This window comes from Rousettus aegyptiacus, unplaced genomic scaffold (assembly GCF_014176215.1).
Source record: "Rousettus aegyptiacus isolate mRouAeg1 unplaced genomic scaffold, mRouAeg1.p scaffold_m13_p_3, whole genome shotgun sequence".
Taxonomy (NCBI): domain Eukaryota; kingdom Metazoa; phylum Chordata; class Mammalia; order Chiroptera; family Pteropodidae; genus Rousettus; species Rousettus aegyptiacus.
Window position 1 is genome coordinate 148,832,161 of NW_023416306.1, and position 104,753 is coordinate 148,936,913.

The following is a 104,753-nucleotide window of genomic DNA, read 5'->3' on the forward strand; positions in this document are numbered from 1 at the left end:
GATATATGGACATAAATGGAAAAATTTTAAATCGTTATTAATAATAACACTGGATTGAGGGTTTTTTGAGAGGCTGAGACTTGAGCTTTTTTGGAGCTGTTTTTGTCTAATTAGTGGTTGTAAGTCAGGCCAGTGAAAAGGGGAGGGGCCCCCAGTCTTAGTCATTGGGAAAGAACGGCTCTTCTTCAGCCTAGTGCTGATCAAGCAACACAAGCTGGTCCACAGAGAGAGCAGGTAAGAGGTGGCTGCCCAAAACAGGGACCTATGGGGGAGGATTCCACCAGCTGACTTTCTGGTTCCCAAATCCAAATTCCCTTCTGCCCTATTAACCACCACCTAAATCCGACTATTTTAACTTGAGACAGTGTGAATGGGTTTCTGCTCCTGGAAACTGACCCAGTCCTGACCAAGTCCATGCATTAGACATTGCTCCTCTTTGTTTATTCTCCACACAGCAGCATACACAGGGCGATTCTGCCAAAATGTCAGATTATGACATTCCTTTGCATGAAATGTTTCTGCCTCAGGGTCTTTGCAGTTCCTGTTCCCTCTAGCTGGATCCCTCTTACTCCAAAGACCTGTGTGACTCATCCCTCACCTCCTCACATCTTTACTAAAGTATCACATCAGTAAGGTCTTACCTGGTTTGAAAACTGAACCCCCTAATATTCTAAATATTTATTTTTTTAATGTAGCACATAATACCATGGAACATACCACATGTTTTGCTTATGTATTATGCTTAGTCTGTCTTCCTCTACTAGCACGTAAACTCTATGAAGATGGAGATTTTTGTCTGTTTTGTTCTTTGCCGTATCCCAGGTATCTAGAATAGTACCTGGTATGCAGTGTGTGCTCAATAAATATGTGTTAATTTAATGCATTATTTTATTTAATCTTTATAACAATATGGAGAGGTAGTCCCTCTCATTTCCAATAATCCATGGTTTAGCGCTTATGTAATTGTTGAATTTTCCCAAATAACTTGGATTATCAGATCGAAAATTGTTCCCCATTGATCACTTCAGGAAGGGGCAAAACTATGTCTCCGATGCAAGTATGTCACCTGGACAGATATCAACATGTTATCAGTCATCAACACATTGGCAAGGATTCACTTATGAAATATAATTCAATTTATTAGATTTTTTTTTTTTTTGTACATCCCCCATATGGATAAGTTAAGGGCTATTGGAAGCCCTCAAATGAGACAGATGTAGACCTTACATTCAAGGACCTGATAGTCTTTATAAATTCGACAAGTTCACTATGTCCCTAGCTAGAGGCAAACCCAGTCTCTCTGAGCCTAAGCCTATGCTACCCTAATGTCTCTAAAGTAAAATGGGGAATGGGATAAAGGATGGTAGCATAGCTCCTCAAATATTGTAATCTTGTGCTTCGAAGATAAGAACACAAATCACCTTGGACTTTCTTATTCCCTGGGTTTGAACTGGTCGGTCTTTGTTCAATGAGTACGCCCATTTTGTTCAAAAAATATTCTCAGAGTTCCACTTCTATTAATGCTGAGAGTCAATAAAATATGCTTTATTTTGTTATAACATTTATAGGGCAAAAACTGTAAGTGAGATGAGTATAGAACATTCTGAAATAAATAAAATTGAAGTTTTTTCCTTCAGAGAAGAAAGTTTTGCTTTTGTTCAGGAAGAATGAACTGTTATGGGATTTCCCTCCAACCATAAACAACTACAAAATTGGGCAAAATATATGAAACTACTGTTTGCAGACATTGGACAACGGGCAGTGCAGAACAGTGACCCCTGAGAGAAGGGAAAAGGAGGCGAGACGTTTGATTGCCTCAGCTTACTGCCTGGAGGCAGTTTCCAGACTGAAGCACAAATAGCAGAATCTAAGGAGAGCTTGGTAGTCTTACTGAGTTACGGAGACAGATCGGAGTTTGGGGGAATCCGAGGCAACTAAAACTGCAGGGCAGTGTTCAAGAAAGAAGGAAGATAGGCAGAGAAAGAGTTCCAGAAATCTTCATGGGAATCCCCTAGAGTCTTTGATTGAATACCAATTTGTGCATGCTTAGCTAAAACTCCATGAGGTCCAGCAAAAATAATTTCTGAAAAAAGAACTATTCCGGGGAGCTATAAAGAGAACAATTCAATTCCTGGAGCTCATACAGGGCCTAGAATGGTTAAACTTCCCTCTACTTGGGATGGAGAAAGCTTGCTAAACACATGGGCATTCAATGGAGACCCCAGAAGACCTGCATCTTAGAAGTGGAGCTAAATTAGCTCTAGAATAAAAACTACTGTAGTCCACCCCTAAAGAAGCTTAAACATAAGCCTCGAAAGGATTAAACTAATCTGTATTGGAGTTAACTGCTTGCTAGGTAGAGTCCATCACTCTTTAAAGGAATAAAATAAAATCCAATACTCAACAAAATAAAATTCACAATATCTAGAATCTAATAAAAAAATATTAACATGTACTTAGAGGTAGGAAAATATGACCCATAATGAGGAAAAAATTTAGGCAATAAAAATGTACCCAGAAATGACAGTTTTTCAGTCAGAAATAGACCAGTACATATATAGTCAGTCTACTTTTTTGACAAAGGTGTTAAAGTTATTTAATGAAGAAACAATAATGTTTTCAACAAATGGTGCTGGAATAACTTGATACATCTATGAAAACAACTAATTTTGACATATACCTCACATCATATACAAAAGTTAACTCAGAAAAGACTCTCAAGGTTTCTGGCCAAGATGGTAGAGTAGGTAAACTCTGTCCTTGCCTTCTCTTTCAACCACATGAAAATTACAACTAAACTACAGAACTGTCATTGAGAATCTCCTGAAGTCTAGCCAAACACAAGTGCTATAACTAAGAATATACAGAAGAATCCACCTAATAGGAGGGGTGGAGATAAGGAAGGGCTGGTACCACACCCATGTGTGGTTGTTAAAAATTGGGAGAGCTATCTTGGCTGTGAAGATTCCTCTTGAGGAATGAGGGGTTCCAGGCCCATACCAAACTACCTCTTCCCAATCACCTCTACAAATGACACATCTAAAGGGCAGTGTCAGCAAGAGAAGTTCCCGTAATTTCTGGCTGTGAAAACTAGCAGAGATTATTATGACTGAGTGAAGTGGAGGGTGGCTAAAGTCCCAAGCCTTCTTCTTAAAGGGCCCACACACAGATTTACTCACCAACAGACGCACTCATCTGAGCTCCAGATTTGGGTACCCGCTTGAAAGGCACCAGGGACATATGGGGAGGAACTGAATTGTCTGGCTTCAGGGCAAGGGCTAGAGGGGAAGCTTTCTCCCAGATAGAAGTGCTGGCAGAAGCTATTATTCTTTGTTTGAGCTCTCTTACCACTCTGAGTCTTCATCAACCTAGCTAACACTGTTTGCCCTACCCTGGTGATTCTGAGACTCTGCCCCACCCAAGTTGCAGGCTTACCCAAGCCTCTTCCAGTGGCTTTTCCATACAAATGGCCTATCTTGGCTCATGCCATGGACTTTCCTAAATTCTCTCGAAGGCTCACAAACCCCAAACAAGCAGCATCTGGCCTCAGCTTGCCCCGTACCTCTTAGTAAGTAGCCCCAAGCCTGGCACTAGCAACAGCCAGCCTCAGTTCACAGCCTAGTGGCAATCATCTGCAGATTATTTTGTAACTTACACCAGCTGGCCCTGGGCAGGGCACAGGCAGCAGCTGACTTTGGTCTGTGCCAGAGCCCCTTCCAAGAGGCACCAGAACCAACACACCTGGTGGTCAGCTTCGGACAACACCAGATTACCACCAAACCACCTCCACAAATGACACCGAAAGGGCAGACTCAGCAGGCACCAGAGCCCTGCTAAAGCACATCCGATTTTATAGGGTGAGCACTTGTTCAACAGCTTCTCCAATGTAGTCACGACCACTCCTCACAACCAATCAGCCTGAGGGTCATTGATGAGCCAACAGCAATCAAGGCTCAACTACAACAGGAGGGCACACACAAGACACACAAGGAACACGCCTGGAGTACCTGGCTCAGGCGACCATGGAGACTGTACTACTGGGCCCTAGAGGACACCTAATATATGAGGCCACTCTAGTAAGACCAGGAGACATAACAGCTCTGAAAAAAAACACAAGGAAGCAGCCAAAATGAGGAGACAAAGAAACATGTCTCAAATGAGAGATCGGGACAAAAACTACAGAAAAAGAACTAAACATAATGAAGACAAGCAATCTACCAGATGCAGAGTTTAAAAGACTGGTTATAAGGATGCTCAATGATCTGTGAGAACTTCAACAAAGAGACAGAAAACATAAAACATGGAGATAAAAAAACCTAAAAAAGAACCAGTCAGAAACGAAGAATACAATGACTGAAATAAAGGATACATTAGAGGGAATCAACAGTAGATTCGATGAAGCAGAGTATCAAATCAGTAATTTGGAAGAGAAGGTAGCAAAGAACACCAATCAGAGCAGCAAAAAGAAAAAAGAATTTAAAAAATGAGGAGAGTTTAAGGGGCCTTTGGGACAACATCAACTGTACCAACATTCGTACCACAGGAGTACCAGTAGGAGAAGAGAGAGCGAGCGAGTGAGCAAAAAATTGAAAACCTATTTGAAAAACACAATGATGAAAAACTTTCCTAACCTGAAGGAAATAGACTTATAAGCCCAGGAAGTGCATAGAGTCCCAAACAAGAAGAACCCAAAGAAGCCCAAACCAAGACACATCATAATTAAAATGCCAAAGATTAAAGGCAAAGAGAGGATCTTAAAAGCAGCAGGAGAAAGTAGTTAGTTACTACCTACAAGGGGGCTCCCATAAGATTGTCAGCTGATTTCTCAATAGAAACTTTGCAGGCCAGAAGAGATTGGCACAAAATATACGAACTGATGAAAAAGCAAGGACCTACAACCAAGATTACTCTACCCAGCAAAGCTATCATTTAGAATTGAAGGATAGATAAAGAGCTTCTCAGACAAGAAAAAGCTAAGGGAGTTCATCACCACCAAACCAGTATTATAAGAAATATTAAAGGGACTTCCTTAAGAAGGAGAAAAAAAAAAGATTAATAATATGAATAATAAAATGGTAATAACTACATATCTATTGACAATTACTATAAATATCAATGGATTAAATCCTCCCATCAAAAGACATAAGATGGCTGAATGGATAAGAAAACAAGACCCTTACATATGCTGCCTATGAGAGATTCACTGCAGATCAAAAGATCTACAGACTGAAAGTAAAGAGATGGAAAAAGATATTTTATGAAAATGGAAACAAACAAGCAAACAAAAAGCTAGAGTAGCAATGCTTATATCAGACAAAATAGATTTTAAAATAAAGACTATAACAAGAGATAAAGGACCCAGCAATTCCACTTTTGGGTATTGATCCAAAGAAACCCCAAACATTAACTCGAAAAGGCATATACATCCAGATGTTCATTGCAGCATATGTAAATAGCCAAGATATGAAAGCAGCCTAAGTGTTCATTAGTACATGAATGGATAAAGAAGAATGGCACATATATACAATGGAATATTATTCAACTATGAAAAAGGACGCAATCTTGCCCTCTGCAACAACATGGGTAGACTTAGAGGGTATTATGCTGAATGAAATAAATCGGACAGAGAAAGAAAAATACCATATGATTTCACTTATGTGTGGAATCTAAAAAACAAAATAACAAATAAACAAAACAGAAACAAACTCATAGATACAGAGAACCTTTTGATAGTTACCAGATGGGAGGGGGGTTAGGAGGATGGATGAAAAAAGGGGATTAAAAATTACAAATTGATAGTTGCGAAACAGTCATGTGGATGTAAAGGATAGATAGCATAGGGAATATAGTCAATAATATTGTAATAACTATGTATGGGGTCAGGTGGGTACTAGATCGGAGTGATCACTTCATTAGTTATATAAATATCTAATCATTATGTGGTACACCTGAAACTAATATATTGTACAGCAACTGTAACTGAAAAATAAAAATAATAATTTTTAAAAAGTTAACTCACAATGAATCATGGAAATACAATCGATTTTTGTATCATATAACCTTACTAAACACACTTGTGAGTTTTGCCTAAGGAGATGGCCAGTCAGACAAAGGGAAGTGGGGTGGGGGTCATATGTGGGGCTGGCTCAATTAGATCAGGGGGCAGGGAAGCCCTCCTTGGAGAAATGACATTTGAATAGATTTGGAAGAGGCAGAGGAGCAAGCTGGGGAGAGCCAGGCGTGGAGCTCTCTGAGAGGGGGCGTTGGTGTCTCCCGGGGCTGCCCAGAATCTGCAGTCTACTCACAGCGATAGAGGAAGCAAAAGCAGGAGGCTGATGCCAGGTCTGTCCCTTGAAAACAGCCTGAGTGGAGGGGCTTTGGGGGGCGGGGTGGCGAGAGAGAATGCAGACCGTAACTTTGGCATCCAGACTGATTCTGGAAGTAGGCCGACGGCCTGGGGAAACAGGTGCCCACTGTCTGGGTGAAGGGTGAATGGAAAGCCAACCGTGACTTCCCTGGGTGACCCTGACACTAGCACCCTAGCTGGAGGCCTGGTAGCCTCTCTGATGTCTACTGAGACAGAGTATGTTTCACATCATAATATTTTATATGTTCATTAACTTATTTGTTTTCTGTCTGTGTCCATGAGGACAGGGACCCTTGAAGAACAAGCAGGTAACCCCAGTTTCCATGTGATAAGCAATCTGGCAAAGTCCCCTTATACCCTCTCGATCCCATGAGCACCTGGGATTCCAGGAAAGGAAGTCAAAGTGGAAGGCCAGAGGGCCAGGCACAGAAGTGGCTCACGCTCTGGGGAAACACAAGAGCGGGAGGTGATTCATAATTCTCATCCCACACAGTAACATGGAGAGGAGATTACATATCCTTTACCTCATTTAATTCTCACAAATGCCTCATACGGGAGGTTATACTATTGCCATTTCTCGGATGAGGAAGCCCCACCTCAGAGTTTAGAGAACTAATATTCATGGCCGCACAGCTAGTAGGTGGCAAAGTCACTTCTCTCCAGGGCCCAGTGTCTTTCCATCCTGCTATACACTCCCTCCAGGACGCTGGGCAGGCTGAGCTTTAGAATGGGGTTTATGGTAGTTGTTATGGCAATGGGGCGGGATGGCGAAGGAGGGTTTCAAGTGGGCTCCTGTTAGACACCAGGAGCCCTTCGATGGGAGAGGAGACTTCGGTCGGATCCCGCTTCACACTCAGATAGCCACCTTGCTCTAGAAACACTGCTATTCTGAAGATTACAGAAGAGCTGACCAAAGGCTCCAGGCCCAAAGTCAAGTCCATTCAAATGGAGAGAGACTCCTGTGACAAGGGGATCACTAGCCAAGGGCCTAGCCTGGAGCACTTGTGAACTCACAAGGGTGACATCACACCTAGTGAGTCTTCAGATATAAAGCACCTGGTGGTGCATCTGACACACAGTAGGTACTCAATCTCAGGTTGCTATTATTATAATAAAGACTTAATTTCCTTATGCAGAAATTGAATTGGAAGTTGGATTTCCTTCTGAGCTGAGACCTGGAGAGCTCTCAAAGGCTAGGGCTGTGGGAACCAGATAAAATTCTTCCCTAATGGGGGTTCTGTGGAAGCTCATCAAGTAGTTCTATCAAATTAGCAGGTCCAACAGACACAAGAGAGTGAATTTCTTCCTGAGCCTGGGCCCTGCCATTTCTCGTCCCTTGAAAATCAGATTAAGAGGAGGGCAGGGCCAGGGAGGAAGCTGAACTAACACAATTACCAGCCCTGGCTTGTCCTTCTCAGCTTGGGGATAGGGCAGGGAGGAGGGGAAGGCAGAGGGGAGTCGGAGGTTCTCTCAGGAAGTTATGAATCCAAGAAAGTAGACAGGACGAGCCCATCCCTGTCTCCACCATCCTGTCCTGGGATTAGTTGTCTCATCTCCGTGCTGTTCCCACGGATCACCAATAACAGAAGCCTCTGTCCGCCCTTGGAGATCAGTGTGGTAATTCCTTTTATAGCTATGATGCCATACAGCCTTGGCTTGAATCTCCTTAGTGATGGGTTTTTGTTACCCATTAAGGCCTCATATCCATTACTGATTCAATAGCGGCCAACTGTAGCCAAGACCACTGATATCTGGTCTTAGATTTGCCCCAAACTAGATGTAGAACCTTGGGAGGTCTTGGCCCCCGATTTCCTCATCGTAAATGAGATTGGTGACCCTGTGGTGGGCACTGCTTGTGCTCTCAGTGTCCTTCCACCCTCTCCCACTGTGAGGCAAGTTGTACTTTTCTAAATGGACTCTAACTTACCAAAATGCATCAGCCCAACACCCTCTTTCCGTCATGACTCAGGAGTCATCATGGGATTTGCCCTGGCCATGGTGGTCCAGGCAGAGCCACCCCTTGGGACTTTCCTTCAGTGACTGCAGGAAGCTGCTCTAGCCCTATTCCCAGGTGGGGAAAAAGGCAGCGTGTTGCTCTGATGATGATGGAGGAAGCTAACCTGAGACAAAGCAGACACACAGGGAGGCAGAGCCAAGAGAATTGCAGGGAGAGAGACAAAGCCCTGATAAATCGTAAGGCCACCCTACAACAGAATTTTTCAGTTATCTTGGGAGCCTATAAATCACCATCACTGTTTGTGCAGTTTGAGCTGCATTTTCTGTTATTTGCCAGTACCAATCTCCAAATGAGCAGAGACTTCTTTCAGGCTTAAACGTGCTGAAATTCCTGATAGGAAATTGGCTTCTTTGTCATTTCCACTCAAGGAATATAGTCCTACCACTGCATATACCTGCTCTGTTTCCGTAGGAAGGGAGATTAGGAATCTGATGGAGGAATCCCCTCATCTCCCTCTTCGGTCAGCAAGCTAGGAGGGATAGGACTCTTTCTAGGCCACATAGCAGAAACCCACCCACAGAAAATGATGCGGGGCGGGGGCGGGGGGGGGGTGGGGAAGCCGGAGAGGAAGTGCCTATAACTCAGCTGAATTATCAAGCTACTGTGTTCCCTTTTCCTGTTGCTGCCAGTTAAAGTTAGGTTTCTGTTGCTTGCACCCAAGATACCCGACTGAAAACCATTCCATCCACATTTGTTTCCCAGCAGTCCACACTGTGTCTGGCACATAATAGATTCTCAATTGAGATTATGACTTTAATTCCCATGACCTGGACTCTTCTACCAGTTTTGCCAAATTCAAGATTGTGTTAATATTTTTAGTTGTCTGTTTGGAGGAGCATGTTAAGTTTTGGAGGAGGCAGATTCAGCAAACATCTACCAAGTACTGTCGATGTGTTAGGTATAGGGCTAGGTGTTTTCACATAAATCGCTTCATTTACTATCCCAAACTGCCCTCGTTAATTTTATGCCCACTTCCCAGAGAGAGAAACTGAGACTCAGAGAAGTAACATTTTAAAGTCACACAGGTAATACTGGAAAAATCAAGAAGGAAAGATACATCTTCTTGGAGTCACACTGTTGACTGACGATAAACTCATGGTCAGTTAACAAAACGCAAAAGGCCCTGAGTGTCCCTTCCAACTTCCATTGTGAGAAAACCCTCCATGGCAGTCTGGCAGGGAGCCACTTCAGGCACTGGAGGAAGTGGTCTGCATGTAACCCCTCAGTCCTGCCCTGGAGTCAGCTCTGAGTCAGTTCCTGGGATCCTTTGGCCAGTGCTGAGTTTTCAAGCAGGAAGGGCCAGAGACAAGTGCAAGGGCAATGGCCCATGGGCAGGGTTAAGGCAGGTGAACTCCGCCCTGTTCCCATACGAAACCAGAAGCACTAAGCGGAAGGACCAGAGGACAACCCCATGGGTACACACTCCCCCCTTATTTCTTTTTAAATGTTTTTATTGAGATATAATTTATATACCATAGAACTCACCCATTTAAAGTGCACAACGAAGGTTTTTAATATATTTACTGAGTTGTACAACCGTCACTACAATCTAAGTTTAGAACACTTTCATCAACCCCAAGAGAATCCCTATACCCATTAGCAGTCACTTCCCACTTAGCCCAACCTCCCCTCCCTTCAGCCCCAGGCAACATTAATCTACTTTCTGTTTCTTTAGATTTGCTATTTAGACATTTTGTATAAATAGAATCACACAATATGTGGTCCTTTGTGACTGGCTTCTTTCACTTAGCATAATGTTTTCGAAGGTCGTTTGTGTGGTAGCGTGAATCAGAACTTCATTCTTGCTTATGGCCAAATGTATGGATATACCACACTTTATTTATTTATCCATTTATCCAGTTGATGGACATTTGAGTCATTTCCACTTCTTGGATATTATGAATAATGTTGCCACGAACATTCATGTACAGATTTTTGCATGGTCCCCTCTTCTCTGGCTTTATTTATGGATTCATCTCCGTTCCCTACTCTCCTTCCCACACAGGTAAACAGTTGCAGTGTATGTAATGAGTAGCTTCCGTTTTATGTGTTTATGATAAATGTGTATTCCTCTTGTGTACCTGCATTTTTAATGTACATACATAGTATTGTGTTAGAGTTCTTATTCTGTTTTACTTTCTTCGCTCAGCATTGTGTTTTTATATCCATTTACGTGACCATGAGAAGTACATCTGACCCATTACTGCCAACGGCTGTGTGGCCCCTGGGGGGTGGGCTGCAACCACAGTCTGCACATTCATTCCCATAGGGATGAATACTTTATTGTCCCCACCTCCCTGGCACCACCGTGAACCCAGAGTGGACATTCTGGTACTGGTTCCCTTCAGACCTGGGACAGAATGTCTAGAGTGTGTCCAGGAGTGGATTGCTGGGACGTAGAATGTGCACATACTTACTTTAAGTGGTGCTGGGTTGTGAGCGGTCCCGTGACGGCAGTCAACGAGACTGGAGGCGCACGGATACAGATTGTAGTTTGATCCGTTTTCCCACGTAGAAATAATAGCCAGAACGCACACTCTCCATGAAGATTTGCAAAGCTTCAGGTCACCAGTAATGAGATGCACTGTGCCCACTGAAGCATAGAGATAGATGTATCATTTTGTCTCATGTTTTATATCACTTTGCTAAGTTTCTAGAACACTGACTCCATTTAAACGTTCTAGTCTCATAAAATGAGGTGGTTCTTTATCCTGGTGGATTAAAATTTTGAGGGAAAATTTCCCAAAACCTTGTTCTTGGGGTAGAAAGAACTGTGACTCTATAATGACCGTCTTTGTGTTTTGTAACCAAAGAGGAGATGCTGGGAAGGAACTGGCTCCTAAAACCCTCCCCAGCACTCAGGAGCACCAAAGAGCGGTGGACAGGGAGGATTTAAATGATCAGCTGGGAACTTTTATTTCTGATTTGAAGTGACCTCCTAGAGAGAGATTAAAATTCTTCTGGGTAGTGGAACCTTCCCTGGGGCAAGTTCCTACATTTGGGGCCATTGATCATCTTGGCAAAGCTCAGGGTTAACATATCACTGCAGGTCTACTGAAGAGGAGTGGTTTCATCTTAAAGGACCTACTCCGAGGTCACCCTACAATCCCACACCTCACGGTGCCTCTTTTTACACAACGGATGTGCGCCGTCAGAAGTCTTTTGCAAAGAATCCGTTTGTATGTAATGTGAATCTCTTTGCCCTCATTTTGGTTTCTCCTGTTTGGATTTCTCATAATTGGCTTTTCTTGAAGTAAAGGCCATAGTCCTGCTGGACAGATCGAAGCTCTGTCTGGACAGTCCCAGCAAGTCACTGGAAGGGCTCGACAGGCAGCTGGGAGGGGACGCAGTGACCACAGTGCCAAGTGCTCCCTTTACTCATTGCCCCACCAGCTTCTGGTTTTCAAATTCTAGCTCTGTGGAGCAGCGTCTACGACTGGCTTTATTTGCAAGTACTGAGGACAAAAAGAGAACCCAGCATTTCACAACATCGAGCTTCATTTCCAGTATTGCCTTCTCATAATTGCTGAGAGGGAATAGAAGAAGGAGATGATATCTTTGGAGAAGTCAGCAGGACTCCCTACCTCCATTTGTCCTCAAAATTTTGCTTAATACCAGCATCACGGACATGGGGCCAGTGGTCAGCAAGCAGGTCATTGGACCTGAAAAAAAAACCGATTAGACGACAACAATATCAGCTCTCTTTAGCCAATGCCTATGGCCTGCTAGACACTGTCATGGTGATTTATATATATTTTCATTCATCTACTCACTAACATTGCAAGGTAAGCCTCCTCCCGATTTTGCGTATGAAGAAATTCAGGTTCCAAAGCCTGTCCCATGTCACAAAGCAGAAATTTACCTAAGACTCTCCAGCTTTACCCGCCACATTCTTCCTACTACCCCAGGCTCCCCTAGACCCCCACTTTCTGCCCCACCAAGAGCCTCATCTCTCCCTGACTTACTCACTACTTCTGCTATTCTAGGGTGCTGGGCTCTGACTCAGAGCATGTGGGAAGGAGGTTCCCTGGCACCAGGAGGGACACGAGGTTCAGAAAGCAGTTTAGAGGTGGAATAAGCATGTTAATTCCTCTCTGCTGGGACAGAGAAGCAGCATCAGGAGAGAAATGCCCAGAAGTGGGTAGGAAGGGGCGAAGGAGGGTCTGGTCATGAGAAGGCAGGGATGGTGCACAAGGTGCTTCTCAGTCTCACCCCGATCCCACTGCCCCGCACCGAGCAGGGCCTACAGCGTGTCTGTCCTCAAGGGAGGACCGAACGGCAGAAGCAGCCTAGGAAACTGGGCAGCAGAACTTCTCCTGGGCCATGAAGTCACACTGAGGACTGAAAGGAAGAACGTCCTTGTGACTGTGGGCTCAGCAGGTATCACGAATGTGTGTGAGGCTTGGGTTTCCCCTCCACCTCTTACTTTGCGACAACCTGGGCTCCAGAGTCTGGCCGGTAGTGAGGCTAGTGGGCCAGTCAGAAGAGGGGAAAGGAAAGAAGATGGGAAAGCCCATAGTGCACTGGGCATGGGATGTGGTGGGAGAATAAGGAACCATGGGGCTCAGATGCCTCCCTTTTTAGACTAGGAGCTTCACTTGATGAACTTGCAAGACTGTGATGTACAGCTGAGCAGGCTGTGCCTCCCATACTCTGGGAGATTCCATTCAACTAGACCACAGTGTAAATGGCGAACCCCAGAGTTAGGCACAGGCTGAAGTATAGGAGTAGTCCTGCCATTGGGTGCTTAGAAATCATCCTAGAGAGGCTTCCCATTATTCTAGGTTTGAAGGTGGGAACCCTGGAGCTTGAGCACCATCCATGAATTGAAGAAGCCATTATCTGTTCCTGGCCAGAGATCCCCCTCCTGGCTGTCTCGGTATTGACCCTGGCCCCATAGGCACCCAGGGCTGAAGTGGCAGAGTCCTTGATCTATCACTGCATCCACATCACAAAAGCCAATCATAATGCAAAACACATTCTAAATGATCTCATTGGACACAATAGCTGCTCCTCTTGAATGAAGACATAGCTAGGCCTCTCAGGCCTGCTGTTCCAACAATCTCAGTCTATCTCGAAGATTTGACTTCTTCCCGAAGGAGACCCCAGAGGCTTACTTGCCATTGATCCTTTGCCTTTTCAGGCTCCCGTCTTCCTCCTGGCTCCCCGTTGGTCCTGGTGTCCAGTGTACCATCAGGATCAGCCCAGCCAACCCTCTTCTTCCCTCCCTTTCGACTGGAACCCAAGAACTCCCTTTCCCCTCAGTTCTTCATTTCACACACGTTAACCTGAGGATTGAAGAGGTAAAAACAATGTAGATGTTTAGCAAGCAGGGGGTCTAAACCCCATCCCTCAGGGGTATTTCAAGTATGCCTGCAAGTTTTATGAGGAAGTGAGGTTGCCAACTGCATTTTGAATCAAGGGATGAGAGAAAGGAAGTCAGTGGTAGTCAGTGGGCCAGAGGTAGCTGCTGACTGGACTCAACTGGTCTCAGGAGCACCCTGATTCAGTAGGAGCCCAAGCCTGGGACATCCTCATGGGTCACTCCACTGGACAAGCTGGGGAAGGTACAGGGTTTGGACTTTGGCCTGAGCAGGGCAAATTTGCCTTTGTGCTAACTCTCATCCCTACAGTCAGCCAGACCTGGACTGAGGCAGTCTCCACCAGCTGTTTTACCTCCTGGGGTTGAGCCCAAGGCTGTCACATTGGCGCTGACTAGCGTTCCCCAGTGAGGCTAAACTTGGCAGCTCCCGCCCATGAATTCCAACCCAGACAGCTGCTTGAGGAACCAAGTGCCGGGAGTTTCCTTTGGGCAGGGAAGTTTAAAACTGATAACAGTAAAGGGATCTGAGCTGTAAGCTGCTTCTCACAGCTAGTTTAGGTCTTACCAGGACCCACAACCGAGAAAAGAACAGTGGTATGAATCAGTCTTCTTGGGCCTGCAACTCGGTGGATTCCACTTAAAATTTCTTCCTTCCTGGTCTGGTCCTTGGGTGCTTACACCTTGAAAGGTCTTCTTCCATTCTCGAGCCCCTGCATTCCTAAAACCTCGCAACTTCGGCTCCCATCCCTAGGTCCTTTCTTTTTGTTCCAGTTCCCCGTGTTGCTTGCTCCTCTCTGAAATATACCCTAGGAATTTAATGACATCTCTCAGTGCTGCAATATCAGGATGGCTGAGTAGTGCAGGGGCAAGTTACATGTTAGTCTGCAAGGAGGACCCTTGAGTTGGTTTTCTGAGGGTGAGGGTGGTCCAAGCTCAGCCAACCTGTTTTCCTTTCTACAAGGCTTTTCCCTCCTCATAGGCCAGTTTCAATCACTTACTACTGCTGCATATTGTAAGCAGAAACACCTGCTGGCATCAGGCTGGAAGATCAAGGTAAGCACCTCCCTCCAGAAAACCACACATAGGAAAGGCAAGATGTGAGAAGAGCACTAGCCTTAGAAGCCAGACCAAGCCACTATCTGGCTTTGGGATCTGTCTCTGAAATGAGGGGGCCGAACTAGATGATGTAGTTAACCACTCCCACTTTCTTCAGTATAAGGTCAAAAATGCTAATTTAAGCCGGCACTCTTCTATGACCTCCCAGCCTCCCCCACCCTTGCTCTGGCTTCTCTCTGGCAGATGTTTCATTTGAAAAGCTTATTCTCCTAAGTGTAATTCCATTGCTTCTTTTCCATCGGCAATTCAAAACCTTTCTCTCTCATATTTCTCTTCCTCTCCAAGTGCCACGACTGTGCTCTTGAATCTATATTTCAGATCCGTCCTGAGGGTTTAGTGGGCTGGGATTAAACTCTGACCTTTGCCCTTGGCCTAGTCTGAATTTTCTTGGCATTATTTTTTTTAAAAATTTTTAGCTTCTTCTTGAATCAGATGTTATAAAAATATTTCACACACATACATACACACACACAAAACAATCCTGCATGGAAAACTCTGTTCAAAACTTTTCTTTGGCACAAACACAGCTTTTCCATGGCTTGCCACTCTCATTGATTCTTTAGGGCTGGTCCAGTGCCAGACTGGGGAATTTCAGCTTGAAAGGCCAGGGAGAAGTTCGTTGTACCAGCTCCCGAGGTCTGGGCCATTTCCAGTATCACCATATTAAGACTACAATTTAAGAAACCCCACCACTCCTCCCCTACCCACTGCAGACTTGCTGCTATAAGCAAGGATCTGTGAGGTCAGCCAGACTTGACATTGAGCTCCCAGCTCTCAGACAGAGCCTCTGGGTAGTTGGCTCAAATTGGAGGTGGTGTCCAAGGACCCACACTCAACTTTAGTCCAGTCCACTATAATAGGGATAATTTATCCTTTTCCTGGGTCAGCACCCAAATACTTTAGCGTTTTATTGCCTTTCTCTAGCCTTGATGGGAATACTAACAAAGCCAGATAGATGGAGACTTGTAAGCTAGCATTCTATACTTCAGCTGGAATATTTCATTAGCTCATGGCTTTGGGCTCCAAAAAGAAGTCATTTCCCAACTTTAGTAATTTGAAATGCTAGATATCCCATTTCCTTACAGTGTGACCGTCTTGTAGATAAGACAGGGTCCTGTGAAGGACCCTTATGCACAGCTCCAGTACTCTGTTAAGGAAATTGAGCAACTCCTTCTGCTTGTCCCTGGCCCCGGTGAAGTTGGTCGCCAGGCCTCCATTCTGAGAAGCATCTTACCAGTTTTGCACTAACAGTAAAATGCAATTGGGACGCATATGGCTTAGATTTCCTTTTCATATACTTTTCTTCTGTTTTATGTGGGAAGCACTGTTCTTTAAAGAAATTCAAAATCACTTCCAAGCTACCTGAATTCATGTTATTCCATTCCAGTATGAGTACTCAAGGACAAATGAGCACTTGGACTGGAATATCCCACCTGAGAGAACTACGCACCTTGCCCAAAGCCCTGCTGCTGTGGGCAAATCTGGACTCACCGTGCCTTACTTCACTTGACTGTTTCAGCCCTGGCACAGTGCCTCGCTCAGGTCAGAAGGACAGTCTTTTGGAAGGTTTATTTTCCTCACAAGAGTCTTGGTTGGCAGTTATTTTTCTGTTAACTGAAGGAGGCAGGTTTACAGGCAGGGCTTTTTTCTTTTCAGAAAAAAAGTTTGCATTGCATGCCTGAGATAAGGCAGGAAAAGCAATCTGATATTTGGAAACATCAGAAAACATCATTTCTTTGGGGGCTGTTTGTAATATCACTCCACCGCATAACTCCCTCAGCTCCAACTAATAAAAGGATCAATTCCAGGACTTCACTATCCTGAGTCCATCTAAGCCTGGTTAAAAAAGACCAAGAGGATACTTTCCTCTACCTTACATTTTGTTGTCCACATGTGACCTTTGTCCCAACCAACGACCACTGGTATGGATATGGAGTTATCACAGTTTTTCTTCCAGTCTTTGGTGTAGCTTTGAAACAAGTTTCCAACTAGGCGAGTACTAAAACAGGAAAGAAATGGAGGAGGGGTGTCTAAGCAACCAAGTCTTCCCTGGAAGAGAAGAGGAAGCCGGGAGAAGTGAATAATAGGTTTATTTGCATATACACAGGAGAAGAGTCAGCGCTGCTGGGAGAGAGGTGGGCTTCTGAAGAGGTAAGGCTTCAGCAGAGGAAGGCACCTTGACAAACAAGGGACTCCAGGCTTAGTAAACCAAGCCCAGTAGCAACCTTTGTTTGCCCCAAGCCAGTTAACTGCCCTTGTAACTCATTTACTTGCTGTCCTAGACACAGGAATCACTTACAAAACCAGGTGGAAAATAAAAGTGGAGAGAAATGGTTTTACATATCTGGACCAGCCACTTAAAGTTTTATTTATGTATAGGATACAGAAAAAAAAAAAACATAAGAGGCACTTTCCAATAGCTCTTAATCTAATCAGTGCCATCTGTCTTGCTAATAAAAATACCTATTATGGAAGAATCTGGGGATTAAATGTGCCTCCAAAGTTGGAGCCTCAATTCTACAATAGTTTAGGTAAAGGAGTCCTGAAATAGTTCCAGGTCTCCAGAATATGATCACAGACAGGAGAGTTCTGGAAATGAGAGTGCAGTAGCATTTCTCAGCCTGCTCCTGTGGGGCCTATCTCCTGGCTAGCTGAAACTGGGATGCTGGGAAGTCTCTCCCACGAATAGATGGCAGGCATCCTTAGGTAAAAAGAATCTTTCTTGGATGCTTAAGTTGAACCAGGATAAAGTCTGACTTCTCTTTTGAGTTCCCAAATGAGATTAAGGCTTTTAACATGTAAAGACCAAGTTCTGCATTTGGGAATAACTACCAAGTGGCTAGGTCCCAAGGGAACTTTGCTTCTTTATTCTCCAGGAAGATATGTGGATTGCCTTTAGAGAAGTCAGAAGAGGCTCCCTACTGATTAAATGAAACAAAAAGATTGGGTATGCTGACTAGGAAGGGGAAGAGAAACACACACTGAGTGATTATACCTTTTTTGTATATAAAGGATTAAAAAATTCCAATTTAATAAATTTTGGAAAAGCAAATGTAAAATGACTTGGGCTTATAAAACCAGAATTTACAATTATCTGTGAATAGTCAAAGACAAATGATAGAACCATTTTGATTACAAATCCAAAGTAATTCTAATGGTTACAGAATCACTTTCCCATTGCCCCAGTGAGATTACAGGTGTTAAATTGTAAGCATCCCCACTGCTACTTACACCCCTTCAGCTCCTCCTAAGACAGTGTTTTCACACCCGTCACATCACACACACCAGGCACATCTTTCTGTTCACAAAGCTTATTTAGCAAGATGATATCTCCTTCTGGCTTAGATCAACAACCCTCTTTTTAAATAACCCCCTGCCCCCAGTGCCTAAATCCATCCACGTCTTCATCCGCCACAGGTTGTTTCCCCTTGGTCCCAGTTCCAGTAGGACAAAGTCCTCCTCTAAAAGGATCAGTGAAGCCACACCAGTCCCACATTGGCTCCTCTCTACACCAATGCTGGCTGGGCTCCTAGTTGTCTAGCACCTTTGTGGTCAAGAAAGTTATAGTGTTCTCTCTCTTCCTCGTTTCTTGCCAGTATTCTCCTCCTGCCTTTTCACGACATCTATGCCAACAAAATATCTGGTCATTCCTAGGTCTTCCTATTTTGCACAACCCTTCCTTGATAACCAAGTGACTGTAACCACAGTTGCAATGCTGAAAATCTCTTGGTCTTTTCCCCTCTCAATATTTATCTATCTCAGTAAAATGGAGTCTCTTCCAGGAGCCAGGAGTCTTAAACCAGTGACTCCCCTCCCTACACCATCTGCCTCCTAACAGACCTATTCAATAAGAATCTGTTACTTTGAAATGAAAGATCTAGTTCGGCAAGATCTAGTCAGACCACCACAACCTGTCAATTGCGAGCCTGACGGATGATGCCAGGCCCCTCGATTCTTGCCATTTTGGGTTGAATTAAATTAACACAGTATCACACTCTGCTCTTTACTACACTTCTTAACACACCTACAACATCCACTTTAGTAGTTTGAGCACAAAGCTCTTTAGAGCTGTCTTTTCCCCTTTCAATATGCCATCACATGGGGCCAAGGAAGCGCCTGCAGGCCTTCTGAGTGCCTCTTAAGAACTAACTAAGCACCTAACTGGTTAAAGTGTTACCCACGATTAGTTATATTTTATGGCCTCCATATAGTAAGAGTTGTAGCATCACTCATTTGCAATCAGTGAAATTTATCAGGGATCTCTTGTTCTCTTGAATCTGACCTTAAGTGCTAACCTCTCATTAGCATTAAAAATGCTCTGCTTTAATAAGTCTACATTAGATGCTCAAGGCAGAAGTGCTACTGCGAGAAAACATGGAAGATTTCTTTAAGAAAGGAACCATGCTTTCCTTTCCAGCAGAGCCAATGAGCTGAGGCCTATTTCCCTTCTCTTCCCCAGCCTTCTGGCATAAATCCTCTACTTGCTGGCAGCACAACCTGATTTAGCAGGCACTGTTAAGACCAGAACACCAATGGCATGTAAACAAGGTGAGATGGCAAAAATACAGATCCATAGATCCTTTCTGATAGAGAACTTAAAGAAAAGTCTGAGACAATGAGCTCACACGTGCCAGTGCACACAACGAGAACAAGTCAAACGTCTCAACAAGGGTTTACTTTAACAGAATCTGCACAGGTAGGTACACTATGCTCAAGTTTCACTAGAAAGGATCACTTGGATTCCCCCCCCTTTCTTAGCACAGCACAAGCCAATGGCCAGCTAAACATCAGACCCATTGTTGAATATAAGGGAGCAGCATCAGACACAAAATTTCAGGCCCTGGTTTTATGTGCCTTTAATACTTTTTTTTTTCCTTTCCTCTGTGTTCACTAAATAGGATTAAATTTTTTTTTTTTTTTTTTGTAAAGCTCCTTTTGTAGCTTTTTGTCTTCCCTTTGTATTTATCATGTTTTTAATTTCTTCTCTGAGGAGGAATTCTCTGCATCTGTATCTTCCAATTCGACTCGATGCCTTTTGAGGCAACAATGGCCATGAACAGCCCTGCTGTTTTCTGTGCCTGGGGTGTCAGTGGGGTCCTCTCTCATTCCAGCACTGGGGTTCTCACAGGCCATTTCAGACCCACAACAATCTTTGTGTAAGAGTGTCCCTGTCAGGGACAAGCTATGGTCAGTGTCCGAATGTCCTGGGGAAGAGCAGGTCATTGCCTCCAGCTCCCCAAAGTTCTGTCCATTGTTGTGGGGGTGGGGTGGGCGGGGGTGTAAGCGTCCATTGTTGTGGTTGGCACAGATGGTTTCGAGGCTCCTCTCTTCACTGTCATCAGACTGGGTCCTGGGACAGTTGCCAGACTCACTACTGAGAGTGGAGCCAGATGCCTTGGGGACAGGAGGAGAGGGTGGCTCCTCTGCCCGGCTGCTCAGAGCCTTGCTCAGGGCCTTTCCATTGAGTTTCTTGGTTTCAAAAGAGTGTTCTACAGAGCCACCATTGTTAGTGTCCTGAGAGGTGTCTTCTGGTGCCTCTGCCCAAGAGTGGCTGCTGTGCTCATGGCCTGGGCCATTGCTGGGATTTCTGGAAGGAGTCCCTTCTTTAAAAGCATCCTTGCTGTGGCCTTCAGGGGGCAGGTCCTGGTTCCTCTGGGCCATGGTGGTATTTAGATAGGCTTCCTTACTAGAAGAAGGGGCTGGGTTGTCCTTGTGGCTGGTTCCCTCTCTCCCTTCATCTGCCTCCCCAGACACCAGGGAGCTCTCTCCATCTTTGTTATTTGAGTAGGAGATATAGGAGTAGCGGAGCCACTTGTAAGCTTTATAAATCTTTCGCTCAACTGACTCTATGTCAGACGTTGGTGAAGCCCGGCCTGGCTGAATCTCCAGAGCGGAAGTGCTCCGCTCAGGGGAGGAGGTGGGGGAGGAGGAGAGGTCATCCACTTTGATCTGCGGATAATCGTAGTTGTCTTCTCCGATGTAGGTGTTGGCCGGCTTGGGCGGGGCGCCGGGCCTCTCCTCTCGAGGTGCCTTATGTCGCCGCCGCATGGCATTCCGCTGCCGGGTGGACGCTCGGCGCTCATTCAGCTCCTCTTCGTCCTCGGAGCTACTAGAGCTGCTAGAGCTACTGGACTCATCTTCAGGGCTAGGAGACCGTGGCCGGGGGAAGAGATCCGTGTCCAGTTCAACCTCACAAGCGTTTTCTTCAGAATCGGACTCGTTGGAAAGAGCCAGGAGTCGTTTGTCCTGGTAGCGCCGCAGAGCTGACAGGCGCTGCTGGCGGGAGGCTGCGTCCTCACAGGTGGGTGGTGGCGGAGTTGCCGCCACAGTGTTTGTGGTGGTGACCCGCAGGGGCCCCAAGTGAAAGGCGCTGTCGGCAGACTCGTCCACTGTGGGCGGAGGGGAGCGGGGCAGGGAGGCCGACGACTCGGAGTCGGTATAGCCCGAGCGCTCGCTGACCCCTGCGTGCAGCTGGAGAATGGTGCTCTCGCTCAGGTCACTGTCTGAGTCAGAGCTCCAGCCCTCGATCTCGCGGCGAACCAGGGAGTCAAAGAAAGCCATCATCCTGGGGTCTTCCTGCACAGACTGGTTGGCGTAGTCATGCGACAGGCCACTCCCACTGTTCAGCACAAGGCTGATGTACTCTTCGTGGGTGTAGAGGCAGCGGGAATCATCCTCAATCCGCCCGTCTAGGTCTCCGGTACATCCTGGCTGCTTGTATGGGCTCCAAATCTGCACAAAAGGTGAAAACAAGACCACCGAGGGCTGATTGGAAAGTATTCTAAAGCTGGTGTCTATAAAGAACACGACAGAACTTCCCCAGACCTCCCCCATTATTTAGCCAGGACTTGCCAACAAACTTTAAAGATACATTCTTTATCAGACTGGATTATGTGGGGGCACCTATGAAAACAGGCTTCTAGAGTCAGATGTGGAGGAAAAAAAAAAACATAGACTAGGGCACAGAATTAGGCAGGATTAGTCCTGTCTGTCTCTAGGCCCTGGACAATCACACATCATGTTTCCCAAATCCTCCTCCCCTTTAGCTGCCTCTATCAATAATATGGAAATTATAATAATCCCTTTCATAATCTCAGAGGATAGAAGAGAACTTAAATATTGGCCAATATGTTCAAAATTCTCAGAAGACTGAAGCTGAGCACAGAGAGGCACCACTTAGCTGAAGTGAAAACAGACCCAGCAGTCAGTCCTCTGCGACAGTTAATATTTCAGCCTGTAACTCCACTTCTCAACTGCAACATTTCTATTTTTAACTAATGGGAATTGCTTACTGGAGCTTGATGAGAATAGCCAACATTGCAGTTCCCTCTTGGACATGCAGGCATCAGTTACCCGGGAAACTGGGTTCTCTTAACCAGGGAGCTGCTGGCTTGCTACCCAACTCTTCTGCCACTTCGGGATTAGGTAGGACAGCCCTGCCTCAAGACTATAGCCTCATCCCTTAACACCCCTCCACTCCACCGTCAGAGACATGGGCTCATAGCAAAAAGGTAGCTGAACTAGGATTCAAACCCAGGTCTATTCGAAGGCAAAGGCCTAACTCTGCCTTCAATAAATTGAATAAGTTATGCAAAAATCAAGTTCAAGGTAATTAAGTTGTCACTGCAAGAGAGAACGATTAGCTTCACCTGACTGCCAGACTGGTCCACAGAGCAGCACAAAGAAGCCTGGTTATATCAGCCGGTAGCCATGGCAACTTAGATGAAATTCCAGGTGATTTTCTTGCCTGACAGGCTGGTGTCTATCTTTAGATGGCACCCAACCCAGGAAACAGTGGCTCCTCATTCCCTATTCTCTATCAAGACGATGGATTCTGCAAAGCTATCCAAGGACAAATTTGCCTCCCTGTGAGAGTTCCCGACTGAAGCCTACTCCCTCTGTGCTTTACTTGAACCTCTGGTGTTAGCACCCCTTTGGAGGATCCCAGTTCAAGAGAGGCTGGAGAAGCATTCTAGGTTAGCTCTCCTCTGACCAAGTCTCAACTTGGATTCATTTCTTCTTCAACTCTGTTCCCTGCCCACAACTCTTCTAGTGTTGTCCCCTCTCCAGTTTTATAATCTCACCCAGGGGAGTTTTAAGGCAGTGGTTCTCAAACTTTGGAGTACACAAGAATCACCTGAAGAATAATTACAGTGTTGACTCTTGACCCCTACCCTTGTAGAGATTTTGATTCAATAAATCATGGGTAGGTACCAGAGCTCTGTATTTTTAATAAGCACTCAAGTAAGGAGTAAGTATGTGTGTAGGGGGAACCAATTTTTCAGTAACACTGGAATATAGTTAGCACAAAATAAGTAGCAAAAAAATAATGGATCTATCTGAAGAGTCTCAGATTCTTTGTGAGACTCAAAGTTTGAGAAACATTTCAACATGGCCTTCGGCAAGAGGTTCAAGCTATAAATGAGTATCTCTGAAAACAGATATCTGAGGTAATAAAAGTTTGGTGGCTTAGACAGGAAAATGAGGGGTCTTTAAAGATGTAGGGGAAAATGAGAGGACAAAGGCGTTAGGATGTTTTGGGATGTTATTCTATATTCTAGACCAAATCTCCTACTTCCCCAGTTTAAAAATAATAAAATGCTATTAACCATGTGGTCTAACATGAAGATAAATCTATATGGACTTCACTGAAACTCAGAATTTGTTAACAAGTACAAAATATTCATGGCAAGATGTTAGTCCAACTATCCAACAAGCCAGTTTCTAGGTTCTAATCTACTACACAAGGCCTTGTGTTTTCACTTCAGGAATGAAAACCATAACACTGAAAGTCAGCTTTTATTTGGGCTCTGCAATATATTAAGCTGAGGTAGACTTTAATTCCTGAAGCTTGGAGTAATGGAGCAAAACACTGGATCAGGAGGCAAGAAACTTGAGGGTGGGTTCCCACTCAGCTCCTAGTTGGCCAGTGACCTTGGGTGAAGCTCAGCTCCCTCATCTAAGCAGTGAATAGGTAAGTGTCATCCAATCCTAAGATTCAGAGAAAAACAAAGACCCTATCACAGAGATAGGGGAGCAGGAAGAATAGGTAGGAACGCCAGCCTCACCACTTCACATGGCCCTGGGCAAATGACTTCAGCCTTTTCTTCTCTGTAGTAATTAGAATCATCTCCATAACCTACATTAAAGCATCAATAAATGTGGTGCTTTCTCTTTCAGTTAGCAGCCGAATATCTCAACCAGAAAGTTTTAGACCCATCCTCAAAGAGACTTTTGAACTCTAGAAGTACTGACGGTCCCTATTATCTTGGTCCTCCAGCCATAAAATAGCAAATTCAACCATTTATGAAATTATTTCTTTAAAATGAAAGTCAACAACTCAGAAGAGAAACAATGAAAATACAACTTCCTGTGACATGTTAAATGTAGTCAGACATGCCTCCTCATAGGGCAAGGTTCATGAAAAAAGGAACCTCATGATGAGCAGCTCTCTCTCCAAGCCCAGTGAAAAGTTTACCTCAAGAGGCTTATTCAAACATCGTCAGAATGGAAGGCAAATAAGAAGTGTACTGATCTACACCGGTGACCATGATATGCTTGAGGTAGCAGCTCTAAGCCCCTCTTCTCTCTTTTGCACCATTATATTAAACTTAGAAATTTGTCCACGTACCAAGGAAAATTACAGTTAAGGACCTAAATTGCTACTCAAGGGTTCTTCACACTCTGTAATCTGACTTCTTAGACCATCTGGGCCTAGCCCTAGCCCACCTTTCTAGCCTTGTATCTTAGCCCTCCCTTCTTGTGTTCTTCATTTTGGCCAACCATGATCATTTTCTGAATAGGTCTTACACTTTGCTGCTTCTAAGCATTTATTCATAGGCACTATGCCTGGAACACAGTAGGTGATCAATAAATATTCCTGATTCAATGAAATAATTATCCATTTCCTCCATTTAGAATGTTCTTCCAATATTACTCCTTCCTTTTGCAGTCTTTAATTATTCAAAATCTAGTTCAAATATTATATACACTGAGATCACCCCAAAGAGAAAAAATCTCCCCCTCCTCCCATAGCACTTTATATGTCCCTTGTGTACCTACTGCATTTTCCATTATCTTTATTTCTTGTCTCTCCTACAAGGTCATCGATTCCTAGGGGGACCCGTATTATACCTTTCTTTACCTCTGTGTTCCTCATATGGCCTAACACAAATGGAACACAAGGTATTCCACACATATGGGGTGAATAAATGAATATTGGTCTTTGAGAAAAAATGTCAGTATTTGTTTGCCTCATCTTCCCCCCACTTACGTTTAACTACAAAATGAACCCTCTTTTGCTAAGTGTAGGCATTTGTGGGGGATATAAGGCCTGTTACAGGTGAGAACTCTTATTCTCTGGGCTAGAAAGGAAGTAGTAAAGGACAAGATAGGGAGAAGGGGGTGAAACAGAAATAGAGAGCTACTGATCTTCTCAGAAACAGCAAGCAGGAAAGTGACATTAAAATAGTCAGAAACTGACAGGCACAGGTAATTCACAAGGCACTCCTGGGTGGCAAGTCACGGGTTAATGTCCTCACTTGAAAGATGGGAGACAGACTCAAAGAGCGGCTCAAGAGTACCAACTGTACTGACTTAAGGTTTCAAATGGCTAAACATCCCTCCTGGTTGGGCAGGATTCAGACTTCAATGGATCCTGGAAGCAGCGAGCTCCATAGTTCAGTCTGGATGACCTCACAGAGAAAACATTTTCTTCTCTTTCTCTTCTGAGAACTTGGCTAGTTTCCAACCTATGACCGTTAGGGTAAAGACTCCAGCTGACTAAAATAGTAATTGGGGAGACTCAGCACAGAAGCGTCCCGAAATGCATAGTGAAGCAGGAATCTCTCTTCGAAAGGAGATGCCCAAGCAGAGCTCTCTGAGAAAAATGATGTCAACAGGCCTGGAGAAGACATGCTACCATGCCAACCCATTAGTCACAGGCCAAAGGAGAAAAAAAAGCAACACATGAGACAAGGCCAATTCAACGACTGCCCAAGTGAAAGACTACTGAGATGATCAAATCCAGCAGGAGCATTAGGCTGCCTGCTGCCTTTCCACTAGTATGGTGAATACGGCAGTACAGTGGGAAGAACAAAGAACAGGGCTCTATCCTAGCTTTACTACTAATTAGCTATGTAATTAACCTCAGATAGTTAATTTATAACATAAATATCATCATCTGTAAAAAGAGAAAAATCAGTAAAAATGATCTGTAAGTCCTATTCTAGCCCTATGGGAAATCTGTGCAATTACGAAAGTCAGCCCTGAACCACACAAGACCAACAAAATATAAATAAAGGAAGCTGGAATAAGGACAAATAAGCATAGTGACCCATATATCAACATTACATTTCTGATAGCTTCCTTTGCCTCATAAACAAATTGGTTTAGCTCTTAATAGTTTTTTTTTTCTTTTTAAAAGAACAAAAGAAAATGAAAACTGCCAAATCATCACAGATTACTTTTCCCTTTTCCCCTGACACCTCCCTCAGGTTTTCAATGCCATTTTAAAGGGGGGGGGGGGAGTTTTAACTTTGGGGGGACAGGGTAATATCATCGATCCTTATGTAAAAGTCTATCATAGGGTCTTCAAGATTTCATCATTTGCTCTAAACCCCAGAGAAAAAGGTTACTAGCAACTGGAAAGTGAGCAATGGGCAGTGGGCCATTCTTCTGTGGACATAAGCCAGGCTGGGTCTCTAAGTTGCAGGCTCTAAAAATATTCACTGGCAGGGTTAAGTTCATTCAGTTGATGTGCAATTGATTTGAGTGTTTAGCCTCAATTGCAACCACATGCAGTGTTTTTTTAATATGTCCTGAGACAATTTAGCTGTGGTTCTAGCAGTCACTTAGTTATCTCTGTGCCATAGTGACAGCAATTAATGCAAAGGACACACTGAGTAGCTGAGGGGATGGTGGCTTCCTAACCGCCAGGTGAGGTTTGGAAAGCAAAAAATTTATCAGACTCAAGATCAAAGGCCATTGGAAATGTAGCACTATACAGGTAGTGTCTAGTTTCAAAGCCTAGTGACTACTTTTAAAAATGGTCCTGAAAGGAGGGTTTCAAGTCATTCTTTTTAATATCGAGTTTTCCGTATTTTGTAATACGTCAAAATAATTGAGAATTTTGATAGACCTTTAGTATGTTTAGATATGAGGCCCTACATATATTGTTTTGATTTCTTCCAACTATGAATTGTAATAATTTCTCTAAAAAGACAGAAAAGGAAGATGCCTCACCTTGATAATCTTTTCTACACCGGAAGAGCAGATCATGTAGGTGTGAGGGTTAAATCGAACCTGGTTAACAATAGACCGATGCCCTTTCAGCACCATGAAGGCTCCGTTGACCACCCTACCAATGCCACCTGGGAAGACAGAAGGAAACAAAAATCAAATGATGAAATGGATGAAAGTAAACAGGCTCCAGTAATGGCAGGCGCACAGCTCTGAACTGGAGCCGAGATTTCTTATTAACTATACCACCAGCGGAAAGCTTAATCTTACAGATAAAGTTGCTATGGAAAGAGAGAAGATGAAATCTCTCTCAGCATATGTGCTCTTACCAAGAGCCTTTATTTAGCCTTTAAGCATTGCCCACACCCACCCACTGTAATTCCATTGTCAATGAAGCTACAGCCACTTAAAACATTTCTCAAGTTTTTGATCCCCAAGATAGAATCCAAGTGTTACCTTAGAAAAGGCTAGTCATGAGCAAAAAGAAACTAAAATGCTTGGGAACAGTTAGGCAGTTGACCCATGGACAAGCAGGACCAGAAGCATATAATTATTTACATGCACAAAAACATTTCTGATCCATTTGCTTTCAATTTCTATGATGCAAATGACAAACAAAATAAGCAAACATACAAAACCACTGGGAAAATACAGGGAAAAAATTTTTTTCACCCTGATAGCAGAGAGAACTAAGGATAAAGAAAGGAGGTTTGGGTTACTTCCATAATAAGCAGAGCTCAAGTATTGAGAATCTGAATTAGAGAGTGTGGGCCTTAAAGAAACCATGTATGGATTAAAATTAAAAGGCCACTAATAGAGTAAAAATCAACATTAAATAAAGGAAACTGACTTTGGAAACAAACAAACAAACAAACAAAAAAGCCCTTGATAGATGCTGTATATTAAAGACCATCCTGTAGGCTTTCTACTTCAATGACTGAGAAAAGTCCAGAGGCCTGGAACTTGTAACGCAGATGAAGATGTCATCATTTATAAACTTGAGATAATCTCAAAGGTTCAACTTCACTGGTACGGGCATCACACTCAAACTGAACATATATACCCAAGTTCTCAACAAGGTCACTTCTGGGCAACCATCAACAGCTTAGTACGTGTAGGATAGGCAACTTGTGTCCCTGGCCAACTGGTGAATATGATGCATTCAGACACAGAAAAATGAGTGTTCACTTATTTAAGTAATGAATACCTTCTTAGTCTCTACCGGGAGCATGGCACCACTACAGCGTAAAGTATAGTCTCGGCTCCACATGCCTCCATCTCACTTCCAACTCCACCTTGTTCAAATATTCATTCCAATCATTTGTTGTCTCAGTGATTGGAAGGAATATGATTAAGACAAACATCCCTTCTCTAGAAATAGTCTGGCTCTAGAGAAGGTATCTTCTGCTTTTGGCCTCTTGACACAACTCCTTTTTTGCTTCATGGAAGACACCCCACTCTTTACTGCCATGTACATCTTTTTTTTTGTTTTGTTTTTTTAATAACAGCAAGAGATTTCAGACTGTGCCAATCTGTTCTGTGATGGCGCCAACTTAGCTAGCATTAGGTGTTTACTTTACTTGGTGGGTAGCAAAAATGTCCTTTGCCTAAATTTGTTTCCATATTTGACAATACTAATATTTGAAATATTCAGGATGGATAATACAGTTAAAGTTATTCATATCTCATGCCAACATCATCCAGTTTGCTAATAAACCATAAAGAAAAGAGAATGACTAAGACATAGAAATGGTGTTTCCATGGAGAAAAAGGATCAGGAAAGGTTAAGCACCAAGACAGGATTTCATGACAGAAATCTCTAGGCAAACCTGAATGCCTTGCATTCATGGGTTGGAGTGGGAAAAATTACCTAAGTCTAGTTAGTCAAATAAAAGGGATCCATGGGAATTTTAAAACAGTTGTCTCAATACACGGATCTCATCACCCCTAAGGAGTTCCTTCAGGACTATTCAAAAATAGTATTCCTGCTCATTGTTTCATCTAAATTCTTTGTTTCCAACATCCTACTCCTACCCATAACCTCTATTGGGGTGATCTTTAGTAAAGAAACTTCAGGTTCAATCTAGTACCAATCTTTTATTTAATCCTACTGCCTGCAAGAAAAGGAATTTAAGTGACTCAGAATAGTTTAGCAACTTCTCCCAAGTCATATAGCTAGTAAATGCCAGAGCCAGGATTTGAACAAGAGTGTGTTTGGCAATAATGCCTAATATCCTTTCCACCATACTGGTAGCCTTTAAGAAAAGAAAGGGTTTGAATAGGAATGGAGTCAGAAGCTCGAAACTGACTTCTAAATCTTTCTGGAAGTAATCATATAGGTTGGTTTTCATTTTTAGTCCTAAATTTAAAGAAAGGAAAGAGGAGACTCTATCCAATGGTAGCTTGACTAAAAGCTCTAGAGTATCACCAAAGTACATTTCATCACATTAACAACACTGAATAGATCATGAGAGTAGAACCGGATCTCTTGAACACCTAGAATCTGGGGCACAATGCCTAACTAAAGCAGGTACTCAGTAAGCACTTGTTGAATGGATAGTGTTTCAAGAGAGGGCAATTCTAGAATAGGTGCTACCAAAAGAAGACAGGGGGTCTCATGTCTTAAAGAATTCGCTACTACAGAACTAAAGTTTATCAACTCGACCAATCTTTCTGTCAAAGATTACTCAAAATACAATTACAGTAACTTTTAGATCTGAAGAATAATTGAAGGATATCAATTCTTGAAAATTTCAGACCATGGAAAAACTGTTTTTATTGCTTTCTGCACTGTGAACCTGTCCAGTTTCTCTTCTTGGCAGTAATTCTAATACAAGGTCTTTTCTCCCTTTCCCCACCGAAAGTGGTATTTAGAAAATGTGAAAAAGAGGAGGAAGTCAACAGTCAAGACTGATAGTATAAACTGGTACAGGCAGAATTATTGCTGCCATTTGTTTAAGGTAACCAAGGCTGTGTACACAGAATCAGAGCAATGAATGGGGTTCAGAAAGGTTGTCGAGAGTCCCTTTCCCAGTTTCCAGGTTTCAAATGACTGAATACAGCTGCTACTTACGGTTTAGACACAGGATTTCTAGAGACTAAATTTTTATCAGTCCTGGAGATTTGAATAATTCAGATAGATAGATTTCTTTAGTCTGAAGTGGCTAAAGTCAAAGTGTCAGTATCAGTAAAAACTTGGGGTCTCCTCTACTTCATTACCTGCCCAGACCCTGACCATCAATAGCAGGATCAGGTTGGAAGGAATCAGGCAGAGATTATTTTCTCCAAGAACTACACAACCTACATAATCTCCCCGAGGATCATCTCTAAAACGGTGGATCAACCTCACGTGTGGTTACCAAATGAATTAACTAACCTAATTACTAACAATGGAGTACCAATACAAACAGTATATACCCAGGAAAAAGGACCTTACTTGTCCTTGAGCTGTCATTTGTTTATTCCGTTCTTTACAAACCAATGGTCATTTCTTTGGGCCATCTCCTTTAGCTGGCTCAGCCAAACATACTGGCACTACTTTGTAGGCTCCTTTTACAAGTCAAGAGCAAAGTTCCCTTCTCTCCATCTTTCCTTTGGTTCAGAAGGGATGCTAGGGAGGTAGGCAGGGTTATAAATCATCTTATCTATTCTAGTGCAAGACCTCAGAAAAACAAATTATTGGGCCATCTCATAAGATTCCAACATCAGTGACTCACTCACTTAGGGAGATCCCAGGAAACACAAGGGACTCAGAGAAAACCCCTTGCTTTGAACCCTGAAAAGGACCTTTTTTAAATGTCAAGGCCAAATATCTCCCCAGAGAAGATAAGGGGCTAGCATACAGGTCCTTAATCCCCTCCCTCTCCTTACCTAGCTCTTCTTTTCATAACATTCAGCCAGAGATTTGCCACCTCAGGCCTCTCAAGGGTCTGGATGCCTCTCGTTTCTCACCAACTTATTATTTCTGTTTCTTGTCAATTTAATTAGCTTTAACAAAGTCCTCCAAGAATGACTAGTAAGTTTTCCACTCAAAATCTAAAAGCAACCTGGTCGAGATTCCTTGATGCTTTGGTCTGACAGCAACTTACTAGTCACACTAGGAAGTGGTCCTCAATGATACTTGGGGCTACAGAACAGGACACTGCTCCCCATATCTCCCAGTCTAATGTACTGGGAAATCCTGATGGTTTTACTTTCAAAGTGTGTCTAGACTCTAACCCTTACTACCTTGGTTCAAGCCATATTGCATTATGTGAAACTCCTACTCGTTCTCATTTCTATTCTTGGCAGCCCCACTCCCACCATCTATCCTTATCTCAGCAGCTAGAGTGATGCTGTAAAGTAAGTTGGATCATGTCACTCTTCTGCTCAGAATTCTCTAATGGGTCCCCATTTCACTCATAGTAAAAGCCTATATGACTAGACACCCCTGTGCTCCACTCACCTCTATGACTTCAACCCCTACTTCTCTCTCCCTCCCTCACTCTGCTTCCACACACTGACTTCCTCGCTGCTTCTTAAACACATCAGGCACATTTTCACTTTACAACCTTTACACTGGTTTTATCTGAAATGCTCTTCCCCCAGATTTCTGCATGGCTAACTCCCTTACCACTTTAAGGTTTTGTTCAAAGATGACCTCCTCATTGAGGCCTATACTGAAACCCTACCTAATACTGCATTTCCCTGACCCCCATACCACTTCCTATCCCCCTTATTCTGCTCTACCTTTTCTTTTTCCATAGTACTTCTAATCTTTTAAACTTATTATATAATTCATGGTGTCTACTGTTCATTGTGTTTCCTCTCTAGAATTAAGTTCCATGTTTGTAGGGCTCTTTTGTTGCCCTGCTGTGCCCAATCCACTAGAACACTGCCTAGCAAATAGTAGGTTTTTAATAAATATTTGATAAATGAATGAAAAGACATGTGTATATTAGACTGTGGATTAGACGCATTCAGAAAAAAAAAAAAAAAACCCAGTCTCCATTAGTGGGCTCCATCATCCAATATATGTGGATTATCCAAGTGTTTCTCTTTCTCCATCTTCCTGCTATCAATTTTTTTCTTTAGTATTTTTACTACAATTCAGAGCAGAGAAATAAAGTATCTAAAATCCCACCTACCTTCACAATTCTAATACTAATTCCATGAAAACTTTACTGATATCCAAAATCTCTTCCAGCCTTCCTTAATTATCCCTTTTATGGGCCTTTGAGCCCACTTTTAAACTTAAGAGTACACACACACACACACACACACACACACATCCTTTTTTCATCCCTCTTAGACTGAAAGTTCTTTGAGGGTAAGAAAGTATTTATCTTTCAATGGCCCAGTAAGGATACTCAATAAATAAACAAATTGAAGTAAATCTCATCATTTTCTCTGGAAAAAGGCTTCAAGGAGAAGACTAAAGCTAATATCTACCAAAATAAAGTACTCGTTCTGGGAATTAATCCATTTCATTCCTGACTCCACTGGAAGAATTAAGGAGTCACTGCTACAAGAGACAAGGGACTACTTTTTTCCCTCACTATATCTAAGAGTTGTCTAAGCAACCTCTTAGCAATTCCAAAAGTCCTCAGTGAGTATTCCCAAGGTCTCTGAATTTCAAATCATAAAGAGAAATACAATCAGGGCACTGACAAGACAGAACAGGGGCTGCCTCCTGGGGATCATGAACCACTTAAGAATTAAGAAAAGTCAGATGGAGAAGGCACTGGCCATCAGTAAAGCTCAAAGAGTTCCACAGACGGCAATGCTTAATTGTAGAAAATAGTCAATTATGCTAAGTTCTTTCATCATCTGTACTTCACATGTGTTTGCAACCAACTACTTGTGATTAATTAAAAACAGTTGTTTTTTCAATCACATGGGAGGAAAAAGCAGGTGCCCATACCTAACTCACTGAGAGTGAATGCACGTCTAGAAAATGGAGGGGACAAAGAGCATGTACACACATGTAGGGCCATGAAAATACATGTACAGCTGTTTCTAGCCTGCTAACTCTGCCTACAGGCAGTGGGAGAGGTTGCAATGACTTGGCAAAAGAAACTGCATGTTCCCCTCTACCATGCAGGAGAAAATTTGTCATATAACTTCCCCCCTCTTAAGGTACTAAGAGTAACCTGAATGTAAAAACAACTTTACCAACCATTCATTCAGGAGGGCACCAGAGGAGGACAATGTCTTGGTCTCTAAAGAGTTTTTCAGAGGAAAGTTAAAAGGGAGAAAACTTTAATGAGGAATAACAATCAGAGTGGCTACTGAGTACCTCTCACGATATCCTTAAGAGGGTAGATATAACTATTGTTGTTATTGTTTGTATTGTTAATATTCTTACTTTACAGATGAAGAAACAGAAGTTTGGTAAGATAAAACAATCCTTCCAAAGCCTCTAACTAGGAAGATGAATGGATGAGGAATTTAAACCCAGGCCTAACAACTCTATTACATTGTTCTTCTTTCCATAAGTCGTAAGGTCTTAGTGTAGAGGCATATCTCAGGGAAAGCAACTCTATCTGTGAAAACCCTAAGGCCCTTTTCAACAAGAATTAGGGGAATGGGAAGGAAAAGGTAGTATGAATGTTTTCCAGACACCCATCCCTACCACACATTGCCAAGTCCATTACTTCTGTACCTAAGTTACTTTGGAGCAAATGTGCTGGAAACTATGGATCCATGGACACTGATATTATTATATATAGTGACAACAATGTCTTACATTTGAAAGCACATAATTTTCAAAAAGTTCCTATGACTTTTAAATCATCTTATGATTTGAGGTGGTGGGGGCAAGAGGCAATTTTACAGAAGAAACTGAGGCTCAGTCAATTGCTGTTACATAACCTGCCTAGAATGAATCACTCAACTGGCTAGTTAGTGGCATCACTAGACTCAAAACCAGGTATGATTTTATGCCTAATGCTCCTTCCAATATACCACACTGACTCTATACATAACTGCCGGTCTGTTTATTTTCAGAATTATCACATAAAAACAGATGCTCTTCCTACGTACTTCAGAGGTGTAAAACATATTCTGATGGGCTTTTTCTTTGCCACAGCAAAATTCCCAGTTCTATTCCTTCCTCTAATTTTTAAAGAGGTTTTTAGAAATGAGTTATTTGACACCAACTGAAAAAATCAAGCCCAATCTTGCCAGGTAGCAAGTTTTACAATGGGTTTTAGATCTTCCATCTCAAAATTACTTTCTCGGCCCACTAGGAAGCCCAATGTGAATTACTTATCCAATCCATTAAGTCACTGCTGTTTATATAATAAATAAATTTCATCTCTCTGGAGTTTATGGAGCAAAAAACAAAATGTTTCTCCAGTGATTGTCAGTTTTTCTGAACAGAAGAGTCAAGAAAAAAAATGCCCTTGCTTTTGGCTCACATTCAGGGCTTCTTTTCATCTAGTTCTCTCAGCATTTGGCATGATCTGTGAAGCACACAGCAGGCATTCAATATATGTTGATTGCTTTTCATCTGATTATGCCATTAAGGCATATAACAGCAAGCCAGTTTCCCAATAGAAACCCGCCTTAGTATCTTATGTTCAACTGGCATGCATAAAGAGAGGGAGTTCAGCCTCATTCCACATTTAAGTTAGAGGCAGTATATTAGATTAGAAATTTCCTCAAAGACTTTTTGTCATCTAAGCTAGAACCCAAGAACCTCATCTAATTCTCTTATGTAAGACTTGGCTTGCTGAACCTTCCCAAATATTATTTGAATTATGAATTAATTGCCAACATTTAAAAATAGATTACATGTAAAAATGAGAGGTGCTAAATATCCCTGAAGCCAGGGTGAAGGGTAGGTAGGGCTGTAAATAGGATTAGTTGAAAGCCTGTATAAAGAGCAATTTCACCATCACACGAGCCCAGGAGACTAGACCTTCTGCAAAACAAGCAGAAGCCTGGGGATTGATGACAGAAAGAAATTTTGAATTGAGACATCAGGCAAAACTAGGGGTGAACTTAAACAAAAATATGTGTGTAGATATAAGAGGTACAGATCTATTGCCCTATTTGGCTCTTAGAACCATAGTCCAATTATCAGGCAAATGCCCCCCTGGTAGGAGATCAAAGATTTCTCTTCTGGGAAACTGGGTGATTTCAATAGCAGAAAGCCAACAGAGAATGTCCAAAATAGTAGAAAGCCAACAGAGAAAGTTCAAAAATACTATGCATATATTATAGGAAAATAAAGAAACTATTGAATTAAAAAAAAATCTTTGTAATATTATTTGATTTAAAATTTATGTACCTGTATTACTTTGATAATAAGAAGTTAATTATAAAGAATATCAAAAGATGGCAAATATATTTGCAAGCAATGCCTCCAATAAGGGCCTAATAGCCAAAATATAACAAAGAACTCATACAATCAATAACAACGGAAGTAAACAAACGATCCAATCAAAAAATGGGCAGAAGACCTGAATAGACACTTCTCCCAAGAAGACATACAAATGACCAACAAACATATGAAAAGATGCTCAACACATCACTAGCTTTTAGGGAAATGCAAATCAAAACCACAATGAGATACTATCGTACACCTGTTAGAATAGCTGTTATTAACAGGACAAGTAATAACAAATGTTAGAGAAGATAAGGAGAAAAAGGAACCCTCATACACTGCTAGTGGGACTGCATATTGGTACAGCCACTGTGGAAAACAGTATGGAGGTTCCTCAAAAAACTAAGAACTGATCTACCATATGATCCAGCAATCCTTTTCTGGGGTATTTACTACAAAGACTTGAAAACTCATATCCAAAAAGATATCTGCACACCGATGTTCACAGCAACATTATTCAAGGTGGTCAGGACATGGAAGCAACCAAAGCTGCTTCCAACAACAGATGATTTGATAAAGAAGCTGTAGTACATATATACAACGGAATATTACTCAACCATAAGAAGAGATGAAATACTACCGTTTGCGACAACATGGATGGACCTTGAGATAATCATGTTAAGCGAAATAAACCAGACAGAAAAAGTTGAAAATCACATGATATCACTTATATGTGGGATATAAATCTAGAAGCAACAAACAGACAGGACAAACAGAGACTCATGAACATGGACAATAGACTAGTGGTTACCAGAGGATGGGGGTGAGGGAGGAAGATGGTATAAATGGGGTCAAATATGTGGTTGACAGAAAAAAATCTAACTATGGGCAGTGAACACACAATGTTTTATACACACACACACACACACACACATATACATATATACATATATATATAACATTGTGTGTTCACCGCCCATTGTGTGTGTGTGTGTGTACATATATATATATATATATATATATAATTTAACAGTAAGGCATATATATATATGCCTTACTGTTAAATTGTACACCTGAAACTTACTGGATTTCATTAGCCAATGTCACCATAAAAAAAAACTATCTCTCTCTCTCTCTCTCTCTCTCAAAAGAAATGAAAAAAGAACAAGGAAGAAATTATGGAAAAAAGGAAAAAAATATAAACAAGAAAAAAGAAAAAAATGTCTGTGGGATGTCAGAATAGTAGCAGGAAGGCTGAATCCCCAAACAAGCTAAGGTTCGCTAAAAATAATCCATAAAGGTACTTTAGTTATATGAGGAACAAAATTATGATTAAAGGGACAGACTTACTGTGATAGACTGATGGTATAATGTTGAAAAGCAATACAGAGAAAACAAACCTCTCAACTACCAGTTAGTGAATCCAACAAGAGATAATCATAAGGTCCTGCCCTTGTGTACAAAGAAACCCCAGCACCAAGTAAAGGATAGGGTATTCAGGACCAACCCACAGCTCATGTGGAAACCATGAGACTTCTAGCCAACTCTAAGTATGAGTAGATCATGGGTTCTGTGGTCTCCAAAAACAGTTTGTATGATCCTGAGTATACTTTCTGTAACTCCATGTAGAACACTTAATATCAAGAAGCCAAAGATTTTCTCTGGCCTAGTCAGACTGACTATATCTGTTGAACTTATTTAGTTAATCCTTAAAACATCGGTAGGACAAATCCAGAGGAGAAAAACCTGTATATCCAGGAAACGGACACCATTTCTTTAAGGTACTGCTAAATAAACTTGGGGATGCTGTCTTGGAGAAGAACTAGAAGCAGACATGAGAATTTCCTTCAAGTGAGTAAAAGGCTATGAGGAAGAAAAATGATTAAAAAAGGCCCTTCTCAGTAAGCCACCACTCAAAACACTACCCGGGTGCAGAGGAAGACTTTTGGAAGAATTCTCTAATCACTGGGACAATAAGCACCCACGGGGCGTCTTAGCAGAGGTTTAAGTTATTCCTCAGTAAAAATGTACTTTAATATATACTTTTTATATGTCAGTTATAGCTCAAAAAAATGACTCTAGGATGGGTACGTGAACGGAAAATTTTGTAGACCCCTGATCTGGGCCAAATACCCTGCAGTACTTGAATGCCTCTCTGTCATTTCTATTCAATTAAGAAAATTTTATTGCTATTGTGATTTATCTTTGACCCATGGTTATTTACTAATTTTTTTTCTCTCCCATTGAAGAATTTAAAAAAGATATGGAAACCAGCATAAAAAGTACATCATAATGAAGTTTTATAAAGTACACACCTTTATAACCAACATGCAGATCATGAAATGGAATTTCTGGTCATTCAGAGGCCACTATGTGCATCATTCCAATTACAACCCCGTCTATATTCCTAAAGTAACTATTATCCTGACTTCTGTATTAATCACTTCTCTGCATTTTAAAATATTTTTTTATCCAAGTGTGCATTTCTAAATACTTTAGTTTTGCCTGTTTCTTTTTGTTGTTGTTGTTTGTTTTAATGTCTTTTAGGTTTCTTAAACAACAGGTCTCTTCCTGTCGGTCTTTCCTTTTTTCATCAGAATGTTATCTGTTGAAGAACATGGGTCTGATGGTTTCTGACAGTTTGGATTTTGTGGATTGTATCTTTACGATACAGTACAATATGCTCCTCTGACCTCTGTACTTCCTGCAAATTGAAAGCTGATCCTGAGGTCTGATCAGATTCAGGGTGGTTTTATTTTGCAAGACTATAGGTAGTATTGTGTGTGTGTGTGTGTGTGTGTGTGTGTGTGTGTGTGTGTGTGTGTGTGTGTGTTTAAATCAAGAGGCACATAATGTCTAACTGCCTTTCTCTTTTGTGATGTTAGCCACTGTGCATGCTCAATATTTAGATGTATTAATTCACTGAAGGCAGCTAGGTAATTATAATAAAATTATGTAATTTCTTTTTTAAAAATTCTTTATTTTACCTACATTTTTGAAGGATATTTTCCCTAGGTATAGATTTCTAAGTTGGCTGGTTTTAATTTTTTAAGCACTTTAAACATATCATCCTATTACACCATAGTATAATTTGGCCATCAATCTTATTGTTGCTTATTTATAGGTAATTCATCCATTTCCTCAGGCTGCTTTTGGGCTTCTCATTATCTTTTGTTTTTAATAGTTTGATTTACAATGTGCCTAGTATGTGTATTTATCCTAGTTGTGGTTACTGAGTTTCTTATCTGAGAATTGGTATATTTCATTTGTTTTAGAAAATTCTTTCAGCTATTCTCTCTTCATATATTGCTTCTGCCTCATTTTCTCTCTTATCCTTCTGCGACTGCAAGTTCATATATATTAGATCATCTGTGTTCCACTCGTCTCTTATACTCTGTTCTGCTCTTTCCATTTTCTTTTCTCCTTGTCCTTCAATTTGGATATCTTTTATTGACCTGTCTTCTATTCGCCAAGCCTGTCCTCTGTAGGTTAAACCTATCCAATAAACTCTTAGTTTTAGATTACTGGCTATATTTTCATGCCTCATAATTTTTTATTGCATGCTGGACATTGAGTACAAAAGAACCATAAAACTATCATGGGCTAAATTGTGCCTCCCTCCGATTCATATATGGAAGCCATAACCCCCAATGTGACTATCTGGAGAAAAGGCCTCTAAGGAGGCAATTAGGGTGAAATGAAGTCATAAGGGTACAATTCTAATCCAATAGGACTGGTGACCTCTTAAGAAGAAGGGACAGCAGGGATGTGTGTGCACAGAGAAAAGGCCATGTGAGAATGCAGTGAGAAGAGGTCATCTGCAAGCTAAAGAGAGGCCTCAAGAGAAATCAAACTTGACAGCACCTTGATCTTGGACTTTCGGCCTCTAGAACTGTGAGAAAATACATTTCTGTTGTTTAAGTCACCCAGTCTATGGAATTTTGTTATGGCAGCTGTAGCACACTAATACAAGAGACTAAGGCTGATTTCCTCCATACAGCATGTAACCCATGCCATTCTTGAGAAAATTAGGTAAACCCTTGATCAGCTTCAATCCAATCAGGAGGAAGTAAATCAGGGCTGGGTTACTTCTTTAGTTGGAGTAAGTCTTCTGGTTTCAAATGTCTCAAAGGCAAGACCTGTAGGGAGCTTATGGCAGTTCTCTACCTCTAATTGGAATTTGTGTCCTAAGAAACAACAGAATATTTTACGTGGCCTTTTTGGTCCAGACCCATCTTCAAGTTCAGCCCTCTTGGGCTTTCAATAAAGAGTCTGCCAAGTCACTGTTCCCCTGTGCTCAGAATGTTCTGTCCTTTGGAGGTTTTAAGCTTAGCTTTTTATCCTCATTTCCCATGCAGGTTCAAAACATGGCAAATGCTCTGTGGGGCAGGCCCCTCCCACTAATGGGACTTTGTCTCCTAAGCACTGTATTACTATGAGAGTTTTATTCTGCCTTTCCAGCTTAGGCCCCTAGCTCCCAGTCAATTCCAGCACTTAGCAAATGTCCTGTAGGAAAGGCTGGCCATGTGTTTGTGGCACCTCTAGATTCCAATCTGTCATATCAACCCATATGGCCACTAAAAACTTATTTCTTTTGGCCTCAGGAGAGTCTGTCTGTGGCAGCCCAATCTGCAGTCTGTGCATAGATGCCCCTGGGAAAGGAAATGGCCAGCACCCTGTGCTCAGCTAGGAAAGGCTCTTTCCGCTTTAGAACTTTATTTCTTCTAACACACTTTGCTGCCATAGCTCTCTGACGTCTTAAAAAATATGCTTTTTGTAATTTGATTTTGTAGTTATTGCAGTGGGAGCTACCTACAACACCCTACGTAGAATCTGAAGTCTAATATTTTTTTAAATAAAAATTTTACATCATTCCTTTTTCCTTCTTGAAATATTTCTACTTTACCCCCTAAAATTTCAACCTAATATTTTTATGAAAATTCATGTTATAGTTTCACAAATAAAAATATAATTATAAATTTAAATTTTTCTTTATTTATTGCAACCATAAGGCTCTAAGTGTTAAAATTTTTGTCTTGGATTAGAATTACCATTACTATTATTACTGGAACACAACTGATCAAAACAAATACACTTTTAATGTTTTATAAAAACATTATATATAAATGGAAGCAATTATTATAAGTTCATAAGAAGATAAGAGAGAAAATAAGGGTTTATAGCCCAGTAGTTAAAGAACGCTATAGACTTTTTGGCATCTTGAGGTTTTCCCATCCCAAGGCAAATGTACCATGCTAAGGTTTAAATGGTCAGAAACTTGTGGAGTATTTTTGGTTTTCTCCTGTTAAAGCAGGAGAAGGACAGAGAGAAAAGGGAGGTGGGAAAGGACAATGGCTATCTTTTTAGAAACGTTGACTTTATGAAAGAATACTGGGAATTTGAGAATCTAGAAATGGCTTCCTTTAAACCACCTGTGCCTATACAAACAACCCTTGGAAAGTCCAGGTACCCATTTCCCAGTCTTAATGCTGGAATCCTAAATCAGCTATCATGACCCTGCCAACCCAGAGGTTACATAATCACTACTTGTAAAAAGTACAGCCTGACAGTGGCCCATACTCAAAGTCAGTATAGAAATCAATAGGGAGAAGGGAAAAATCAATAATACCATTGCTAATTTTTTCCCCTTTCGTTGTTTATACAAACATTAAAAAGATTCCAGAGAGCAGCCCTGCGAGAAGCACAATTATCCACTTTGTATTTTAAAGTCATATTGACTTAATAATTAAAAGCTTTTCGAGCTCAGGTAAAGATAAAATTAGGCCCAAAGATTATTTCTATGCTAATCAATCTAGAATTTATGGGGCAAGAGACTTAATACGAAACTATCTCTAGTGCGAGAACATCACTTTTTGTTCAGATAGACGCGGCTGGACCATCTAGTTGTACTTCAAAGGTAAGCTGCTCCACTCATGCTTTTCAAATTCCAGAAGGAGAAAAAGGCCTTTTGCAACATGTTTAGTAACCAGATCACAGCAATAGGATAGTTACACCAAAGGTGGGCCTCAACAAGTTTTGAAAGGTAGATGTTTGGTAATAATATTGTTAATTCTGCAATATGTAAGCCAACAACTTCCCTAAACTCTGATAACCAGACACGTTTTGTGCAAGACACTCGGCATAGTTCTAATAGCCATCTTCTAGTTTGATGCCATGTATCTCTCACCCAGAGCTGATGGCTATATTGAGCTGTCCTGAGAACAAAAACCAGACATTCTTCTCCCAGTAGGAAGTAACCACTGCAACATGTAACTGAGCATGTTAAGGACACTATTATCAAGAATGAAGACTGATCCACGCTGTTTGAAAGCTTAGCTGGCCTAGATCCAAATTTATGGAACGCTGCAGGCTTTTTTTCAGAATACCTCTAAACCAAATGCGGAAATATTTCTTCCTAATTTTTTGATGCCTAGGGTCAGCCAAACCCCAGGGAGTGCACTTGTCCATCAACAAAGAAAGGTTCGCTTTAGTTAACATCACCAGGGAACCTAAAGGAAAAGAAGAGGCCCTAACAACCTTCTGTAGAGTAATAAGCAGGAACATGCAGATGGATAATAAAGGAAAAGTATGTAAAAGCAAAATAAAAATATTCCCGATGTGAAATAGGAAAGAGAAAAATGGACATAAAGGAGGTCTATGAAATCTAAAAAAAGTTCTTAGGAGGAAAACAATGAGCATTGTTGTGTCAGATATGGCTATGTATGAAGGTTATAGTTAAATCTGGCTTTTAATTTTTATTTAAAAATTTCTTCTGGTCATTTTTTCTGATAAAGTTCTTATGTTAAAAGAGAAATATCTTCCTTTACTGCTATGAAACTGCCCTTTCAAGGCACAGCGTGACAAAGGTTAACAGAGCCTACACCAGCGGCAGGTTCACACTAGGGGTATGCTCACCTGCTTCCGGGTCCGCAGGGATTCTCCACATGTACAGGTTGAAGTCATCAGAGCCCGAAAGGATATACTGTTGGGACAAAAAAACTATTTATATATTGATAATACACCTATATCAATATACCCATCTATACAGAGAAAGACTTTTTAAAAATAAACAAAACAAATGGAGATGTATTCATAAGGTACCACATAGCCAACACCCTCTTGAAAATAAGTCAAATACAAAAAAAGCCAAAGATTGTATGATCCAACTTATATGAGGTGCCTAGAATGGACAAATTCAGAAACAGAAAGAAGAACTGTAATACACAAGGACTTGGGGGAAGGAGAAATGGGAAGCTACTGTTTAATGGGTACTGACTTTCAGTTTGGGAAGATGAAAGTTCTGGACATGAATATGATGATGGTTATACAACAATGGGACACCCTCTCACACTCATTAGGATGGTTACTATCTAAAAAATAGAAATTAGTTCCTCAAAGAATTAAAAATAAAATTACCATATGATCCATTAATTCCACTTCTGGATATATATATCTGAAAGAACTGAATGCAGGATCTCTAAGAAATAGTTTTATACCTATCTTCATAATAGCATTATTCACATAGCCAAAAGGTGGAAACAACTCAAGTGTCTATCAACAGATGAATACATAAATGAAATGTGGTCTACACATACAATGGAATATTATTTAGCCTTAACAAGGAAGGAAATTCTGCCGTATGCTACAACAGATGAATCTTGAACATTATGCTAAGTGAAATAAGCCAATTACAAAAAGACAAATACTGTATGATTCTACTTATGAAGTTCCTAGAGTAGTCACATTTATAGAGGCGGAAAATAGAATGGTGGTTGCCAAGGGCTGGGGATAGGACAGGGAGGAAAGTTTGTGTTTAATGGGTACAAACTTTCAGTTTTGCAAGATGAAAACTTCTGGAGATGGATGGTGGTGATGGTTATACAACGATGTAAATGTACTTAATTTTTTTCGGTGTTATTTTTTTAAATTTTTCAATTATAATTAGCATACAATATTATATTAGTTTCAGGTGTACAGCATAGTGATTAGATATTTATATAACTTAGTAAGTGATCACCCTGATAAATCTAGTACCCTTCTGACACCATACATAGTTATTACAATATTATTGACTATATTCTCTATTCCATAGTTTACACCCCATGACTATTTTGTAACTACCAATTTGTACTTCTTAATCTCTCCTCCTTTTTCTCCATCCCCCAAACCTCCTACCCATCTGGCAACCATCAAAATGTTCTTATATATCTATGAATTTGCTTCTGTTTTGTTTATTTTATTCTTTAGATTCTAAAGGTAAGTGAAATCATATGGCATTTGTCTTTCTCTGTCTGACTTACTCCACTCAGCACAATATCCTCTAGGCCCATCCATGGTGTTACATGAATGTACTTAATACCAAACTGTATACTTAAAAATTTGTCCTTAAAAAGAAAATATAAATCCTCATTGTCCTGACTTTAGGGTCCATCCAGTAACTTCCTGCAGTTTATGATACTATCCTGGTTGAAGTTAGAAAGCTGGAATTCAGAAGCCCAAGGGCTTTCCTCTCACAGCCAGTTTGGCAAAACCACCTACTATTTAGGGGGGAAAGATTCATTCTAACTAACAAAACACTTATGTGCCAGGCACACTGGTGCTTACAAAGATATATAAGGCACTACCTGGGTTCCCAAGGAAAATAGAAAACATGTGTAGGTACACAACTACCATGCCATGAAGCAGAAATCACCAAGTGCCATTAGAAATAAGATGCCTGGTGATTCATAAAAGAGGCAAGGCAAGATAGATTTGAGCACTGAGCCAGTCCTGAGTAAAGATGTGGTGAAAAATGTGAAAGGAAGAGCACAGATAACGATGGAGCTCTGTAGAATAACCGTTTTAACAGAAACAGGAAGCAAGGCATAGCTCACTGCTTGATACTTGCTCATATCCCTCAGGCCTTACAGCTCTGGATATTCCACTGGATCTCTAACTGCCAGGATCCAGGTCTCTTTGCCCAAGGGCTTCTCCAAAACCCAGTAGGCTGCAGGCTTTAGGGAATGAACATTCCTTGGGAACAGGCTCACCCAATGACTGAAGAAGGGAGGTGGTTTATCAATATCCCAGCTGCCTTTTTCCCTGGGGGAATAACTCTGAAGTGTGTGTTCTATACCCTTTCCCCACAGAATCCAACTCAACTGCTCAGTTGTAGTTGGTACAAGAAATCATTCTTCCCTTCCCTATCTCACTCCTGCACTCCTCTACTATTTCCTGTATATCAAAATAAACTACTTGCACCTGAAACCTGACCCAAATTAAGACGGGAAAACAGAACACAAAGAACTGTCCATTAATAATTTATTATTCAACATCTCATCATTTCATGCTCTACCTATTTAAAAGAGGCTATAAAATTTCATATAGAATTCCTGCTACTCTATTCCCCCCCATACGTTCCCCAAACTGAACAAAAATGAATATTAGAAAAGAATGAACCAAGGCTGGGCTTATCAGAGGTTCTACTATTTCATTGTGAAGCGCTTTCCTATTTGTTTAGCTATTCGCCAGGGAATGCCATGAAGAGGTAAAAGGGGATTTGCAAATAGACCGCTGACTGAGAAGACTGCCTTAGAAGGAAGAAAACTCCCACAGAGTGGAGGCTTCTGGATTTAATACAACAGCTCCTAAAATACATAAAAAATGTGTACAAGGAATAAGGGCAACTTCTGACCCTCTCTTCCCTTTGGAACCACCTAAGGGAACAACAGGTCAGGATGATTTCTTGACCCACACCACCTGCTTAGTCAGACCATTTAAGTGTTTGCACATATACTACAATCACAAAACTGCCCTGAGGAATTCATTTATGACATTTCATGGTTGTCTGCTGGACCCCTTCCAGCATTCAAAGTTGGCTGCCTCAGATACTGCTGACTGTGGGAGACTGAAATAAAAATGAGTCCATCCCTTTATTCATTAAACATATATTTATCAATTATTGACTATATGTTGGACACTGTTCCAGGAAATGAAATACAGAATTGATCAAAAAAACACCCTGTCTCTACCCTCATGAAGCTTACTGTTTTAAGTCAGATATCAAGGAAAAGGAGGAGAGAAACCTACACCTCCAATGTCAGAAGAGGAAAATAATTATATACTCATATAATGTGAATGGAGAGTGAGTAGAGAAAAAATAAATTTAAAGAATATGTATATGTAATATGTCTAGTGGTGGCAAGTGGTAAAGAGAAAAATTAAACATCACATAGAGTATATAAGGAACACTGGGGTTGTTAGTTTCCGTTTTATATGGGGTGGTCACAGAAGGTCTCTCTGATAAAATGGCATTTTGAGCAGAGCACTGAAGGAAATGAGGGAGCAAGTTATCTGGAGCTGAGTATTCCAGGAGAGGAGACAGAGTTTTGGGCTATATTAAAATATAAGGTAGCCAAAAGAGCTCTTCTGTTCTCTTCCTCCCTTTCTTCCTTCTTTCTTTTTAAAGCTTTGTTGAAGTTCAGATTATTTTAAGTGGGATGAGTGCAGATATACATTTAAAACATCCTCAAAGCTGTTAGAAAGATTCCTCTCTTCTAAAGTTGTATTGGAAGAGTTCATCTCCTCCCAGACTTGAGTTGGAGCCTCTGACTGTGGCCCTACTAGTGGTTAGTGCTTAAGAAGACAAAAAGAACATTCTGAGTCTTGATTAGCCATCTCACCAATATTTAAATATTTGCTGTGGGGAGCAAGAAAAACAAAGACGAAACAGTGCCAACACCAATCACTACCAAAGGAAACCCAAAGTACATAATTATATCCAAATTTATGAAATATAATTATTTGAATTAACCATAAAATTGAACTTCAAGTGGTGACATTGGAGGTGTAGGTTTTTCTCCTCCTTTTCCTTGATATCTGACTTAAAACAGTATCTGTATATTCCTACCCAGGCAATCTGGTAGTGAATCTGAAGCTGACCTGGAATAAAGGGCTTCGGGCCTAGATAACAGAAAAGTTCGGCAGCAGATAGCTGCTTTATAAATAGATAGGCTTTAGAAACACAATAGAAAAAAATGGTTGCCAAAAATTCCTAAGTTTAACATTTGTATTTCCTTTTGTGATGCTGGACTTCACAACCAACATTCACATTTAAAACACCACCATGAAAAAATGTAAAGATTACTGTTCAGTTTTATAAAAGCAAAAACTAAATTAGAAGATATTAAGTTTATGACCTAGTGAGGGACATGAATATGAAGAATTCATTATCTTCTCTTAGGTCTTTTCTTTGATCTCATTCTAAATAGTAAGGGGTAAATGACAAATTAAAACTCACTTCACATGAGTCTTTTACCTTTTATCCTAAATGAGACAACTAGATCAGACCTCCAAAAAGAGAAGAAAGAATGTTTTAGGTAGTCCATTATCTAGGCAACAGAAGCCCCATTTCCCAAAATGCTCTAGGTTGCAGGGGGTGGGAGTGAGGTAGAAGACCCACAGCCTCCTTCAGATCAGAGAGTAGAAGACATACCTAATTTTAATTTGGCTTTGGGTGTAAGATGGGTGATATCAATGCAAAAATGAGCCTAAGTTGTGTGGATCCACATCATTCATAACCTTTCCCAGCCAGCCCCAAAGGTTAAAGGTTGGCTGCACTCTGACTCATCTCACTGTTCATTCTTTCTGTCCAAGAGCCAATCTGTTCACTAATCTCGATGCAGCCCAGTCATTTTAAGTAAAGTTAACCTGAAGCCAGTACATTTTATCTAATCTCTCAATCTAATCCACTGTCAATATGGAGATATTAGCTTTCAAGCATAAGGACAGAGCAACAACTGCTCAATAGATTTCAAGAAGGAACCACCACCATGACTACTACTATCACCAACATAAAAAGAAATTACCATATTTATACTCCGTCGCTGTTTCATTTGCCCACACGTCTTCTGTCAATCCACTAACCAATACAGAAAACAGCCACCTCAAGTAATAAATACTCCCTGCTCTCTGGGAGACTGCTGTAATGCCCAGTACTCCCTCCAAGAACTCCAGCCCCTATCGTCAATTCTTAGCATTCTTGAATTACACATGCTCTTAAGACCATTGCCAGCTGAATACCTAGAGAAGCTCATGATTAAATATACAGACCACTTTTGTAGAGTCACCCAAGTCACAAGAAATTTTTAATAACTTAAAAGGTTCAAAGAAGGATCTAAACATAGCCTTCCATACCAAAACTGTTCACTGAATAGAATCTTACTGGAAAAAAAATTATTAGCCATCTTCAAGCAAAGCAACTACTTCTCCCTCCCTAATACCTTTATTTAAACCTTAATAGTTAAACCAAGAAAGGGACAGATTTGGAACACAGATGACGCCCTACCAATTATATTCTAAGACCTCACTGGGTTTAGAAATATGGATATAAGCAAAAAATGCTACCCACCCCCACTCAAAGTCTACCTTAAAAAGAGGAAAAAGTTCTACAAGGTAGGAGGGACAGGCCATTTACCTGATGTACTCCCAGAATAACCCAGAATGTTTTAACAGACCCTTCAGTGTGTGTGTGTGTGTGTGTGTGTGTGTGTGCGCGTGCGCGCGCGCGCGCACGCGCATAGCGTTCGATATTCTCCAACATCTGTTGATGGAGAAGGAAACATCAATGAGTACTTATCAACTTACATAGTCCTCTCCAAGGGTCCTTCAATTGTAATTGATTAATTATTCTCCAGGAAATGGCATGCCTGTCTAATTAACTGTACTGACTAGTATAGAAAAGCCAGATGGCTCTCTAGCCTGGATCAATAACAGCAGAGAGACTGTAATTTAACATTTAAATCACCAAAGCTCAGAAGAAGGAAGATATGTGATCAGACGATTTCATGATGTGTTCTCTAGAAGATTATTTCCAGAAACTGGTATATAATATACCTTTAATCATATCATTTATACTCAGTGCCTGCCACAGGTACCATCCAACACAGTCTGGGAAATTTTTCTTTAGAAATAGCCAAAACCATAGGTTTATTTTATTTGTGGTAGAAGAAAATAGAATTCCGCCAGCTCCCAATAAAGTCATACAATATGCATACCCAAAAGATTAACACTACTTTTTGTATGTGAAAGTATATGATTCTTGCTTCTTTGGACCATTTGCTGTTTCAGCTCCATTAGGCTCCTGGAATTCCTTGGTTTATTAAAATAACTAACCTTTATGGGTTCTGAGTAGGAAAAATTCTATTAATAAAGAAACATTCCATAAAGACAGCCAATAACAGTCAAATAATCAGTAGGGAAGAAATATTTTTAAAATGCTTTGAATCTCCAACAGCTGCTTGTAACAAAGTAGCCTGCATCACTTAAAGATGAATCTTTATTTGGCAAAAACTCTTTTGGAAACGTGGGCAAGATGAGGGGTTGTCAACCAAAAGGACGTCAGTAATCAATCTCTCCTCTGTGGGCCTCAGCTTCTGTATGTGTAGACTGGGAAGCGGGGAGATGGCATCCCTCATTTAAGTCTGTGTATGAATATTTACACTCTTCATTCAATCAAAGGTCTCAAGCATTCAGAGGAAGGAATATTACTTATTTTTGAAGATACCCCCAAAAGGGGAAAAGCTACTAAAAGTAAAATCTCTAGGGAAGATGGGGCAGGTAGAGCAGGAAAGGTTATACTCTGTTTCCTTCATTAAGATCTACCAGGGATTTTTTAGTAGCACCCAGGCTCCTTGCCAGAACTACAGATTAAAGGAGAACTGTCATGTTGTATTACCAGATCACATCAATTCCATTTGTTCCTAAGAACTCAGGTCCCTAGTGTTCCTTTTCGGCTGAACAATTATAAATCAGACCATATCAAGCAGGCCTGCATACACTCCAAAGCGTTTTAGGCTGTCTAAACTTTAAAACTATACAGCAAATGGACTAAAAGATGACATAATCCATGGGTAAAATCTTAATTCAGGATGGCTAATACCTGAAAAACTCCTAGGTCTTAGGTATTTCATAAACTCCTTAATATTATATGCAAAGCTATGGGCATATGTACATTTTTTTCTGAAATGAATATTCATAGCTTTTAGACTTTCAAAGTTCGGGATTCAAAATATAGTTGACTTAATCAACAAGTTATTTTCATGCTACTTTCTCTTTGTAAAATAACGTTTCCTAAAACATTCACCTAAATAATACATACAAGGAATTCCTCTGCCACAACATTCTATATTCAGCTCTTCCTCATCAGGAAGATGCTGTCACTGCTTCATCTGTATAACACAGGTGGCAGCATGTCTATGAGGAAGAGGTACAATCACAGGCAAGAGACTATGTCTAATCCTGTTTCTCCTACTGATTAGATCTGCCATTTCAAACCACTCTAGGCCTCAGTTTCACATGAGGATAAAACCTCTCCAATGAAACAAACCCAAAGGTCTCAGGATTAATATAAAAGAAAATGGTTTAGAAGCTAAAGGGCTAAAAATACATGCTATAAAAAAAAGGCAAGGAGAAGAAGAAATTAGCCTAAAGTCATAAAGAAAGTCATAGGATGGAACCCAAGAGCTGAATTCCCATTCAGTGTGCCTTTACTTCAGATGAAGAACATATGGGTTGCCAGGACCCAAGTGAGATTACTCAGGACTGTGTAGAGTTATATAAGAAAGTAGTTATAACTTTATAAGGTGCTTCGCTGGCCTGGAACACACTTACTAGTGAATTCCTGTACCTCTGCTGTACCCATATAATGTCAACACAAAAAGGTTGAGTGGTGATGTAATGTCTGAGGCCAGGCCACATATTCCAAGGCCATCCTGTTGGATTCACAGGATACAAGTGAGCTCTTTTCTCTAGGGAATGAGATACAATAGCTTAATTATTAAGATTTGGAAGACCTTGCCATCTATCAAGTTTAAAAAAATGACCTGTGTGAAATTATACCAGTGCTCAGACACTCCAGAACTCAACCCTTCCAAGAAAACTTTATTATACTTTTTCCTTTCTTCCTTATTCCACTTTCAGCAAGGTGGACAAACATTAGGTCAGGCTAAAGCAAGAGAAGATTTTAAAATAACCACACTGTCCATTTCTAGGCAATACATACCTGTTAGCCTGAAAGACTGACTTCCCAGCAGCCTGAGGTGCTCTGCTGGGCTCTCATAATCTAGGACAAGAGCCATTTAAGGAATTGTGAAAGGGAACAAAAGCTGAGTGCTGTCTTACAAGTGTGTGCCAGAAAAACTAGCAGGTGGAAAATTGGCCTTCTTTTTTAATGCTGTCAAGAGATCGGCTCACTGACTAATACAGAGGGGACTGTGAAGTTTGAGAGACAGAATGTACCCAGTCAGGCTTCAGAGAGAAAATGAAAGCAAACAAAAAAATCCAAGTATGACAAGAAAGCAAGGAGGAGAACCCTTGGCTTCAGGCAGCCTCCAGCAGAAGGAATGCTGTTTTACTGCAAGATTCCTTACTATACAGTAAGACTGGGAGGTGGGCTGGCTAAAAAGAAAGTAAAAAAAATAAGTTCAAGCCTTGTTTTTTTTGTTTTTTGGTGGTGGGGGTGCTAATTGTTTCTATTGATGCCCAGCAAATCTGATGTCATTTATGTCACCTTGTCAGATGATAAAAGTTATTAAACTTGAATAATTAAAATATTATGCTAGAAATAAATGAACCATGTATTTATAGTCAAAAGTGGGGAAGACAGATTGTATATCGGGCTTTGAATACAAATCTCAAAGAGGGTACTGTCTGGCAGTCACATGAATGTGTCTACCACAGCACCTGGCACAAGTAGATGCTCAGTAAATATCTGCTTTCTTATTTTAAAAGACAGAGCAGGTGAAAGACATGCAGTTAGGAAGGGTTTAGTAGAAGACAGGAAAAAGGAACTTGTCTCCACTCACCTATGAATTTGTGACAGATCACAAAACCAAACATGAGAGAAAAACATCCTGCTGAAGCACAGAGGTTTCAAACTGGTGGTTCTAGAGCAGAATAGGTATGGTGCACAGATTTGTTTTATCTATACAGTAAAATATGAATTTGTTACAATACTTAAAAATCAGGAAACTTCACATATAATTCTTTATTTCTGGCTTCCTTTGGAAAAAAACTAGAGGCCCTTGTGGCAACAATGGTCTGAAGCTGAGTCAAAGCTTCAGATGGGGTTCATTTAGATTTAGATGGGGTGGGCTCTTCAGTTGGCCCCAGTCCCCACCACTCCCTATTAACTTCTAGCCCAATTCACTTTATTTTTGCTGCTTGCCTTGCTACTGTGGCATTGTTATAATTGTTTATATAGTGAAAAGGGATCTCTACTGAGAGACCAAATATCTGGGTTCTAGTCCTAGCTCAGCTATAAACTTGTAAATGTCTTGACTCGTGTACCTAAACTCTCTGAGTCTTACTTTTCCCATCTGTAAAAGGTTTATACAAAATGATCTCTAATAGGTCTATAATTAGCATTTATATACAATGACACAATGAGCATAGATAGGGGAGACACAAAGTAGGCTCAGCCTATTTCACACTTTATTCCCCGAGTCCAATTTCTTGAAATGTTAATTTCATTTTGAGGCTAATAAATCACCTAGTGAGCCTAGGATGTCTAAAAGGAAGTACAAGCCCTCTGGCACAAAATTTGCATCCATTTGTGTAGACTGACTAATCTCACTGTAACTGAAAGCGAGAAGACTGTCTCAGATAGATAGGTCACTTAGTGCTGTTCCTGACCATGTTCATTCCTATTATGGAAATTCTCAAATTTCTCTCTGGGATGGTTACCCAGCCTATGACTAAATGAAGAATTCCAGAGCACAGAGCCTCGGGCTGTGGGTGTTCTCAAAGTATATAAGAACAAGATCAAATATAAAGACCAGTATATGGAAAGGGTAAGTTTTGGAATTTGAAGGCAGTAAAAAGGATCCTGTCTGGACTAGTCAAAGACTATGCATGTCAGTCCTGCAGATTATACTGGAACTGCGGCAGCTGCTGCTTTAGCCATGAGTGTGGTAAGTCAGAGTCTATAAATCACCTTTGAGAGACATGTTCCAAGAATAAGACATGAAGTTTGGCCTCCTATGCCACACTTAAAAAGTATAACTCAGAAGATTAGTTTCACTGAAAATCCATTATTTAATTTGTCCTCCTAAAACCCTAGAATTTGAACAGGAAAAATAGTACTTATCAACCTTGATTTACTGTTAAAGAAGCTGTAGGCCTCAACAGCTAAAACCCACACATTCACCAAAGGACTCAAGACTCACTTCAACAAATATGAGGCTCTCACTGTGCCAGGCATTGGAGACAAGACAATGTTGAACCAGCTACATTTCTTAGTCCCCAAAGAGTGAACAACATAGGCAAACATAAATCTCTGTACTTCCTATTCCTTAGGTTATATATTTTTAATAATCTCTATGGGGAATACAAACAGATTTTAAAGACGTTAACTCTAAAACCAATCCAAAGTTAGATTCAATGACTTCTCATCCTCCTTCATCCATGGAAAACCACTTACCCCAACCAAAAAGCAGTCTAGTGTGTCAGAGAGGATATAGTACCCATACTCATAAACTCTTCCCGCAGAACAAAAGTCACAAGTAATAAATAAGTCAAATCTGAACGGAAACAATCAAAAGCTAGTCAATGTTTTTATCATTATATATAACCTGAAAGGCAAAAACTACTAAGTCTTGTCAACGTACATACCAGGACTATCACAAAATACCCTGTATGGCTCTACCTATGGTACTACCTGTTCCAGTGTATCTGGGGAATATGGGTAATTACAATCTAAGTCAGAGGTTCTCAACCAGGGGCAATCTCCCCCTATCCTGGGGACATTTGGCAATGTCTGGAGACGTTTTTGGTTGTCTGAAGATGGCTGGGGGAGATATTCATGGTATCTAGTGGGGAGAGGCCAGGGATGCTACTATCCTCTGATGCACAGGGCAGTCCCACACACAAAGAATTATCTGACCGAAATGTTGATAATGCCAAAGTAAGGTTAAGAAATCACAGTCTAGGTGCTCTACACAATGGCTAGAGGCCTTTATTCTGAGTCTTTTAAGGACTCCATGCAGACAGGTTCTGGCTGCTAATATAGGAATTAAAAGAAAACAACATCCATTCTTCACCTCTTTCACCTTTCCCTGAGTACCTGTGTTTCTGGTAAAAAGCCTAATAAACCATTATATCTAGTGCCTACTCTTTATTGTTAAATGAAATAAAGATTTCATACATACATAAAAAGTTGATGGAAGAGGAATAATGAGTAAAAGCAAAGAATAAAGAAAATAAGGAAGCCAGGAAGAGAGAGAAGGTGAGGCGCAGTTGTTATTTCCACAGCTAAATGAAACTAAATCAACCATTCTGCTGAGCAGACAATTTTATCTGTTCTATCATGAGTCCGATCATCTCTAGAAACTGTTTTCTTCCCACCCGAGAAACAAACTGCCTGTAAAAACAAAGTCATTCAGGCATTGTGGCCTCTCCAAGGAGACAATGCTTATATAACTGAGGGCACCTAGTGGTTTCAAGTGTGGATCGCAGCTAAGCAGGCCCTAAGATTCCAACAAGAATATAATTCTGAATTTGGATATATTTTCTCTATTTACAAGAGGGGAAATCCCTAGCCTGGACAACTTAAAATATCTTTTTCAGATTCTTTCACATTCAATTCAATTCAATAAGCACTATGCTACTACTTCAAACTATAATACTGAGGAACTTCTAGCAGCCTTAGTCTAGGAAGAAAAGTCCTAGCTAGTGCCTTCAAGAAGCAGGGACTTCACAGGTTCCCAAAGAACCATTTCTTTTATGCCCCTGGCCAACAAATAACTCTAAATAACAGCATGCAATTTGACATAGTTGATGGACCCAAAAGGAACACTAAGCATTAGAAAGAGAATAAGGTTTCTCTTTTTCTAATCTATATGTGAAACAGCAATAAGATTTGTTGTGTTGGAAAAGAAAAAAAAATCTATTTGTTTCTTTGATCATTCTTTCTTTATATTTGTCTTTATTTAGCATGATTATTTAGACCAGTCCAACTGGTCCACTGACACCCGTTTCAGAACTTCTTTGGCCAAGACAGATAGTCAAGAATGCAAGTATGTTTTCAAACTGCCAGTGCTAAGTCAATATCAGTATCCTGATTCCTAGGGAGACTGTGAAAAGGCTGGAAACACAGCTTGGGTTCTCCGTCCCAGTTGTGATGCTGGCAATAAAAGAAAAAGAATCAGCATCTGGCTTCCTCTCAAACAAAGCTGCTCAGCCCATTTCATCCAAGAAAAAGATGCCACCCCAAGGGGTCATTCAGGATATATGTCTCTTGGATGGTACTTAGGGTATTCCATTCATTATTCTATTTTATTGATATCAAAAAAATAAAGTCTCTTCTTTTGGCAGGCTAATTTTTCACGGACTTCCTCCTTTCTTTTAAAATGACATACTCTTAGAATCTTAAAATTTGTTCAGAAACTTGGCAGAGCTAGGTTCCTCAGAACCATACTGCGGTCAGCCTTGGTTTATGGTGTGTGCCTCATATTACTCAATGCCAGGTCTAAAGAAGAAACTCACTATTAAGCCAGACACACCCTCAGACACTTACTGTTACCCCTCGATTGTTTCTATCTGACATGATGCTAAAAAGAAATAAAGACCAGTACAGAAGGAGCAATCTGAGAGGAAAGCATGAGTGTGGGATGCAGGAGGCAAAAGGCTCTTACCTGGTCACGATCTCCTGCAAAACAGCAGCTTTTCATGGTACAAGAGTTGAAGTAACCCTGATTATCGAATTGGAATACAGGCAGGCGAGAGTGGATGTCATACAGCACAGGGGGCAGGCGACGCCTCAGAGCCAGGAGCTGGGTCCCATTGCTATTGAATCGTACACTCATGGCACTTTGAAGGGATAGGTTGCCACCATAGCGTAAGAGAGAACTGGAAGACACAAAGCACAGGGATCGGGCATGAGACAGGCTGGTCAAGAGTCTGCAAAATGCACCAAACTCATTTCTTTTCAACAAGCTTGTACATCTGAATTTTGGCAGAAAGGTATTTCTGTGAAGTAGGCTAGAAGGTAATGATGATAGGAATAGCTCCTTGATTACATAAAAGAAAGTTATTTAACCTGTCAGTTCCCCTTTTCAATCTCCAAAAGTTGAACTGCCAGTAAATTTACAGGAAAAGGATAACAGGAGCATCTTGAAAGAACACATATTAAAATAATCAGTTATTTCATTTACCCGAACTAACTTCAGAATCAAGTAGATACTTGTCAAGACCCTGGGAGGTGAGCCATGTCTACTTTAACTGGCTAACCATGGACGGTATTTAAGGGAGAGATTCAAGACCCATTAGAAAGAAAAACAAATACTTTATAGCTTATTCTGAATATTTCTTCAATAATAACCACTTTATTATGTAAGCATTATTTTTCAATTTTTAGTCTGTTCAGAGAATTTTTATATTCTACACAGTATGACTCAAGAGTAAATACTAAAGAAAAATTTTCAATGCAGAGCAATCAGTTACAATGGAAAAGCAAGATGACTTGTTTCCCTTTACAATTTCCAACAAGTTTATATTCAGCTTTGAATTATATTTGGTTAATATATATAATTGCATTTATCCAGCTTCACTAGAGAGTAGTAAGTTCTGGTTCACCACCTAATATTTTTCTGTAGGTTTATAATGTTCATAATATTTTTTAAAAGTCACACAGTGTGGTTCCAAATAATTTATTTTGATGACTCAGAAGATACTTTCAATTTTACAGTGATTAAGATGGCATGAACATTCAGAATTATATCACACTAACTAACAGTGTGTATGTGTATGTTTGTGTTTGTGTTTTATCTTTCTTGTAGTCAGTATATTTCATTACCTGGACATTATTTTATCATAGAGAGATGAGTGCTCACTGTGCCATAATTACCTTTTTCTTCTTCTGTTCTTGGAGCACTATATTACTGGTAGGAAAGTGAAATTAAAAATATGCATCGGAGATGCTGCAGAAATGAATGCCATATCAGAACTAATTCTGTCTCACACAGCCATTGTTGTCATGGAAAGGAAGTGACCCTAGTAGTTTTAGGAAAAAAAGTTTATAAATTCTAGGGAATCACAGAGCTAAAAAGCGCCTCAAGATACCTAAATGGAAGTCAAGCAGATTTATCTGAAACATTTTAAAGGAAGTTTTAATAGCATTTTACCAAGTGAAAACTTAAAAGCTATATGCTACCAGAAGAGATTTAATATTAAAAGAAGACAACACATTTTCTTTTTTTGGCAAGAGAGTGGTGGGGAAGATTAAGGGAACAAGAAAGAGATAACCCATGGGGAAAAGAGCACCTGAAATCACAGTGCAAAGGCAGCTGCCAACCTGGCCTGGCCATAAAAACAGTCTGCACCACTGTTAGCCAGTCACTCCCCTGTCCCCTCAAACAGCCTTCTCACCAGAGGGTATTCCAGCTATGAGTGAAACAAGTCTTGGGCAAAGCAGACTTTAATTCTCTTATGATTGGAATGGCAGGAGAGAGAAGAGATTTAGAAAACAGTCCTTAGAACTCCAAACATCAAGGAGAAGCCTGGTATTCGATCTGAGAAGCAGGCCCCAAGTAATAATCCCAGCAGAGAAATGTTCTTATAATGGCCCTAAACACAGGCCACACTCACTCACAAACAAAGAATGAATGACTGGGGCTCTTAGAGTCCAGGCATTTCCTTTACAGGGTGTTATCTAAACATTGAGCTCAAAAACAATGAGAGGCTTTCAATCCAAGATCAGCATGGAGTGTGCAAATAAATCAGCATCTATAGGACTGAAGAGGAGTTGGGGGTGGAAACAAGAATCAACAAAAAGAAACTTGGCCAGCCCCACCAGCCATAACAGCAGGGGTTTGTATCAGCTCAGGCATCCCTGACAGGAAAGCTGGGGCCTCTGGCAAACGCCCTTTCCATCTGTTAACAAAAACTTCCTCTGTAGATTCTAGTCAGGCCCATAGGAGTCTGCCCAGAACAGGCATCCAGACCCATTCCATCCCCACCAAACTCCTTGACCTGGGTTTGCAATCTGGCCACTCTACAGGGGTCTCCCCGGTGAGTCACAAACTTTTTTCTTGCCCATGCTTCTAGGCAAAGAGCTCCTCTTTCTCACACAGAGAGAGTGGGTACATAGGAATCTTGCTCCTAGACTGTTTCGGGGTGTTATCTAAAGAGTAGTAGCAACTAAAACTGAATACTTCATATTTGGGCTCAAATTTCAATTCTTTCCAGAGGGATAGAATGACACCAGAAATTTAGAAAGTCAGCTCTGTTAATGGTAATATCTCAGCAGGGCTTGTGCAGCTGGCTCTTCCTAATGAGAATGGTAAACTTGATATAATTCAGTAGAAAGAAAAGGCTTAGAAGTAGTTTGCCTTCACAATCAAGATATAAAGATAATGTCAAAGATCCTGTAGTTTATGGTTAAGTATAAAGTGCATGAGAAATCATCTGGGACGCTTTAAAAGTCCGCCCTCAGATATTCTAATTCAATCTGAGAAGCAGACCCAGGAATCTGAATTTAAAAAGCAACCCAAATTAATTCTGATGTATATGACTTTTAAACCACACTTTGAGAAACAGGGTTGCATTTTGGAATAGAGGGGTGGGGGAAAGTTGGGGAAGGAAACCAGCTGAAGAGAGAAAGCAGATTACTAGAGACTCAACGAAAAGCCAATCACACTATATGGCACTTTTTACAGCCCCATGTCTATTAGTAGAAAAGATTCCAATTCCTTTCTACCAACAATGCCTGAAATGTTTTTTTCCTGTCCTCAATACGTTCCCTGATGGAGAAGAAGTTTCTCATTTTCTCCTGGAGAACTGAGGATACCTGTATATAACAAGAATGCCTCAATCCTAACATGCTTTTTAGACTCTGATCTTGATAATGGAGATGCTACTATCTCCACTCTTCCAGAGAAATGGCCACCTTTACACATCCAGGTGAGATAATCAGTACCTTGAAAGGACTAGCAACAAGTTAAAATGAGTTCAAATCAAAATATACCTATAAAAAAATAAAAGCAGTAAAAAAATAAAATAAACTAATAAAAAATAAGAGCGATAAATCTATTCTCAATCCATGATTTGTCATAAAATGCAACAAGAACAGGGTAGGAGGTTATCCAAGGGTCAGCAGGCAAAAGACCTTGGATGAAAAGAAAGAGAACCTCAAAACATCAGGAAAATATTTCTTCACTGGTATGGCCTCCTGGTTTTCTGGACCCTCAAAAACACTCAGTTGGACTTTTTTATTGCTTGGGTGGGATAAAAATAACATTTTACAAAGTACTTGGTCTTGGAACAGAAGAGAAACAAACTAAGACTATTTCCAGGGAATGTGATTAGGAGTATCCTGTCCAGAAGCACAAGACAGAGTATCAGTAAAGGTTCCCAGATCAAGCTTCATGAAACTAGATTTCCAACAATACTTTCCAAAGCCCACTGGCATGAATTTCCCCCTCACTTCTATGTGAAAGTTTCATAAGACCTGTGAAACATTTGGAGACAAGACACTGCTATTTCAAATCACAGACATTAGAGCTGGTACCGTACAACCAGAGAGGCAAAATCAAGATCCCATAAGAGAGGGAAAATCTCTCTCCTCCAGTTTCTGCCTTAGGACAGGATGACCTATAAAGAATATGGTACATTTCATACTTCCTATAACACAACCCATGGACCATGACAAATCCTAGAGGACATTAGAATTAGGTAAAAAGTGAACAAATTCATGGATTCTTGGTCCATACCAGTTCTAGTTAAGTGTGTTCAAGGTCCCAGTGATCCCTGAACTATTTCTTATTTACATAAGTTAGAAGGAGAAGAACCAAGGCTTTCTCTTTTCTTTTTTCTAACATAATTCTCAGTTCCAAGACTGAGACTTCTCTAGAGGAAACCAGAACTGTTGGACAAGCAGCCTGAAAAGAACACATTGGGATCTGTGGTTGAACAAACTTATTTTCTGATAATCAAATGGCATATCCAGTTCTTCCATGAAACAAACATGGATGACACACATTGCAGTGCTTCTAATCATCATCTTCCATGCCCACAGCTGAGTGACCTAGAGCCCAAGTTTTTGCCTTTGACCCAAAGATAACCAAAAGCCACACAGAACTAACCAAGATTTCAAAAGAAATTAAGAGTCAGAACCATAACAGATTTGTCCTACAACACTCATGACTTTTACACACAGGATTAGGGACTCAACATTTAGTCATCTCAGTTAATCAGATGGTCTAGTTTATTAAAAAAAAAAATCCCCTCACCCCGAACTGCAGAAAATAGTGAGAGTTTTGTAACAGCCATTTAATCTTCATCTTAAAACTATTCCTCGTTCTACCTCCTGAAAGATGTGACATACCATCAGCCCTGACCTCACATTGTAAAAAATTGGGAAGGGAGTTTAATGAATAGTGGTTGGCAAGAGGAAGAAAAAAGCAGGAGGAAGGAAGAAAGAGTGAAATGTCAGTTGCTATAGCAACTTTAACAGTGCAGAAGAAGTGGGTGAGTATTTATGCAGGTAAACAGGCAGTCCCTGATGGCAGAAGGCACTGGAATGATTATGCTGGCCAATAGTGTACAAGGCCACAAAGCTAGAGAAATGTTAAAGAGAAAAGAGGCAAATTCTGGAAAAAATCCTAAGCATAAAAGGGTCTGAAAATAAAAATTACAATTTGGTACCTTCTATCAAGGACTCTTATGCAAAAATGAGAGGAAGGGAACATAAAGGAAAGGGGTGAGAAGGCCAAACTGCTAATTGATGAGACACAGTTATAGGAAGATAGCCCGTTTCATTTGGGAGCCACCAATAATGCCTGTGTTTAGGGCCGTTATAAGAACATTTCTCTGCTAGGATTATTTCTTGGGGCCTGCTTCTCAGATTGAATACCAGGCTTCTCCTTGATGTTTGGAGTTCTAAAAGTCGCATGATATGCCCTAAAACCAAAGTCACCTCAAGTTGGCAATAATATAGATGTATTAGAATAATGACTTTTAAACTTTTTTTACAGTAACCTTTTGTAATAAGTACATTTTATACTGTATCTCAGTATACCTACACTTATTTAGTATGAGTTCATTAAACAATACTTGGCACCTACTATATGCAATGTATTGATTTTCTATTCTATATTTTTTTATTTAATAAATACTGTGACATCTACATTGATTATATGACCCACTGGATCACTGAGAGAACTTCCTACCTGACTCCTTACTTCCACTCTTGGCCCATGCTTCAGTTTATCCTGAAGAAAACAGCCAGAGGGATGCTGAACCACATGAGGCAGATCACATCATTACTCATTACTTTGCTGAAAATTCCTCGGTGGCTCCCTATTTCGACCACAGTAAAAAGCAAATTCCTTACAATGCCAACAAGGCCCTGAAATACCTTCCCTACTCTCATCCCTTCTGTTTCTGACTCCACCTCTCAGAGCTCACCTTACCCTACTGTCAACACAATGGCTCCTTATCTGTTCCTAAAACACATCCGGCATGCTTCTGCTTCAGGACCTTTGTGCTTGCCGATCCTGCAACCCCGGATGTTTCTCCCCAGATATGAGCCATGGTTCTCTCACTTACTTCTTTATTCATGATACCCTCTGCAAAAATGCAATATCCCCAATATTCTCTGTCTCCTTTGACAGCTTTACTTTTTTCTACATAAATCACCAACTTAACATACCATGTGTTCGTACATATTTTATTTTTGCCTAGTTGTCATTTCCCACTAGAATATCAGCTTTTATATCTTTTCCTTGTGTATCCCAAGTGCTTAACCAGTGCCAGACACATAATAGGCATTCAATAAACAGCTGTTGAATGCATGATCTAATTGATCATGAGCAGCAGTTTGAAAAACTCTGATTTAGAACTTTAAAAAAAAAAGGCTCTACCAAGATTCTCATGGCTCCTGATTGCCCAAGAAACCTCATCTTGAGAGGCAAGCAGCAGAGCAGCATAAAATCAGAAAAATAAGAGAAGGCATGGAGATCATCTGAGTCAGACCCTTTTCTACTGCCCCAGAAAGTAAAATGATTTGCTAGTGACCATCCAGGTCTCTCCCTCTTCAGGTGACACTGCCATATATCCTTTAAGTGAATTAAATTCAGCTATCTGCTAATAAGTAGCCAACAAGAAGGAAGAGTTTGGGAAACAGGTGCCTTAATTACATCTTATACATAATTTGCAGAATAAAAGTTCAAAAGGGAAATTAATAATTAATTTTTAGAAAGTCAATTACAAGTTTAAAAAAGAAAACTCATCTATCAGGTTTCAGAAAATGGCCAGTGAATTTCACAGATTTTGAAAATATGCCCTACCCAATTACATTTAAAAACAAAATAGTAATAAGCATTCAGACTGATGGATGTTCTGAGAACAAGAAGATACATTAATTAGACTATAGGATTTAGGTACCATTTAATATTTTTTCTACTTTTCATTTTATTTTCCAAGTTTTTCTACAATGAACATGAACTACTTTTATAACCAGAAGAAAATGGAATGCATTATTTTAAAATGCTATCTCATACATACTCCCTCTTTAACTAGGGACCACAGAAGATAGCTTTGAAAAATGAATGAGAGTAGGGAATTTAAAGAGCTTTTTCGAGGAAACTTCAAATAATGTCCTGACCCACAGAATTCTGGTGCATATGCTAAATTTGAAATTAAAACATTACTTTAAATTCATATAATGATAGTGAAATAAAAATTTTCAAAGGACTGAAAATTTCAGTGTCCCTCACCATCTTTCTCAATGAGGGCAAATAATATCCCTCCCTTGGTAACTTTCTAATTAGTAAACCGGCCTTGGTTAGCACTGGACACAATCACCAGGTTAGGTCTGAAACTATACTCAGCTGGATTTCTTCTTGCAGATCCACCATCCCACCTCCGAAGTATCCATAAATAAATGCCAAAGCTGTATATTTGTATTCAAAACACAAAATATTTTATGTAGAATCCAGAAACATTATCAATGTTCTTGGAAAGTCTTCCGGACTTGGGTAAATTCATCAGTAAATGAAGCCAAGATTACTGAGAGTGTACTAAAAAGTCCCTGTCTAAAATATGTGGTTAATAAAATGTAAGTAAGTCAAACCTACAAGTGCAAAATAAAAAGTTCAAATTATGAAGAATTCACTGAAGGAATTGTATCACAATAGGTACCCTTGAAGAAGAAACAAGTTCTTCATTAAATTTAACATCCAAAATCGTTGTGTCTATTGTAATACCTAATCCTTACAATAATTGTATAAGGTAGAAAGTAGGGTAACATTATTCTCATTTCACAGTGGAAGAGACCAAGTTCCTAAGTGGCTATATATATGACTAAGCCCGGACTACACAATAGATAGAAACAGGACCAGCAAGTTTTTTTCTGCTTCTTGGTTCAACAAGATTTGACAGAATACTGTGGAGATGGATTATTCCACCCAGCAAAAATAACAGTACATCAGATAACAGTACATCACGGCCAGAAGGCTTCATCTAAGCCGTTCACTTTGTACCTTTCCCAGTACTTCAGTAATGTATTTATTCATGTAAGCATTTACTGAATATTTATTAAATAACCTACTAACTATTCTAGGCACTGTGCTAGGGACATATATTCAAAAATGAAGTAAGATGAAGATGACACATTCAAGGAAGGACTAATGTGAGACAAGAAAACCATCGATTTCCTTCTATAACATGAAAAGTGTTGTGATAAGGGGGACATGTGCTGCAGGAAACATAGGAAGAATATCCGCCCTCCACTGGGGAGACAGAAGTGGGAGTTGTCACAAAAGACTTTTTATAAGAAGAAAAATCTATACTGACTTTTAACAGAGAGCACCAGAGAGCTGTCTCAAGTTCTTTACTGACAAAAGAAACATGATAAATCTGGATACATTAATGTATGGATTAATTCCCAATGCATACTAATGAGCGAAAAAGTCAAGTTGTAGAATAATTGTACAGTAGTACAATTGGGTGAAAAAAACATGCATGTAGAAACAATGCTATATATTTTCTATGGGTACATATGAAAGCAAAGAAAAAGTTCTGGAAGCATATACCACAAACTCCTAACACTCATTACCCTAGAGGGAGGGAGAGGGCTCCAGGACTGGAAGAGGTAGTCAGGGGGACTTTAGCCTTACTGACAGTTTTAAAAGGAGAATATTATTCTATTCTGTATTACTGGTATTTTTTAACTTTTTATTTTGAAATAATTATAAACTCGGAGGAAGTTGCAAAGAAATGTACAAGAAGGTCCTTTGTACCTTTACCCAGTCTCTCTCAATGTTATCATCTTGCATAACTATAGCACAACATCAAAACCAGAAAAATTTATTAATATGATCTACAGAGCTTATTCAGATCTTGTCAGTTATACATGCACTCTGTGTGTATATGTGTGTGTAGCTCTATACAAATGCATCACGTGTATAGCTGCAGGTAACCACCACCGTAATTAAGATACTTATCTGTGCCATCACATCAAGACTCCCTCACACTATCCTTTTATAGTCACATCCACCCTCTCTACTCCCATCCCTAACACCTGGCAACCACTAATCTGTTCTTCATCTCTATAATTATATCATTTCATAAATGTTATATAAATGGAACCATGCAGCATGTATCCTTTTGAGACTGGCTTTTTCATGCAGCATAATTCCCTTAAGGTTAGTCCAAATTGTTACACGTGTCAATAGTTCACTGATTTTTATTACTAAATAGGAGTCTATGGTATAAATGTACCACAGCTTTTTAAAACTATTCACCCATTGAAAGACTTATGGGTAGCTTCCAGCTTTTCGCTATGATAAATAAAGCTGCTATAAACATTTATATACAAGTTTCTGCATGAAAATAAGTTTTCATCTCTCCTGGATAAATGTCCAAAAGTGCAACTGTGGATCACGTGGTAAGTGCATCTTTAATTTATAAAGGAACTACCAAACTATTTTCCACAGTGGCTGGTATTATTTATTGTACATTCCCACCAGCAAAGTATGAATAATCTAGTTTATCCACATCTTCACCAGCATTACTTGTATTTTAAAAAGCTAAACTAAGAAGTCAGTCAATGTATTTTAAAACAAAAGGAGACAAAACTAGCCATTTTTGGCTTCTTTATGGATGTGCACAACACCGTCTATGAAATATCTTTGTTACCAAAAAATAAAGTAAAATAAAACCTCAATCTGTTCAAGCATCTAGATCTAATACCAATTTATGAATAAAACTAAGGTCAGAGGGAATATATTAAATAACAGCATAAGAATACAATCAGTATAATCTAAAATGTGAGAAATTCCATAGAATAAACAATCCAATTTATTTAACAAATAAATTTACAAGAAAAACATTAAGAGGCAGGAGTGCCTATATATGAAAAGACACTTAGAAGCCATCTTGGCTAAATTTTGCTTTGTATTACCTTATTTAAATCCTGATTCATAACAACCAATTCATTCATGAGACAATTAAGGAAATTTAAACACTAATTAAATATGCAACAAGATCAAAGAATTATTGTTAAATTTTTAGGTGTGATATTAACATTGTGGTTATATTTTTAATAGAATATTTTTCAGCCATAAAAAGAATGAAGTATTGATGTATGCTACAATGTCATAAATTTTGAAAATATTATGCTAAATAAAAGCAGCCAGACAAAAGTTCACATGATATATGAAATACCCAGAACAGGTAAATCCACAGAGACAGAAAGCAGATCTGTGGTAGCCAGAAGTCAGTGGGAGGGAAGAAGTATTCTGGGGCACAACTGCTTAATGGGTATGGGTTGTATTTGGGGATGATGAAAATGTTTTGAAACTAGATAGAGGTGGTACGTGTATAACAAGGTGAATAAACTAAATACCAGTGAATTTTTCACTTTAAAAGTTAATTTTATGTTATATAAATTTCACCTCAATTAAAAAAAGAATTGTTTCAGAGACACATATTATTTAAAGAAGAAACATGTTATATTGAAATTGATTCAAAATAATTTGGAAAAGAGGTCACAGAGGAATAAATAAGATTGTCTAGGAGTTAAATTACTGGTGCTTAGCGATGTCTATACTGATTTAGAGATTTGATATCACCTACTCATGAATAACAAGACTTGGGAGTATTAAAGACAGATACGAACTGGTCCATGCTTCCAGAACTCCCATTCATTCAGCAGACATTCCCCAAATGCTCTAGTCTGAAGCTAAGTCTCTTGTTATAAAAGGTACATTTGTGCCTGGTAAGAAGGAATGGACACCGAGAAACTCTGGCCTAAAGCCCAAAAACCCTAGGTCCAAATGAACACAGAAGCAAATTCAACAAAGACCTCTGAATAACCACGGTTTCCATCTTCCAATATAAGCAGTTGCTAAGTTACCTGGGTATCTGTTTTAAAAAATGGCAGATTCACGAGTCCCAACCCAGATTGACGATTCAACCTCTGGTTCTGAGCACCAGAAAGGAGCACATTAACAAGCTCCCCACGTGATCCTGATGCTCTCTAAATTTTGCAAATCATTTGGTTAGGATTCCAGTGGACAAAGCTGATTGTAGAGCTCCACCTTGTGGTCTAAAAGCTAGAAAACGAATCTCTGGTTCCCCAACAAAACACTGACAGGCAGGCTTTCAAAGTCCAGAAAGAGCTCTTACAACTTCCTCTAAGGGTTTATTCCTCAGAGACATTTTGATTTATGTCATTACACTCGAGGAATTAAGAGGTCCAGAAAACATTATAGATAGAAAGCTAGTTTTTAAAATAGAGATTATTTTGGGGTGAGTACAAAGTATATTAGTCACTAGAGATTAAAGATTAATAAAACACAGCTTTGTCCTTAAAAATCCACAGTACATATTAGGACAAGTGTCTCCTTTCTTTTTTAAAAATTATTTATTATTATTTATGCTTACATAACCTGGTCTTCCTAGGTAGTCTCCCATCCAAATACTAACCAGGCCCGACCCCGCTTGGCTTCCACGATCAGACATTGGGCTCGTTCAGGGTGGCATGGCCATAGACCATGGACCGTGGCTCCACTGGGGTGGCAAACCCAGGACCTTCTGCTTGTAAAGCAGAAGTGCTAACAACTACACTATGGAACCATGTCCAAGTGCCTCCTTTCTAAGAAGTAATTCCCGGGCACAGGAAAGGAAATCAAGGACATAATACTGATCTAGCTGGATGTAGGGCACAGTCATATTAAAGATTACTAATGATAGCAAAAGCATTGACTGATACATGCAACATGAATGCCACAGACCATAAGTACTTTAGAGAGCCTCTAAATAGAGCAATTCCTTCCTCTAGAAGTAAGAGAAAGCTTCGTTCATTTAACACATACTCTATATCAAAACTGTGCTAGGTGCTGAAGACATAGTAAGTTAAGTAAAGGAAACTTTAAGAATATGAAACAGGGAGATCTAACAAGGATGTTTTCCCTGATGGGCTACCATTTGATCTTGGACCTTAAGGGCTAACTAGGATTTAAATAGGCAAAGAAAAATTAAGATAAAAGGAGAGATTTTCCTATATGTGTGCTTGTATGTGAAAGAGGAAAACAAGGAAAGAAGGAATACTGGCACCAGAGAAGGGGCAGACTGCTTGCTTAAAGAGTTTTATTTTATCCAGTAAAGTAGGTCATACAGTCATTCCAAAAAAAAAAAAAAAAAACAACGTTTTCTTGTAGCATCCCCCATAATAGGTTCTGGGAATATGGCCATGAACAAAAATACTGAGAAGCCATTAAAGCTCCTGGGTAGGGTAATGGCAAATGTGATGTTTAAGGATATATGCTATATGCCAGAAGCAAGAAGCAAGTTAAGAAGCCAATGCACTACCTACCTCATGGAAAGAGTGATATGGGTCTGAAACAGGGCAGAGGCTTTAAGAATTGAAAATAGTGGCCAGGCACTAAACGCAGACAACAAGACTAGTTATAGCAGAGGGATGAAGAGACAGAAGACAAATGGGATGCTAGGATTTCAGCTAGGATGATTGCAGGAGTGATGGTGACATTTATAAAAATAAAGGTAAGAAAGGAATACTGTTTGAGAGAGAAAACAAGCTTTTATTACAGGTTTCAGTGGGTGGAACACTTCCCTGAGTATTGTACATGTATGCATAGATAGTCAAGATGCGTGAGTGGGAGAAGAAAGGAGTGGCTGACCATTAGGCATGTCCCCTGATTAGAGCTAGTCATTCTGACAACTAAATTGCAAATGATCCCCAGCTATTCTCTTGCAGTTTTCTATAATGCCATCTAAATTTATGGGTCCTCTTGACTCCCCTCTCCCTCTTTTGTCCCTTCAAGCTGCTCCTTAAAGAGCAAGTGATAGCGCTACAACGACTGAAATCGTAGGGAAGAAGGTAAATATTCATTTGAAGGTAATAGTAACCTTGGATTCTTTTTTTAAAATGTACTTTAAGATATTTTATAGTACTTCAAAGTACTTTAATGTATTTTATAGTAAAGCACATTAATTCTAAGCAGATAGCTCAATAAATACACTCATGAAACTACCACACAGATAAAGATATAGAACCCCACAAGTTTCCCCCATGCCTTCCTAAGTCAATACCCGTAGTAGAGGTAGCCACTATCCTAACTTCGACAAACTGTCTGTTCCTTAACAGCATTCAAGTGGAATCATGTACTCTTTTGTATCTGGTTTCTTTCACTGAACATTATGGCTATAAGATTCATCCATGTCAATGTGTTTTCTATAGTTCATTCTTTTTTATATGTCTCTAATATTCTATTATATGACTATATTCTGCTTATCCATTCTCCTTTTATGGGCATTTGGGTTGATTCAAGTTTGAGCTTTTAAAAATAAAGCAACTGTGAATATTCTTATACATGTCTTAGATGGAAACATGTACTCTTAGCTATATCACCTAAGAGTGAGACTGCTGAGGCATAGAGTCATATGTTTAGCTTTAGTCGATACTGACAAAGTTTTCCCAAGTGGTTGTTATCAATTTACACTCACCTAAAATGCATGAGTTTCAGGTGCTCCGCAACCTTGTCAACATTTGGTACTATCAGTCTCTGTAATTTTAACCATTCAAGGTATAGTATATAGTGATAATTCATTGTGGTTTTAATTTGCACTTCTCTCATGAGTAATGAAGCTGAGTACATGTCAGAAGCTTATTGGCTATTTGGATACACTTCTTTTGTGAAATGCCTATTCAACATTTCTGCTCATTTTTAAAATTGAATTTTGTGTCTTTTACTTACTGATTTTTATATCTTTATTCTGGAATGAATTCTTGCTCAATATATGTAATGTAAATAATTTTTTCGCCAGATTATGGTTTGTTCTTTGGCTCATCTTTTCACTTAATGGTGTCTTTGTTGAACAAACATTCTCAATTTGAATGAAACCTAATTTAGATTTTTTTCCTTTCATACATAGTGCTTTTTGGGTCCTGTTTAAGAAATTTAATGAATCTTTGTCTACCCTAATAGTCTTGCATTCTTAGAGGGAGGAGGCCAAGGTCCAGAGAGTCTCATTCTTTAAAGTTTCAAAAGACATCAGAGCCTTTTTCAGCATTTGAAGCTGCATCCCAGGCTCTGTTTTCTATATAATAGTATGAGCAACCTTCCAACGCAATGTGGCAGAAATCTCTGGGTTGTTTAGAAAACAAGGTGTTACACTTTTTTTTTTTTTCGGTATCCACTGAAAGTTTATTTCTTGAGAGTTTCATCTCAAACAATCATTTAAAAACCAAGCAACACACTTCTGGAGGGTAGGGGTTGGGAAGGCACCTTCCTCCTACTCACCATGGACAGCAGTGGGGAAAAAGGGGCAAGGCAGGAGAGGTGGCTAAAATGAGACAGCAGCAATGAGGGTGAAGCCATCATAGAGCCAGCTGCCTCCTCTCCCTGGCCCTGGCTAGAGCTCCTATGGCTTGCAGTGGTGGGTGAGTAGGACCCGCCCCAGGTCCCCCCTCTTTCCCTCTCCGCTCGGACAGCCTCCTTGGGCACTCAACCCATTTCTTCTGAGGCACACAGAGAGGAGGAAGTAGGGAGAGGAGGAGGCAGGGAGGTGGCACAAATGAAGGCAGAGGTAAGGCATAGGTGAGGCTCTGGCTTGGTGGCCCCTGGACACTCCATCCCTACGCCCACCCTGGGGAGAGATAAGAAAGCCACACTATCACACAGCATTTGGGGAGATGAGGTGGAGCAAGGAGTTACATTTAATTTAGCCTCTATAGAAGTAGGACTGGCCCTATAGAACAGACATTTAACCTAGAGGCCCCCAAAGCCAGGCAAGGTCCTAAGAGCATTTTCTTTCTGATAGTATAAATTTGTACTCACTGCCCATTTCAGATGTGTCATTCATGCAACACTTAAGAGCATCCTCTTATTCTTATAAGGCAAGTCTTTACAGGAATTCCTGGCTTGCCCTAGTTTTATTATTGAGTGGGAAAGAACCATTCTCTTTATTATCCTTGTCAAAGCAAGTCACTGTTACCTGTCACGGAACTAACAGTTCCTGACAGCAACTAAAGATATGAGAAAGGAAGAGAGGTGGTAAGCGAGTAGATAGCAAAACAGGCAATGAAAAGGGTGAGACAAGGAGAGTTCACAGCGGGGGAAACTTCACTTTTCCTGAATGCTCTAGTCATTAGAGGATCTCAGGTCTGAAAACTGTTCAGAGACCACTGGAACAGTCCAAGCAAGATATAACTAACTGCGATGTTAGCAGTGACAAAGGAGAAGATGATTGTGAGGACATCAGCAGAAATAATCTAAATGAATTAAGTAAAACCTTGTCCAAACATGCAATGTACCCTTGTATATGTGAAGTCTTCTCTTATCCAGTCTCACTCAAGCTCCCCACCCTATGACCCGCTCATTACCACTAAAATCCCTAAAGCAGACCCTTCAAACTCCAATGACTACAGGGCCAGGTAAGTAATGTAAATGAAGGAAGCACACTGGGATTAAGACATCAAGGAGTGGAAGGACCCTAAACACATCCCTTTAAAGGTTTAAAGAATTCATGACTTAGCTTCAGCTGACTATTGCCATATAATAAAGATCCAATGATATTGGATCTTTTGATTTTTTCAAGAAATGTTAGAAACTGTGATTTTTCTGTACAACTTTCCCAACACTATTACATCATATAGGCTAGGGGTCCAAAACCCCTGGGCTGCAGACCACTACCAGTCTGTGGCCTGTTAGGAACCGGGTCACATAACGGGAGGTGAGCGGCAGGCAAGTGAGGGAAGCTTCATCTATCTTTGCAGCCGCTCCCCAGCGCTAGCATCACCGCCTCAGCTCTACCTCAGATCATCAGGCATTAGACTTTCATAGGAGCACCGGTCCCTGGTGCCAAAAAGGTTGAAGACCACCGACACAGGCCAAACCAAACATCTCTGTGGGTTAAATATGGCCTATGAACAACAAATTTACAATCTCTATTCTAAAGCTTTTTAGCAAAATAAATAGCAATGCAAGTTTCTAGGGTTAGAAGAACAAGAAACTAGGAAAGCCAACCATGTAGACAGGGGCTGGGCCAGAAAATAATGAAAAGGGGTTTAACTTTTATAGGCAGAAAGTCTAAAGGACTCAGACTCCAGAACTACACAAGTCTGTATTAGAAAAATCTGAGACAAATTCTAACAAAGTTCTAATGCAAGGAGGCACAGATGAACTAGAACGCACAAGGACCCTAACTGATTAAAAAAAGAGGTATCTCTCTCTCACACACACACAGAGATGTAGCTGACATTTTACCAGCCAACCCTCCCAAGTAAGCCAAGAATACATTCACATGCCCAAGCCAGTCACTTATTAGCCTGCTAAGGAACCAAAATATGCTCTAAATCTATAATCTTTAGAACATCAAATGACTCTTATCCTCTTGGGGGCAAGGGTCTCTATGAGAACCTAGTACATGTTCTCTCTCTGTCCCTGGGGGGGGGGAGAACTCCACGTGTGCTCATTTAGATACATAAGCACACACAACTTAACCTACAATTATCAAGGATTCACAAATTTCCTAAATTCTTTCCCTTGACTCTAAGTATCTCTGAAATAGACCTATCTAGTTCCAGGCTTGTCCTCCCAGGGGATTTAGAATTGCCTTGAGATTTGGGTTGGATTTTTCTAGGCAGCTGTGTTTAGGAGACAAGTCATCTATTCCAACTCAGCATAATTAATCCTGCATGGAAAAGACAAACGGCCCTCTTCCTTCCCAACACCAACTGTACCGAGAGAATTCAAACAAAAATCTGAAATTTAATTACAAAACACTTGTGGATGAAGAACTGGACCCCAAGAATATTTCATGCCCCTTTTCTGCTTCATAGCCATATAACCATACAGAACCTCAGAAAAGTTGAAAGAAACAGGTAAAAACATCCTACTCTCCACGGCATTGCTCTGTTATAACACAGATTTTAGCCAAGATTGCCTGTTAGCTTTATCAGATGACTTTTCTCCCATGCAGACTTTAAAAATGATAAATTACCAAAGAAACCATATAACTATACCCATAAATGAAGACGTAATCAAAAGAGAAAGTAATATTTTCCCCTATAAGATTAGTAATAGTTTAAGTGTTGGTGAGGTTCTGGAGAAATGTGTGGTCTCATGCACAGTTGGTGGGTTTGTAAATCAGTGCAGTCTTTGGTGATGACAGGACAATTTAACAATTTTTATCAAAAATCTAAAGACACATAACCTATGGTTCAGCAATTCCCTACAGATATTTTTGCAAAGGTAGGCAGAGATAGATGTGCAACTGGGTTCAATGTAGCATTGTTTATAATGGCCCAAACTGATAACAAGAAATCCTGGTTGTTGGGTACATCATATAAATGGAATATCATGCAGCCATTAAAAGAACGTGCTAGATTTGTATGTGTTGATATGAATAAAGCTCCAAACCATATTATTAATTGAAAGAAGAAGGTGAAAACAGTGGGTATTATTGTATGGATTATTTAGTATAAATTTTTTAAGGGATAAACATACATGCTGTTATAGGCATTAAATTATGTTCTGGAAAGACACATAAGAAACTGTTTACTGCGGTTTTTACCTTTGGAGAGAGTAACAAGAGATCAGGAAGGAAAAGAATCACACGAATGTACAAACATTTAAAAAACATAAAAGTAAGAGAGATAATCTGAAGATGAGATTTTTTTTTCTTTTCATTACACTTCTCTGGATGTAAACCCTAAGTCTAATAAATGTTACTTTGAAAAAAATAAAATGATAACTTCACTTAGAATTTTTAAAAAAGAAGCCATATGTAGTGAGGACAAGTGGAAAGGGGAGGAGGGCCCAAATATAACACAAAGTAGGAAACTGCTGGGGGAAATCAGGAGCAGAATTAAAACACTTAACCCCCCTCTTCTCTCAAGACACTCACTATGACGTCATGAACTACTCAGGCTTTCTGCTGGGGATGAATAGTTCAGAGCTCCACTCCAGTTGCCACCTATTCATGACAGCTATAAGTATGGGACATAGTAGATTGGGAGAAGGCTGACGTAATTAGTCCAAATCCTGCCCTTTGTAGTACGGATAAAGCAGAACAGTTGTTCCTAAGTTTGAAGTGGCAGAGAATGCTACAGCTGAACATAGGACAAAGGCAGAGAACAAGCTTCCTAAGGCACACTGGGGATTCTGACACCGCGCATTTCAGCAACACAGAAAAGCAAGAGGCAGATATATATGCAACAGAAAGGACAGGAAAAATCTATGATGCCTTAAGGAGCCTCAGGAAGACCTGTTCAACACCCAGGATGCCCCTCTGGGCTACAGAGATCTGCTGCATAGGTTCCAACTCCCTCTGACTGCCCCATGGAGAGAATTAGCTATGACTAAAAACCACCAAGGAAGATAATCCTCTGTACTTACTTGCCTCTTTCATCTGAGGCCCATGAAATAAACCATAACCTCCCTTTCCATGATATTCTTCTGCAATACTGCTTGACAAAGTGGGAGGTTACCTCCATGTAGAATCTCCAGAGGAGCTAGCAATGCATGTTAAGTCTTAGACAAAGCAAGGCCAGGTTTATGTACAGGTGCCATAAAAGATGTCCCTCCCCCATGAGATTTAAGGAACAGGATAAAAAGCCTCCCACTTGCCCAAATCCACATATTTCCTTTAATAATGCCTGAAATTCCTGTTAGGTGATTCACAGCATCAGTTCAGGACTGTCCTAAGTGTACTCTTTTAATAATGCAAATGGACAAGGAAACGTATTACATCCCTAACACTGTAGTCAGTGCAATGAATCTTAAACCTGTATTGTTTTAGTTGCTGGTCCTTTTGAAAAACTGAAAAAAAGCAAACAAACTTCCTTCTCAGAAAAATGCACTTAAATAAATACGAGTATCATTTCCATGCAGTTAGGCGGGTTCACAGTTCTCCCAAAGTCCATCTAGGGAACCCCTCCAGCCTAAGGTTAAGAATCCCTGGTTCAGTGGCCATGAGTGTGACATATCCCCTCACTCCTACTATCCCCTAACAAATCTCCCAGGTATCTGGGGAAGCCTGGCCTGAACACAGAAGACAGTACTGAAGAGAGGCTTTCACTACTTCATTATTTGCCTAGAAATGATCTTGTCTAGAGTCCAGGCTCTTCTTTAGCAAGGAGTATGGGTTTCTCACTCTGCCTCTCCCTTGAGAACAGGGCTTCCCTGGCTTCAGAGACACCAGCACATATTAGGAGACATCCATTTGAGATCAACTGCCAAACAAGTTCTCATAACCCTTGTTGGCTAATCATATTACCTGAGAGTTGAGACAGGGAAAAGTTTTAACATCTTACCTCTGAGGTTTTCGAATATCCCAGAGTCCCACTCCTTCCTTTGAATTGGCTGTAGCCAATAATCTGGGCTCCACAGGGTTAAACATGACACTATGAAAAGCTGATGGATAGTTTGCCAGGCAGAAGGGTTCTGTAAAAAAATAAATTTCAATCAGTCCATTTTGGGAACCTTTGGGCCACTGGCAGGCAGACAAGCAGGAATATAAATGTGAGTAGTAGCACACCCTTTAATAACCACCCTGATGGGCCAGAACCCCGACATGGTCACCTTTACTCACAAGGTCCCCAAGTCCTATCACACACTTTCTGCACACAGCAACTTAAACACATACAAACTTTAAGCTGTAATACTCAGAAATATATACGGCACCTATTCAGATCCTGTGATAAAACAGAAATGGTCACCGTTAACGGGTAAGCTGTTTTACAGTTAAATGCCACCACATGAGCTGAAAAATTTAATTACCAATCACTGGTAGGGTTATTATACCTTAATCTAAATTTATTAGCTTTAGAAATTAAAAGTTTTAAAACTGTACAAAGATTTAATGAAGACAAAGCAAATCAATGAGAAAAATGAAGACAAGTAAAAACAGTAGTGCAGTTTTCCCTTCTGGTCATATTGCTCCCTAAGTTGGAAAGAAAATGGTGTCCATCTAGAATTTTATGATTTCATTCCCAGTATTGCAATACTAAAAGAAAAGTGTGGAGTAGAGGCACCCAATACTTGAACTTCTTGCATCCAGCCAGCTCCTAATTAACTTTACCTAGAAATCCTGCAGCCCTTTGAATATATATATTAGCTGGCTCCAGGTGAGGAAAAATTACCCCGCTACCTGGGAGGAAATACTCCTGTGGAAGTTGTTTAGAAGCAGTAGACAGAAAACATTCCCTAGTCCATAACTTCCATATGTGATACTTCACAAGCCTCTATGGGGTGGAGGGTAGGGAGATCAGTCGTATCAGCTACCAGGTAGTTCAGACAAAAGAGAATTTCACCTCCCAAGCACACGGTAACCCAACCACAGCTGCTGCTTGCAGTTACTTTATCTGTCTGACCCTAAGAACAAGCTTTTCTTATAGCACGAACCTTAGTAATGAGCACAACCCAGCATGTTAAATGTTCAGTATAGTAAAAAAGGCCTGGATCCTGCCAAACAAGGCAGGCAGGAAAGTAACTCTATATACACTGGTATAATCATGGCAAGGCTGCACCAAAGGTGGGGGATGGGGTGGCACTAAGGGTACTGCTGGAGTAAAGAGCCTTTGAAGAAGGCAGAGTTACAGAGAGAAATCTCTTTGCAGGAAATGAGCTGAAAGGATGAATTTCCGGAAGAACTTCAGAGAAATTCAACAAAACAATTCATTTTACACTTCAGAGACTCAAAGAGCACATTTAGAGGAGGAACTCACCCAGATAAGAACTCATCCCCATAAACAGAGAATATTTACCATCATTTTAAGTTCCTATACACAGTTAAGGTGAAGTTCTGTGGTTCTTTCAGCAAAATAACAAATCTAAAATTAGAATGCAAGAAAATGCATAACACCCCCTTCTCTGTAAGAATGTGAGAATGTTAGAACCACGCATAGAGCTGGCCTTTGCTTGCTACCCTCCACAGTGAGGCACCACATCTTTTGTTCCTTGGGGCCATTAAGCACCAAGATACTGTGGTATTTACTACAGGTATAGGGTTTGTGGAGGTTCCCTGGTGGCTGGAGAGGACTGGCAAGGGGCTTCACTTCTGACTTAAAGGTAGGGTGGGACCTCCAGAGACACACATATATGCCCCAATATTTGTCTGTGTCTGGCCCCCAAGTTTCCTCTCGCTTTACATCACTCTCATCCAGGTTACTCAGGCCATAAATTGGATCTGCAATGAACCTGATATCAAACTCTTCAATACAATTCAATATCCTTCTGCACAGTGACCCTACCTCCATGGGGAGACTCCCGGATGTCCCAGATGAGAACTCGGCCATCATCTGAGGAGCTGGCAAAAATGTTGTCATTCACTGGGCTCACTGACAAGCCATATACTGCATCTTCATGAGCAAACACATCCAAGGTCTCACTGCTGAGAGACAAGAGAGCAGAGAGAGGCACATAGGCACATACATATTAACATAGTGCAGTCCCAGCCCTCTAGTTCCCAGCGTGGAATTCCCTTTCATTTCCAGGACAAAGTCAACCTAGCTAGCTAAACCCAAAGGATATTATATTTCCTTTAAAAGCAGGCATTTGACTTTCAGGTGAAAAAAATAAAAGTGCTATTGAAGAGACTTTTTATAGATTTCATGATAAATTTGCTTTCTGCATTAAGCGACTATATTTAAAATGACTCAACAGATGAGTTTCATGTTGTCACTACAGAATGCATCTGCTTGTGTATAGATTTTGGGGTGGTACTTGATTTCCAAAAACGCAAGGGAAAGCTTTAAAGTAGCCAGGTCTGATGCTAGCTAGGTAGAAGAGAGATCTTTTGACAGCCCGGCACTGTATGTTAAGAGCTCTGAGTTCAGGCTGCCTAAGTTCAGATCCTGGCAGCACCTGACCTTAGGTTTCCTCATATGTAATCGAGATCATAACAGTACTTCCTCATAAAATTATTGTGAGGGTTAAATTAACACATGCAAAGCACTTAGAATGGTGTCTGGTACATAAATATTAGCTGTTATTATTATTACTATTAAATATTGTTTCCTTCTCTCCCAACTCTCCCTTTATCACCTAAAAACTATAATTGCAAACCAATTTTACAAATCTTTTTTTCAATCAAAATTTAATTTCAAAACTATTATAAGAATCTTATTCAGAAAAGGATGGCTGGTTTCACATTTTCTTCAAAAAAAAAAAAAAAAAAACAAAACCAAAACCTTTTTAGTCTAAAGAGACATTCGCCTCTCTTCATTTGAAAAATAGAGTTATCACCTTCAAATACTAACAATCTATTTACCTTTCAACATCATGGAGAATAACTTGCTCATCATTTCCTGTAAAGGGAAAAAAGTAGACATTTGATCATCCCTGCAAAGTGATCCCTGTCCATATTACAATTTAGTATTTTAAGGTTTCCAGGGAAAATTCAATGTGAACAAAGTCAATGTTAATATAAATTAGAAGTATTAGAAAAAATATTTATAAAAATAAGAAATATAGGGCATACTTCTAGAGAATTTTAAAAGTAAAACAGCAACTAAGTATAATATAATAATAATTCCCAAAATGTATTGTACAGTAGAATTTTTTTTTAAAAAACTGTGGTCATTAAGGAAAAGAGTCAATGACCAAGGGTTAATCAATTCAAGCCAAATTTTTTATTCATTTATTTTTTAAGCAAAATACTCATTAACTGTGAGATCTAGAATAATATCTGTAACCTTTCTATGCCTTGGTTTTTACCTGTAAAATAGGTATGATAATTGTACCTACTTCGCAGGTTTATTGTGAGGATAAGGGCACATTTGTAAAAGCATTCAGAATAGGGCTGAGCACTTAACAAGCCCCCAATAAATGTTTGCTACCATTCACATCTTCATCATCTCTTACAGAATTAAAATTTGATGATTGGGTGATTCTAAATGATGGGAAAGTTTTTATCCACAATTTCTGTCCCTTTCATTTTTCCTTATCCCATTGAGAAATCTAAAATTACTACATTCATGATATGTATGGTCCTGCCTTTAAATAAGTTTATTTAACCAAAGGTAACCTAAATATGAAAAGAAAGTAAAAAAATTCTCACTCTATGCTGAAAGTATTTAACTAGAAAGTAAAAGTAGCAGTGGCCCACATCTTCTTAAATCCCTGGCTGTAAACTTTATTGCGGATACACGCCAAGTAAATCAAACCCATGCTAATGTCTTCTGGGTAACAGGCTCATCCAAGGTGCTGCACAGCCCCTGAGAAACTCACAGTCCAACTGCACAAACTACTAATAGTGAGAGGACAGTTTATCTTGTCATAGCAGTATGGTATGCTTAAAATGAGGACACAGATAAAGGAACAATTATTTCATTTCCTTCATAAGCAGGATGAAAGTAGAAGGCAGAAGGGGAGAATGTTTTTATGGGGAAGGAGACATTTGAACAGAAATTCAAATAACTCAAACTCTTACCAACTAAAGACTTAGGGGAATTGGTGGGGACTCGACAGTTAATCATGACCCATGGAGGAACAGCATAAGCAAAAGGCACAAGGGCACCTAAGATGGCAAGTGGCTTAGTGGGCTGGAGTACAAGATGCAAGGAGAGGGAGATGAGCCCAGAGAAGCAGACTGGGGTTTAGACTTTATCCTGGGGACATTGTAGGGTCAAATGTTCACATGGTTAAACTTTATTTTTAAAAGAAACTTGTATAAGCAATGAATTAGAAGGAGTAGAGATTGGCTGCAGAAATGACAGAAAGACATTGCAGTAGTCCAGAGCCAAAGATGAGGACCTGAATCAGGGTAGTGGATATAAAAAGGGAACAGAAACTAGAAGATGAATGAGAGCCTCTCAATTTTAGCTGGTGACTAACACAATGTGTAAATGAGGAAGGCAGGTTTGAGGATGACTTCACAACTTCTGTTAGGCTGAACCATGTGAAATCATCATTTTCTAAGCTGAAAGTGCTTCAGTGTCATCAGTTTCTGAAAGTTAAACCTAATAGCTTAAATAACTAGGTGAATGGTGATAATAATTCAGAAAGGGAATCCAGGGAATAATAGGAAATATTTGAGCAGGGGAGGTGGACTAATAATCTTGGTTTTAGATCTGTTGCACTTAAATTACTTTTGGAACATACAGGTAGATATTCAGTGGAGAAAGGTGCAGTGCAGAAGAGAGGGCAGGGCTAGAAATCTGGTGGTCAGAAGAGAATATGGTTGATGAAAGCCATCACCAAGAAGCTGGCTTGAGTGAGCACAAGCCATTCCAACTGCACTCTAATACAATGTTTTTCAAACAGGAGCCATCATGGGTCATGACACCAATTTGAGTCACAGCCTTTAAAATCTTTAAAAATAAAATAGAAAAGAACAACAACAACAAAAAAGTGTACCACACATAGTAAGGTTAAGTATTATTTCAAACACGTGTGTACCAGATTGCAATGTAAAAAGTTTTCTGCAAAAAACAGAGAAAGAATGAGAGCGAAATGAAGAAAGAGAGGGAGGAAGAGAGAAAAAGGGGGAGAAAGAGAAGGAAAATGGATGACTCTAATACATGTGTCTAAACTGCTGTAATGTAGCAAAGACAAGCTATTAAAAACCCATAATTCAACAGCTCAATCAAATGAAGAAAAATAAGGAGTTATTTTCTCTTTCCTTTACGTAAAATTCAGTCACGGTGAATTTCCAGAGCGGAAATCTCCCTTAGTCTCACCTCCAGAGAATACTTTGGTGTTCCCACTGTTGAAAGCCAGGCAAAAAATGTTGGAATGATGCTCTCCTTTCAGCTGTATGGGCTTGACTCTAGAGTGGATAGCTTGTTCCATATGCCATAGCAGAACCCGGCGATCATCTCCTCCTTGAGAGGGGAGTAAGAATCAAAGGTTAAAACAGTTGACATTTCAAGGCTGACACTAGATTTTGCCAGCCTTGAATCCCACCCTTTCCAAAATTGCATCTCCCCAATTCCATGAGATTCTGATGGGCACATAAACCCAGGACTCTACCCTCTTAACCATTAGTAGACACATAGCCTCTAAGCTATTCACTTTTCCCCCCAGGAATTAAATATTAGACATACGGTCTTAGAGAAATGGAAAAAGATAAGCCCTGATACTGAAATCTTCAAAGCTACTCTCTGTTCCTGACTTTCCAGAGACCCAGTTATTATTTCTTCACTTGCTACCTAAAATCCTTCTACTAATTTTTTTTTTTTTTTTTGCTGGGGGGGGGGGGCGCGGTACTATCTAACAGAACCTGAGTTGCATTCTAGTGCTTACAACCAAAGAACTTAAATATTTGTAGCATATTAGTTTTCAAAGCACTCTTTCATGTGATCTCACTGACTGAGACACTGTACAAGTACAACTAAGGAACTGCCTGTCTGTCACAGCAGCAGGATCTAGACAGAAGCCAGCTCTCACATAGTTCAGTCCAGCTCTTTCGTTTGCATAACTCTCAAAAGTCTGAATTAAATGAGGAATATTACACTACCTGAGCCAGCTCCTAAAGAATGAGAATATGTGATTTCTATATATTCCTTATATTTGCAGGAGTATTTAAAATGTCTGGACGAATGAACAGCAGACTAATGGTGTTACTACTTCCAGGGAATAAGATTAAAAGAGAAGCAGAGGACAGAATAGAGGGTTTTTACTTTCACTTTATATATTTGGCATTACTTGACTTTTTATAACAAGACTATAATACATTTCTAATAAAAATTTAAGTAAAACAGGAGCAAAAACAGGCAGCAAACCATAGCAAGGCTCTGAACCTCTGTCTTCCCTCCTCCATTCAATACAACAGCCGCAAATTATAGCATGTCCCTACACAAGGGCATACCATGCAGCCATTAATAAGAACTAACCTGCAAAGATGTGCAAGTCTTTGTTAAGGGGTAACATGAGATGAAAATAGTAAAATTCATGTAAAACTAATTTTTTTTAAGCTCTATGACAGCAGGAACCTTGTCAGTTTTATTTACTGTGGAGTCCCCGACACCTAAACGAGTGCCCCAAAGAGCAGACATTGAATGACTATGCTTATACTTGCATATCTGTGCTTTCATTTGTATATGTAGATGGTTATAAAAGTTGTTTATAATGGACACCATCATAGAGTTTTTGAAGACTCTTTTTAATACAGTAAAATATAACATAAAATTTCTTGTTTTAACCATTTTAAGTGTACAATTAATTCAGTAGCATTACATATATTTGCATTATTGTGCAACTATCACCACTATCCATCTCCAGGACTTTAAACCATCCTAAACTGAGACTCTGTACCCAATAAACAATAACTTCCCCCTTGCCCCCAGTAACCACTGTTCTACTTTCCGCCTCCATTAATTTGACTACTCTAAGGCAGCTCATATAAGTAGACTACTCTAATATTTGTCTGTGTCTGGCTTATTCACTTTGCATGATGTCTTCAAGGTTATATCGTATTGTAACATGTATCAAAATTTCATTCCTTTTTAAGGCTGAAAAATATTCTATTATATATGTAAATATTCACACCACATATATACACGTACACACCATACTTTATTTATCCATCGATGGACATTTGGGTCTTTCTACTTTTTGGCCCCTGTGTATAATGTTGCTAAGAAATGGGCACACAAATATCTGTAAAAGTCCCTCCTTTCAATTCTTTTGGGTATATACTGTTAGGAAACTTTTATGTTTTAATTTATGTCTTCCTGTACTACTTGACTTTTTGCCATAAACATATTTCCTTTAATAAAAAATAAAAGATATGGTAGCCAAATCATACTTATTCTCCTTCCTCCAGAAAAAAGTTGCCTTTGCTCCTTGAGATCCTTCTTCCTTCCATTATTGGTCAAAATCAAGTTGTGTGTCCTCCAAAAGCATTTCATTGTCTACCAAATGATCCCTTAATTGTAGCTCACAGTGTTCTGTATTTATGATTTGCTATTTCAACTACCAGTTCTCAGGCTTGGGATAAGGTTATCTAAATTCTATATCTCTTATAAGTTAAAGTCATGAAAATATAAAGGTTTGGGGTTTTGTTTTATTTTAAGGAAAAAAGACACAAAGGAGTTTTTTACCCTATTAATAGATTTAGATAGGCTATGGGCACATTAATTCTCCTTAGTCTCTACTCTTACTGTTTTTCCCTATCATTGAGGCCACAGGTCAGGGACTTAGTTAAGATTCCACTCTTAACCACTATTCTAGATTGACTGACTTATAGAACAAAAAATGAACCATAACTGACAAAGCAAATTCATTTAATGGACAACTGAAGGAATTCTCTGCCTTGGTAGCAAACTCAAAAATGTGTAGATGAGAATAAAACAAGGGACCACAGGAATAAAAATATAAGCCAACTTAACTGGAGTGAACTGAGGGACCAGGGTTAGGTATCTGGAAAAGACTGCCCAAAATTATAAAGATTCTAGCAATGCACAAAATTGATAATGGCTTATTATATAGAAAATACAAAGAATTCCTACAAATTCATTTTGAAAACTAGGAAATGGGGCAAAGACGATAACTCATAGAAGAGGAAACCCAAATAGCCAACAGATATTACAGAGGATCTGAACCTCTGCAGAAATCAAGGAAATGTAAATTATAATTTAGATAAGTTCTTACAAAGTGACATGAGGAAGTATACAAGAATGTTCACAGCACTATTGTTCATAACAGCAAAAATAATGTAGACAACGTAAATATCCATCAATATATAAATTAATAACTTCCATTGGAATATAATACAAATGAAATCTAAATCAAATGGCACACCATACAGCAGTTAAAATGAACTTGAGATACATGTACTAACATCAATAAATCTTAAAAACCTAATGGTAAATAATAAAAGCAGATTTCATAAGGATATGTAAAGGGTTAACATTAAGTATGTATTTTTAAGTATATAAAATAATACCATATATTTTTTATGGATAAACACACATACAGTAAAAGGAGACTTTAATCATATCTGTAGTTTTGTTTCTTTTGGAAAAAAACAATGGACTGGAAGTAAATTGAACAAATCAACATTTTGTCACATCTGATTAATATTGACCTTTATGTTTAAATATTTCATGATAATAAAGAAATATCGCTATATTTCTTATGTATAATAATGACATTGTACTCATGTTAAAAAAGAAAAAAGTCCTCATCAGTTAGGGATGTATACTGAAGTGCAAGTCAAGAATTTCCTTTAAAGTATTCTAGAAAAAAGAGTAGGGGGTAAGGTGATTAAAATATTGGTAATTGTTGTAGATGGGTACACTATACTTTTGTGTATGCTTGAAGATTTCCATAAAATAAAATACTTCGGGTATTTTTTTTTTAATACTCATTATAGAAAGAGAAAACAAGACTCTCTAGGATGTGCTGGGATATTCATGGCAAAGAAATATAATTGAGGGCACCTGTATATTTATTCACTAAAACCTATATGCCAGGCAGCACTACCTCTTGAATTGGATGTTTGTTTTTTTGTTTTTTTTTTTAGGCGAAGCAACTCTTGGTTAACCTCACATATTACAAGGATCTTGTCATCTTAAAATCCCTTTATTTTTTAATTTTTTTATGCCTGAAGCACCTGGTCTTCCTAGGTGGTCTCCCATCCAAGTACTAACCAGGCCTGATCCTGCTTAGCTTCCAAGATCAGATAGGATTGGGATTGTTCAGGGTGGCATGGCCGTATGGACCAGTTTTAAAAAGAAAAAGTTCAATAATAAGAATTTTTTTTTACATATAAATATGATCACTGAATATAGTTTTAACTTCTGTTGACTTTTTTATACTGTTATTTTTTTCAATTATAGTTTATATACAGTATTATTAGTTTCAGGTATACAACACGGTGATTAATCATTTATATAACTTACAAAGTAATCACTCAAAAAAATCCAATACCCATCCAATGCCATATATAGTTATTACAATACTACTGACTACATTCCCCATGCTATATGCTTTATATATCCCCATGACTATTTTGTAACTACCAATTTGTACCTCTTAATCCTCTCCCCTCTTTACCCATACCCCTATCCCATGCCCAATCCACAACGATTAAAATGCTCTGTATCTATGAACTGGTTTCTGTTTTGTTTATCCTGTTCTCTAGATTCCACATATAAATGAAATTATATGATACTTGTCTTTCTCTGTCTCACTTACTCTACTCAGCACACTAACCCTCCAGGTTCATCCATGTTGGTGCAGATGACAAGATTTCATTCTTTAATAAAAAGGATATTTATAACCTATGCACTCAAAGTCATAACCATTCTCAGACAAAGGGTCTTGCCCATTACCCAGACACTATATTTCATGTTCATTCTCGGTTTTTATAGGATTTAATTCCATCAGATAAGTCCTTATTATTTTAAAATGCATGGTTATTTGTAGATTGCCTTGGGATGATTTAAAAGATGTATCCTTAGCACTTATGACGATGACAGCCCAGGTCCATTAAGATTGCAACCATGGAGGCAGAAGTTATCACGATAGTTGGGTCTGCTTCTTCTACTCTGCCTTCAAGATTAATGTCAGAAGATATAAGATGCACATCCCCCCACATTTCCTTAGACAAGGTATTAAGAGCCTCGCGCAAAGACAACACTTTTCAACCATGTGTTGGCAAAAGACACAACGGGTGCAAGCTGAGGCATAATCTGAAATTCTTGGGCTGCTTTTTTTAAACCAGTAGAGGGAGCAAAACAGCTGTGCCCAAATCTGATTTCACAAAGCAAAGGAGAGCTGATAAAGCAAAGATAAATTAGTTCAAACATGAAAAAAACTCTATATGATTCTGTGAATCACCTGGTTAGTTAAAAAAAAAAAAAAAAAAAAAAAAGCAGAGCTTTATTGTATAGTTCCACACAGACAGTATGACCTACAAATAATCCAAGTAAAGAGTATGATTCTTCAAGTCAGCTCCGTGAGCTTGGCTGTTGGGTGCTTGTGGGGTTGCACCCAGCCTATTGGGCACCTCAGGGGGAGCACAGGGACCTCATAGGAAGGTGAGGCCTTTCTGCTTAGCGCCAGTTTCAGGCAAGGAACAAGCAGAGGTGTCAGGCCTTCTAGGCCTGGTCTCCTACAAAAAACTGTTTAGTTTCAACACATCTGGGAACCCCCAAGAGAACACAGCTATTCTGATGCTGGTCATTTGGGGTTGATTTAAGTTTGTACCAAACTCATCAATTCATCCTGAAATGTACTATAATCACAGTGGGGAAGCAACTTTGTAGTTACAGAAGACCTTTATATTTAAAGAGTACTCTTTCTCAACGTGTTCATGAGTTATAAGCAGAAACTATGCAGGCCCTCACACCACACTGTAACAAAAGCAATTATTTAACATTCTTATTTTATAGCCCCAAAAAGCTGAGGCACAGAAGGAAAGAATTTGCTTTGAATTTCCTCAGAAAGTCAGCCAAGCACAGGACAGAACAGAGAGCATTCTGAATCAAATGCTCCAGTACCACAACATTCTTTGAAGAGCAAAAACCTAAAGTTAAATGTCTATCAACAGAAGTCTGGTTAAAATTATCATTCAGAGAAATAAACCAAACACAAAAGGACAAATACTGTATGATTACACTTACATGAGGTACCTAGAGTAGTCGAATTAATAGTGACATAAAGTAGAATGGTGGCTGCCAGGGCCTGGGGTAAGGGCAGTGGAGTTGTTTAATCAATATAGTGTTTCAGTTTTGGAGAATGAAAAACTTCTGGAAATGGATGGTGGTGATGACTGCACGACACCGTGAATGTATTTAATGCCACTGAACGATACACTTAAAAATAGTTAAAATGGTAAACTTTGTGTTATGTACACTTTACCATAATAAAAAAAGGCAAAAAGTTTGTTCATGTATGTACTATGTATTATGCAGCCAAAAAAAAAAAAGCATGAGGCAGCTGTGTCTATACTAACATGGAATAATCACTAAGATATAAACTGTGAGTAACTGTATTAACTATTCAAAACATTTTTTTTTAATGGCACAATGGGATTAGATGATCCACTGTGGATTTCACCTTTGATGGGCAACAAAGGTGATGCTATAAAAGGGTACAGAAGTGCAAGCTCTGGAATAAGCATCTGGATTTAGATCTTGGCTTCACTATCTAGCTATATGTCCTCAGGTGAATTATTCTACTTCTCCAGCCTCAATTTTACGAGTGTAAAATGAATAAAATAACAACTATCTCCTAGGGTTGTTGTGTGTATTATTAAGTGAGATAAAAAATATATAAAAGCACTTAGCCTAGTATGTATATATTAGGTATAAACACCCCTCAAAACAGCCTCATTTTTCTTAGATATCATCCATGAATTTGTCCTAATCCTTCAAATTCTTGTTTTAGGTAGCATAAGAGTATGAATAGCACGATATAGTTTAACAAAACAAAAATATACACAAATTTTACATGGACAGATGCAAAATGGTTTGCAGATATCATTTTATATTGCTACAGCTTTTCCTTTTATTTATTTATTTATTATTATTTATGCCTACAGCACCTAGTCTTCCTAGGTGGTCTCCCATCCAAGTACTAACCCAGCCCAACCCTGCTTAGCTTCTGAGATCAGACATCAGGCTTGTTCAGGGTGGCATGGCCATAGACCATGACTCCACTGAGGCGCAAACCGAGGACCTTCTCCGTGTAAAGCAGACATGCCAACCACTGCACTATGGAACTATGTCCCAGGTTGTTTTCTTTTACCTTGCCAAGACTAAAGGAAAATCATTCAGCCTTGCTTTCTTTACGGCCTATGTAGTCTTCCTATTCATTGTGTGTGACTGTCACTCTGTGAAGCCACACCTTCTTTTATGTGGACCATACCTCTCCTGAACCTAAGAAGCAGCATTGCCATATAGAGGCAGAGCCTGTGTGCCATATAGTCCAGCTACATCAGTGAATGAGAAATAAGTCTGTGCTGTTATTTTTCCAAAGGTGAAAATAATTAACATTTGTGCAGACGTTCCTTCATTCATATACATATTGTTTGTGAGGTAAGGATTATATAGGCCATTTTTCCATATACGGATCCAGAGAGACCCAATGACTTGTTAATAACTCAAGGAAGTAGGCCTGGAGACTAAGACCAAGTTGTATCCCTCTACCAAAGTACAGAGGCCAGAATACTAATAATTCCAAGTGAGGATGCTCCACAGCTTCCCACAAGGAAGAAAAGCATTTTCCATTTCATCTCCTATTTAAATTCCTGGAGATGCCTAGAATTTTGTTGGCTTTTTTAAAAAGTGTAGAGTGTTGTGGCAGTAAGTACATCAGCACTTTCAGAGTTATGCAACCACCAATCATATTCAGGTGGATAGGGATTCCAATTTCTCCACATCCTCCAAAACTGAAATTCTGTACCCATTAAATAACAACTCTGTTCCCAACTCTCCCGCATTTAGCAACCGCCATTCTATCTCTAGAAACACCATTTCTGTCTCTATGAATTTGACTACTTTAGGAATTTCATATGAATGGACTCATACAATATTTGTCCTTGTATGACTGGAACATTTCATTTAGCATAATTGTCTTCAGTTCATCCATATTGCGGCATGTGCTAGAATTTCATTCCTTTTTAAGGCTGAATAGTACTCTATTGCATATACATACCACATTTTGTTTTATCCATTCATCTGTTGATGGATACTTAGATTGCGCCTACCTTTTGGCTATTGTAAATAATGCTATCATGAATGTGGGTATACAAAGATCTGTTCAAGTCTCTGTTTTTAATTCTTTTGATTATCTACCCAGAAATGAAATTCCTGGATCATATGGTAATTCTAATTTTCTGAGAAACTGCCATATTGTTTTCCACAGTGGTTATGCTATTTTACATTTCCACCAGCAATGGATAAGGATTCCAATTTTTCCACATCCTCACTAACACTTATTTGGCGGGGGGGGGGGGGTAGAGGGTGGTGGTGTTTCTTTGCTTTTGTTTTATTTATTATAGCTACCTTAATGGGTGTGAAATGTTTGCTGGCCTTTTTGTCCTTCAAATAATTGCCTCGAATGGTTCTTCAACTCTTTATTGAATACCTTGGAGCACATCACTCAACAAGCATTCTGTTATTTTTCTTCATGTATTATTTTATACTTAGCTACTCTGAAATTCAGTTACCATTTTTCTGCTTACTCAGTTCACCCAGACAAAAAGAGTTGTCTGCATTTTGCCCACACTGGTTTGGCATTTCACTACCAGAAGGAACTAATGTCATACATAAATTTGGAATATTTATATGCATTCTCTCCTCAAATCACTAACAGAAACATTAAGAGCACTAATTGCTATTTGCCCACGCCTGCCACTTCTGTAATTAGACCAGGTTTAGGGGTGGATATAGCATGAGGCAGCACAGCACAGCATTTAAAACCACAGGCTTAGGATACAGGTATTTAGGTTTAACTCTCGATGTTGCTGCTACCTACTTACTAGCTGTGTACCTTTAAGCAGGTAAGTAAACCTCTAAATTGTATTCTCTTATATGCATAAGTCAGAAAATAACTCTACCTATTTTATAGTGTTAAGTCAGGATTAATTAGATCTGTGTGAAGGGCCTTGGCCCCTTGCCTGATACATAGCAGAGCTAGATAAATGTTAGCTAATTATTATGCTATTTGAACTCCAACATCGATAGCTAATATCAGCTAAATTTACTCTGGGCCAGGGACAATCCTAAGGGTTTTAGATGCAGTGGTCTCTTCTAATCTTTTTAACAACACTATGAAGCAGGTATTGTTATCCTTATTACACAGATAAAAACTACAGAAAAGCTAAATAACTCAAAAGTACACGGAGACTAAGAATGCAAACTGGGATCTGAATCTAGGTAATCTGGCTCTAGAGACTGCTTCTTGTCATGATGCAACCCAGCCTCTCAAATATAACAGGGACCAAGCGGCGAGGCAAATGAGTGAAAGCTGCCAGATTAAATGGCAGACTAGAGAATACACAGCCATTTTTAAAGGAAAAACCACTACTCAGCTCCAGCCAGTGATTACCAGAGAGGAATGCAGGCTTAATGTTGCCAGTTCTTCCAATTTTTCAAGAGGAGGCAGCAACCTGATTTTGCAGCTAAATGCAGGCCTCAGTAAATTAGGCTGCATTTGGCTCATGGACAAGTTAGGGTTGGGTGATTTGCCCAAGGTCACAAAACTGGGTGTAGTGGCACTCCCTAAATCAGGGAAGTGCAGGCAAGTATGGAGAGACAAAGACAGGTCATATTATATGGATTTTGCTCTTTCCTACAAAAGTAGTCACAGGAGAGAATATCAGCATTAACTTCTGCTAATACCTTGCTCTTACCTATTACTCTTGTTTTGAAAGCTGAGTCCACTTAGATACCTATTATCTCATTTTTCCACATCCAACTAGGTAAGTAGGGTATAAACATTATCCCCATTTTATAGATGTGGAAAGTGAGGCATAGGCTTGCCTCAATGATGGAAGCCGACTTCTAACTTGAAGAACTTTAAATAGGAAGCAGGAATTAAAGTAGCAACAACACCCTAATTAGACAGCTATGTGCCCATACAATAAAAATGGTTTCCCTAAAATCAGGTGACTAATAGCAGTGGAATTTAACAGAGCTAGAGTTTTTTAATCCTGAACAAGCACACCAACCCCTAGACAATATTTCTAGTTCCTGAGCAGAAAGGAATCCACTTACAACAGAATCACAGAATAGAGTTGGAAGACACCCAAGAGATCATCTTCTCTAACATCCTTATTTGCCAGTGAAGAAATTGAGGCACAAAAGAGGTAAACTCACCTATCTAAGAGCATACCATCAGGTAGAGGCAGAGTGGAATTCAAGTCTAAGATGTTTGATTCCAGAGCCCTTGCTTTTCCTAAAGTGTGGTAAGCAGAGGCCATTGGATGATTTCAGACAGTAGATCAACAATTTTAACAATTATGTACTTTATATTAGCAAAAAAACAAACAAAAAACTAGAATATAAAACCTATAATTTGGGGGGTGCAGAATGGGAGGAGAAGGTAAAGGAGAGTAAGATGTTCAAACTCCCAGTTATAAAAGAAATAAAGCAAGACATGGTTCCATAGTGTAGCAGTTAGCACGTCTGCTTTACACGCAGAAGGTCCTGAGATCACGCCCAGTGGAGCCACGGTCCACGATCTGTGGCCATGCCACCCTGAATAAGCTCGATGTCTGATCTCAGAAGCTAAGCAGGGTCAGGCTTGGTTAGTACTTGGATGAGAGACTACCTAGGAAGATCAGGTGCTGTAGGCATAAATACTAATAAATAATTTAAAAATAAATAAGCCATGGAGATGGTTGTATACAGCACAGGGAATATGTCAATAATATTTTGATAATTTTGCATGGTGACAGGTGGCTATTCAACTTAGTGTGTGATAACACTGTAAGGTATATAAATGTCAAACCACTGATGTACAACTGAAAGGATATAATATTGTATGCTAGCTATATTTTAATAAAACTTTTTTTAAAACAATGATTTCATAGACATATAATAGTTTCCTTTCAAACCAGAAAAAGTTAAGTAATAACGCGGGTGCTATGCTTTAACTACGACAAATATCAAAAAGGTGGGGCTCACAACTTCTGAAATTTAGAGAACAATTTACCAGCACCTTTACAATCTACCACTTTGAGGGAGGGCCTCTAAATCTGAGGCTGAGATTTGATACACAACCAAATGCAAATGGGGTAACTAAGGATCAATCTCAAAAGGTATCAGGAGAATGTGACTATATTAACAAAGAAAGTTACAACTTAATCAGTTGTGCTGTGATCGGCCTAAAGAAAGACTACAAAATAAGCAAAACTAAGATAAGAATATTCAGACTCACTAATAATCAAGGCCAGTAATATGAGAACTGAAGCAATAACAAATTTTTTAGTGATACAATTTTTCACATACTGGCTGAACTGGCAAAGATTAAATGATGCACAGCAATAGCCATGATACAATCTCATAATAAACTGGTATGAGTATAAATTAGTTTAACCATCTTGGAGGGCAAATATATATCAAATGTATTTCATAAATATAAGAAAAAAATTCATGCCCTTGACCTAGAATCTCATTTCTAAAATTTTATTCTTGTAAAAAAAAAATTTTTTTTCCACAAAGGTTTATCTATAAGAACTGTGATAAAAGCAAAAAAATAGAATGAGGGAACTGGTTATATTCTGATAGAGGCCCTTGACAGGATACAGTGCTGCCACAAGATCATGTTTTAGAACAGCTGTTCTCAATGTGTGTTCCACGAATCCCAGGAGAGCTGCAAAAGTTGAAACTATTTTCACAATAACATTAAAACCTTATTTGCCTTTTTCACTGTGTTGACATTGCATTGATGGTGCAAAAGCAATAATGGTTTGTAAAACTACTGGTGTCTTAGTGTTAATCAAGACAGTACGGCAAACTGTACTAGTCATTAGTGTATCCTTAACTGCCACATGATGGCAATAAAAAACAAATGTCAGTTTCACTTAGGAATGTCCTTGATGAAGCAGTAAAAATAATTTTATCAAATTTCGAGCAGAGTACATAACTTAATACTCTGTATGATGAAATGGAAAATACACATAAAGCACTTCCACTGCACAGAGAAGAACAATGGTCATTTTGTGGAAAAGCAAAAGTTATTTTGTGATGGCTTGCATCAAGAGTTGTACTGGCTTTTTTCATGGACTACCATTTTTACTTAAAATAACTGATCTGGATATTTGTCAGATATTTTCTCAAAAACAAACAAGATGAACCTGTAACTTCATGGAAAACAACTGGTAGTATTTATAACCAATTATAAAATTTAAGCTCTCAAGTGAAAACAAGAATTTTGAAAAACTTGTATTCAGTACAGTGAGATCAATCATTTCCCAATACTTATCAAGAATTTTCTAATGAGATTAATGTTAACAAATATTTCTTGAAATATATAATGAAATGTGTCAAGATTTGGAAAATCTACATAACTCAATGAATATTTTCCAAATGATCAGTGAATGATGTTTTATTAAACAATGCAAAGGGCTCTATTCCTTTTAACAACCCTATGAAGCAACCCTATTATCCAGATGATACTACAGAAAATCTGTTTTTCACAACAGATTAAAAGTAAATGTCTTCATAATGTCTAATATGACATTAAAGAGATTTGGGGAAAAAATGCAACAATGCTACTCTTCTCACTACTTCTTTTATCCTGGAAAAGTTATTTTTAATTAAAATTTTTGTTACTATTAAGTTTATTATTGCTATTCTTCAATGTTTTAAAACTTTCTCAGCTTTAAATTCTAATACAATAAAAATCAATACATATGACCCACATAAAATGAAACTCTTTAGGGTCTTCAATGATTGTTAAGAAAGTAAAGAGGTCCTGAGACAAAAGAGTTTGAGAAGTTTTGCTTTAGAATAGTGATTCTCAACCAGGATAATTTTTCCCCTCAGGGAGCACTTGGCAAAGTCAAAGAAACTTTTGGTTGTCACAGCTAGGGGGATGCTGCTGGCACATCCTAGTTCAAGGTCAGGGATGCTGCTAAATATCCTACAATGCACAGGACAGCTCCCCTAACAAAGAATTATCTAGCTCAAATATAAACACTGTTGAGTTTGAGAAACCCTGCTTTTTAAAAATATTCAATAATCTATGAAAAAAATGTTAATGTTATGTAAGAAGAAAGTTACAAAATTAGAGATGGCCTAATTCCAATTTTATTTTTAAAATGTGTACATATGCATATAAAAAGGCTAAAATATGTCCAACATATCAAAAATGGTCATCCTGAGTAGGTGGAGTACTAACTTTCTTTGAATATCTTCCAAATTTCCTGTAACTAATACATGATATTTTTAAAACTTATGAATAATAAGTAGGAACAAAGTGCCACATTCTGATGACTTGTATGATTCAAAAGGAAATTCTCAATAGTAAAATATGGAGTTAGTGAAATGTTAAAGAACAAAAGTTCCTCAAACAGAGTTAGAGGAACACACACACAAAAAAAGATTCTTAGGACCTTAACAACAGTAAAGATTTACAGGGAAGTTATTAAGGTAGTGGATGATTCATTGTAAGGTACTCTCAGACCATGTATTGTCTCTCTGTCCAGTTCTTCCTTTGCTATAAACAACTAACCTAGACAATACATGCCCCTGATTATATCACAGATGCTCTTCATTCATTCTGAGCAGTCTGATTTTTTCAGTTGTTATTGTTTTCAATAGGAACACTGCCTGCCTGATTTTTGCAAAATTCCTTTCATAAGTAACATTAACATAACAAAGCCTTCTTTTCTCTTTTTGGGCAATTCCAAAAAGATTGAACTAATCAATGCTGCTACCAATGCTTTCTTAGTCCTTCTAGGAAAGCATACAATACCCACCCTCAAGCAGGTATAAACAGAGATGTCAACTCTGAAACTGGCTGCCAAATACGCAAACTTCAGTTGTTTCTTGCCGGTATATCTAAGGCAAAACACATGCCTCAGCCATCTATGTCAGCAAGTGATAAGATAACAGTACTAAGCCATCAAACATGGTTAAAACATCTATAAAAAAAGAAACATTGTCAGGGACTCCAACCAGTCACTTGGCCTTAAGTAGTAACAAAAGATACAACTGAAATTTAGATACAAAACATAAATGGAAATTTAGAATGAGGAAAGTGGTATAACAAGATTTTGACAGGCATCTGGATTTGAAAAATATTTCTCCTCTTGAGTAAATGTTCTTGGAAGGAAACAGGCTTTCCAATGTGAGGAAGTATAGGCAGGCTAAGAATTAAAACTGGAGACCCAGGCAGAGTGACAGTCTGCCTCCATCCTGGAAAATCATACTTACTCATCCATAAAATATTGAGGCACCACCAACCTAACCTCAACCAAAACAGCTATGCTCAGGGCCAATAAAATCATACATAGAATGTACTAGCAGAGTATGGCACCAAGTAAGTCCTTTACAAATGCAAAACCTCATTACTTTCCCTACTGAGAGACCAGATCGGAAAAATCCACATTTTAATTCTGATTGTACTACTTACAAGTAGTGAGCTACTGGGCAAATCACTCTACCTCTTTGCTCCTTTGTGTCCTTACATGTAAAATTAAAGGCTTCAGTTAGATGATCATTAGTTCTTTCCAGCAATAAAAGTCCATGATGCTACAGAGGCAGAACATCAGTAGCATAAGATCACAAGTGAGAATGGTGAAATCAGGACTCTAACTCAGATCTCTTCAATTTCTTTATTGATGACTCTCCACAAAACGGAAGACGTTCTAGAGCCAATAGGCCATATACTTGAAAAACTACAATTCCTGAAATCCCTTCTCAGGACCAATCTACATACTTGAGGGGGCCAACTCTTACTCCAAATGTCCTGTAGAGCTGGATAGATACTCCACAAAACTAAGCCTGTAGGGTGATTTTAATATCAATAACATATCCACTTTTGGTTAAAAACACCTTAGGAAAAAACTCCCAACTCAGTTAAGAATCATTCCTCAAAATGCCTTTCCTCAAAATCAACTCTGCAAAAAACAACAATCCACAGGAAGACTTAAATGTAGGAATGAAGAGTAGAGCAAGAACTATAAGAGGAGGTATACAAAAAGGAAGGAGTAGCCTTTGAACTTAACATTTTCTTAATAGTCTTATCCTTTCCTCTTCCTGCCCCTTTCTAATAAGAAGACAAAGAGGGGACAAATAACCAACCCACCACTCTGCCTCTCAGGCTCAATCCAGTACCTTAAAAGTGACAGCTGAAAGACCAGACATGGGGAGAATGGAGGCTTGGAGGCTTTTCCACCAGAGGCACTCAATGGTGAATGGGAAGAATTAAGAGACTAGGTCTTTGGTTTTACCTGAGCGCCAGACAGCTAGGATGATTATAAGTGGCCATAAAACTAATCATCCAAACTAGGACCTTTTTAAGAATGAAAGGAACACTAATAATTATACTGGGACAATGGGGAAATTGGGACAGTCCCAAGTAAACCATGATATATGGTCACCTTATTTATAAAGGACCCCAGCAGGCAGCAAGGCACACAGGAGACCTATCGACAGAGTTACCTTATCAACCACATTAAGTAATCTTACCTCACCTTATCAAGTGGCAGGAGGCCCAGCAGAGGCAACAGGGAAGATGGGAATCTGCCTTTCTATCTCTGCTACTTGGATCTATTAAAAACCTGTCAATGTCCTCAAATGCCATTTTCTCATTGATTCCTACATGCCCTAGCCCTGAAATATGACTTCCATTTTAAAATTAGCCCCATTTGGAAAATGGTACTGAAGAACACATGGACTTGACCTCATGCATATCAACTCTGTATCCTGAGAGATACATGATAGAATCTTGGGTATTCAACACCGTAAGGTGCAAGGAGTGAGGAAGGTGGCTAGGAAAGTGTGAACATGAAGGCATGGAAGAGCAGACAACCAAAGTGACAAACTACTATCGTCATGTCTTTCCCTAAATCCTTGACTTAGGAAAATTGATGTGAAGAACAAGTGGAATCCAAGACCAGAACTTCTTTGTTCACACAGTGAATAACCTTGAAATGAAATGCTTTCTTTTTCACACAAGCAGAGTGAAGTTGCTGGTGACAGAAGTAAATTTTACTTGCAAGAACACTACACTTTAAGTTCATTAAGGATTAAACAGGCTTATCATCTGGTCTAGGAGTCATACCTCCCTTATGATACTGTGTCTGTGGAAAAGTGTTTCCAAATATTTAGTACAGAGTGCCCTCTGGGCAAATAGTCCTATGTTATGTTATTTGAACCTTCTTCCCAAAAGCACTTTATTCTGAACCACATTACTTATCTGTGCCCCAGGAATAGATATTTTCTCCCCATGCATAATTATGAGAAAAGATACATATTTCTGCTGGCTGACATTCAGCCAAATGTACTCAATCAGCATGCTTTCAGCAGATATCAAACTCAAATTACAGGCTCAGTAAATACATATATATTGTTGGTACTTTTAGTTGTGCTAATGGAGAAGAACCAACTGGGAAACAAGAGCATAGTTACCCCTAATTAGACTACAGTAGATGAGAATTTAACCCAGTATGAAGTTAGTCACATGGTTTGTATAAGCAAGCATAAAACACAAAATATAAAAAGGAGGCTTTAGATGACTACCAAGACCAAAATCCAGGTGAAGTGATTTCTTGCACCAAGAGAGATCTGCTTGAGCAGTGAGTATTGTAGCTGTGACCTGAACAGTGCTTACTGGCTCAGAAGAACTGTTTATACATAAAGGGGAAAAAAGAAATGAGAATGTAGGAAAAAAGTCAAATCCTTTAAAAATGCACATAAAATCCTAAATATTTCATAGCAGATAGCCAGCCTTATGTCTTAGAGCTCATGCAGACCCAGGCTGGAAATCTAGCTCTATCACAAACTTTAGGAGCTTTCACAAGTTACTGAATTGCTCTAAGCTTCAGTTTCCTCATATGTAAAATAAAGATAATAGTACTACCCTACCTTAGGAAAGATTCTTTAAGTATTAAATGTGATCATGCATGTAAATGTACCTAACACATTATGAAACTCCCCCAAATAATATCTACTAAATAACATAATAAAATACTAGCTATTTTTATTGTTAAACATTTATTTTTATAAATCGCAGTGTCTCAGCTGAATGTCAGATGAGGCAGTCCTAATTAATATGGTCAACAACAGGGAGCGCTGTTGATTTTTGAGGGAGCGCTGTTGATTTTTGAGGGACCAGCAGGGGATGTGCGAAAATGAGTTAAGTTTTAGGAAGTTTATATTATGTTGGCAGTGGCGACTAGTAAGTAAAGTATTAAAGCTGAAAAGAACAAAAATTTGAGAAGCACCTATTGGAACCAAATTTTCTACAAAGACCAAGGTAATAGGCCAAAGTAACAAAAATCTTTTTTTAATCCCTAGAATTACTTCACTTCATTTTAACCAGAAACAATATAATATCTATTTTTTACACTAATGCCCTACCTGTTCTCTGCATTATAGAACCCTCAGTGGTCATTTATCAATGTCCTTTCTTTATTCTTTGGTACTTAGTTATGACAATTAGTACAAAACCTTTAAATGCCTTGTCTTTCTAGACTACAGATAATACTGGCTATTTTCCAAGCAGCAAATAAGACATATAAAGTGCTTAGCAGAGGGGCTAGTATACGTTACATGCTAAATAAATGTTAAAAAAATAATTCTTTTAGTTATTAAAATTAAAAAGGCACACATAGTATGTTCTGATTAAATATTTTTAATGAATAAATAAACAAGGTACTTGTGTGGAACAAGTTAACTTCACAGCAAAACACAGAAATATAATTTATCATCTAAGGAACAACCAGAGTTGTATTATGTGCTCAGAAACTGCTAACATTCAGCTTTTAATTCTTTAGAAAAGATCCAGAAAAACTGGCCTACCCTATAAGAAAAAAAGGGAAAGAAAAATATAAAAGGCAACTTAGAAACAGCACCTCCCTGCGAGCAATGGGCCCTACTTAGGATCCTAACTGCCAAAGACTAACTGAGCATCTCTGAACCAGTTACTTTCCTATTTCTCTATTCCTTTTCCATAAAATGAAGATTTTTTTTTCCACCTGCACGATTCGATTAGGAAGAAAGAAGATATAAAAAAGGTTACCTAATGCAATATTTCTCAAGCTTCGAACTTGATCACTTTTTGATTTTTGCCTTATCCACATAACACTTTCACCATTAGTTTTCTTTAAATTGACTCTTTAAAATTTAACCTAACCTTAAGCAATAAATCTATTAAAAATAATACTTTATACATGCTAGTTAACTTTTCTAATAGGCATAAAATAAATGTATTATTAAAATTCAAATATTCATTCAAAGATTACCTAAAATCAGCTTACACACCCACATTTTGGCAAACAGTAATCTAACTCTTACGATTTAAAATAAAAAATTTTAAAGGACAGGGAATTAAGTAGGAAAGAAATGTAATTTAATATTCTCACAATAATCTAAGGGTTAATCCTAAGAGATTAATATTCAGTTCTCTAATTATAAGAAACAATGTGGGGCATCAAAAATTGAAAACAGCATTAATACCTTCTTAACCTACATAATCTTAATTTGAATTAGGATTTTAGATCCTTTAACTTTAAAAGACTTTAATTCCACCCTTGAGTATATAAATCCAGACTAAAACAATAAGAAAAGCAATTACTTCTTTCTTGAAACTGTGAAAAAAAATTAAAATTAAATGCTATTTATTAATTATAGAAGTGCTCAATGCATGAGAAAATAAACTTATCCATTTCTTAACTCAGAAAGCATTATCCATTTGTGTCTCAAGTTTTACTTATCAATAAAGTTTCCCTCATCTAAATGATTCCAACCATATTTGACAGCCAAATCTACCAATTATCAGTGAATGAGCCACTCTTGCACCTGGGCTGATACATCCTTTCAATGTAACTGAAGGCTGCTGCTCTTAGAAACTCTTAGTAATCAAAAACACATTGGGGGTAAGTCAAGTCGGTGATGCTCTTTTGAAAAATACTGAACACAAAGACTTTTTGATATGATAATAATGTCTAATGAGACTGGTGGTCATCAGTTAAACCTCACTAGGTTATTTTAAAGCAGAAGTAACAAACCCCTGGCATAATTTTATTTGGCAATCTTTGATAGATTTCACTTAGCTGACTGAAGAACAAGTGTTTGGAAAAATAACGTGTATCTATAAATATCCATGTTACCTTATCTTTATCACATGATCTCTATAATTTATCATAGCAATGTCCTCCAAGGCCATCTCTTCAGGCTTCTTTCTATCACACAGGCAAGAGGATTTTTGCTATGTTAAGTACCATAACCCAGAGAAAAATCAGATATCTATTCAAGTATCATAAATCTGAGGGGAAATTTTTTTTTAATTTTTTTTTAATTTACTGTTGCAAAAAATAAATGCTCCGAAAATATAAGCTTCTTGAAAGCATAGCTCCTGTCTTACATTCACTCGAAAACTATTTGTTGAATAAACAGACCAAAGAATAAAACTTAACACCTTCAAAGCAATGGAGTATCAGTAAAGGAAAAAGCCCAGAAGAATGTCCAAGAATCGATTCCCTAATCACTTTGCCAAAATTTATGTACTATGATAACTTTTCAAAGTCAAAATCTGTCCTACCACTAGCCATATTTCTCCTGAAAAACTCTAATTAGGAGTTTACATTCTAATTAAACACATGAGAAGTTTTAATAAAGTCTGACTTTTATTTAACTGGCTAAATAAAGCCAAATACTATCTGTAGATAATATGCTCTTAGATAAATTTTTTTTTACAAAAAACTGATTCCATACTATGTGATATAACTTGTGACTGGGCAGCAGGAAATTAATTAATTTCAAATTAAGCATAGTTATAATCATAGCTATTATCTGATACTTAAAAATATGCTTTCATGACAATACTAGGGTTAAGGCTTATTCACAAAGCATTTTTCACAGTACCTCATTGAGATCTTTCTCAATTTTTCACACTGCACTCTGCCGTATGCAATAAATGTTAGATGGTGTCAATCTCCCAAAAGCTTTTTGTGAGCTTCAAGTTAAACAACATAACAGTTGCAGCCACAGGAGTAACAGAGCAACAGCATGGCCTAGGCCCTTGTATTAAGAATTTTACTAATGTTATTTCATTCAATCCTCACCAGGACCCTGTGAAGTATCACGGTCATTACATGGATGAGGAAACAGAGAGGATTAGTGACTGTCAAAAGTAACCCAGCTAGTAAGTAGTTGAGTTGATAGTCACCCCCAGGCAGCCTGACTCCAGGGTTCATGCTCTTAATCTCTATATATAACTGTTGATACTTAACAATGTGAAATAGAAATAGGACTAAATAGTTATCCCAGTTGTAAATAGAAGGCAGAGTTACAACCCAAGTCAGATATACCCAGAGCTACATTCTGACTGGGCTCCCAATCAGATCCCAAAAGTATAAAGGACTCCATTTTAGGAAAAAGAGAAGCATAAGAGGAGGCAACGGAAAGTACTAGGTGCAACCAAAGACTTTAAAAAATATGTGTACTAACGTAACCTCCTTGACATGGGTGGGATCTCATGTAAACAGCACTTCAACATACACTGTTCTTCATCCCTCAAAGAATACACATAAACATTCTAAAAAAAAACTGCACACATCAAGCATAAGCTATTCTTTATAAAAAATAATGTTCATTCGAACCCAGGCCATTTACAGAGTACCTTCACATATAACATCTCACTGACTATTACTGCTCTGTTAGGTTAGTGAGGGCAATCTGCTACCCTTATTTTACAGATGAGGAGTGAAGACACTTACCTTCACATTTTGGGACTATAGAGCCTCCAACTCATGTCATGTGACACTAAATCCCAGGCTCCTTCTTCTATACCACATGTGCCTCCTAATTCCACATCAAAAGGCACAAACCTATCCTGTCTGCCCCATTTGCACAGGTCCATTCTCAATATTGTTGAGTGCCAGCTAATGACATCATGAGTTATTAAGTACAAAAGGGGAAAAAAAGAAACTCAGCATTTTCTCTAAGAAGCCTGGCACTCTGTTCAGCACCTAACCTAAACTACCTAATGTAGTTCTCACAACAGCCTTTCAGGTAGGTGCTGGTGTTCCCCATTGCATAGATCAGGAAACAAACTCAGAGGGGCTCATCAATTTGACATAGCAGTGATTTAACCACATGTATGCTATACCACATTGCCTTACATGATATTACAGTAGTGCTCTTTTTAATCAACAATAAAAATACATTTAAGTTAAAATATTTTAATGTTTTAAAATATTAAAAAAATCATGCTGCCACTTGTTGCTGTCACAATCTCACTTCCCAGCAGAGCACCTTTTCTCATTCCTGATTTTCTCTGGTTTATTCTTAATATCTGCTTAAAAATGCCTCCCATTGTGCCCTTGAAAAGAGGCTAGCTGTTAGAACAAAAAAGCAATGATGTATCCTTAACAATATTTTGTAAGGCCACAAGAATAATGCAATTATTACTTTTGCCCTAAGTCTAAGTTAACTCTACCAAACAGTATGTGTCAGTTATAAGAAATGTGAGCCTGCCAAGCAATTAGGAAATGAAAACTGAACAAACTATGAACAATCATTTTAATTACTGCTTTCTGAAGACTTGAACCCATCCAAACAAGATACAACAAAATGCATCAAAATAATCTCATTACCACCCTAGATTCTGCCCTCCCACCACCTTATTGTGAGGCATTGGGGAACAGCTTTAACCTCAAAATATTTTGTGTTCCTCCCCTCAGGTGTTAACTGCTAAAGAAGGACAATGATAAAAAAGAAAGGTGATACTTTACTTTTAAACACAGAAAGATTATTGAAAGACTCTCCAGGACAAAATGTAATTAGCTTTAACAAGTTAAGCTGTATTTATGATTCCGAGAGAGCTACCTTATCTGAAGCAAACAGGAAGAACTTTCTGTTAGCATAAATTGTACTCCTAAGGGAAAGTGAATAGCTAAAAAGGCTTTTAACCAAAACTGCATGTTCATGGAATAAGAAAAGTTAAGTCTATCTAAGCTAAATTGGAGGGGTAGGTGGAAAAGCCAGTTGGAAGGACTAGGAATAAGGGCAGAAATAGATAAAAAGGAAACAGGAAGAATGGACCTAGAGGAAGTGTGAGGAGGAGGAAAAATAAGGAGGAAAGAAGGGTGGAACCCAGAAAGTTCTCATAAAGATGGGCAACTCAGACCTAGAAAAGGAAACAAATGCCTAGAACTAAAAGGTTTGCCAGAGCCTGCACTGTGGAAATGACCTTGGCTTCTACAGTCTAAAATTAGGATAAAGGAAATTAACTGGCCAAAACTAGAGAAAATGAGGTTAAGACATAGGGGAAGGTCCTGAACAAGGATAACTGGTAGCGGACAGAGGCAACTTTATTACTGCTTTTTAAAAAGTTAACTTTAAATGGGTGAATTGTATGGCATGTGAAATAATCTTAATAAATTTGTTATTTTTAATAAGTGTGTTAAACTGGGCAATGTATGACTGTATTTATGATTTGATGAACATGATTAGTTCAGTCATATAAAAAAGTACCCCTCAAATTCCCTCATCCATTAGGGTGAGTTTACTTGTGTCTGGGAAGGAGACAGGAGGATTATGAATTGAGAAGAAGCACTAAGGGAAAAACCAAGAACTTTTAGAGATCTTCCCCCATTTTGCCTTTGGAATTTTTGGCTGTGTCGGGGAAGAAAGCTTTTGTTTGGGGTATGCCTTGAAATGGAATATCAGGTTTCTTCAGGGGATGATCTAAGGCCAAAATCTACCTAATCATAGAGAAAACGATCTAGGGTGGAAAAGTCAAGTAAGTTCTGGAGAAACCCCAGAAGGTTTATCGTGAAATGATCACATAGATATTATCTCTGCTACCTCCAAATTGGACTGCACACCCCATGTCACTTCCGAATGTTACTCGCGAAGACGATGGATGTTTTGCCATGATCCCAGAAGTTTCTGGCGAGCTGCCTACTGACGTAAATTAGAAAACCGTTTGGGGACCCGCCTGAGTGAAGCGAAGCGCCACGTCCAGCACTGGGCTCCCCCTTTCCTCCCGCTCACTGTAGGAAAAGGGACGGAGGAGGGCAAAAGACAAGCGGGAACGCTAGATCACCGGTCTTCGCCCTGCTCCCCTTAGCAGGGTTTCCGGGAGTGGCCCCCAGTGTACCCTCATCCCCACTCGTCTGCCTTGGGCTCGCGACCCTAGGAAAGAGGGCGGTGGCGACGGCGGCGAGCGCCCCCTCGGGCAGCAGGCGTACCTCCCCCAGGGCAGCTGTCGCCGCGGCCCGTCCGGCCCCGGCCTCCCCGAGAGCAATAGGCTATCGATTCAGCTGCCTGTCGCTAGGAGCCCAGGGGAGAGCGAGGCCTACACCGCCCGGCCGGAACCCCGGCCTCGATTTCGCCACTTTCCCCACACCAGCGGGGGAAGCCAGGGGCATCCAAGCCCAGCTGGGTGGGAGGGAGGAGGAGCAGAGATCACCTGCAACGGCAGCCGCTGAGGAGGGGGGTTGCGGGCGCGGGGCTCCCGCCGACAAGTCTCCTGGGGTCGCCCACCCGCCACCCCCTGCCTCACAAGTTGCGCATTCAAGTTCAGCCCGGCTCCCCTTAGCCTCCAGAGCCTTCCGCACTCCCGAAACCATAATAAAAACAAGACGTAAGGAGATGGAGCTGGGCTCTTAAGGGCGCTGAGGAGGGCGGCCAACAGCACCCGCCCGCCAGTCACCTCCCCTCCGCTCACCCAGACAGCCCCCGAGTCGCAGACCCCTACCCCTCCCGAGGCCGGCTCTGTCACCGCCCAGCCCCAAGGCCCTTCTCCAGGTCGCCAGCGACTGGGGCTCGAGCTCCCTCTGGCCTCAGGCGCGCCTCGGCCACCTCCCCCTCCAATCTCCAAAATGCCCCCCGCACCTTTTAAAGTACGCGGAGGAAGAGTTTCCCATCAAACTTTGTCAAGCGGTAACCTCGCCCCTCTCCCGACCCACACTTTCGGGGGCAGTCAGCAGGAGAGATCACTTTACACTTGGGATAAAGCGAATTAAGGACCTGTCAACCATTTTGGGTCTTTTTTATAGAAGACATCCACCCCTTCCCCTCCTTCCCTCCCTCCCCCTGCAATGGTTTTAATTTGGCACCAAACCTTCCCACCGCAGAAGGGGGGTTGAGGAGGGAGGGGGTGGGGACGGAGGGCAGGAGGAGGGTAGCGAGGGAGAGCGAAAGGGGGAGGTTGGAAAGAGGCCGGGAGGCGCGGGGAGGGGAAGGGGGTTGATTTACCTGAGACCAGCCACTGGCCTCCATTGTTGGAGAATTCAATGGCATTGACACAGCCGAAGTGGCCGAGGAGGTCCTTCTTGTAGAGGTTTCTGCAGCCCCGCAGGCGTCTCCTCTGAAAGTCCTGAGTGAGCAGGGGGTCCCCATGCAAGCCCCGCTGGGACAAGAAGCCCACCACTGACCTCATGCTGCCCCCCAGGCCAGCTCTCCTCTTCATCCTGGAACCGCCGCCGCTGCTGCTCGCGCCGCCGCCCCTCCCTCGGCCTCACGCGCGGCCGCCGCGCTCCCCCCACCCAACCCTCCCCCCGCGCAGCGATCCGGATGGTTCTTTAACCAGCCATGGCAGACGGAGCGAGGTGTGCAGACACTCGGTGGCGTTCGCGGCTTCCTGATGGTCTCCTCCCTCCCTTTCCCCCCTAGGCTCCTCCCCCTCCTTCTCCGCCTCCTCCAGCAGCTGATCCCCAGCTGCGGCCGCGCTTCCGCGATCCGCGGCCCTTCCGCCGGTCGCCGGCGCCGGGAGAACGCGGGCGGCGGCTGCCCTTCCCCCGCCGAGGGCTGCTGGCCGGAAGAACGCGGGCGGCTTGGTCAGGAGACCGCGGGCGGCGGCTCGGTTTTCCCGCCGCAGCTCCTCCCTGCGCGAGGGTCGGGTGGCGCTGAGGGTCGGGTGGCGCTGGGCGGAGGCGCCGCTGCACCCCCTGAGCGCTGCACTCTGTTAAGTTGAAGGCGCGTAACAATCAAAGTGGCCGCGGGGCTGCGGGCTCGTCTTCCTCCCCGGCGGCCAGCGGTCCATCGCCGCCAGGAGGCCCAGCGCCGAGACGAATTCGGCTCCCCGCTCAGTTTTTCGGCGGAGAGAATGCAGGCCGATAGGGCAAGGAGGTGAGGGAGGACTGCGGCAGAGGCTCCAGTCGCCTTCCCTCAGTTGGTCTCATCCTGGGCCCGCCCGAGCCCCGTCCAGGGGACGGGAATCAGGAGATAGAACTGGACACTTGGGGTAAGGTTGCCTGGGAATTCTGTTGGTGCACCCCTTCCTACGGCTCGCCAAATAAA

The 104,753-nt window shown here is 39.8% G+C and overlaps 1 protein-coding gene and 2 pseudogenes across 4 annotated transcripts; all 3 read right to left on the bottom strand.

The window, feature by feature from the left end:
* Window positions 1–16,896: 16,896 nt before the first annotated feature.
* On the bottom strand, window positions 16,897–104,206 carry DCAF5 (DDB1 and CUL4 associated factor 5). Of its 4 annotated transcripts, none has more exons than XM_036239081.1 (9): window positions 103,710–104,206; window positions 79,557–79,700; window positions 77,147–77,183; window positions 76,128–76,264; window positions 74,190–74,319; window positions 55,045–55,258; window positions 42,290–42,356; window positions 27,067–27,194; window positions 16,897–21,555 (listed from the first exon to the last, which is right to left on the bottom strand). In XM_036239081.1, the coding sequence occupies exons 1-9, from the start codon at window positions 103,921–103,923 to the stop codon at window positions 19,789–19,791; spliced, it is 2,838 nt and encodes a 945-aa protein (XP_036094974.1). In that variant the 5' UTR covers window positions 103,924–104,206; the 3' UTR covers window positions 16,897–19,788. The 4 variants fall into 4 exon arrangements, with proteins under 4 accessions (XP_036094974.1, XP_015986747.2, XP_015986749.2 ...); XM_016131261.2 differs by having other exon boundaries at window positions 76,128–76,267; window positions 103,710–104,194; XM_016131263.2 differs by having other exon boundaries at window positions 76,128–76,267; window positions 103,889–103,999.
* LOC118600563 lies at window positions 83,424–83,541 on the bottom strand (annotated as a pseudogene).
* LOC118601409 lies at window positions 86,360–86,475 on the bottom strand (annotated as a pseudogene).
* Window positions 104,207–104,753: the final 547 nt, after the last annotated feature.

What these genes read in the sequence shown, in the direction of transcription:
- DCAF5 (XM_016131261.2), bottom strand. Translation starts at nt 103,923, where the DNA reads ATGAAGAGGAGAGCTGGCCTGGGGGGCAGCATGAGGTCAGTGGTGGGC. An exon ending in CACCAAAGTATTCTCTGGAG is followed by an intron (nt 77,184 to 79,556) that starts GTGAGACTAAGG and finishes TTCCCTTTACAG; the next exon opens with GAAATGATGAGCAAGTTATT. An exon ending in GTGTAGAAAAGATTATCAAG is followed by an intron (nt 21,556 to 27,066) that starts GTGAGGCATCTT and finishes CCTTTTGTGCAG; the next exon opens with ATTTGGAGCCCATACAAGCA.